The following is a 144,179-nucleotide window of genomic DNA, read 5'->3' as shown; positions in this document are numbered from 1 at the left end:
TTTACCTAGTTTTGGGATTAGGATAATACTGATTTTATAAAGAGTTTGTGTGTCTTTCCTCTTCTTGAATTTTTTTGGAATAGTTTGAGAAGGAGAGGAGTTAGTTTTTCTTTGAATGTTGGGTAATACTTGCCTGTGAAGCAATCTTGACCAAAACTTTTGTGTGTTGGTATTTTCTTTTATTAGTAGTACTTCAGTTTTCTAGTTGTTATTAGTCTATTCAAGTTTTCTGTTTCTTCCTGATTCAGTTTTGGAAGATTGTATGTTTCTGTGTCTCCCCATGTTGGATTCTTCTTGTTTGTTTTTGTTTATTAAATTTGTCTGCTATGATTTCCCACCCTTGTGGTATGAGATTCTTTATAGGAGAGCTGGAGGATTCAGTGGTGCAATCTCTTTGATCTCCTGAGCCTGACACTCTTGAGATGTTCTTTATGCCATTTGTTTAAGCTGTGTGGTTGTATTTCAGTTACTCTTTGGTGGATCCTTCCCTCTGGCTAGTTGATTAAGAGTCACTCTTCCTACCTTGTCTTGAGTTCTTTTGTGGAGATTCTGTTAAAATATAAACACACAACCCAGGCAAGAAACCCACACCATCCAAAATATTCCTCACCCATAATCCCACTATTGGCAGCAAATGAGCTAGTATTAATATAAATGTAGAGAGGTTAAGACTATTATACTATAGGAGAAACAGATAGGAGTTGTTTTAAATGAAAGAAAGATGATTTTTGAGAGGGAAGGTGATAGAATAATAATAGTAGCAAGTAGAGTCAAGGCTATGTGAGACAGTAAGTAATTTTTAGGTTGTATGTTAAAAAAGAGAGGGAAGAATGCAGAATGAAGTGAGAAAGTGGAAGTGTATAGTATTAGGTTTATATAGCAGTTATATGCTATATGTTTAGTGTAAAAGGGAGAATAAATAAAACAGACAAACAAACAAAAATTAAAGAAGGATAGGAGGGAGAGAAGGTAGGAAACAGATTAAAGATAGAGTTGTTTTTAAAGGGAAGAGAAAAAAAGGAAAGGAAAGAAAATTAAAAAACGGAAAGAAAAGAAAGAGAAAAAAAAACGAAAAAGTTTTTACTCAGTTCAACCTTTGGGTGCAGTCTTCTTTTCTAGATCCACCCCTGGTCAAAATTCTATGGGTTTCATATCTTTTCTGGCTGGCCGGCTGTGAGGGGATCTGGCTGGTTTCTGTGGCTGTTTTTCTCTCACTTGTGGGCCTGCTGCAGCTTTCTGCTGTGAGCTGCACTGAGTTGGGTTTCTCCCCACTTGTTCTGCAGAACCCTCCAGCGATCCTCAGGCTTGTCTAGCAATGTTGTTCTGCTGGCAAGTCAGTGCGCATGTCCCTAGTCCCCACCCAGCCTTGGGTCCTGTCTTTGCTCTTTCTCCCAAAAAGTCTCTGTGCTCCAAGCTGCAGCACTGGCCTGCATCTGTCCCTGGCTGGCAGCGTCTTATTGTTCGCCTGTGCGTACTGCTTGCCAGCCTGGCGTCCCTAATGAGTTTGCATTTCCACCGCAGCTCTCCTGTATGGGCCCCTCTCCCCAGCTCAGTTCTGTTTTTTTGTTTGGTGGTGTTGTGATGCCCACGCCCCGGGTGCAGGTTGCCATCCCAGAGTTGCCAGCTCAGGGAGTCCCCCCTAGACTCAGTTCATACAGTTTCTCATAGTCCAGGCTGTTCGCTGTCTTCCCACACCTCTGGCTGTTTCAAGGAAACCTTCTCATTGACTTCCTCCCAGACTTCGCTGGTCCCAGCGCCTATCACAGGCAGCAGTTTCTAAGTAGATCCCGGCTAATGAGCCAGTCTGCAGCTGCCCTTTGGGGGGCGGTGTGGCAGCTGCACTGGGCTGGGGGTCCCAACGACTACCTTTGAGAGCACGGGTGAGCTTCTGCCCTCTTTCACACCGCCCCCACACTCCCTTCCATGTTTGCGCTATCTGAAATCTGCACTCACTCACTCCTCTCCATGTTTGTACTCCAAGTTTTTCCACAATAGGAGCAAGCAGACAACACTGCTACCTACTCCACTGCCATCTTCTGTACTGACTTTTTTTTTTAAGGTGGATCTGTAGTTTCTAACGGTTGTGATCCAAGAAAATGCTTGATATAATTTCAATTTTCTTTAATTTTTTAAAGGCTATTTATGTCCTACCATATGGTTTATTTTTTAGAATGATCATGTGCATTTGAGAAGAATGTGTATTTTGCTTCTTTGGGCTGAAATGTCCTATAAATATTGATTAAGTTCATTTCATCCACAGTATCATTCAATTCTGCAATATGTTTATTGATTTTTGCTTGGATGATCTATTTATTGTTGACAGGGGGGTGTTAAAATCCCATACAATAAGTGTGTTGCTGTCTATCTCTTTCTTAAAGTCCTCTAATATTTTCTTTATATATTTAGGTGCACCTAACTGGGTGCAAATATGTTTACAAGAGTTATATTCTCCTGTTGGACTATTCCCTTAAGTATTATGTAGTAGCCTTCCATGTATCTTGTTATGTCCTTTGTTTTCAAGTCTATTTTGTCTGATATAAATATTGATACCCCCATTTATTTTCCATGCCCACTTGCATGGATTATTTTTTCCATCCTTCCACTTTCAGCCTGTGTATATCTTTTGTCCTGAGGTATGTCTCTTGAGACAGCATATATGTGGGTTATGTTTTCTTATCCACCCACCTACCTTATGTCTTTTAATTGGAGCATTACTCCATTGATGTTTCAAAGCTCCTTTAAACTATCCTTGTTATTTTTCAGTCTTTCTTCATTTTGTTGCCCTGACTGAGTGTTTTGTTCTACATTGTCTTCCAGCTTGCTGATTCAATCATCTGCTTTTAATTCCTTCACAAGTGATCATTTATTAATTTTTAATTATATTTTATTAATTATGCTATTACAGTTGTCCTGATATTTTCCTCCTTTTCCCCCTTCCACCCAGCAACTCCCACTCCCTCAGGCAATCCACGCACCAGTGTTCATGTCAATATATCATGCATATACGTTCCTTGGCTACTTCATTTCTTATACTGTACATCCCTGTGGCTATTCTGTAACTACCTATTTGTACTTCTTTTTAAATTTTACTCTTTAATTTTTTTGTTTAATTACAGTTGTCAGAATTTTCCCCTATTGCTCTCCCCTGCCCCTTCCACTTTCCTGCTCCCTGAGTCAATCCCCACCCTGTTTTTTGTCCATGTCCATGGGTCCTTTATACTGTTTCTTTACTAGGCATGGCCTATTTGTACTTAATCTACTCACATCTCCAATCATTTCCCCATACTCTTCTGCCATCTGGCAACCATCAAAATGCTCTCCATATACATGATTCTGTCTCTCTTCTCCTTGTTTTAGTTTGCTTCTTAGATTCCATCATTGATAGATATGTATTTTTGTCACTTTATTGTTCACAGTTTTGATCACTTCTTAAATAAGTCCCTTTAACAATTCATATACTAATGGTTTGGTGATAATGAACTCCTTTAGTTTCTTCTTGTCAGGGAAGCTTTTTAATCTGTTCTTCATTTCTAAATGATAGCTTTGTTGGGTAGAGCAATCTTGGCTTCAGTTTCTTGCTTTTCATGACTTTGAATACTTCTTGTCAATCCCTTCTAGAATGTAAGGTTTTTTTGAGAAATCAGCTGATAGTTTTATGGGAACTCCCCTGTAGGGTAACTAACCACTTTTCTTTTGCTGCTTTTAAATTTTTCTCTTTAGACACTGTGTCTCCCTCCACAACTAAGAAGGAATACAACTATCTCAAAACTAAACGCAGCCAGAATTTCCAGAAAATCAAGCTCCATGGAAGTCCAACAAACAAAGAACCACCTCCTATTTTTGTAGATCTTTTGAATTGTTTGTTTAGTCTCTATGTCATTTAATTCTCCTCAGCTCTTGATGATTTCCTTTCTTCTACTCACTTTTGGTTTTGCTTGGTGTTCTTCCTCTAGTTCTTGCAGCTGTAGGGTTAGATTTTTTATTAGATTCTTCTATCCCTTTTAGGTAGGCCTGTATTGCTATGAACTTCCTCTCAAGACTGCTTTTGCTGTATCCCATAGGTTTTGGGTTGTTGTGTGTTCATTATCATTTATTTCCAGAAATATTTTGATTTTTTTCTTGATGTCATTATTAACCCATTCATTATTTAATAGCATGTTATTCATTCTCCATGAGTTTGAATGTTTTTGAGTTTTTTTCTTGAGGTTGATTTCCAGTTTTAAGCCATTGTGACCTGAGAAGATGCTTGATATAATTCCAATTTTTTTGAATCTGTTGTGTTACGGCTACATAAGTGAGATTGAACACTCCAGAGCAGTGGCTTAAAGCAAGCAAAGTTTATTAAGCTTGCTGTTGGGCACCGATGGGGGCTGGGGTTTCAGGCAGGGGCTTATATAGGATTTGGCTTTCTTTCTCTAGTGAGATGCAGCTTGTTGGGAAGTGGGGGTAACAGAACAGGGCTGCAGGAGTGTCAAACAGAAATAAAGTTCTCAGGGACAGAGGTTCACAGGGCCAAAATTTCGCAGGGCCATAAAGTTATCTCCAGCAACATAACTCTTCAGCCAAGGACGAATTCTCTGTGAAGCAATTTATCTTCAAAGGGCTAGATATTCTGTAAAATATAACTTTCACAAATGTTATAAACAAGACACAAGCAAATGGAAGGTGATAGAGGCTGAGGTGCTTTTAGCTTGTAAATCACCAATTGCTACTCCTCCCTACATTCCTCTCTCCAAGACTTTTTAGCAAGTCCTTGCTACATCTTACAAAGAACATCTGAAGCCCCTACATATTTACATATTTAGCAAATCTCTGCGACTTTCTACAGGGAATAACTGATGCCTCTACAGTTGAAGCTTATTTTGTGTCCTACCATGTGGTCTATCTTTGAAAATGTTCTATGTGCACTTGAAAAGAGTGTATATTTTGCTTCTTTGGGGTGAAAACTTCTATATATATCAAGTAAGTCCATTTGAGCTAGAGTGTTGTTCAACGCCTTAACATCTTTAGTGTTTCTTTGCTTCGAAGATCTGTCCAATATTGACAATGGGGTGTTAAAGTTTCCTACTATTAGTGTGTTGCTGTCTATATCCTTCCTGAAGTCTTTCAAAATTTTTTTTATATATTTGGGTGCTTCTATGTTGTTGCATATATGTTTATAAGGGTTATATCTTCTTCACAGATTTTTCCCTTAAGTGTTACGAAATGTCCTTCTTTATCTCTTTTTATGGCCTTTGCTGTGAAATCTGTTTTTGTCTGATATAAGTATTGCTACCCCAACTTTTTTTTCATGTTCATTTGCTTAAAATACCTTTTTCCATCCCTTCACTTTCAGTCGGTGTAGATCGTTTGTTCTAAGGTGGGGCTCTTGTAGACAGCATATATGTGGGTCATGCTTTCTAATCCATTCAGCTACATTATGTCTTTTTATTGGAGCATTTAATCCATTTACATTTAAGGTAATTATTGATAGGTACTTATTCATTGTCATTTTCCCCCTTTGTACTTGTGTTCCTCTCTGTCTCTCTCTGTTTATTCATCTTCTTAAAGCAGACCCTTTAGAATCTCTTGCAATGCTAGTTTGGTGGAGATGTGTTCTTTTAGTCTTCTTTCATCTTGAAACCTTCTTATTTCACCTTCCATTCTGAATGAGAGTCTTGCTGGGTAGAGTATTCTCGCTTGTAGGCCTTTGTTTTCCATTGCTTGGAATATTTTTTGCCATTCTCTTCTGTTTTAGTATTTCTGTTGAGAAATCCAATGATAGTCTTATTGGAGCTCTCTTGTATGTTACTAGCTGTTTCTCTCTTGCTGCTTTTAGGATTCTTTCTTTGTCTTTCAATGTTGTCATTTTAATTATGATGTGTCTTGAAGTGGGTCTTTTGGGGTTCATCTTCATTTGGACCCTCTGTGCTTCCTGGACTTTCATGACTTTTTTTCTTCATCAAGTTAGAGGAGTTTTCTGTCATTAGTTTTTCCAAGAGGTTTTCTATCCCTTGCTCTTCTTCTTCTTCTTTTTGAATTTTTATGATACGGATATTATTACTTTTCATGTTGTCCTGCAGCTGTCTTAAAACCTCCTCATTCTTGTTCAGTCTTTTTTCAATTTGTTGCACTGTCTGGGACTTTTATTCTCCATTGTCCTCCAGCTCGCTGATCCAATCTTCTGCTTCCTTTAGCCTGCTTTTAATTCCTTCTACTGTGTTCTTCAATTCAAAAATTGTATTATTCATTTCCTCCTGGCTCTTATTGATATCTCCTATGTCCTTTTTCATGCTGGTGTAATTCTCAGTAAGTTCATTGTAGTTTCTCTGGAGTTCTTTGTAGTTTTCTTTTGGCTCGCTGATCTTGTTGAGCTTCCCTATAATCCATCTTTTGAATTCCATGCCTGATTGTTTGCTTCCCTTTATTTCATTTAGTACTCTTTCTGGGGATTCTTTTTTTTCCTTTCGATGGGTTGTTTCTCTGTCTCCCCATTTTTGTGACTTTCTTTTTTTGTTTGTTGCTGCTTCTTAGATTGATCTTCACTTCCTGGATCTGCCCCTGGTGATGTCAGGTTGTGTACCCATCTGGGCCTAGGCAGTCTTTGGAGACTACCAGAGATCTACTGCCTTTGTCTGTCTCCTTTAGTTGTTAATCTTTTCAATCTGTGATCAGCCATCAGGCTTAAGGACCAAGGGTGGGGCTGCTTAATTCTTGTGTGTGGGGCTTTTGCTTCCCCTCAGGCTGATGCCACTTGGAGGGGAATGGTCTGCCTGCAGTACAGGAAATGAGTCAGCCCTGATACCTGGTTGGCTGCCCCCCCAGTTCTCCCCTCAAAGCCACCATCCCAAAATCTCCTCAAGCATCTCTAGTCCTCTCTGCCTTCCCTCTGCTTGAGCCCAGAGTAAGTGGGGGCCAAAATATTCTCGTATGTGATCTGTGTAAGAGCTCTTTTTTTCCAGCTGTTTCCCTCAGGCTAGCAAGAAACCCTGTGGCTTTCCACTTTTTAAAGCTGGATACTATTTTACTTTCCACTCTGTTGCTGTAGGCTGGGAAGCCCAGCTGGGGGTTTAGACCCTGCCCTTTTCAGAGGGAACTCCCAGCTGCTGAGCTGTTTCTCAGTCTCTTCAGCTGCCACCTGTGGGAGCCCAGTCAGTCCATTTGTGTCTCTGCATTTCCTACCGGTCACATTGTGAAGAAGCAGCTTTTCTGTCTCTAGCTAGTGTTTAGTTGGTTATTCCAGATGATTTCTCCACAATTAAGTTGTAAGTCCAGACTGGTCATGGGAGGAGGTTAGTATAGCTTCTACTTACTCTTCCATCATCTTGGATCTCCAATATTTCTTTATAGATTTTCTGTTTGGATGATCTATTTAGAGCTGTCATTGGAGTGTTATGGTCCCCAACTATGATTGTATTTTTGTCTGTTTCTCCTTATAGTTCTGTTAATAGTTGCTTTAATGGGGGGAAGATGGCAGAGGGGAGGCTTCGCTTTCTAGCTCCTGAGACCCATCTGTAGTTTGGACTAATTGCAGACAGAACATCTCAGTGAGCATCTGGACACTGGCAGGAGTCAAGCCTTGGCACTCCTGGATTAGAGAAGACCATCTGGGAATGACCTGTTTGTTGAGGATAGTGGAGGAAAAAGGGATGAGATGGGATTTATGACTGGGTTGGCTTCCTGAGTTGTGGCTGGAAGTACAGAAGGACTTTTGCGTGACCACAGGCTTCCCCAGAGAGGAATCAGGAGGAGAGCGGGTCCCTGCCTGCTGGCAGAGCCAGGAGTGGCCCAGGTGGCATCTAGCGCTGAGAGACAAGAGACAGCGTACTGCTGTGTATGTAAGAATGTGTTTTCCCTTTATATTTTTTCTCATGTATCCTTCAGAGAGAGAAGGAAAGGTTGGCGGTTAGAGGAGATTCTTGAGGAGCACAGGTGCAGAAGTGCACTTGCCCACTCCCCAACCCTCCCCTTGGGTTGCGTGAGTGTGCACAGGGAGGTGCCCTCATCTGCTGGCCCAGGCACGCAACCAAGTTGCTGGCCGCGCATCCAGGTGCCCCTCAGGCCCACCTCAACAGGCATAAAATCAACGCGCCAACGGGCACAAAATCAACCTGCTGGGCATGCAGGAGACTGTGTGTAGACATCCCTGGCCTGCCCAATAGGCGCCAAACCAAAGCACAGGCCACTTGTTCAGGCACTACTCATGTCCGCCCAAGTGGGTGCAAGAACAGCAGGCGGCCACAACTAATAGACGCCAACTTCCACCTCCCACAAGTGTCCTGGGCCCCACCCCAAGGGGCGAGAAACCAACTCCCAGGGAATGGCTCAGCAGGCTTGAGGCTAGCATGCTGGCCACCATGCGTGTGCATGTGTGAACAAGCACAAGCAACCTGACTGGCTCCAACAAGCGCCAAACAAATGTGCCGGCCACCACGTGCAGGTGTTACCCAGGCGCAGGACCCAGTGAGCCTGAGGCTAGCACGACCAACACCGCACGCAGGCGCACACTGCTGCCACCACGATCAGGAACATCTGGCCCACCTCAATAGACCAGGTGTGGATCCACAAAAAGAAGACTGCACACAAGGCAGAACTGAGTAAAAACTTTTTAAAAATTTTTATTTCTATTTTAGTTTTTTATGTGTATTTTATTTTCTTTTAATTTTTTAAATTTCTTATTTTTTATTATAATTTTAATTAAACAATTTTTTTGAAAACTATCTCTTTAATTTGTTTCATACCATCTCTCCCTCTCATTCTTCCTCTTTAATTTTTGTTTGTTTGTCTGTTTTGTTTAGCCTCCCTTTCACACTAAATATATAACACATAACTACTATATAAATCTAATACTATACAATTCCACATTCTTTCTATATTCTGCATTGTTCCCTCTCTCTTTATTATTATTAAAATACAATGTAAATATTACTTACTGTCTTGCATAGTCTCGACACTACTTGCTACTATTATTACTCTATCATCCCCCCTTTCAAATTCATCTTTTTGTTCATTAAAAACAACTTTTAATTATTCTTCCTATAGTATAACAGCCCTAACCTCTCTACATTTATATTAATACTGGCTCATTTGCTGATGATAGAGGGTGGAGAATACTTTTGAGGGTGTGGGTTTCATGCCTGGGCTGTGTGTTTATGTTTTTAACATCATATCCCCAAAAGAACTCAAGACAAGGTGGGCAGAATAATTATCAAACAACTAGCCAGAGGGAAGGTCCCACCAAGCAGCATCTGAAATATAACCAGACAGCATAAACAAATGACATAAAGGGTACCCCAGGAACATCAGGCTCAGGAGATCAAAGAGACTGCACCACTGAAACCCTCAGATCTCCTATAAAGAATCTCATACCTCAAAGGAGGGAAATCAAAGACAAATCCAAAAAACAAAAACAAACAAGAAGAATTCAACATGGTAAGATGCAGAAACAACCTCTCAATGAAAGAAAAGAGGAATCCCCAGAAAGAGAGGTAGATGGAATAGACATAGCCCAAATGTCAGACACGGAATTCAAAACAATGGTGGTGAAGAAGCTCAATATACTCGACAACCTCAAAAACAACTATGGCAACCTCCAAGGAAGTTACCAACAGCTCCAAGAAAATTACAGGAAACTTATGGATAACTACACCAACATAAAAAAAGACATAAAAACTATTAATAAGAACCAGGAAGATATGAAGAATACAATCTCTGAACTGAAAAACACAATAGAATCCATCAAAAGCAGGCTAAATGAAGTAGAGGATTGGATTAGTGAGTTAGAGGACAATGTAGAAAAAAATTCCCAGACAATACAATAAAATGAAAAAAGATTGAAAAAGTGTGAAGAAGGTCTAAGGGAATTACAGGATAACATGAGACAAAATAATATCTGGATCATTGGAATAAAAGAGGGAGGAGAAGAAGAACAAGGTATAGAGAAGCTGATAGGAGGAATAATGACAGAAAATTTTTCTAAGCTGATGAGAGAAAAAATTATGGAAGTTCAGGAAGCACAGAGAGTTCCAATGAAGAGAAACCCCAAAAGGCTCACTCCAAGTCACATCATAATTAAAATGGCAACATTCAAAGACAAAGAGAGAATCCTAAAAGCAGCAAGAGAAAAATAGCAAATAACATACAAGGGAGCTCCGATAAGGCTATCGACCAATTTCTCAACAAAAACACTACAAGCCAGAAGAGAATGGTCACAAATATTTCGAGCAATGAATAACAAAGGCCTACAACAGGGAATACTCGACACAGCAAGGCTTTCATTCAAAATGGAAGGTATAATAAGGAGTTTCTCAGACAAAGGAAGATTAAAAGTATACATCTCCACCAAACCAGCATTGCAAGAGACACTGAAAGGAATGCTTTAAGAAAAAGATGAAAAAAGGAGAAGAGGAATATAGGTAAAAAGGGAAATGAATAAATACGTGTCAATAATAACCTTAAATGTAAATGGTTAAATGCTCCAATTCAAAGAATGGATATAAAAACAGGACTCACACATTTGCTGTCTACAAGAAATACACCTCCAAACAATAGATTTAGAGACTGAGAGTGAAGGGATGAAAAAAAGTATTTCAAGCAAACGGACATGAAAAAAGTTGGGGTAGAAGTACTCATATCAGACAAAACAGATATCAAAACAAGGGCCATAAAAAAAGCCACAGGAGGACATTTCATAATACTTAAGGGAACAATCAATCAAGAAGATATAACACTGATAAACATATATGGACCCAACATAGGAGCACCCAAATACATAAAGAAAATACTAGAAGACCACAAGAAGGATATTAACAGCAACACACTCATAGTAGTGGACTTTAACACTCCATTATCAACAATAGATAGATCTTCGAAGCAAAGTAACACCAAGGATATACAGACATTGAAAACACACTAAACAACAAGGACTTAACTGATATATATAAAGCTTTCCACCCCAAAAGACAAAAATATACATTCTTTTCAAATGTACATGGAAGATTTTCAAAGATAGACCACATGGTAGGATACAAAACGAGCTTCAACAAATTCAAGAAAATTGAAATTATATCAAGCATCTTTCAGACCAAAATGACTTGAAAGTAGAAATCAACCTCAAAGAGAAAAATCAAAGACATCCAAACTCATGGAGAATGAATAACATGCTATTAAATAATGAATGGGTTAACAATGACATCAAAGAAGAAATCAAGAAGTTTCTGGAAACTAATGATAATGAACACACAACAGCCCAAAACCTATGGAACACAGTAAAAACAGTTCTGAGAGCGAAGTTCATAGCAATACAGGTATATCTGAAAAGGATAGAAGAATCTCAAATAAAAAATCAAACCCTAAAGTTACAAGAACTTCAACAACAACAACAAACAAAGCCTAGGGCAAGAAGAAGGAAGGAAATCATCAAGATCAGAGCAGAATTAAATGACATAGAGACTAAACAAACAATTCAAAAGATCAACATGAGTAAGAGCTGGTTCTTTGAAAAAATATACAAAATCGACAAGCCTTTAGCCAGGCTCATCAAGAAAAAGAGACAGAAGATGCAAATAAACAAAATCAGAAATGAAAGAGGAGAAATCATGACTGATACCACAGAAATAAAAACAATTGTAAGAAATTACTATAAACAACTGTATGGCAAGAAACTCGAAAACCTAGATGAAATGGACAAATTTCTAAAAACATATAACCTTCCAAAACTGAATCAAGAAAAAGTAGAAAGTCTTAACAGACCAATAACAACTAGTGAAATTGAAACCGTAATGAAAAATCTCCCAGCACACAAAAGCCCTGGACCGGATGGCTTCACAGGTGAATTTTACAAAACATTTAGGGAAGAACTAACTCCTACCCTCCTCAAACTATTCCAAAAAATCCAAGAAGAGGGAAGACTCCCAAACTCTTTCAATGAAGCAAGTATTACTCTAATTTCAAAACTAGGTCAAGACGCAATAAAGAAAGAAAGCTACAGGCCAATATCACTGATGAACATAGATGCTAAAATTCTCAGCAAAATATTGGCAAACCGGATCCAGCAACACATTAAAAGGATCATACACCAGGATCAAGTGGTATTTATCCCAGGGATGCAATGATGGTTTAATATTCACAAATCAATAAATGTAATACACCACATTAACAAAATAAAAGACAAAAACCACATGATCATATCAATAGATGCAGAAAAAGCATTTGATAAAAAACAACACCCATTTATGATGAAAACACTCAGCAAAATGGGAATAAAGGGAACATACCATAACATAATTCAGGCTATATATGAGAAACCGGAAGCCAAAATAATACTCAATGGACAAAAACTGAAAGCATTCCCCCTGAAATCAGGCACAAGACAAGAATGTCCATTCTCTCCACCCGTATTCAACATAGTGTTGGAAGTCCTAGCCACAGCAATTAGACAAGAAAAAGAAATAAAAAGCATCCAAATTGGGAAAGAAGAAGTAAAACTATCATTATATGCAGATGACATGAGGTTGTACATAGAAAACCCTATAGACTCCACTAAAAAACTACTCGGTGTAATAAGCAAATTCACAAAATAGTAGAGTATAAAATAAATATAAAAAAGTCTAAGGCATTTGTGTACACCAACAATAATATATGAGACAGAAACCAAAAAAAGATACCATTTACTATAGCACAAGTAAAATAAAGTACCTAGGAATAAACTTAACCAAAGAGATAAAAGACCTGTACTCTGAAAATTATGTAACATTGAAGAAAGAAACTAAGGAAGATAGAAATAAATGGAAGCAAATACCATGTTCTTGGATGGGGAGAATCAACATCATCGAAATGACCATATTACCCAAAGCAATTTACAGATTCAATGCAATCCCTATTAAAATACCAATGACATATTTCACAGGCCTAAAAGAAATACTTCAAAAATTCATATGGAACCAAAAAAGACCCCAAATAGCCAAAGCAATCTTGAGACAGAAGAACACAGCAGGAGGAATCACAATACCTGATATCAAACTATAGTACAAAGCCACTGTGATCAAAACAGTCTGGTACTGGCACAAGAACAGACATATAGATCAATGGAACAGAATAGAGAGTCCAGAAATAAACCCAGCACTATATGGTCAACTAATATTTGATAAAGGGGGAAGAAACATCAAATGGAGTGAGAAGAGCCTCTTTAACAAATGGTGCTGGGAGAACTGGACTGGGACATGAAAAAGAAAAAATGAAACTAGACCACCAACTTATACCCTATACCAGAATAAATTCAAGATGGATCAAAGACTTAAATATAAGCCGTGACACCATAGAAGTCCTAGAGGAAAACTTAGGCAGGAAAATTTCAGATATCCCACATAAAAATATTTTCACAAATACATCTCATAAGGCAAGAGAAATAAAGGAATGAATAAACAAATAGGACTACATCAAACTAAAGAGTTTCTGCTTAGCAAAAGAAAACATCCGCAAGATGAAAAGGGAACCAACCATATGGGAAAACATATTTGCCAATGATACCTCAGACAAGGGACGGGTCTCCAAAATATATAAAAAACTTATATGACTCAACATTAAGAAAACAGACAACCCAATTAAAAAATGGGCAAAGGAGCTGAACAAACACTTCTCCAAAGAGGACATTCAGAAAGTCCATAGACACTTGAAAAAATGCTCAACATCACTAGCTATCAGAAATATGGAAATAAAATCCACTATGAGATACCACTTTAGACCTGTCAGAATGGCCATCATCAACAAATCAACAAACAACAAGTGCTGGCGAGGATGTGGAGAAACGGGAACCCTACTGCACTGTTGGCGGGAATGCAGACTGGTGCAGCCACCATGGAAAACAGTATGGAATTACCTCAAAAAACTAAAAATGGAACTGCCTTTTGAACCAGTGATTCAGCTGCTAGGATTATAACCGAAAAATCCTAAAACCGTAATTCAAAAGAACTTATGCTATGTTCATAGCATCACTGTTTACAATAACTAAGTGTTGGAAACAGCGTAAGTTCCCATCCGTAGATGAGTATATAAAAAAAAAACTGTGGTACATTTACACAATGAAATACTATGTAGCAGAAAGAAAGAAGGAACTCCTGCCATTTGCGACAACATGGATGGAACTAGAGAAATTTATGCTTAGTGAAATAAGCCAGGCAAAGAAAGAAAAATACCATATGATATCACCTAATACAGGAAACTAAAGAACAACATAAACAAATGAACTAAATAGAACAAGAAGCAGAATAACAGTCAATAAGGGTGAGGGGGTAGGGATAGAAGGGGCATAAGTAAGGGTAGGGTTTAGTCAAGGAATGTATATAAATGACTCATGGACATGGACAACAGGGCGGGATATGATTGTGGGGGAAGGGGTTGGCTCGGTGGGGGGGGAGCAATGGGGAAAAAATTGGGACAACTGTAATTGAAAAACCAAAAAATAAAAATTAAATAAAAATAGTTGGTTTATATATTTTGATGCTCCATTATTAGGTGTATAATTAGTAAGAAGTGTTGTGTCTTCTTTTGTAGTGTCTCTTTTATCATTGTAAGATGTTCATCTTTGTCTCTTTGTCTTTGTTATCTTGAAATCTGTTTTCTTGGATATAAGTATGGCTACACCTGCATTTCTGTAGATGTTATTTTCTTGGAGAATTACTTTACAGTCTTTCACTTTTAGTCTAACTTTGTCTTTGAAACTTATATGTGTCTCCTGAAGGCAGCATTTTGTTGGTTCTTATTTTTTTTTCCACTCTGCAACCCTCTTCCTCTTTATTGATGAATTCAGTCCATTTACATTTAAGATGATTATTAATGTATGAGGACTTTTTGTTTTATGGTAGCTAGTGGCTCCATTGGTTCTTTTTCTTTGTGTTTCCATCTGTTTTTGTTGGTTTTATTCCATACTTTTTCCCTCTATTTCCTCTTTTTTTAACTTATGTGTCTTAGTTTTGTTTTGTTTCAGTTTCTGTTTTGTTTTGTTTGTGTGTGTGTGTGTGTGTGTGAGTACCATTAGATTTATGAAAAAGAAAGTTTTGTAAATATAGTAGTCCTTTTTATTTTGAATGAATCTGATCTCCATCCTCCTTTCAATTTAGAACACCCACCCTTTTTTATGTTTTTGAAGTCTCAAATCTGTAAGTTTGTTGGTGATCTTACTTGTAGTTCTGTGACCTTTTGTTTTTTGTTTCAGGTAGAATAATCTCCTTGAGTATTTCCTACAGTGGAGTTCTGGTGATTAATTCCCTCACCTTCTGTATGTCTGGAAAGTCTTTATGTCTCCTTTATTTTTAAAGAATAACTTCGCTGTATATATTATTCTTAGCTGATAATTTCTCTCTTTCAGTAGTTTTAATATTTAATTCTACTTTCTTCTGGATTGTAGAGTTTCTGCGGAGAAGTCTGATGATTATGTAATGGACTTTCCTTTATAGGTTACTTGTCAGGGTAGCTGTGCTCTGAGAAATCGCCCAGAGACTGCTGTGGGGACAGATACCTAGTTTATTGAAGAAACAAAGGAAAGGAAGGGGGAAGGGGAAAGGCAATTCCCCAGACTGACTCAACGGCCCATAGGAGCAAGGGAAATGTTGGCTGAGCAGGGGTAGCTCCCGTAGGAGCAAGGGAAACAGCAGCGGAGGGGTGGGGGTAGCTCCCAGTCCTCCTCGTGGGCCCGTAGGAGCAAGGGAATAAGGAAAAGGTGGCTCCTGGTCCTCCTTGTGGGCCCGTGGGAGCAAGGGAATAGGGAAGGGTGATTCCCGGTCCTACTCGTGGGCCCATAGGAATCACCCCCGACACTTCTGCAGGCACCTTTTTTATACACCTTTTGGTAAGGTGGAGTTTGCTTACTGACATATTCAGTAGGTCATTTATATCTCATTGCTTTCCCCCTCCCACACCAGCCTACTTAACATATTGGGCTAAATCCATTAGCATTTCCTCTGGGAAGGTTTCAGTCCATCAACATATCTTTTGGGAAATGCTAAGTCCAGGGCCAGGTTGATTACCAAAGTCCAAAGTCCAGGTGTCCGTGATCTGACATTACTGTCTTCTTTTCCCTGGCTACCTTGAGAATTCTTTCTTTGTTATTAATTGTGAACAGTTCTAATACAATGTGTCTTTGAGAAGTCCTCTTTAGGTTGAGAAACTATTCTGTTTGCTTCTTGGATTCAGGATTCTAGCTCTCTACAGTTTTGGGAACTTCTTATCAACTATTTGTTTGAATAAGTTTCCTGTTCACTTCTCCTTCTTTTTTCTTCTGGTATGTCTATTCTTATATATTGCTCTTTCTAATGGAGTCAGATAATTCTCTTGGAGTTCTTTTAGTCTTCATTTTTTATGCTCAAGCCTATCTCTTCTTTCCTCTGCATTTTTAGATTTCTATCTTCACTATCACTAATCCTTTTCTTCATTTGCTCCACTCTATTTCCTATTCTTTCCAGTGCATTCTAAAAATCTTTTATTGAATATTTCACCTCCAGAATTTCTGTTTGGTTCTTCTTTAAAGTTTCAGTCTCTTTGATAAGGTACTCATTTTGTTTGTTGGTATGTTTTCTGGGAGCATTAAATTGTCTGTATGTATTTTCTTGCATCTCACTGAGATTTTCAGAACCACAATCTTGAATTCTCTGTCATTTACATGTCTTTAAATTTACTTTCTGAAGACTATTTATTTTGTTTTGGAGCTGTCTCACTACCTTGATTATTCATGGTATTTGATAGATTCTTCCTCTGTCTAGGCATCTATGTACAAGTGGCACTTCTCTAGTCAATTGACTTAAAGAGGTCTTTCTCTTATTCCCCAGTAGGTAGTGCTGAATCACAACTTTTTTTTTTTAGCTCTGTGAAATCCCAGTGCTGTCTCCAGCCAGAGGCTGCTGTTAGTGTAGCCAGGATGCAGAGGGGTAGGGTGGGCTCAGAGAACCAGAAAGCTTCTTTGTTGTTTTGCCTTCCTGGTAATGGCTACCTCAGACTTCCCTGCACCTCGACCCTGGGACCTGTCACAAAATTCACCTTTGCTCAGGGAAGAAAGAGATTGTGTAATACCAGTTCTTGGTTCTTTAGATAATGAGCTCGGCAACCCAACAATAAGGGTGAAGTGAACTGAGCTCTGGGAGGTTAAGGGGTGACAAGGCTCTGTGGCTTTGTTTTTCTGCCCAACAACTGCAATCATGCCCCCATGCTGTGTCCTTTGCCCTTCACTGGGCTCAGCTGTAGCTTGTACTACTCACTCCTGCAGGAATGCTCACTGAATCTTTTTCCTCCTCACAGCTACTTATCACTTAGGTTTGCCTCTTCTCTTCCAGGAAGACTCTTCTAAGTTCCACAGGCTTGTTGCGCTGCTCTTATTTGCTTTTATGCCTCTCTGAGGCAAAAATAACACTCACCCACTAATTTATCTGTTTTCCTTTGAAGGCTATAATAATATCTTTATGGACAGGGGTTGTATCTTTGCAGTTTTAACCAATATCTAGTAAGCATTGAGTCGTCGTCGGCAGCCGTCCGTCTCGAGAGACGATGGTGTAGCTTCTTAAAAGTCTATCTGCACTGCCGAGAATGGCTGTGCAGTCCGACTCGGGAGTGACACGGTATCTGTCTCCTCCCGTGTTGAATCGACATCTTGCGATGACGCTGGAGTGTCCTCTCCAGTGGAGCTGAAGCTACAGAGCCTGGGCAGGGTGATATGGAGGGTCTGCTGTTGCCCATGCAGCAGACCCCCCCCTCTCTTCGCAGCTGAAGGATCCAAGGGAAAGACGGAGTCAATACAGCTTGGCTTCAGGTGCGCCGCAGGAGTTGCCGGTGTTGACTACAACGTCGAACCGCCTTCGGGACTCCGGCTCCGGATTTTCTGTCGGGGTTTACTCCCTTAGCCTTTCCCCTGAAGAGGTATGCCGCAAGGCAGCGGAGGTTTTTTGGAATCAGAGTTTTCCTTCTCTGATGTACCCTGACTGGAAGATCGAACCAGCGACACTTAGCTCGCAGGCCGACACTCAATCCACTGAGCCAAACCAGCCAGGGTTAAGCATTGAGTAAACAAAATGAAAATATCATAATGCATGCTTCAGACTCTCTCCTGTGAATAATGCCTCAAGTTTAAAACTTAGTACAAGTTTTAGTCAAACCTTGGTGAAAAGCCACAGGATCCTGCTTCAGGTACTTTGCACTTGCTCTTCCCACCACTGGTAATGTTCTTCCTCAGATATTACCCTTTTTATTCTCTTACTTCTCTTAGTCCCTGCTTATCAGAGAGACCTTTCCTAATCACCCTATGTAATATAATGCCCCATCATTCTGTTACTCTTAGTTTTTTATCCCCCAAAGTGCTTATCACCATCTGATATGTCCATAGTTAATGTTTAAATATATCCCCCTTTTAAACATAAGCTCATCACCAGAAAGGCCTCTATTTTGATTACTTGCTATTTCCTTGCTGCCTATAAAAATCTGGTCTTGAATTTATGATCAAAATGTCAATTTAATATTGAGATGAACAACTAACTGATAGAAAACAGAAAGAAATAAAGGAGAGGAAAAGAAACAAAGGGACAGAATAAATTTCCTTTCTTTTTTTCCTGGCTCTTGTCTTTGGCCTTTATTTTTATTTTTATTTAAGTTCTGCTGTACCTGAGTCAGAGTATAATGACTGGGCACCTGGTACAGACAGGCAAAACTGACCATGGACTGACTACAAACAGGGCTGGGCTCAGTGCTGTGGTCCTCCTACATAAAACTTTAATGTAAAGGGAACAGGCTTGAGAATTCAGTGTGTGTTTGTGTGTGATAAGAGGCTCATAACTCAAGATATGCTGTCTTTGAAGGCCCCATTTGCTGATACACACATGTGGCTTTCCCTGGGATCAGAAGTCTCTCATAATGAGTCAGGTCTTAGTCTTTCCTGGAAAGCCACAGCTTGAGTCCAGGGCAGCAGCTGGTGTCAGGGCAGATATTTCCCATCAGCATCAACTTCCTTTTGTCCACTTGGCAAAGAAGTCTAGAGACCTCTGGGATGTCTGGGTCTCCTGGGCCCAGTACCCCCTTGGTTTCTGATTGTGCCCCCAAAGAGACTCCAGGAGGTCCTCATTCTAATGGGGTTAGTGGGTCTGTTTTCTATTCCTGCTGCTGTGGCTCTGTAAACAGGTCTAAGTCTTCTGGAATTGGGAAGGAAAAGTGGAATGGAGGGAGGGGGCCCTTGGGATATGCCAGGTATATCACCTCTAAGGATTGTGAGACTCCTGAGGGCACAGACTGCATTTGTCTGATTGACCAGTGTTCCACCAGCACCAAGCACAGTACCTGGCACATCCTGGCTGCTCAAATAAATGTTTCCAGAACAGTGAATGAGTCCTGTGAGGACATAATTATTATCCTTATTACATAAGCAGCAGCCCCCTGCCATACCCTCCATTTGTGCAAAGCCTTGTGTACCTGTTCAAATTCTCTTTCTACTGCCAGACCTGAAGCTCCAAAAATGCAGGGAATGTATCAGATTTGTTTCTGTTGTATCCCCAGTAGGTGCTCAGAAAATATTTCTTAAGTAATGAACAGTTGGATAAATAAATGTATAGATGAAACTCAGAGACATCATGTATTTTATCTAAAGTTACACAGCAGAACCAGAGTTGACCGAACTGTGAACTTTATTAGGCAGGGATGGAGTCAGCACCACAAACAATGCCAACTGAATAAGTGCTCAATAAATATTTGTTGAATGAAAGACTTCACAGACTGAGCTTTTAAAATTATTATTTTGCCACAATTTTTGAGGAGACAGAGTCTTCATGTGCAGACACATCACAAGTCCCATTTTAAGAGAAAGCAGCATTTAAAAACACAGGCTGTTTTTTTGTTAACAGAATTAAAGAGGAGAAAATAAAAGCAGGCTTAATGAAGTGTGAGCCCCCTTTCTGCATCACCTCCCCAGCCAGCAGGACATGCTTTGGTAGCTACAGAGCACAGAGTTTTCAGCTGCCAATCACTGAGACATCAGGGTCAAGGTAGCCAACAGAAGCAGAGGCAGCCAGACCTTCAGGAGCACTGAAAGGAAAGTGATTACAGGACCACTGGCAGCTCTGATGCACCTTTGTGAAAAACTAATTTAAGATGCCTCTTATAGACTGACTAGTTAGGAAAGGACACCCTCTCTGAGTTGATTAGTTAGAAAAGGAAACTTTCTATTTATATGTCCTGAGAAATGATTGGAAAAAAGTGCTACTTTGGGTGGAAAAATAGAAAACAGTACCCTCCCAGGGGGATCAATTTGAAGAAGACAGACTTTCCTCTGGAACTAAGCTTGATATTCCCTCAAAAAAGCATTCTGGTGTAGTGTGTAATCTGCTCCAACATTCTTGGCAACCTAGGCTATTCACAGAGGACAGGCCTCTCAGGAACACCTTGACTTTCCAGCTCTAAGCTCACTGGTACTGGGTTGAACTAACTCAGGTCAAACACTAAGCTAATATAACAGCCTCCTTGGATCTACATGCCAGGAGCCAAGAAGGGCAGCAGTGACATGGATTCACTTTTCATCCAGATCATCACATACCTCATTGGCTATAAAAATCAAGGTCCATAAAAATGCCACCAGTCCCTGGCCTTTGTGGCCAGAGGAACAAAGAAGCAGAGAAACAGGGTTTCTTTGTTGTCTGCTGTGCTCATCCTAAAACTCAGAACTAAGCATAGTACTTGGTATGTAGTCATACTCAACACGTATCTGTCATTTGTTAAATGATTCCTAAAGAATGTGTTAGAGATGAGCCATGGAATTTACCCAGGGTATATATCTAGAATGTGTTTATGTCTATTGTAAACAGATCTGCAACAAGTGCGTGTATGTCGGTTCATGCATGCATACAACTCATTGTCTGTGCATCTGAATGTGCAAATATGAAGGCATGCATGGGACCTTATGTGTGTGTGTGCAAACATGTCTGGATTATGTATATCCTTGTGCCTGTCTGTGCATGCCTGTGCCATGTGCATGTATGCACTATTGTGGGACAGTGTGAGTGTATGTGTATATGTACAGCTCCCGGTCTAGGCGTTTTCATAGATGCAGTTGCTTCTTCAGAGCTGAGGCCCTGGAGAAAGGTTCTGGTGCAGGCCCCTCTCAAAGAGGACTTAAACTTACCCAAGCTGTTAGAAGCAGCCCAGGACACTGTGGCCTGGACACCTGTAAGAAAGAGAAGGATCAGTGCAAGGAGAAGGCATATGGTGGGCAAGAAGCCTGGGAGACACTCTGTTCAATCTTTTCTTCTCTTTGCAGCCAAAGTGGTCTTTTTGAAACCCCAATCTGATCATGTCCCTGAACTTTCAGGGACTCTCAGCTACTTTCAGGAGAAAGGCCCAAAATCTTAGCAAGAACTACAAAGCCCCACATGGTCTGGGTTCACCTGCCTCAGTTCACCCTTTACTCCTCCTCTTTCTGGCCTGCATGGCCTTCTCTCAAGTCCCCTAGCAGTCTGGAACCCCCACCATAGGCCCTTTGCCCATGTTGTACTCTCTGCCAGAGATTCCCTCCCTCTCCCCTCTTTCCGTGACCCTTCTTAGTTAATCCTTTCTCAATTTCCAAAGCTTGGCTCCATTTTTCTCCAACCCTCCCAATTCCATCTGTTTCCCTTATTCTAAGAGCTCAAAGTTCCTTATATATTTTTTTATTTCTCTTTTTATTGTTGTTCTATTACAGTTGTCCCAGTTTTTCCCATTGCTCTCCACTGACCCACCAGACATACACAGTCAATCCCCACCCTGTTGTCCATGTCCATGGGTCATTTATACTAGTTCCTTGACTATCCCCTTCTGCTTCTTTCCCCTCTTCTCCACTTCACCCCTCCCTTCTGGTCACTCTCAGTCAGTTCCTTGTTTCCATGCCTCAGACAAATGAGTATATATTTATTTGATGGCACATAATACAAATGCAGACCTATATCTATTGCTATCTATCTATCTATCTATCTATCTATCTATCTATCTATCTATCAATCTATGATTCTGGTCCATAAGCTCCATGTAAGTTGGGCCTATACCTGTTTTTGCTGGCACACAGTAGGCACAAGAACATGTACAATGAATCAATGAATGAGAACTAGTAATAGAAAGGCAGCTTATATTTCACCTTGCTCCACAGAATCCACTTGTTCCAGCAACTCAGATCCTGATAAGACCCCAAGCACCAGGTTCTGTCCTCCCTCCTTGTCTCTGGAGAACATTTCTCAACAGAAACATTGGGATGGAAGTGACCCTCTTGCCTTTTCCGCATGATGGAACCCAAGTTCAAGATATGAGTTTGGTCTATGATGCCCCCACTGTGGAATCTGGTCCTGGAGAAGGTCTGCAGGGGCAGGGCAACAAAGAAACTCTTCTGTAAGGGAGACTGAATGTGTCCTGCCATGGGGAGGGGGTTGTACCCTCAGGGAGCATCCTCCTGCCTCAGTCTTTGGCTTGAAGGTGGGTGAGGAAGGAGTTATTAGAATATGTGGGCTCATGCCCATCGCTACCATTTATTACATGTATGAACTTAGGGAAGGCACTTAAGTTCTCTGAGCCTTTCTCCCCACTAGAAAAAGTGACTAGCAAAATACTGACCTCACATAAAAAAGATGCACATGGTACTTTAAAATGTCAGCTTCTGTTATTAGTAGACAAACTTGTAAATAAGCCAGAACATGTACCAGCCTGTCATCTTAAGTCTCCTACTAGCCTCACCCACCTCATATTACTGCTCAGAGAAATACAGAAGAAATGTTTATTTGTTATTTTAGACCTTGTGGCCACACATCTTTGGTTTGGGAAACTGGCAAGGGGTAGGGCACGGCAAGCAGACTGAGAGAGGGGAGGTGACTCACAGGTTTGCACTGTTCATTCACAGTGCAGGTAGACCAGGTCGTGGTTTCCCACAAAATGAAACATCTGGATGGAGAATCAACCCTGAGGGGACTCCCCATTCTCCAATACTTGGATGGTTGAGTCCTCAGTATGCGGACATCTGAGATGGTTACGGCAGATAATATGGTTGGTTAAGCAAACACTCTGGGGCCCAACTTCCTGGGTTCAAGTCTTACTCTATCACTTTGACCTTGGACAACTTAATTAATCTCTCTATGCCCCAGTTTCCCCATTTGTAAATAAGAATTAATAATTGTAACCCATATCATAAGATAGTTGTGAGGATTAAGTGAGTTCATTTTTCAAAGTGCTACTCCAGTATATGGCACAGTAAGTGCAACATATTTATGATGCTAAAATAAAAATGCCATCAGCACAGAGTTGAAACCGTCCTAAAGTTAGCCCATTCTGATTTTCCAGGAAACAGCATTCAGGAATCATTAGTTATATTTATTGACTATCCACTATGTGCCTGGTACTTATAACAGTGGAAACTTCTGAATCCTGAGGGTCACTGACCAAACTGGAATATGTGCCTATACACACACACAATTGCACCAAAACACACTTACAAACAAAAACTGAAAACTGCACATGTAGAGACTCCTGTGTATGCTGGACTGCACTGGGATACATGGGAAGGCAAATTCTGTGGCTCTCCCCCATACCACCCCACAATTCAGAACTGATTCCAAAGTTGCAAATTCCACTTGGCAAAATAAAAGCCCTGAGGTTAAGGGCACTCATCTCCTGAAAACCACAGATTGTGGTGTCTACTATGGTCCTTGGCATCCCTATGTACTCAACCTGAACAGGGCCTCCAAGTGTCCCCTCTAGCCACACTCCTTGTCTCTCCAACTGGTCTCCTCCTTACTCATCCTGTGACATTCTGAAACTTCCCCTACCAGTAGTCTTCAACCCAGCTCCCACACACATGACCAGGCATAAAAACACAGGCACACCCAAGCCTTTCTTCCTGCTTCTTTTTCAAAACTTTTCAAGCTTCCCATATGTACAGCTAACCCCTCTTCCAAATCAGTTTTGAGCAAAGATACCATGAATTTCACCCATGGGCCTTACCTGTCCTGGATAATGAAGTACTTCAAAGAGTCTGTGGCATTGCCACTGGGTGTGGCGTAGAAGTTGGTTATCAGCAGTGCAAAGCGGGACAGATCACCCCCATCCAGCATAGTGCCCATGTAGAGAAAGGCCTTAGTGAACAGGGTCATGGAGGAATCTTGGTAGGGCTGTGTGTAGGCAGGGCTCTGGAAGAGCACCATTTGCACGGTGAACATGCCTGCCCCACCCACACTGATGTTAACAGCACTGCAGGAGAAGAGGAGCTGATGAGAAAACCAGAGCTGAGAACAGCAACAGATGGACTACCTTCTCTGGTCTGGTTTCTGGGCAGTTCCTGGCAGTTCTCTGTATTTTTGCCCAACAGTAGGACTGGAACTCACCAACCATTGCTTGTAAACTGCAGTGTGTACAAATGGTCACCTTAGAATCTTGTTGAGATACAGGTTCTGGTTTGGGAGGTCTGGAGTGCGACTTAAGGTCCTGCATTTCTAACAAGATCCCAGGTGAAGCTGATGCTGCTTGTCCACAGACCACATTTTTGGTAACATGTCCACCCCTTTACTTGATGGAACTGGCCTTCAGGATGTGCAGCAAATAAATTCTCAAGGGAATCACCTAGATTCTTTCTTTGGCCTCAACCTGGAAGTTAAAAAGAATGGGCTATGAATCTTACAGACCTAAGTTAGAGTTCTGGCCTTACCTACAGCAGAAGATTGGGGAAGAAATTAAATGGGTTATTTTTAACCCTGTTGAAAACAGCCATACTCATGTAGACTTCATGACAAAGGACATTGTAATACTGATGCCCCAGGAAATAAGCTGCATGAGAAATACTCAGCAATGTGAAAGTCCACTTCACAGGTGAGAACTGGGTTATCAGTTTAGACTCACAGTTGGACTGAGGCAAGATTTCCAGCTCAAACCAAAGAGAGATTTGTGCATAGATGTGTTGCTCCCTGGCACCTACCAGATCTGGGACATAGCCACATTGCTCCAGGGCACTGTTTGGCTAGTCAATGCTTTAGCCAAAGGCAGAATGATTTCTTCCCCAAATCTGGTTGGCCCAAAGAACACATAACCACAGGCAAGATTCAAAATGAAAATCATGGTAGAGTGGGGTTTGGGGCCTGATGGCCTGAGTTTGAATTCCAGCTCTGCCACTTACTAGATTCTGAAACTTTGGGCAAGTTAGTCAACCTTCTCTGAGCTTCCATATTCATATTTGCACCTCCTAAGGAGAGCTAAGAGTCCAATGAAGTATGTTACATACAACACTGGACACAATACCTGATATACAGTCAGCTCTCAGGAAATGCTTGTTATTGTAAGTATTTTTTTTCTAGCATCAGCATTATTGACCTTTGATTCATCCTATTCAGAGATTTTCAATTTTATCAATCAACAGACCTTTAATGTTTTTAAACAATAAAACCTCATGTGGCACCCAATATGGGTTGAGCTTCTGTGGTTCATCCTACAGGCACCCCAAGGTACCTCCTTAAAGACTATCAAGCTCCAATTTTTACAGATGAGCAAAACAGCCTTAGAAGGCTACATTTTCCTGCCCAGGTTTTCACAGCTAGTAAGACATGGACTGTGAGGCCAGCCCTCCTCTATGTTGCTGCCAGAACAAACACCCTGTGCCTTGCCACAGTCTCAGAGCCATACTCTGTGCTGTGCCAACAGGCCTGGGCTGGGCTGCTGTCTGCCCACTGGGAGGGGTGCGAGGTCTGGTGGTGTTAGAGCTGGGGGGAGAAGGAAGGGAGAGCTGGCATGCTTCCCTGGATCTTGACACCTGTCAGGGTGTTTGCTGCATGCCTCTCCATGGGAATTTTTAAATAATTTTATTTGATATAATTTCAAATTTGCAGAAAAGTTGCAAGAATAGTACAGTAAACTTTTCTATACCTATAACCTAGATTCACCAATTGTTTACATTTTGTTCCATTGTTTTATCATTCTTTATGTATATATTCATATATAGTCATATATTCATAGAGATATATATTTATAATAGGTCATACAGATACAAGGGGAACTCCAAATATAATTTATTTATAAAAAATTTTGTAATTATTCTTACATGTTTAAACTTCAGTCACCTTCCAAGTACTCTCCATTTGATGCAATACACCGATTGGAACATTTTTTACCTCTGTTCGAAACAATTTTTGAACTCATCAATTTTGATGCCTTTTAGTGCTTCTGCTGTTTTTGTTTCACCATTTCCACATGGGCAAAACATTTCCCTTTGAGGACTTTTTTCATCTGGGGAAACAAAACAAAAGTTGCTCGGGTCAAGATTCAGTGAATAGGGAAGGTGGGGCATGAGGATCATGCCATTTTTTGTTCAAAAACTGCTGATGCTATTTAAATTTTGAGATATCTCCATACTGCTTTCCACAGTGGCTGCACCAATCAGCATGGTATGGGCAGGCACACTCATAAATTACACATCATGAAATGGGCAAACATGATGAAAGAGTCTAAAAAAAATCACTGAAGCCAAATGCAGCCTCTCACAACAACACCAGTTGGTACACTGATACATATGGGTTCCTCAAACACTCACCTAGCAGAGGAAGCCTATACTACAAGGGGCCCACCCTCCAGAAGATAATTCCATTTTGGGGGGGTTCCCTCTTGTATATATATCATTCATGAATGAATTAGAGACATAATACTCTTGACCTCTAAATACCTCATTTTATATCTCCTAGGAACATAACCACAATGCAGTTATTTAAAAAAAAAAAAAAAAAAAGACTATCAAGCTCCAAGAAGCATAATTTGTAAATCCCTCTTTAATCAACCTCCTATTATTTACAGAGAAAAAAAGGAAACCAAGGTTCAAATGTGGAATATGATTTACCTGAATTCCCATAGCAGGTCTGGTCTGAAAGCCTCCCTTTCTTCTCTCCAATCTAACCACCCTGTTCCTCTGATAAGCCACAGATCCTAATATTTGATTCACATCTGCATAGCACTATTGCGTTTTGAAGAAATGGAGTATAGTATTGTTAAACCCATTTCACAGATAAGAAGACACCCAGAATAGGGCTATCAACTTCCCAAAGCCATCTGGATTTGAATCTGAGCTCCAGACTTCTTAGCTGGGCTCCTCCACTGGACAACACTGTTTCCCAGTTTCCCCACCCAGTTCCCTATGGGAGGCAGTTGACAGGGAAGCTGAGGGCCTGGTGGTTAAGGGATTGTGGAGTCCAGCTGTCCAGGGGCACTGGGGACACTCTGTGCCACACCTGAGCATTGGCTTCAAGGAGGACTTCAGGCTGACATTCATACCCAGGGGGTAGGAGCACCCAAAGTTGATATTGATGTTGACATCACAGATAATGATCTCATCTTCCAGGTAGAGGGTGTTGCTGTATATGACATGAGTTTCATTCTTCTGCATTGTGGAAAGGATGGAGGAGCAGGTGAGAAAGGGTATGAGAATTGGAGTAGGGCTCTAAATCAAAGGGTTGTTTTTTCTTTTTTCTAGACACCTATGAGCTGCTTTCCCAATTTCCATAATTAAACATTACTACAGCAACCTTTTGTCTTTGTATGAGCATATAACGTGTGAGGCCCTGGGCTCCTCCTCTATCACTGCATTAGACCTTTCCATGCTGAGGAGTCATGGTTTCATAGAAATTGAGTAACTGAGTAACTTGCCCATAGCACATAAGCAATATAAGCCTGGGTTCTTTCCCTTATGTCATGTTTCTCTCTCAAACACTAAAAAGACTGAAAACCATGTGTCCAGTCATCATTTAATGGTGGAATTTCAAGTGAGTTAATTTCTTCTTCGTGTGTGTGTGTGTGTGTGTGTGTGTATCTTCTTTCCTTTTCTTTTGCGGAAATGGAGAAGGTGAGAGAGAACACTGCTCTGCTTCACTCACACATTGAGCTCTGAATCCCTTTTGTGGAAGTTTCTGTCCTGGTTCTCCAAACGCCAATGATGTTAACCCTGCCTCCCAGGACCTCCAGGGACAAACAGATTTACTTCTGAACCCAGTGCTGATACTGACTGACTGAGACTAGTCACTGCCCTGATTATGCCCTACTCTTCCCATCTATAAAATGGGGAACTATCACCATGGATTGCCCTCTTTATTTGAAGCTAACTTTTGAGTACTTGCTATGTGCCAGTCACCACTCCAATCACTTCACACACATTGACTCATTTTATCCTCTTAACAATCCTATGAAGTAGGTATTAATAATTCTCCATTTTAAGGTGAGGAAACTGAGGCACAACCAGGTAAATAACTCACTCAAGCTCATAAAACTAGTAAGTGGTAGAGTGGGGTCTTGAGTCAGGCAAGTCCCACCCTGTCCCTCATTGGCCAGGACTTACTGTCATCACTGTTCCACAGTGGCCATCCCTGGCTGGGGTCACCACAGACATCCAGACCTGGTCACCCCTCTCAAGCAAGCCTGAGCACTGGCAGTCACGCAACTACATGAAGACCTTCTCAAAGTTCAAGCTCTTCAGCTGGCAGTTGCTCAGCACATCTTGATGTCATTAGCCCTGCACTCCAGCCTGTGCTCCAGGAGAGAGAGATCTGAAATGGACAGGGAAGGGAGCATTAGAGACCTGTGTCCACAATTCAGGGGTCCTGCACATCCCCAGGGCCCAAACCCAGCTGACTGGTTTGGCCACCAGCTGGAGTGCTCAGAGTAGCTTCAGTTTGATCTTGCTGTGGTCTCACCTTCAAAGTGATAGAGATATGAGATTGGATTCTGATATCACTGGATGGATCCAAGTGGCCAGCCCTCAGTACCATGTTACTTTAAGTATGGAGCGCATACAAAAAATAGAATGATTTCAGGGTCCTTCACTGTCCCACCATTAAATAGCATTGAATCCCACTAAAACAAAAAACTAAAAGAGCTCATGAGTTGATTGTAATTTCTTTCCATCCTTTCTACATCAAGGAGACTAACTGCTAATGTTTTTAATGCTCTATAATTGTTAATTTTCCTTTTACAACAACAGAGCACAGACCTCAGGCTGTCTGTGGCACACAATGACATTTGGGTGGATTTTTAAAAATACTTTTTATGGAAGTATTATACAGCTGTTGAAATTTAATGACTTTCTTTCATTATATTCATTCTTACTGTGACTTTCTATCTAAAGTATGGGTTACTTGCCATAGATAGATGTAGTAGTGACCATTAACATTCCAAGTTTACTTAGAAGAAGAAAGATTTAATCAACTTAAAAAAAACAAGTGAATAATAAAAATCACAATACAGATAGTACTCGAATAAAGCATAATTGTAAAGTTGGTATACAGATGTGACTGAAATCATGACTGAAATGTGCGAGCTACTATCTACTTCAATCATTGTATATATAGGGAAGGGGCTTGGACATGGCCAGGGACCTGTGCACCATCCTCAGCTGGTCAGTGGAGGGCCAGGCTCAAGAAACCACAGACTGGCCACCAGTCCTGTGTTCCTGTGCTGCAGGAATACGGCTCAGGTAGCCTTTGGCCAACAGGTGTTGTTGGGAGTCTTAGAAAGAAGGCTGGGGGTGAGGAGGTCCTCCAAGCTCTGGGAGTTTGTAGTCAACTAAGGGGAGACTCTGGAAGCCCAGAGAGCTGCTTGCTGGTTTTAATGTACATTACCCAACTGGCACTTATGTATTTCCTAGGTCATCCCCATACACCTAGCTTACACATAGGAATGTGTCGCTTCCCTAGTGGCTGACATTTCTCAACACCTACTCCTTCCCACTGGCCTCACTGGTGCCATTAAAGTCCTGTTTGCACTGGCAGTGCCATATGCCATTATCCGATATGCAGTCCCATACTGCACTCCTCGCACGTCCCCTCCATGGAGCTGGGGTCTGCAAGATCACAGGCACACAGTCAGCAAGGATGCGCCCCAGTAGCCCCCAGCGCCCATCGGAGGCCAGGGGCGGACCTGGGGGAATGAGCCTGCTCACCTGTGCAGTATGCTAGATGGCACTGAGGGGGCGCCTCCCACAGGCAGTAGTGGGCATTCCCGTGAGCGCAGGCCCTGTGACTCACAACGCCCTAGTTACTGGAAGGATGCATGCGGTTGAGCCACATGGGCGCGGCGGTGTTGCAGCGCAGGACCGGCATGCAGGTCTCAGCCAGCCACCCTCTGTCCTGCCCTACAAAGCGGTACCAGCCGCGCCAGTTCATGTCGTAAATGTAGCCCCCCCCCCCCACCCCCCAGTGCTCTGCGCTGCGCCGAAGTGTGATGCACCCGGCATGGACTGTAGGACACAAGCGCCTGGCCCTGGGCCATGCAGTCAAGCCTTGGACCGCAGGAACCTGGGAAGCGCTAGCAGCCTCACCCATCCCCCAAGTAACCCTCAGGGCAATGCATGAGTAGCTGCCATAGTTGTTGACACAGGTGGCCAGGGCATGGAAGCCACTGAGGCCAGGTTCCGAGTACTGGTCCACTCGATGCAGCCGAGTCCGGGTGTCAGGCAGAAGACCTGGGCACACACGCACATTAGGAGCCCGGAGTGTTCACGCGGCTGCTCTTGATAGAACAGTTGTGGGCTCCAGGAGCGGCCCATTCGTCTAGGTCCACGCACTTGAGCCCGTCTCCAGGGAAGCCCGAGTGGCAGGAGCATGTCGTGGCAGACTCATCTTCCATGCAGGTAGCTTTGCTGTGACGTTCAGAGCAGCTTACTGCAGCCAAAATAGCCCAGCCTCAGAGTGGGGGCAGCTGGGCCAGCTGTCATCCAGATTCTTCTGCGTCCTGGAGGGTACCCGTGGTCTTTAACACTTAGTGCCAAGTTGACCCCCTCCAAAACAAATAAACGAAACCCGTGTGATGATGTCTGCACTTCCTCCATTCATTCTTGTGTTTAGCGCATCGCCTTCAAGCTGCGTCTTAAAATATCCACACTCCCACATTCAGGAATAAAACAAAGCTCTTGACACTTCCTTAAGATTTAAGTGACTGATGCTCCTTTGCCCACATTTGTACGTCTTATGCTTTTTAGCCCAGTCTCCTTCCTTTCCTGGTAAACTTTCAAGACTCAGTTCAGTGTTATCTCCACTCTGAAGACTCCCCCTCAACTTTACCTGACTGTGGCAGTCACACTTTGTGTGTTCCTCCGTGACAATAATAACAGTAAAAAAATAATGCGATGTCATTTATTAAGCATTTACTAAGTGCTAGACACTGTTATTTGCACTTTTCATTCATTATGCATTGAATTCTCCCGCAGTGGCCTGTGAGATCACTTTTGCATTTACCCTTATTTTAAAAATAAGGAAACTTAGGTTCAAAAGGCTTAAGTCACTTGCTGGTAAGCAGCAGAGCCAGAACACAAACCCAGGTGGCAGTATCAGAGTTTGTGTGCTCTTAACTATGACATCATGATGGTACTTACTGTGCTCAAAATACCCCAGCTCCTGGGAGGCACCTAGCTCCCTGCTCCAGGGAGAAGCTGAAAACAGTGAGGGCAATGCTCAGCCTGATGGAAGGACCTCACTAGTGAAGGGCAACGTATTTGGGAGCCACCTGGGTGTGTTCAAATCTCTTGTGTGGTTGAGCATGTTTCTGACCTTCCAGTAAAGTGCCAGGGGCTTAGTGGTGTTCTCAACTCTCACTTCTCCATGTGTGGTCCAATGACCACAGCATCAAGATCACCAGGGAACTTACAGAGATGCAGTCTCAGTCCCTACTATTCCTGAGTGAGTTTTGTGTAAAGTGTAAGAATAATGCATTTATCATTAAGATTCTCTATAACATAGCCAAAGCTAATAAAATGTCAATATACAGTATTCCCTCACTTATCGGGGGTATTACGTTCTAGACCCCCTCACGATAGGTGAAAATCCGCCAAGTAGGAACCTTACATTTATTTTAGTATTTATATATATTTTAAGGCTTTATAAACCCTTCCCACACACTTATAAACCATTCCCAGTCCTTTATTAACCTTTCCCACTCCCTTAACTTTTCCACACTTTTATAAACACTACTTATGTTCTTAAACATATCCTAAACTCTTAAACCTACATAACTTTAACAACGTACACAGTACCACAAAATCCTGTGATATAGTGAAAAATCTGCGGTAATTAATTAAATATAATATTTTTAAAATCCTGCGATACAGTGAGGCTGCGATAAGTGAACCGCGATATAGAGAGGTACTACTGTATAGTCAAATGTTTGTAATAGTTAATAGTATACAATTGCCTTACAATCTTCTCCTAATGTTAATAAAGCCCTTTCAAATGTTTCTACAAATAAATGTTTTAATCTAAGTGGGTGTAATAGTTTTTACTAATGGTTTAACACCTTAGTATGGCGGAGGTGCCACACACACCCTAGCCTAGGTTGGAAGTTGCTCTGTCCAGCAGAGGCTTCGTGACCACGGCGGAACAAACTTTTACCCAGGACACTTTATTATGTCTGGGGGAAGGAAGGTGACTGCCTCTCTAGTGGAAACCAGCAGCCAAACCTTCATCCCTTACGCCTTTTATTGAGGAGGATACATGCGAAAGATACAAGACTAAAATTCATAAATCATCTATTGTATTCAGTTGTTTGACAATAACAGATTACACATACCAGTATAGGGGTCGCAGGGACCAGTCTGTGTCAGGGTCCATAAAACATCCGGACCAGGTGCAAGGTTTCATATACTCCTTGCTAGAAACTATTTCTGTTACATTACTGATAAGGAAAGCAGAGCAAGTTCTAAAGCATAATGAGCATAATGAGCATCCTTTGATCCAATTCCCATGGCAACCCTCTGAGTGGTTGTCAGTCATATTCTGCACACAGCCTTATGTTGAGACTTAGAGGCAAGCACAGCCAGAAAGCTGGCAGCTCGCCATGCTCAGGCCAGGTCTACAATTCCTTAAACCACGAGGAGTGGTTGCCCACACCTTAGTACAGGTCTAAAACCTGATTGTGTTTGTTTTGATGAAAACTGTGAGTTACAAGAAAATTATTTAAGTATAAAAAAACGCATTAGAATACAGTAGTTCCTCTCTATATCGTGGTTCACTTATCGCAGCCTCACTGTATCGCGGAATTTTTAAAAATATTATATTTAATTATTATTTTTTTTTTTATTATTATTTTTTTTTATTTTGGTTTTTCAATTACAGTTGTCCCCTTTTCCCCCAATTTCTCTCCCCCACCCAGCCCACCCCCTCTCCCGCAATCATATCCCTCCCCGCTGTCCATGTCCATGAGTCCTTCATACAGGCTCTTTAATTAAACCCTTCCCTTACTTATCCCCCTTCTCTCCCTATATTTAATTATTTATCGCGGATTTTTTGCTGTATCATGGGATTTTGCGGTACTGTATACATATGTTGTTAAAGTTATGTAGGCTTAAGAGTGTAGAATAAATGTAAAGTTCCTAATTCACAGGGGGGTCTAGAACATAATACCCTTGATAAATGATGGAATACTGTAAAGGTTATGTGAATCCCAGGTGTGACAGAAGAAGGATGGAGATGCTTCTGCTAAGAGTGCCATTGTCCCTGACACACACACATAACACACACACCACCACCACCACCACCACCACTTACTTGCTTCCAAAGTGTCAATGGCTGCAGTTATGATCACCACCAAAAAGATCACCACCACTATCATCTGCACTGAGGTCAGAGCAAAAAGCTGCCCCATTCTTTCTGGTCTTCCTTCACAGCTACTTCTAGTTAAGAGATCTTCCCAAAGGCAAGGACAAGTCAACCCCTTGGGGTTTTCTTCCCTGATGCCTGAAGTATTGTGAACAGAGACGAATGAGATAAATGCATGCTCTGACTGCTTTCCCCAGAGCCAGAGAATGCTTTAGCTGTGCACTGCATAATTCCAGGAGATGCCATGTATATGATATAAACTACAAAAGTCCTGCAGTGCTGTGGCCCTTGCTTTGGTGGGGTTTTCCCCTCTATGATCCCACTATTACTCTCACCCACTTCCCAGCTTTGGCTACCCTAGTCTTGGTACATTTAGAAGAACTGAGTATCTCCTCTGGAGCAGGAAGCAGCAAGATGTTCTAAATTCATCATCTTACTGGAGGTAGCTTTGGATTTTAATACTCAATTTCTGATCTCCTGCTGAGAAATGTTCAACATGCCTTAGATTTATTTATTCATTCAACAAACATTTATTGAATAGCTATTATGTGTCAAACACACCAAAAAGAAACAAACAAACAACAAAAAAAGAAACAGTGAACAGAACAATGTCCCTGACCTCAAGCAACTCACATATTGTAAAGAAGTGGCTTAAGATAAGAGGTGATTGATTAACCTTTACAAGCATTTTAATGTTTTCAGAGTGGTTCCTTATTTCACCCAACTGGGTGACATAATCCTAGGTGGGTACTACTATTACTGAAATTTTTACAGCAGCAAAATTGGGTGACATGATGGTTATAAATGTGGGACTTGGAGCCTGCACCAGGAATTCAAATCCCTTTTGCCAATCACTGGCAGTGTGACATTGGGCAACTTGCTAAGACTCAGTTTCTTCATTTATGAAATAGGGATCATTGCTTTCACAAACCAATTGCCTATGGTGTGCCAGGCTCAGTCTGAATAAGTCTTAAGAAAAACTTGTGTTCTAGATCAGTGTTTTGCAAGCCTTTGTGACCATGATCTGCTATAGGGGAAGTATTTTACACCATGACCTAGTGCATCTGCTTGTGCTTGTGCATGTGCATGTGTTAGCACACACATGCACATGTGCGCATGCACACCAAATAAGTGTTATAAAGCAGTTCTTATGATTACTGTGCACATTACTTACTGACATATTCTATTGTATTTAATTAAAAGAAAATTCTGTATGTAATCCAAAAATAATTCCATGACCTGCTAATGGTTTGATCTATAGTTTGAAAAACACTATGGTGGTTGAGTACATATTGCTGTCACAGTTATTAACTAAAATGATACATGCAAAGCAGGACCCAGCACATTGCAACTACTCTTGTGCACTACTGTATCATCCCCAGTGAAGTGCATAGTAGGCACTTAATATTTGTTGCAGGTGTGGAAAAATAATAGTCATTGTTATTAGGAAAGCATAAGTTCAAAGAAAGATAGATTGACTTACCAAGAATCGTGAAGCCAATAAATAGTCAGCAGAGCAATGACTTAATTTAGGTCTGACCCAAGTGTCCAATCTCTTAATTTTCTCTCCTGTTTCTCAAACAGAATTGGAGCCAGCAGAAGACTAGATGGGGGAGAAGTTGTTAGGAGAAGAGAGACCTGCAGGTAGCCTTACCTGAAGCCAGAGATGTAGAATCAATCTGTTTACAAGTATTATATATACATCTATTATATATACATCTGCCCCTGACTGGCTCTCTCTCTCCTCCAATTATTCTATGGTTCTGTTTCTTAGGGGTGAAATATTTTCCCCTTTGGCATAGTGTTTTCCTTTTCTAGGCTGTGAGACTGTTTTCTTTTTCCTAATAGGCAGAGGCCCTAACTAATTGACACCAGGCGGTGAGGTGGGGAGGGTCACACTTTTGCTCACAAATATCAGACCTCTGTTTTGCAACTTTTAGCATCCAGAGATTCCGTAGTTAGGAATTAACTGGGAAAGCAGTGCCAAGGTTCTGAGCTTTTTCTTGGACATTGACAAAGACAAGGTGGACCCAAACACACAGAGGCCAGTATTTGAACTAGGCTGCTTTAGGAGGAAAGGGGTGTTCATTGTACCAACTGTGATATGTACTTCTCACCACTAGGGTTCTCTGTCCTGAAGAGGGCACCCTTCTGAAGCATCCCTATCTTCATGGGTTCAGATGTGAGCAGGAGAGGAGCTGAGAATGGCTAAAAGTCAGAGGCAGAAAATAATTCAGACATCATGCAACCAGGCCTACTCTATGAAACAAGAAATCTGAGTCCCCATAAGGGAAGGTCCCTTGGAAGTTGGAAAACTTCATGATTGAACTGACTTTGGAGTCAGTCCATCTGAATCCTGACCAGCCATTTATTGTCTGCCAGGAGGCTCATTTCTTAACCTTCTTGGGGTCATTTTTGTTGTTATGATGGTTAAGGAGATGATGCAAGGAAAGACATGTCCTAATAATTCTATCTGTGGAGTTTATTGCCAATGCTGCTTTGTTAATGTAGTCATAGGAGTAGAAGATGACAAGAGTCTGGGCTCTCTACCTCATTCATGCCTCCTGCCCCAGTCCCATGTAGATGGCAATCCAATTTAAGAGTCAATCACATTGAGAAAAATCAAATGTGTGTGAACTTGGGCTGAGCAGTGACTCCCTGCCTTTCCTTTTCCAGGACCTTTCTCATCCTGCATCATTTAGTGGTGGGGTAACCATCAACCCTGGTGAAGTCATCCCAGGAGCATTTTGGAGGAGTGAAACTTCTGGGTCAAAGAGGTGGCAGAGTTTTAAGAACTTTTGTTACCTCTTCCCAGAAAGCACCCAGAGAGATTTGTAAATATTAGTTTATAATCCCAGCACAGTGATCACTAACCCTGAGCATTTTTAACTTTCTTTTGTTTTTGACAAAATGATGTCAGAAATATCTCATTGCTTACTTTTTCATTTCTTCCATGTAAAAGAAAGTTATTATCTCTTCATTTCTTTATTATTCATTCTTCTTTTCTGAACTGCCTGTGTCCTTTGTCTTTTCTCTCCCTGGAGGAATGTGTCCTTTTTCCCCCAGTGCTTAAGAAGAAAATAAAAGTTCTTAACAGTCTTTTTCTCCATCCTGGATGGTGAATGCCATTTTTGATTGGTACCCATGAGACCCTGTTTACACCCAAGTCTGGGTGGGTGTTTATAAAGGATTATAGATGGAGGCTCCTGAAGCTGTCTGGGCAAATGCCTTAAGCAGGAAAATGAGGGGATGGGCTGGAGACTATTCATAAATCTAATACCATATTTTCCTGGATTGGATGCTTTCACATCTTGGGACTTTGGAGGGATTGTCCCTCCCAGGGCTAGCTGATTTCCAAAGACAGCAAAGAACTAACCTGAGAGGGTGCCTTTCATTTGCAAATCAACCAAGCCAAAGCCTTCCACCCTCAACTCCTATATGAGGCTCTCACACTCACGGTAACTATTCCCTGCCCTGATGACCCCCAGAGGCAGATACCAGACAACTATGGAAAATTCCCCTATCCCAGAGCTACTGACATTATTCAAATTAGCCAATCCTGAACATACTTACCTGGCCTTACCCAGTCCTCCCCATGAAAACCACACGAAAGGCTTTTGCCCATGTGTCCTCCTCTCCCTCTGAATCTTCACTGTCCCTGGTGCTTCCCCATCCACCCCATCATGGCATGGAGTGTCCCTTCCTCCTGGGATTGGTGAGTACATTAAACTATTTTTTCAATGGCAGTCATCTTCTGATGGCTTTGCCATCCATAAATAAATATAAAACCTATGTTTTAAAACAATAAGCCCCGCACATTTAATGGTGCCATGGTGTACCTCGTTGGAGCTACCATGTGGTGTCTTCATCTACCTGCCTCATCACCCACATCTCCTCCACTGTTACAATGGAGGCAGCACACTCTTTTCTGTGTTCTTATAGCCCTTCTTTCTCACAGTCACTTACCCCTTTTTACCCTTCTCTTAGTCACTGGAGTATTCTCATCTACTAGTTCTTTCTACAGAAACCCTTTCTGGGCCCTCACACTCTCTCCAGTCACCACTCTGTTTTCCACCCTTTCACATCAAACGTCTCAAAAGATTCATCTTCATACTGCCTGCTTTAATTCACATTGACTTGCTTTATGAACTGAAGCTCTGTTGACATTACTCACCAAGATTACCAAAGATGGCCTTATCACCAAATTTCATCAATATCTCCTCCTCTACCATACTTCTAGAGAAGTACTAAAAAAATATTTGTTTTTGAATAAAATTTGCTCAGCAGTTTCTATTTTATTAGAACATTCTTCCTTCAACTTTTAAAAATAGGTAAGAGACTTGATCTTCATTAATTTTGACAGCTGTCACTGAGTGCCTCTCTTGAGTCAGACGTTGTGCCAAGTGCTTTTACATTTCAATGTATGAAAACACAGGAACAGAGAAGACTAGTTCAGAGAGGCTGAGACAGTTCCCCAAATTCGCACAGTTAGCTAGTGCTAAATCCACACTAAAGCTCAAATGTCACTCATATTTACCCCTATGATGTATTGCTCTCTTTGGTATAAAGAATGTACTATGCTCAGTCATGAAAGAAACTTACAGGGATAAGTGACTTTAGATCTTGAGATAATGAAGTTTCTTGAAAAGTTGATCAAATTGAACACAAAGAATTTTTGTAAAAGCAGTATGTGTTGGGAGATGGCATAGAGAGCTGAGGGAGAAGACCTTCCCAACTGAGGGGCATCACTTGTCCCACCTACTTATTCTGCTCATCCCAATCTGAGCCCCTACTTCCTGAGGCCCCATTTACACCTGAGGGACCTGCAGGTAACACAAATTTTCTAGCACATATATTTTTTTTTGTGCTACCAGTCCCTGTGTACCCTTTTTCCTTCAACCTGAAGCCACATGGCCTGAAGGCTGAGGCAAGTGATCCTTACATCTGTCCTGAATACTAACACCTGACTCTGTTGGGATCTCTGGCTCAGACAAGTTCCAGGGCCCCCAGGCTGTTCTGTACTTCATCTGAATGTGAACAGGCCAGTTTGGGGGTGGGGGTGGTATGGGAACTGGCCTTGAAGGTCTGGAAGAGCACAGACAGCTTTTGCCTTAGATGACAGATGAGAAGTGGAGAGACATAATACCCTCTTCCTCTCCCCAATAGAAGGTTTATTATCACCTGGCTGAAACAAATGTCACAAATGAGCAGCGTAAGACTGTGTCAGCTGAATAATGACCCCGAAATATGTCTATAACCTAATCCCTGGAGCCTGTGGAAAGGAACTTTGTGGATATGATTAAGTTCAGGATCTTAGGGTGAAGAGACAATCTGGGCAGGCTTAATGCAATCACAATGGTGCTTACAAGGAAGATGAGAGAAGAATTAGAGCCAGAGAAATTAGGAGATGTGAAGATGGAAATAAGAGGTCAGAGTGACTTGAGGAAGGAACTATGAGCCAAGGAACGCTGGCAGTCTCCAGAAGCTAGAAAAAACACACCATGGAACTCTGCCAGAGGGACCTGATGACATCTTGACTTCAGTTATCTTATTTCTGGGCTTCAGAGCTGTAAGAGAATGAACTTGTGTTGTTGTGAGCCACTAAATTTGTGGTAATCTGTCAGAACAATATTAGGAAACTAATATAGAATCTAATTTGGGTCTGGGGACACTGTCAGCAGTTCTCCCTTTTAGGATGACTGAAATCATGTATCTCAGAGAGAGTGGTGCTTCCTGCAGAATTTCATTTGATCCATGAATACTTATTTATTGAACATCAACTGTGTCTAATCAGAGTTCTAGGCTGGGGAATGCAGTGAGAAAGAAAATATAGATCTGTTCTCCTAGTACTTACACTCCAGTGGGTGATCGACCAGTGCACAGAAAAAGAATCAGATGTTTTCACATACTGGCATCTAGGAAGGCCTCTTGGAGATAGTGATATTTGCTCTGATATTTGAAGGATAAAAAACACTCAGCTGCATGAAGATCTGAGGAGGATAGTGTACTGTGTGTGCATTTAGGTAGAAGAAATAACCACGAAGAGAGAGAAAGAGTTTGAACTGTTCAAAAAATAGGCTGGAGCCTAGAAAATGAGAGGGAAAGAGGCAGAAGTAGATCTGCAGAACCAAAGCTTTCTAGGCCTTGGAGGCATGGTACAAGCAGACTGTGTTTTACCTTAACAGGATTGAAGATACCATTAGAGAATTAAAACAAGGTAGTGTTGTAAGCCTTCCTGGTTATGGCTTTTTAACAATTACTTCAGCAACTTTATGGAGTATGGACTTTGGTGGGGGCGGGGGAGGGCTGGTGGTACAGAATAGCAGTAGAGCAGTAGAGTAGAGATAATTGCAGCTGAGAATAGTGGGTGGAGATAGAGGGATATGGATGTAGTCACATGGACTGGTGAAGTTACTCATGGTAGTAAAAGGAAAAATGGGATTTGAGGATTACCCTAGGACATTGCTGCTTAAGAGACTGGGTCACTTATTGAGATGTGGAAGAGTGGGTAGAGGTTTGGGGTTGGATTTCTTTATTACTATGTCAAAATGCACTGTAAAACAAATCAACTCACCCCATCTGAAAGTTTTAGCCAAACTTTGAAGACCTCAACCTGGTGGAGGCAATATGTGCATAGTGGTTAAATGCAGAGTTGGTGGAGTGAGATTGCCTGGGACCACATCTTAATGTGTGATCCTGGCTGGTTGCTTAACCTCTCTTTGCCTCAGTTTCCTCAGGATAATGAAACCTAGTTCCCTGCGATGTTGTATGGCCTAGATAATGAACAGCATGTTGTAATATTCATTAAATGTTGCTATTATGGCTTCCCAGGCAGTCTCATCTGAATGCCAGGCCATACAGCTCCTCCAAGTCAGCACCAACCAGGAAAAACAGATAATGAGTAAAATAGAGCAGAAGACATTCAGAGTCTTTTATTACTCAGCCTCCATCCACCCACCACAATGAGATATAAATTTATTGGAGTAGATCCACTTAAAAAATAATGCCAGGACCTGGAAAATGGCATCTTCCCACCTGGTGTCAAAAAAGCTACAGTTCTTCCTTTATTCCTGGTTTCTTCTCTTGTCTTGGTGGTCCCTTTGGCTTAGCCACCTTCTCCTCCTCCTCAGCTGTTTCCTTCTGCCCAGCTGGCTCTTCCAGCTTGGTCACATTCTTTAGCTCAGGCAAATTCTGTTCAGGTAGCTCTTCTTTAGCTGATACCTCCTCTTCTATCACTTCATTTTGCTCAACAGACATTAGCTATCCAAGAAAAGAAGGAGGGAGGGAAGGAGATGCATAAAGAAGCAAGAAATACGTGATAACTGTGATGATAATTGCCAAACCCTCTTCTTCTAAAATTATCCAAAGAGGGTCACCTGGAGAATCCTAATGAATACAAAGGTCCATTTGGCTAGGTAGAGGAAGTTCCCAGCTATGGTTTTGCCCTCCAGTAAGACGACCTTTGGGAACTATCCTTCCCAAGTCCATAGATCTGGCTGCCCCATGATTAGCTCCAGGACTGGGCTTGTGACCCAGGCCTGGCTAATGAGATGCCTGTCCAAGACATTTTCTATGTCTACTAAGAAGTAGGTGCTTTCTAAGCTAGGAGGGTATTAGTTTAGAGCTACAGGGGAATCTTTGACCCTCCACATGGAAGTGATTGCTTGGAAATGAAGCCAATATCAAGGAAAACAGAGATGGGGAGACTCAAAACAAGTCTGAGCTTCTGGATCCATTTATGCTTGATGTTTTGTCAGTTATATGGGATAAATTTCCATTGTTGTTTAAGCCAAAGAGTAGTGTTTCTGATATTTGCAACAAAAAGGGTCCTGACTAATACAGGTGGTATGTTCCAGGAGATAGCCTCACTGGAATATGAATGAGATTAAGAGAGAATGGGGATTGTTACCTCATTCCTCAGGAAAATAATGTTGTCAAAGAGCAGGATCCCATTAATACATGTAGTTACGTAGTGGGGAATGAAGACTCAGAGAAGCAGCCTTAGGAGCCGTATGAGACCTCAGAGTCTTTGCCTTTCCCAATGTTTCTAAAGTTTGCAATTTCTGCTTCCTTGTAGTAAGTGAACTTGAAGTAAAGTAACCAAAACTGAATAACTGCTCATCCTCAACTGTTTCCAGAGACCACAAGATTATGGGATCCTTTGCACACACTTTCTAGTCTATTGAGTTCTTGATTCTGTATGAGACAGAATAATCCAGGGTTCTGCAGTTTTACTTTACCTCATCTTCATCCTCAATCCTGGTCTTGATCTGACTTTCCAGGAAGCCAGAAAACCCCTCCATGGTATATTCTCCCTTATACAGTACTACCTAGGGAGAAGATGGAACAGAGTCAAAACAATAACCTCTTCCTGCAAAATACTCAGGGTCCAATTCTTTGCAACCTGAGTACAATGGAAAGGTTCCTTAATCTCTCTGAGCCTCCATCACCATGGCTCTAAGATAAACATAATAAAAATTCCTCAGAGCAGAGACTATGGGGCCACATTGTCAGAATTCAAACCCTGGCCTCATCATTTAGCAGTGTTGTCTGGTTGCTTAACCTCTCTCTGACTCAGTTTCCTTACCTGTAATATAAAGATCGTAATGGTACCTATTTGATAGTGGTATTAGAGAATTTAATGAGTTACTGTATAAAAAGCATTTAAAACAGTGCTTGAAACAAACAACAAGTGCTGGTGAGGATGTGAAGAAACGGGAACCCTAGTGTATGTTGGTGGGAATGCTGACTGGTACTGCCACTGTGGAAAACAGTATGGAATTACCTCAGAAAAATAAAAATGGAACTGCCTTTTGAACCAGAGATTCCACTGTTAGGATTATACCCGAAAAATCCTAAAACCCTAATTCAAAAGAACTTATGCACCCCTATGTTCATAGCATCACTGTTTACAATAGCTGAGTGCTGGAAACAGCCTAAGTGCCCATCTGTAGATGAGTGGATCAAAAAACTGGTACATTTACACAATGGAATACTATGCAGCAGAGATAAAGAAGGAACTCCTGCCATTTGCAACAACATGGATGGAACTAGAGAGAATTATGCTTAGTGAAATAAGCCAGGCAAAGAAAGAAAAATACCATATGATATCACCTAATACAGGAAACTAAAGAACAACATAAACAAATGAACAAAATTGAACAAGGAGCAGAATAACTGTCAATAGGGGGCAGGGATAGAAGGGGGGTAAGTAAGGGAAGGGTTTAGTCAAGGAATGTGTATAAATGACTCATGGACATGGACAACAGGGAGGGATATGATTGTGGGAGAAGGGGTGGGCTGAGTGGAGGGGAGCAACGGGGAAAAAATGGAACAACAATAATTGAAAAACCAAAAAATAAAATTAAAATAAATAAATAAATAAATAAATAAAACAGTGCTTGCCTATAGTGAGTGTTATATGTATTTGCTGTTACCATTTTTTTTTTTTTTTGGCTATTATTGTTATTACAAGAAGAATCAGAACAATTATTTTACAAAACACCTAGTACATGTTTGTCATTCAGCCATCATTACTGCCCTTCGGCCCTTTTCTCTTCCAGTCTTTAAAAAGATTAGGAAGCTGCTGCTTACACCACTCATGTATTGTCTAAACCACATGTCTGATAACTGAAGATCTGTGACAGATCAATTCTCTCAATCTAGACTTATTTTCCATGACTCCACCACATGCATCTTCTGTACCAGGAGGATGGTATGTCCTTCACAGGCCACCCTTCTGCTCACCTCTTTTTTTTTATTATATTCCTGTCTATAGTTCACATCCCTCTCTTAATCTGATTATATATATTTTTACCATTTTTCAAAATCCCATGCCTGCATGAAGACTTCCAGCAATATCTTCCCTCCATAATCTGTCCTCTCTAATTCCAATTTTATTTGGAGATGGACCCTGGTCATGACTCTCTTCCATACTCAGTCAGACTCTTCTAGGAGCAGGGACCTTGGCTTGTAATTCTTTAACTGACACCTGCCCCTCTAGCCCAAGCAGCATGTAGAAAGTGTGTTCATTGAACACTGATGATATTTGCTTACTATAATGCCAAAGTGTCAAAGACATTGATTGTTTTTCTCTCACCCATTCTTCCTTATTTCAGTAGCATCCCGTTCCCAATATTCACATTGCAATTTCCCCCATATAGTCTGGATACCAGAGGGAACCATGGAACCCAGGCTTGACCCATCCAAATACCCACATCTACCTGGTCACAGTGATTGGGTCAGGGATGAACAGTGAACTTAAGCTGGAACCAATGACAGTGAGTCTTGGGACTTCTGTGAAAGCCAATGGAAAACACTTTAAATTGAACAGGAAAGGGTCTAGAGCTGAGCATGAAGCTGGTGTGGTAGAAGACAGAGCTGGATTAGGGAGAAACTGTGTTTGTGATAATAACATAACCATATTTTGCTATGAGAGTCCCAGGAGCCCCTTACTTGTTGAGAGTTGGCAGGGAAGAACCTGAAGAAGGGGCACCGGTCCAGATACATCAACTGAATGTCATTTGCCGTGATGTCGATCTTGGCAATGGTCACTGTGGAGTGGTTTTGATACTTTATACCCAAATCTTCCAGCACAGGGAGCAGTGCCCTGCACTTGCTGGACCAGGGTGCATCTGCAAGAGAAAGGCCGTGGCTTAGACTCACACTGATAGAGGTCCCTTATAAACACTGGCACTGTGTTCTACCCATGGTTCTGTGGCTTTGAAATTTGTACCTTCTCTTTCCTTTAATAGTATGTCAGTTTGCTTTATATCTCAAAGATACTACCTGATCATTGTTAAAGATGTTAGGAAAAAATTAACCTCATCCCTTTCACCCAGACTCCATCACTTTTAGTATGCTGGGGAACTTTCTTCTGTTCTATTTTCTTTAACATAGCTTTCCACTCCAGTTGAAGAAGAAAACCAAGAAAAATATTTATGCTAGATGATTCCTCATATTCTGCCAGAAAGTGTGTGTGTGTGTGTGTGTGTGTGTGTGTGTGTGTGTGTACATAAGTACAGGAGTTTCCCTAGCGCAAGGTCACCCAGTTAATTAAGCTGAGTAAGTGTGATTCACACACAGGCTGCTTTGATTTGTGACCATTATACCCCCACTGCCTTCCAGTCCAGTGGAGGGGATTGCCCAAGAACTTAACAGGAGGTTGTAATTAGTACATCTGCCTCTGAAAAGGGGACACTGAACTTCCTTACAAACAATTTCTTGAGCTTTGAGTTTGGCCCAGGTACCTAACCCTCTGGAGAGAAATCAGAGACCAGCTTCAACACAGAGGAGAAGTCAGACCTTGCCTTCTATATCCATTAAAGCTTCCTTACTCTTTGTGAAAAGTGGCTTCAATGGCCCCAGACACTCTACATCTGGATGATCATGCCTCCATTTTCAAGCCAAATGCTTCTAGGACTACCTGCTCTCTCAGCAGCACCACTGCAGCTCCTCTGGAGCCCACTGGGCCCTGGGTTGAAGCAAAAAGAAGAATGATGGCTGTCCCAGGGGACCAATATGACAGTCCTGCTTCCAAGAAAATGAGCCTGCTTTTGTCTTTTACTAGAACCAAATGAGCATTCTCATAACTCTAGGTGTCTGGTAAGTACAGAAAGTCTGCCTCAGCCTCTCATTTGAAGGTCATGGTTATTCAGGCATGCAGACCTTAAACACCTCACATAGTGGATGTGAGTTCATTTCAATGAGATTTTAAAAGGCCTTCATGATTCCATCCAGCCCTCGTTTCACCCCCCAGGAAGTGACTGCATCAGAGCTTGCTTGAATTTTTGCCTTGCAACTTAATGTGTGACCTGGGATAAGGTAATTAACTTCTCTGAGGCTGGGTTCACTGATCTATGTCATGGGGGAATCCACTGAACCTTCCTAAGAAGCTTGTTTTGAGGAGAAAATGACAAGTGTGTTAATAGCAAACTCATGCCTGGCTCACTGTAAGTGCTCAATATGGAAACTCCATCTGTTAAATAAAGGAATGTATGAAGTACCTTTACTGTGTCTAAGGGTGAGAGAGAAAGTCCTAGCTTTGGATGTCACATTCAGGTCAGAAACAGAGGGGAGAGGGCAGTAGTCCTTAGATGACCACAGGAAATAATTATCAAAAGGAATGATAACAGCAATTACAGCTGTTACTTATCAAGCACTTATAATACGCTAGACAGTCTGCTAAGTTCTTTACATGCACTATTTGAATCCCTAGATTGGTCACACCAACTCAGGTGGTTAAATTTGGGCCATTCAGTCAGTTATCCAAACCAGAACTACTGCTTAATACAGCAGTTCAATTTGAGGGCACAGTTACATTGTAGCTGATAGATCATGATACAAATTCTATGTCTAAAGACCATCCTGGCATGGTGCTTAGATTTTGGAGATTCTGGTGCCCAAGAATTTAAGAGCAACACTTGAAAAGTAACATCAGGGCCATTGCCTCCTGTGGCCTTTGTGGAGATACTTACAGAACATCACAAACACGTCTCTTTCCTTGTCAAAGACAACGAGGTTGAAGTTCTTCCCAACAAGCTGCTTAACCAGCCTCTGGTCCCAATATCTTGGGATCTCTTCACTGGATTGATGTTTCTAAGATGCAAATTTGAGAGGTCTAATAGTCTCCAGAAAATGGTTGGCAGTCCCATATTCTGCCCACCTTCCAGACAGGTCCTGACTGGAAACAATGGAACATTTGCTCTTGTTTTTACAAGAGTCTTGGTGAAGAGTGTGTGATGTTGAGGTCGATCATGAGCCCGATGTCTAGCACGATTGTTAGGGCAAATGGGGATCAGAGAGTCAAGGAGAAAGCCAGGCTCCAAACTGGGATAGAGTCTAGCATTTCAAATACATGATTCTTTTCATTCTTAGGTAAAAGCTAGGTTCATATCTTTAATATTTTGAGAGTTTGTTTCCCTATAAAAAATTAGTTGTACTCGGTTACACTTAGAATAAACACCAAAATAATGTACATGACCTATCTTATCACACTTTGGTTTCTGCCATCCTCTCCAAGCTCATTGCCCTTTTTCCTTGCTTTCTTCAGCCACACTGGTCTTCTATTTACCCAAAGGGCTAGCTTTCCTCCCACCTCAGGCCTTTGCTTATGATGTACTTGGGCCCAGAGAGTCTTCCCCATTTCTTATTCCTTTGCTTTCTTCTCTAAGTAGTTAACTCAGATTTATCCTTCAGAATGATCTCAAGGGTAAAGTTCCCTGACTCTCCCCAAGACTAGCTCAGCTCATGCTATCACACATTCTCATAACATTTGGTACTTATCCTTTTATCACTTATTCAACTTTATCATTTATGTTTATTTTCCTGGTTGCTTGATTAATGGGTCTCCACCATACCAGACAAAATGTCACAAGGGACTTTTCTTCCCTCATCATTGAGTGTACATTGCTGGGTATATGTAGGACCTCAATAAATAGTTTGTGAGTGAAAGAATGAAAGAACAAACCTAGCTCTTGCTTCTCTTTGAAGGAAGTGGTGTCAATCTCAGAATATATATATATATATATTTCTCTACAATCATTGCTTTATCAATATCTGTTTAATCTGCATCCTTCTTTGCATCTGCTCTGCTACTATCCTAGTCCAAGCAAGCCTTCATATCTCAACTAAATCACTGTAACAGCCCCCCCACCCCAGTGATTTCTCACACCTTCTCCTAATCCTCTCCACACCTTTATTCTTCTACTAGCAGCATTCTATTTTCACCATGCAAGTCTGGCTTCCCACTGCTCTTAGGATATTAAATCTTTAATATGCTTATGAGTTCTTGCTATCTGGCCTTTGCCCAACTCAACAACCTCATCTCCCAGAATGTATTCCTTCATTCCCACCCCAGCCTCTGAAAAGGACTTGAAGATTCTTCCCAAAGAAGCATAAATGGTGGGGGGGTTGAGCATGGGAGATGAGATATAAAGAAAATTATAGAGAATTAAGAATGGTCTAGATCAGGCAGATGTCATAGGTCACATGAAGGATGTTCATTTCTAAAAGCACAAGAGGACCTATTGGTTCTTGACAGAAAAACAGACACCTGCTGAGATGGAACTGGAGGAAAGAGAGAAAGGATGGGTAGAGCTCTAGGTAGGTTTGTAGATTTGATGATAGAAAATGAGGAGGGCCCTAACTAAAACCTTCTATTTTCTTTTTTAATATTTTTAAAAGATTTTATTTATTTGTTTTTTAGAGAGAGGATAAGGGGAGGGAGGGGGAAACAGCAATGTGTGGTTGCCTTTCGCATGCCCCCAACTGGGGACCTGGTCCACAACACAGGAATGTGCCCTGACTGGGAATTGAACCAGAGACCCCTTGGTTCACATGCTGGCACTCAATCCACTGAGCCACACCAGCCAGGGCTAAAATATTCTATTTTCTTAATGACATGAGTAGAGTGCTCAGTTGAGACTGAAAGTGGGGTGCGGATATGAGGAGAAATAAGCTCAGAGATTAAGAGAATGAAAACATTAAGAAATTTTTATTGAGATGTCAGGAAGTTTCTAAGAGCCCATGGGAGGCTTGGTTTTTGACTCCATGAAGCCAGCCTACCACACAATAGCATTCTTTTTCTCTAGCATTGGCCTGGTAACAGTGGGAAATTTAAGTGACTTCAACCAAAATTGTGATTATGCCTGGTAAATGCTACAGGGTGTAGAGATGTACAAGGTGGAAGGGATAAGGACGTTAAAAGAATAATTACCAGGGCAACAAACCATAGAGTTCAAGTTCACAAAGGAGGCTCTAAAGAGATTGTGGTGGATTCCCAGATGGATACAGAGTATGTGGAATCTACAACTGCCTGCTCCTGGCCCCAAACCATATTTGCAGCTAAATTACAGTGCAATCAACCTAAATAACTAACTGAAGGCTAGCTGAACTGAAATGCAATAACCAAAAATTTACAGAAGAAGCCATAAAAGATGGATTAAAGAACAGAAAAGCAGAAAGGGATAACCCCCTGACTCAGGTGTGGTGGTGGCTGAGAAGCCAAAGGGATATCATGGCTGCAAAACTCCCTCTTCCTAGGAGTATGGGGTCTCAACTCCATACAGAGATCCCCAACTCAGAGCAGCAGAGATGGAAAAAAAGAGCCCATGTAACATCTGGTGGTGAAAATCAATGGGGATTCAATCCTGGGAGACTCAGAGCCCACCTTCCCAGGGACAGTCACTCCCATTGTTATAGCATCAGCTGGGGGGTGCACTGCCTGACCCCAAATGCTAGTGAGGCCACTCTGTCATCCTTAGACCCTGCAGAGGGGTCTGTGGCATGCACTCAGCAGTGACTTTGGGGTCTTTTTTCTGGGGATGCTTTCAGCAGAGACTCAGACAGTACTTTAATTGTGAGAGAAAGAGGGCTAGTGTCCCTCACCTTTAGTGCACAACTGGAGGCCCTCTCCCAACCTGTCAACTTACTTGGCTGGCCCCATCTTGCTGAGTTCAGTGGTGCAAAAGGATCAGAATGCCATACAGAGCTGGGACTTTCAGATCATGTCTCCCAGGGAAGCTTTTGTCCAAAACCAGACAGGCAAGTGTGAGGCGTATAACTACATTGCAGGAGTGCAGATCCAATTTCCCCTGTGAGTTCAGCCTGTGCTAGCCTGGAGAGGAGATGAAATGTCCACAACCCTCCTACAGACCTTCAGGTACCAACTGCAATAGGAGACTATTTGGACAAGCCGTGCCAAGTCTCAGATACCCCATCATGATGGGCTCACTTCTGTGGAAGAAGGGATAATGGCTCAGAACTGGGACATTCAAAGTGTGAGACCCTCAGAGATTATTGCCTGGGACTGGGACAAAGTGCTTAACCCCCTTCATGCGGGCTGAGCCAGCATCATCCCCAATGGGAGACTTTTGATCGATCCCCCCGAGCCTGGGGTGGCTGAGTTTGCTCCTTGCAGAGGGGATGTCAAATGGGACACAACTGAACCTTTAGCAAGTCCCTCCAGGGGGAACTGGAGTTGGAGACTCTGGCACAGACTGAATGGTTTTGCTTTAAATCAGGGACCACTCTCTCCAATTGAGTGCCTGTCTATATGTTCCCCAAGTATGAGAACCACTAGTCGTGCCCTCCCAACACCAGTGTCCTGCCCTACCAAGCTCATGACCTGTGGAAGGGGCTGTGGATATCAGCTACATTAGGCTCATCCTAGTCTTTCTTCAGAAGGTTCTAAAGTAAGACCAGGTAACCTCAGGGGGAGGAAGACCTCAGGAAGCCTTGGTCCCTTTATAGATTTTCCTCCAGCTGTAAGCTAGAAGGAGCCAGCCCTATACACAGATTGGCCACTCCCATGCACACCGAGATCCAATATATGTAGACACAAACAGTGCAGTAGTTGCAGACAGGTAGCCCAAAGATGGTTACACACCGACCTATACCTGAACCACACCCAAGTGGACCCAGAATCAACACAATCAGTGGTGAGCTTCAGAAAACAACAGAGCTTGACCCAACTAGCCACACAGGTGGCTCCCCAAAATTGGGATTTGAGCAGGCACCAGACACTGCTGGAAACAGCAATGCCTCAGGGAGTAGCCCCTACACAAGAATTTATACACAGTGATTGAGGTGTATCCTTATAGTCACCCAGCCTGAAGGTTTAGCTCTACCCATGGAAGGGCCAATAGCATTCAAGACTCAACTACAATAAGAGGGTGCACAGGCCTACAAGAAATATTCTTAGAGCACAGAACTCAGGTGATCTGAAAGATTGTGTCTCTGAGCTAAACAAGACACCTTCATCATAAAGCCATCATAACAAGTTTGGGAGTCATAGCAGATCTACCTAATACACAGAGACAAAATGGAGAGACAAATAAATAGGCCCCAAACAAAAGAACAGGAGAAATCCCCAGAAAAATAATTAGTTAAAGTAGAAGCAATGAAATACCAGATGAAGAGTTTTTAAAAAGTGGTTATAAGGATGTTCAAGAACCTTATTAGAAGAAGGGATAATCTCAGTGAGAACTTAAACAAAGAGACAGTAAGCATTAAAAAGAGATAGAAACCATAAGAAAGAACCAATCAGAAATGAAGAATACAATATCTGGAATGAGAATTCACTAGATGGAATTAACAGAAAGTTAGATGAAGCACATGATTGAATAAGCTATTTAAAGGACAAGATTACAGTAAGCACACAGTAGAACTTCAAAAAGGAAAAAAAATTAATGAGGAAAGTCTAAGGGACTGCTGGAACAACATCAAGCATAACAGCACCCACATCATAGTGGTGCCAGAAAGAAAATAGAGTGAGCAAAGGATAGAAAACCAGTTTTAAGAAACAAAGGCTGAACAATTCTCTAACCTGGTAAAGAAAAAAGTCACACAAATTCAGGAAGCACAGAGAGTCCCAAATAAGATGAACCCGAAGAGACCCACATCAAGACACATCAAGATGGGGGCCTAGACAGACATTCCGTATCTCCCTCCACAACTGAGAAGGAATACAACTACTTCAAAACTGGAGACAACCAGAAGTTCCAGAAAACTGAACTGCATGGAAGCCCTACAAACAAAGATATAAAGAAGAAATACTCATCTAGACAAGTAGGAGGGGCGAAGCTGGGGTGGAGAGGATGTGGTATGGTGAGGGCAGCAGCAGAAGGCTGGCAGAATGTGCAGTCACATGTTTAAAAAGAAGGGAGGGACACCTGGAGAGTGCTCCTAGCATCAGACCAGACCGCAAGCTCATAGTTCCAGTGCCAGGGAAAATAAAGCCTCATTGCTTCTGATTGTGCAAACCAGTGGGGGCTGGGCCAGAAGATGAAACTTCTGGTCTCTCAGTAAAGTCCACTTGTTTAAAGAACCCCCACAGTCCTAGAATGTGCGCAGACCCACCCACTCTGGGAATGACGGCCAGGGCAACAGCTAGAGAGGTACCAGTCCCCTATAGAAGTGGGAGAAGTGCATGGAAAATGGGTGAGCGCTGAGCAAGTGGCATTGTTCCCTCTCAGACCCCTCCCCCACATACAGCGCCACAACGTGGTGAAATGGGTCACCCATACTGACAAATACCTAAGGCTCCCCTCCTTGCAATGTAACAAGAGCAACAGCTCTACCTAAGACACAGAGGAAAATAAACACAGGAACCTGTCAAGATAAGGAGACAGAGAAGTATGGTCCAAAAGAGGGAACAGATCAAGGTTCCAGTGGGAGAACTAAGCAAAGAGGAGATAGCCAACCTAACAAACGAGGAGATAGCCAACCTAACAGATGTAGAGTTCAAAACACTGGTGATAAAGATGCTCACAGACTTGATAGATATGCTTAAGTATGGCAAACACATAAGGAAAGAAGCGAAGGCGATGCTAACTGAAACGAAGGAAAATCTACACAAAACCAATGGTAAAGGGAAGAAAACTGGGGTTCAAATCAATGACTGGAAAATAAAGAACAAAGAAACAGTCAATCAGTACAGAATGAAGAAACAAGAATTGAAAAAAATGAGGAGAGGCTTAGGATCCTCTGGGACAACTTTAAATGTGCCAACATTCAAATCATGGGGGTGCCAGAAGAAGAAGAGGAAAAGCAAGAAATTGAAAGCTGATGTGAAAAAATAATAAAGGAAAACTTTCCAAATTTGGTGAAAGAAATAGACATACAAGTCCAGGAAGCACAGAGAGTCCCAAACAAGCTAGACCCAAAGAGGACAGCATCATAATTAAAATGCCAAAAGTTAAAGATGAAGAGAGAATCTTAAAAGCATCAAGAGAAAAGCAGGGAGTTACCTACAAAGAGGTGCCTATAAGACTATCAGCTGGTTTCTCAAAAGAAACTTTTCAGGCAAGAAGGGACTAGCAAGAAATATTCAATGTGATGAAAAGCAAGGACCTTCAACCAAGACTATACTTTACCCAGTGAAGCTATCATTTAGAATGGAAGGGCAAATAAAGTGCTTCCCAAAGTAAAGCTCAAGGAGTTCATCATTACCAAGCCATTATTATATGAAATGTCAAAGGGACTTATTTATAAGAAAATGAAGATCAAAACTATGGACATTAAAATGACAGCAAACTAACAACTATCAACAACTGAATTAAAATAAAAACAAAATCCAACTAAGCATACCAGAATAGGAACAGAATCATAGGTATGGGGACCATTTGGATGGTTATCAGCTGGAAGGGGAAAGGGGGGGGAAATGGTGCAGGAACTAAGAAGCATAATTGGTTGGTATAAAATAGACAGGGGGAAGTCAAGAATACTATAGGAAAGAGTGAAGCCAAAGAACTTATATGCATGACCCATGGATGTGAACTTAGAAGGGTAGAATTGTTGGAGGGAAAGGGAGTACTGGTTGGAGGGGAGCAAAGGGAAAAAAATTGGGACTACTGTAACAACATAATCAATAAAATATACTTAAAAAAATACACATTATAATTAAAAAGCAAAGGATAAAGACAAAGAGAGAATCTTAAAGGCAGCAAAAGAGAGATAGTTACCTACAAGGGAGTTCCAATAAAGCTGTTAGCTAATTTATAAACAGAAGCACTTCAGGCCAGAGGGGTTGTCATGAAAAATTTAAAGCACTTACCAGGAAATAAAAAAGGCTAAAGGAGTTCAATACCACCAAACCAGTATTGCAAGATATGTTAAAAGATCTACTTTAAGTAGAAGAAAAAATAGAGAGAAGAAAATAGATATAAAAATAGCAATAAATTACTACCAATTAATAATAACCTTAAATATAAATGGATTAAATGCTCCAATCAACAAACACAGGGTAGCTGAATGGATAAGAAAACATGGCCCATATATATGCTGTCTACAAGAGACCCACCTCAAAACAAAAGATACACACAGATTGAAAATGAAGTGGTGGAAAAAATACTTCATGCAAATAGAAACATAAAAAAAACCTGCAGTAGAAATACTTATATCTGACAAAAGAGACTTCAAACAAAGGCCATAACAAGAGACAAAGAAGTTCACTGTGTAATTCTAGAGGATTCGATCCAACAAGAGGATGTAACCCTTGTAAATATATATGCACCCTACATAGGAGCACCTAAATATATAAAGAAAATATTGATAAACTTTAAGGGAGAGATCAACAGCAATATAGTCATTTTAGATGATTCTAACAACCCTCTGTCATCAATTTATAGATCTTCCAGGCAAAACAAATCAACAAGGCAACAATGACGTTCAATGACACACTGGGTCGAATGAATTTAATTATTATTTACAGAACATTTTATCCCAAAGCAGCAGAATATACATTCTTCTCAAGTGTATATGGAACATTCTCAAAGATAGACACAAGTAATACACAAATAAGTGTTAAGACACAAATAAGTCTTAACAAAATCCAAAAGATTTAAAACATATCAAACATCTTCCCAGATCACAAATATATGAAACCAAAAATAAACTACAATTAAAGAGCTAAAAACACTCAAACACATGGAGGCTGAATACCATGTTATTAAACAATGAATGAGTTACCAATGAGATCAGGGAAGAAATAAAAAATTGCCTAGAAACAAATGAAAATTAACACAACAACTGAAAAATCTATGGAACATAGCAAAAGCAGTTTTGAGAGAAAAGTTTGTAGCATTATAGTCCTACTTCAAGAAGCAAGAAAAACTCAAAAAAACAATCAAAATGCCTCAAATAAACACCAAAAAGAACTAAAAAAGAACAATAAGCAAAACCAGAGTAAGTAGAAGGAAAGAATAATAAAAATCAGAGCACAAATGACATAGAGACTAAAACAACAATACGAAAGATCAATGAAACTATGAGCTGGTCCTTTGAAAAGATAAACAACCTAACTCATCAAGAAAAAGAAGAGAGAAGCCAAATAAATAAAATAAGAAATAAAAGAGGAGAAATAATAACTGACATCATAGAAATACTGGGTTGGCCAAAAAGTTGGTTTTTTCCATAAGATGACTCCAGCAGTGCTTAGTTGTTTTCAACTTCATTAGAAACAATTTTGTTAGGTTCTATTGACAGCTTTCATATCAGCATGCACTTCTAAAAAACTTATCAAAATTGATAAATTTCTGTGTAGCTATTTTAATATTGAAGATAGAAGAAAATATACAACATTTTTGGCATATAATGCTTTATTATTTCAAGAAAAGTAAAATTGCAACTGAAACACGAAAAAAGGATTTGTGCAGTGTATTGAGAAGGTGCTGTGACAAATTAAACATGTCAAAAGTGGTTTGCAAAGTTTTGTGCTGGAGATTGCTCACTGGATGATGCTCCACATTTGAGTAGACCAGTTGAAGTTGATAGTGATCAAATCAAGACATTAATTGAGAACAATCAACATTCTACCATAGCCAATCTACTAAAAAATATACAATTCAATAAAGTTATTGGTGAAAATGAAAAATGCATCTTTTATTTTATAAGAAAAAATCCATATATTTCTAGGAATTTATTCATTTTATCCAGGTTGTCCAATTTGTTGGCATATAGTTGTTCATAGTATGTTTCTTTTACAATCCTTTGTATTGAGTTGGCTAAAAAGTCCATAAGTATTTTTTTCCCATAAAATAAAATAAAATAAATATTTCACACACACACACACACAAAAAAAAACTACTAGAGCTGATAAATAAATTCAGTAAAGTAGCAGGATATAAAATTAATATTTAGAAACAGGTGGCATTTTTAGAAACCGATAATGAACTATCAGAAAGAGAAAGAAAAAAAGCCCATTTACTATTGCAACAACAACAAAAATAAAACAGGTACCTAGAAATAAATTTAACCAAGGAGATGAAAGACCTATTCTTGGAATACTATAGTACATTGAAGAAAGAAATTGAGAAGGATACAAAGAAGTGTTCATGAAGTGGAAGAATTAACATCATTAAACTGTCCATACTCCCAAAGCACTCTATAGATTCAATGTAATTCCTTTTAAAATACCAATGGTGTATTTCACAGATCTAAACAAATATTCAAGAAATTTATATGGTACCAAAAGAAGTCAGCAAACTTAAAAAGAACAAAGTTAGGGAGAGGGAGAGATGGCGGCGAGCCCAGCACCGCTACTGCACCGCTACTGCACTGCATCCCGGAGGGGCAGCAGTGTTGTCTGCTTGCCCCTATTGCAGAAAGGTTTAAAGTACAAGCACAGAGACAGTGAATGAGTGCAAATTTCGGACAGCGTGAGCAGGGAAGGGAGTGCAAGAGTGGAGTGGATAGGGGCAAAAGACTCACCCGTGCTCTCAAGGGGAGTCAGCTGTAGACTGGCTCACTGGCCCGGATCTGCCTGGAAACTGCTGCTTGCTGTAGGCACTGGGACCAGCAGAATCCCAGAGACAATAAGGTTTCCTTGAAACAGCGGGAGGTGCAGGAGGACGACTAGCAGCCCAGACTGTGGGAAGCTGTGTGAACTGAGTCTGGGTGGGGAACCCCTGGACTGGCAGGTCTGAGCCGGGGGCCCCATTCCCCGGTGCGTACATTGCAGTGCCACTGAAGAGAAAGGAGCAGAGCTGGGCCGAGAGAGCTGCGACAGAAACGCGGGCTTGGTAGGGGCCCCAGGTGGGCCGGCAGGGTGCACAGACGAACAGTGAGACACTACCAGGCAGGGACAGACACAGCCCAGTGCTGTGGCTTGGAGCATAGAGACTTCTTGGGAGGAGGAGCGAATACAGGACCCAAGGCTAGGCAGGGACTAAGAACAAGCGCACTGGCTTGCCAACAGAACAGCATTGCTAGAGAAGCCTGAGGATTGCTGGAGGGTGCCACAGGACAAGTGCGGAGAGACCCAACTCTGCGGCTCACAGCAGATAGTTACAATAGGCCACTGAGAGAGAGAAAAGCAGCCACAGAAACCAGCCAGAACTCCTCACAGCCAGCCAAGAGGAAAAAATTTGAAACACATGAAATTTTGACCAGGTGTGGATCCAGAAAAAGAAGACTGCACACAAAGGCTGAACTGGGTAAAAACTTTCTTTTAAATTAAAATATAAATTTTAATTTTGCATATAAATATTTTTCTTTCTTTTTCTCTTTAAACTATCTTTTTAATCTGTTTCATACCATCTCTCCCTCCCTCCTTCATCTTTAATTTTTATTTATTTGTTTGTATATTTTGTTTAGCCTCCCTTTCACACTAAATATATAGCATATAACTACCATTTAAATCTAATACTATACACTACCAATTTCTTACTGTATCCTGCATTCTTCTCTCTCTCTTTTTTTATTATTAACATACAATGTAACATACAATGTTACTCTATCATCCCCCCTCTCAAAAATCATCTTTTTCTTCATTTAAAACAACTCTTATCCATTTCTCCTATAGTATAATAGCCCTAACCTCTTTACATTTATATTAATACTGGCTCATTTGATGGCGATAGTGGAATAGAGGGTGGAGGATATTTTTGAGGGTGTGGGTTTCTTGCCTGGGCTGTGTGTTTATGTTTTTAATAGCATCTCCACAAAAGAACTCAAGTCAAGGTGGGCAGAGTGACTCTCGATCAACTAGCCAGAGGGAAGGTCCCACCAAATAGCATCTCAAATATAACCAGAGAGCATAAACAAATGACATAAAGGGTACCCCAGGAACATCAGGCCCAGGAGATCAAAGAGACTGCACCACTGAAACCCCCAGACCTCCTATAAAGAATCTCAAACCTCAAAGGAGTGGAATCAAAGCAGACAAATCCAAAAAACAAAAACAAACAAGAAAAATCCAACATGGGAAGATGCAGAAACAACCTCCCAATGAAAAGAAAAAGAGGAATCCCCAGAAAGAGAGGTAGATGGAATAGACATAAGCCAAATGTCAGACATGGAATTAAAAAAAAAAAGGCGGTGAAGAAGCTCAATGTACTCAACAACCTCAAAAACTACTATGACAGCCTCCAAGGAAGTTACCAACAGCTCCAAGAAAATTACAGGGAACTTATGGAGAACTACACAAGCATAAAAAAAGGACATAGAAACTATTAATAAGATCCAGGAAGAAATGAAGAATACAATCTCTGAACTGAAAAACACAGTACAATCAATCAAAAGCAGACTAAATGAAGCAGAGGATTGGATTAGTGAGTTAGAGGATAATGTAGAAAAAAATTCCCAGACAATACAATAAAATGAAAAAAGATTGAAAAAATATGGAGAAAGTCTAAGAAAATTGCAGGATAACATGAGACAAAATAATATCTGGATCATTGGAATAAAAGAGGGAGGAGAAGAAGAACAAGGGATAGAGAAGCTGATAGAAGAAGTAATGACAGAAAATTTTCCTAACCTGATTAGAGAAAAAGTCATGCAAGTCCAAGAAGCACAGAGAGTCCCAATGAAGAGGAACCCCAAAAGGCCCACTCCAAGTTACATCATAATTAAAATGACAACATTCAAAGACAAAGAGAGAATCCTAAAAGCAGCAAGAGAAAAATAGCAAATAACATACAAGGGAGCTCCGATAAGGCTATCGACCAATTTCTCAACAGAAACATTACAAGCCAGAAGGGAATGGTCAAAAATATTTCAAGCAATGAAAAACAAAGGCCTACAACCAAGAATACTCTACCCAGCAAGGCTCTCATTCAAAATGGAAGGTGAAATAAGAAGTTTCTCAGACAAAGGAAGACTAAAAGAATACACCTCCACCGAACCAGCATTGCAAAAAATGTTAAAGGGAATGCTTTAATAAAAAGAAGAAAACAAAGGAGATGGAGAGGAACACTGGTACAAAGGGAAATGAATAGATATATGTCAATAATAACCTTAAATGTAAATGAATTAAATGCTCCAATTCAAAGACATAGGGTAGTGGAATGGATAAGAAAACAGGACCCACATATTTGCTGTCTACAAGAAACACACCTCAAAACAAAAGATCTACACAGACTGAAAGTGAAGGAATGGAGAAAAATATTCCAAGCACACGCACAAAAAAAAATGTTGGGGTAGCAATATTTGTATCAGACAAAACGGATTTCAAAGCAAGGGCCATAAAAAGAGACAAAGAGGACATTTCATAATACTTAAGGGAACAATCCATCAAGAAGATATAACACTGAAAAACATATATGCACCCAACATAGGAGCACCCAAATACATAAAGCAAATACTAGAAGACCACAAGAAGGCTGTTAACAGCAACACATTGATAGTAGGGGACTTTAACACTCCATTATCATCAATAGACAGATTTTCGGAGCAAAGAAACACCAAGGATACACAGGCATTAAACAACACACTAAACCACATGGACCTAACTGATATATATAGAAACTTTCACCCCAAAGAAGCAAAATATACATTCTTTTCAAATGCACATGGGACATTTTCAAAGACAGCCCACATATAGGACACAAAACAAGCCTCAACAAATTCAAGAAAATTGAAATCATATCCAGCATCTTTTCAGACCACAATGCCTTGAAACTAAAAATCAACCTCAGGGAAAAAAATCAAAGACACCCAAACTCATGGAGAATGAATAACATGCTATTAAATAATGAATGGATTAACAATGACATCAAAGAAGAAATCAAGAAGTTTCTGGAAACTAATGATAATGAACACACAACAGCTCAAAACCTATGGGACACAGTAAAAGCAGTCCTGAGAGAGAAGTTTATAGTAATACAGGCATATCTGAAAAGGATAGCAGAATCTCAAATAAAAAATCTAACCCTAAAGCTACAAGAACTAGAACAACAAAACAAACAAAGCCTAGGGAAAGAGGAAGGAAAGAAATCATCAAGATCAAAGCAGAATTAAATGACATAGAGACCAAACAAACAATTCAAAAGATCAACAAAAGTAGGAGTTGGTTCTTTGAAAAAATAAACAAAATTGACATGCTTGTAGCCAGGCTCATTAAGAAAAAAAGAGAGAAGGCCCAAATAAACAAAATCAGAAATGAAAGAGGAGAAATCACGACAGATACCACAGAAATACAAACGATTGTAAGAAATTACTACAAACAACTGTATGGCAAGAAATTTGACAACCTAGAAGAAATGGACAAATTTCTAGAAACATATAACCTTCCAAAACTGAATCAAGAAGAAGTAGAAAGTCTCAACAGACCAATAACAAAGAATGAAATTGAAACAGTAATCAAAAATCTCCCTGCACACAAAAGCCCTGGACTAGATGGCTTCACAGGTGAATTTTACAAAACATTTAGGGGAGAACTAACTCCTACCCTCCTCAAACTACTCCAAAAATTCCAAAGAGAGGGAAAAATCCCAAACTCTTTTTATGAAGCCAGTATTACCCTAATTCCAAAAGCAGGTCAAGACACAAAAAAGAAAGAAAACTACAGGCCAATATCACTGATGAACATAGATGCTAAAATCCTCAACAAAAATATTGGCAAACAGAATCCAGGAACACATTAGAAAAATCATACACCACGATCAAGTGGGATTCATCCCTGGGATGCAAAGATTGTTTAATATTCAAAAATCAATAAATATAATACACCACCTAAACAAAAATCACATGATCATATAAATAGATGTAGAAAAAGCATTTGATAAAGTACAACACCCATTTATGATGAAAACAATCAGAAATTGGGAATAGAGGGAGCATACCTTAAAATAATCAAGGCTATATACAAGAAACCTGAAACCAACATCATACTCAATGGACAAACACTGAAACCATTCCTCCTGAGATCAGGAACAAGACAAAGATGTCCACTCTCTCCACTCCTATTCAACATAGCGTTGGAAGTTCTAGCCATAGCAATCAAACAAGAAAAAGAAATAAAAGGCATCCAAATTGGGGAAGAAGAAGTAAAACTATCATTATTTGCAGATGACATGATAATATACATAGAAAACCCCGTAGACTCCACTAAAAAACTACTCAATAATATAAGTGAATTTGGCAAAATAGCAGGGTACAAAATAAATATACAGAAATCTAATGCATTTCTGTACACCAACAATAAAATATCAGAGACAGAAACAAATAAGAAAATACCATTTACTATAGCAACAAGAAAAATAAAGTACCTAGGAATAAACTTAACCGAAGAGATAAAAGATCTGTACTCTGAAAATTATGTAACATTGAAGAAAGAAATTAAGGAAGATACAAATAAATGGAAGCAAATACCATGTTCTTGGATGGGAAGAATCAACATCATCAAAATGGCCATACTACCCAAAGCAATTTACAGATTCAATGCAATCCCTATTAAAATACCAATGACATATTTCACAGACCTAGAACAAATGCTCCAAAAATTCATATGGAACCAAAAAAGACCCCGAATAGCCACAGCAATCTTGAGACAAAAAAACACAGCAGAAGGAATCACAATACCTGATATCAAACTATACTACAAGGCCATGGTAATCCAAACAGTCTGGTATTGGCATAAGAACAGACATATATATTAATGGGACAGAATAAAGAGCCCAGAAATAAACCCAGGACTATATGGTCAACTAATATTTGACAAAGGGGAAAGGAGCATAAAATGGAGTGAAAAAAGCCTCTTCAACAAATGGTGTTGGGAGAACTGGACTGGGACGTGCAAAAAAATGAAACTAGACCACCAACTTACACCATACACCAGAATAAACTCAAGATGGATCAAACACTTAAATGTAAACTGTGGCACCATAAAAGTTCTAGAGGAAAACATAACCAGGAAAATTTCAGATATCCCACATAGCAAAATTTTCACTGATATATCTCCCAAGGCAAGGGAAATAAAGGAATGAATAAACAAATGGGACTACATCAAACTAAAGAGTTCCCGCTCAGCAAAAGAAAACATCAGCAAGATGAAAAGGCAACCAACTATATAGGAAAACATATTTTCCAATGGTACCTCAGACAAGGGATTGATTTCCAAAATATATAAAGAACTTATATGACTCAACAACAAGAAAACAGACAACCCAATTAGAAAATAGGCAAAGGACCTGAACAAACATTTCTCTGAAGAGTACTAACAGAAGGTCCATAGACACGTGGAAAAATGCTCAACATCACTAGCCATCAGAGAGATGCAAATAAAAACCACAATGAGATACCACTTTACACCTGTCAGAATGGCCATCATCAACAAATCAACAAACAACAAGTGCTGGCAAGGATGTGGAGAAACGGGAACCCTACTGCACTGTTGGTGGGAATGAAGACTAGTACTGCCACTGTGGAAAACAGTATGGAATTACCTCAGAAAACTAAAGATGGAACTGCCTTTGGAACCAGCGATTCCACTGCTAGGATTATACCTGAAAAATCCTAAAACCCTAATTCAAAAGAACTTATGCACCCCTAAGTTCATAGCAGCACTGTTTACAATAGCTAAGTGCTGGAAACAGCCCAAGTGCCCATCTGTAGACGAGTGGATCAAAAAACTGTGGTACATTTACACAATGGAATACTATGCAGCAGAGAGAGAAAGAAGGAACTCCTGCCATTTGCATCAACATGGATGGAACTAGAGAGAATTATACTTAGTGAAATAAGTCAGGCAAAGAAAGAAAAATACCATATGATATCGCCGAATACAGGAAACTAAGGAACAACACAAACAAATGAACTAAGTTGAACAAGGAACAGAATAACAGTTATTAGGGGGAAGGGGAAGGGGGGAGGGAGAGAAAGGGGATAAGTAAAGGAGGGTTTAATCAAAGAACAGGTATAAATGACTTATGGACATGGACAACGGGGGGGATACCACTGTGGAAGAAGGGATAGGCTGGGGGGAGGGGGGAGCAATGGGGAAAAAAATGGGACAACTGTAATTGAAAAACCTAAAAATTAAATTAAAAAAAGTTAAAGGTATCATGCCACCTGATATCAAAGTATTATATAAGGCCACTATAATCAAAACAGCCGAGAGCTGCAGACATGTTTGGGCTGGCTCTGGCTCTAGGAGGCTCTCTCTCTCAGGCTCTCGCTGACCCTCACGCCCTCACTCTCTGGCTCTTGTGGGCTCCCTCCATCTGGCTTGGAGCAGGGGTCTCCAGGCGGCTTTAAGAAGAGGCTCTTGCCAGGCTGCTTTGAGAAGGAGAGGAGATCCATGCGGTTTGCAGGAAGAAGGCAGTTTGCAAGGAGGCTGAGAATCGAGGCGGCCCTGCATTGAGAGCTGGAGGGCACCACAGCACAGAAAGGACCTCCCCAATCAGAACTGAGGGATTGGCAGCTACTGAGGGAAGATGAACCATCTCTCGAAGCCTGTTTGACAGCAGCATCCCCAAGAGAGCCTGGCCTTTTCCAACAGGAGCCTCCCCCCACCCAAAGAATCCCAAGTAAACAAAGAACCTAAATGGAAGCCGCCCTCCTGCCAGGTCAAGCATATTGACCAAGCCAATTCAAGAAATACCTGTCTTCCACTTGGAAGCCAAAATGTCGTTGCCGAAAATGAGGTCATCGAGTCCTGGTGACCAGCCTGGCAAGGACACCCACCCATGGAGAGATTATCACAGCCTTTGCAGAAGTGCACACTACCATGCAGTCCGCCTGGTTTCTGCTCCCTTGCTCTCTCTGTCTTCTGACTACATGTTTCATTTTAGCCCTGTGGTGAATTATTTATCTGGAGCGGAAGTGGGAAAAAGTGAGAATTCCGCCCCCTGGGGATAATGAGAATGTACGTGGATCCGGGCTACAGTGCGCTTTTCCAGCTAAGAAACAGAGAACGTGGGTCTCTTAGTGAAATACTACTAACGTATAGGTAACACCCACAGATATTTGCTGATGTGGGGCTTTTGTAATGCTGCCAACGTGGAGCGGAAATCTGCCAGGAGGTGCCGAAGCCCAAGTCCTGGGGAGCCACATCAAGCAGAAGGGAAGCTCTGTCTCCATGTCTGGGTGTTGATTCCTCCGTAATGAAACCTGCCTGAGAGAGCCAAGAAAAGGCCTGGATTTTGCCGATCCCCTCCTTTCCTCGTCGCTCACAGAATGGGATGTAGTCTCTGCATAGGTGCTTGCCCTGGCTCCATAGAAACCAGAAGTGAAACCCAGGCCCTTGCATCAGAACTGCCCAGCTTATTGTTTACAATCGCCAGGATGTGGAAGCAGCCCAAGTGTCCATTACTAGATGAGTGGATGCAACAACTATGGGACATGTACACAGTGGAATGCTACTTAGCCATAAAAAAAAGAAGAAAGAAGAAGAAGGAGAAGAAGAAGAAAAGTTTACCCTTTGTGACAGCACAGATGGACCTGGAGAACATTATGCTAAGTGAGATAAGCCAATGAGACTAAGGCACGTGCCATATGATCTCACTCGTGTGTGGAATCTAATGAACACACTGAACTAACAAGCAAAATAGAGACAGACCCATAGCAGGACGACAACTAAGGGGTGGAGGGTTAGGGAGTGGACATGTTGAGCACAAAACAAAAAGGACTTGTGGCCAGGGACAGCAGTGTGGTGACTAGGGGGGAGGGGAGTGGAGGTGGAAGAGGGTATGAGGGGTAAATGGTCATGGAAAAAAATACAACAATAAGCAAAAAAAAGCTCAGCTTAGCAATGGCTGGTGCGGCTCCGCTGCTGGAGGGTCGTCCCGTAAACCGAAAGGTCTGGGTTCAGTTCCCAGTTGGGGACGTGCCTAGGTTCTGGGGTCAGTCCGCAGTGGGTGCATACAAGAGGCAACCAATCGGTGCTTCCCTCTCTCTCCCTCTCTCTAAAATCAGTAAGCATGTCCTTGGTGAGGATTTTAAAAACGCCCAGCTTGCTTTGGCACCAGCATTGTCCTGTACACCAAAAGGTTGTGCGTTCGATCCCCAGTCATGGTGTATATAAGAGGCGTCCGATCTCTCCCTCTTCCCCTTCCTTCCTCTCTGTCTAGAATCAATAAATATATCCTTGAGTGAGGATTTTTTTAAAAAGCCAAAAAAAAAAAAAAAAAAAAAACAGCCGAGTACTGGCATAAGAATAGGCATATAGATCAATGAAACAGAACAGATAACCCAGAAATCAAACCATGGCTATATGTTCAATTAATATTTGACAAAGGAGGCAGGAGAACACAATGGAGTAAAGACAGGTAATAATAAATGGTGTTAGGAAAATGTGACAGGTACATACAAAAAAAAAAAAAAAAGAAGAAGAAATTAGACAATCAATTGCACCATACACGATAATAAACTTAAATAGGATAAAAGATTTAAATGTAAGTTACAAAACAATAAAAATCCTACAAGAAAACATAGGCAGTAAAATCTCAGACATCTCTTGTTGCAATATTTTTTGTCAATGTATCTCTCAGGGCAAGGGAATTAAAAGAAAAAAATAAACAAATGGGACTACATCAAACAAATGGGACTACATGGCTGTAAAAAAGAAGGAAATTTTACCTTTTGCAACAGCATGGATAGACTTGGAGATTATTATGCTAAGTGAAATAATCCAGTCAGAGAAAGACAAAGAGCATAGAGATCTCATTTATATGTAAAATCTAATAAATAAAATAAAATGGTGAATAAAATAGAAACAGAGCCATGGATACATGGAACACACTGACAGCTGTCAGAGGGGTGGAGGAAGGGGGACTAGATGAAACAAGGTGAAGAGATTAGCCAAAGAACATATGTGCATAGATATAGACAACAGTGTGGTGATGGCCAGAGCGAAGGGGTTAGGGGCTGGGTGGAGGTGAGCAAAGGTGGGTGGGTGGGAATAGGGACATTTGTAATAATGTCTAGAATAAAAATAAAGTTAAAAAAAGAGAGAGAAATTATGAAATGGGATCAGGAAATTCAAAACCATGAAAAAGGTAAGAGATTGTAGCAAAGTGGGTACTAGAGAAAGAAACTAAGTGAATGGGAAGCATAAACCAGGGTGTGGTCATATAACAGGTGGCCATGGCATTTGACACACCAGTTATGAGAGAAGAAAAACCAGGGTTTTGGTTATTGACATCCCTGGAAATGATGGCAGAGCAGGGGTGGAGGGCAAGTCTGCAACAAGGTGCTTAAGTCCTCAGTGAGTGAAAGGGAGGTGATCAGAGAACAATAGTAACAGGGGGCAGGAGCAGGAAAAGTCCAAAGGATGGATTCCAAAGGATCTGAGGGAGTGAGGCCTTCTTGAAGGTAAAGGAGAAATTGCTTGGAAGTGGCATGGAGGACACCAGCCTCACCACTTGGTGTGTGATAATGTGCATAAGAGAAAATACAGCTTTTACTTGAGAAGGCTGCAGGGGAAGTACTATCTGTGATAATATGGACAGAAGGCCATGAAGAGAAATCCTCAGAGGAAAGGTCATCATATATTCTGGCTTGACTGGCGAGTACCAAATTATTCCTGTTGTTCCAGAATACTTTTAAAGAATGTCCACAATACTCTCAAAAGTGCCCCCATATAGAAAATAAAAAATATGGTCACCTAATTCAGCAGGATGGTTGAGGATGTAGCAAGTACTAAATAAACAACAGGTGATGTTGTGTTATAGCAGGTAATACAGCCATCCTTCTGCAGACTCTCCTTCCTTTTAACAAAATAGACTCCCTTCAAACCCTCCAAACAAAAGGTTCCTGGAGCCTTTGAGGTCAAACCCTGATTACTTAATACATTCCACTGTATCTCTGGCCCCAGAGGAAGCATCTATCCTTAAGCCAAGTAAATCTTTCATTCACATTAGAGTCTGAAAAGAAGACATTAGCCCTGGGAGTACCTGTATTTCAAATGGAAATTTCTGTAAAGAAAATGCTTTATTTTAAGAATAAAGAATTAGTAGTGCAATTACAGAGTCAAAAAAAATCAAAAATTGAATAGATTAGAGGTGGAGATGCAGGAATATTTCCCCATATTGAACCTTGAAGTTGACCTTTATTCTTCACCTCATTCAGATGACCAAAGCCAGCAGAATTATGAAAATGAGTGACTGAGTTTCTGGATAAACCTGGTTCAAGAACAAACTTACCTTGGCACTTCTAGTTAGGAAGCTGTGTCCAAATATCTTGAGATTTTGGAAGGTTATGTTCTCAAAAGGCATTTTGTACCTTGCATCAGAGCTTAAGTTTAGGATTTGGACAGATGGGATATTGACCTCTGTAATTCGGAAGTATTTGAAAATACGTCTGTTTCTGGGTTCGTCTGCATCCACAAGGATGAACAGGATCTGTCAAATCAAATGAAACTTGTGTCTGCCTGGATTGAAGGTCATGCAGAGGGTAAAAAATTGAAGTTTGGTAAGGAATCCCTTACAGAGGAAGAGAAAGTGTTGGGAAGCTGTTGGAGGGAGGGGATGGGGGGGCACTAATGGAGTGCAAACAGCAGGGTCTATGGAATGCCACCAAAAGACTTAACAAAGGCGCCCTTTCATCAGACAGGTACAGCCTTACACCCTAGTACACAAACAGCCATCAGCCAACCTGGCATCACCATCCACATACCACAGGAAGTCAGAGTCCTGAGCTTTCACCCCAATTCTTTGGGCAAAACATAACTTCCCTTCTCTGTGCCTCAGTTTCCTGATCTGTAAAGTGGTGATTATAATAGCTCCCACGTTATAGGGTTGCTATGAAAATTGAACAGGACTATGTATATAAAGGCTGAGTTCAGTGACAGGGAGGTAGAAAATGCTCTATACATCTTCACTCATTATGATTCTAAATTATTTTTCTATCAAGGAAATTCATTACTTTCCTCATTCATTCCACAAATATTAATGAAGTGCCTATCAGGCATTTTGCTAAGCATGGGGCTATGCTGCTACCCAAGGCAGACAAAATCCTCACCCTCACAGAGCTTGTGTTCTAGTGAAGAAGTCAGACAACAAATGAGTCAACAAATTAATAAATTCAGAGGGAAAGCAATTAGATTGTGATCAATCTAATTACATCAAGATCTTAAAGTTTAAAATGGAATAAACCAGGAAATATTGTATCGCTCTGGTTAGAGTATTATTCCTGGGGAATAATGTGGTAGAATGAAGTATGAACAATTAAATATGTTCATGGCCTAGAGACTTTATACCATGTTTAATTTTGGTTACAAAATGTTTTCATTGTTTCATTTAAATTTCAGTCATTTTCTTCAAAAGAAAAAAATTACCATTACTGTACTTCTTGTAAAAATAAAGAGAAAAATGAGATAAATAGTCTAGGTGGTTAACTATGGAAATATAGGTGTAGTGCCTAAGAAAAACAGGTTGGTTTCTAATGATGATAATGACCACAATGATAAAAAGCACTGTTTATTGTACATTTGCTCATTGCTTTACGTAAAACACTTCTAATTTTCACCATAAGTCTTCATTTTACACGTGAGGTGACTGAGGCTGAGAGGTTAAGAAACTCACCAAAGACAAAACCCACTTCCAGGAGGAAAAGAATTTGAACCCAAGTCTGTGTGATGCTAAAGCCTTGAAACTTAGTGTCAGACAGTCTGTGCTGCTTCACACATCTAGGCTTTTCATACTTCCTGACCTCAGGCAGGACTGGTCTTGCTTCACTCTCATATCCAGGCCAAATGATACCCACACAGCAGTTCCCACTCTTAGTGAAACATGGTCCATCAAAAAAGTAGCCAAACCATCATGTTCCTATAGTAGACTTATCAAAGATGAGAGAAGAAAGAGCATAGGTTTGGCAAGAGAAGAAGAGACACTGGACAGAAAAGGAGGAGGTTGATTTAAAATTAAATAGTTAATGATACATAGCATTGATATGCAAATCAGAAATTTGGTACACAAATTAATGTGAAATTATTCTTGGTTTAATTTATAATCAGCAAGACAGGCAAATGAGGTCAGGGTCTACAAGTCTAAGATCCCCAAAGAGAAATGATGCCTTCACAAACCTTGTTTTGGAATTCCTCAGATGCCAACTTATAATGCTGTATTATCATACCAAATGACTTGGAGCTTTTGGAAGCAAAAAGTAGCATGTGATTCACGATGTGTAGTTCATAAATCAGATCCTTATTCTGAGACAACAAGAAAAACAAGTCATCCCCCACACACAGCTGCCCCACCTACCCTTCTCCTTGGGGAGACTTTGCTCACTGACCTCAGTGTTGTATTCAATAACAAAACCTGTGAGGTGCTCTTTTATGACTTGATTGAGGACATGTTTGTTGGTGCTGTCATTAATAAGTTCCTGGCGGTTCACAATTTTTCCCTTGAACAAAAGAAGAAAAACATTGGAGGACGGTAGCTTCTATGGAGGCACTAAATATAAATAGCACAATTTTCCTCTTGGATAAAAAATAAAAAAGCACCATGGTGACAATGTAATCCATAATCTAGGCATTTCATAAGTATGGACAGCTGGGCAGATTGTCCTGTGAGTCCATGGGTATGTGGCAGCCATGAAAATCTCTGATCTACAAAGTCAGGGAGTATAACTGACTGACATCTCAGTTGCCTTGCTCTGAAATCTATCAATGTATTTGTGCTGATGCTGAATGGTTTCTCGCACACTGCTCCTAACCAATGACTAAATGTGTCAGGGATACTAAGGCAAGCCCATTTCTGTGAGATGAAGGACTTCTCTATTAAGTGACTTTGATAAACTTTCTAAGAACTCTACTGCAGTCAAGGATTCTTTCTGTTTTTCCTTCCTTCCTTCCTTCCTTCCTTCCTTCCTTCCTTCCTTCCTTCCTTCCTTCCTAGGGTCAGGCCTACATCATGGTCTTAAGAATCTCCTTATCTCTCTCTCTCTTTTTTCTTTCACAGGCATTTTCCCTAATCTCTGCATGTAACTAATTCTGCTTGATGACTTCTTCTCAGAAGAACCTGGATCAACACAAGGAATGCTATAATTCTCTGTAGCCCAGGATAAAGGTCTGTGGGGGAAAAGAAAGAAGTAGTTTTCTCCTAATTTCTGTCTTTTATGTCCTTCTCTTCATCTCCTCCAATCCCACTCTTTTAGTCCATACCTCTTTCCTGGACTCATGAAAAAATCTCCTAATTGTCTTCTAATTTCTCTCCTTGCTTCTGTCTAATCCATTTCCCACACTTCAGCCAGAATGATGCTGTTAGAATGTAAATCTGATCATTTTGTTCTCCTGCTTAAACACTGTAAAGACTCTGTTGTCTTTTGGATAAAGTCTAAACTCTTTTCTGGTCTTAAAAACAGTCTAACAATAATAACATGACTTACTGAGAGCTCATATTGTACCAGCCACCATTCTAAACATGCTATATGCCCTAACTCATTTAATCCTCAAAGCAACTCATTGAGCGATGTACTATTATTTCTCCCACTTTACAGTTGAGGACATTGAAGCACAGAGAAGTGAAGTGACTTGCCCAAGGCTTCTAAACGAGTAAGAGGTAGGGCCTAGATTTCAACCCAGGCAGTCTTCCAGTGCCCATACCCTTAACCATTAAAATAGACCAGCTCTCTCCCAAATGCATTTTCCAAGTTTCTTACTTAGCTTTCTTTTTTTTTTTTTTCATAATGTTTATTCTGCAGAACTTTGAATTTTTTATGTAGTACAAATTTATCAGTATTTCTTTTCTTTGTTTCTGGAGTTTCTGTCATATTTTATAAACGGGCTTTCCCACTCCAAGACTACAAAGCAAACTCTCCTGTAGCACCTTCTGGTCTTTCCATGGTCTCATTGTTATATTTTTAAATCATGGATCAATCTGAAATTTAATTTGGTGAAAGGAGTGATATAAGGATTTAGCTTTAGTGTTTTGTTTTCAAAGGCTACCCCATTCTCTCAACACTAGTCATTGAATAACATATATTTTTCCTATTGATCTAAAATATCATATACTAAATTTCCATATGTATTTAGATCTATTCTGGACTCTATTATCCCATTCAGAAACACAAATCAATTTATTTTATTCTCCAAATTAAAGCCTTTCAATGACTTGCATGGGTTTATGTAAAAATTCATTGAGCTTACAGCCTTCTGTAAAAGTCAAGCAGATCTGCTACTTACCTCCTGTGTGGCCTTGGATAAGTAACCTAACCTCTCTGAGTCATTCCTATAAGTAACATAGTTGTTGTAAGGATTTGGTTTTTTGTGGGGAGGTGTAAGGCATGTTCCAGGAACCAGACCAGTGTCTAGAATAACACTGTTTAATAGAACTTTGTGTGATGATGGAAATGGCCTATGAATTTATGCTGTCCAATAGAGTAGTCATTATACACATGAAGCTAGTATGATTGAGGAACTAAAATGTTAATTTAAACAGTCAAAAGTGACCAGCAGCTGCCATACTGGACAGCTCAGATTTAGATCCCACAGAGGCTAGGCTGTGGAAGGCCTTGTAGGTATAACTAAGAGTTTGAGTTTTTATCCAGTAATAATAAGATTAATAACAGAAAATCATAGAAAGGTTTTCAGTGGGAAGGAGGAAAGTGACCAATAGGTTTGAATTCTGGTAAGATGGATCATTAGAAGACAAAAGAGAATGTGGCAGTTCAGTTGGGTGGATATTGCATTATGCTGCAGCAGATGATGGCCACTTGAATTAAGAATGAACCAGTAAAAAATGAATCGATGGAAGAGATATTTTGGATTTAAAATCAATATTATTGGAGTGATGGGGTGGTTATGAGGGGCGGGGAAGACAGAGGTGTTAGAATGATGCCTGGGTGTTCTGGCTTTGCTCAGATGGAAAATGGGAGATATGGTGGTACCATTCATTGAGAGAGGAAAATGCTGGAAGAGGATTTGGGGAGTATATTAAGACTTGGCCATGTTGAGTCACCTGGTGATGGATATAGAGATCTAGAGATAAGGGAAGTCTGGTTCGAGGTAGAGATTTATAAGCCATTGGGTGTCTGGATAGTGATTGCTGATAGAAGGTGGGTGGGAAGCATAGACCAGAAGAAAACATAAAGCAGAGGGTTGAGACTTAATGACGTTTACTGGTTAAAGAAAGGAGAAGGAGCTTATAAGAAAATGGCTAGAAAGGCCAGAAAACACAAGGAAGATGATATTGCAAAAGCCAACTAGTCCAGTACCAATTAGCTCACAAGTGGCAGAACCAGAAACCAATACACACATTCACAGTCCCCAGTTTTGAACTAGTGACACTTCACTAGCAATTCAATAAAAGACCTACCTTTTTGAACACCAGAACACTGTCAAGGGTGACATGGAAATGCCCAATGGCATTACTAATCGATATTACTCCAAATGTTAGCTCTGGGAAGTCTTTGATCACATCATAGAACAATTCTGCTACTTCTTCCTCTAAATCCTGTTTGGGGAAAAACATTTGGTAAGGTTTTGGTAGAAAAAAATATGACTGGCTCATTTAAGGGCCAGGTAGAAATGGTGACCAATTTGTGTCCTTACCTTTCCAAGTTCTGGGGTTTTGCTGAGCCATCTAAATCCTGTTTTATGAATATTTCATACCAGAATATTTCTATGACTATGACTAAGGCCAAGATAGGCAAATCTAGAGATATATGGTGAGAATTGATAAACTTGGCCTTTTCCAAGTATTAGAATGGGTTGAGACTTTTAAACATTTATTCCTTAATTTCTTTCAGAAGAGGCAATTTATCTGACCACATGTATTGACAGTATCAAATACAAATTTTATGTGGCTCAGTTGGTTGGGCATCATTCTGCAAAGCAAAAGGTCACCAGTTCAATTCCTGGTCAGGGCACATGCCTGGGTTGTTGAGGCATGTACAAGAAGCAACTGATCAATGTTTCTTTCTCAATTAATATTTCTTTCCCTCTCTTTATCCCTCCCTTCTTTTCTCTCTAAAAAGATTAATACATAAATAAAAATGTAAAAAATATATAAATTTGGTATCAAGATGTGGCTGTAGCTTCAGGATTCCTTCTTTAGCTTAAAAAAATTGGGGTCAAAAAACAGTAAAAAAAATGGGATGGGTGAGAAAGAGATACATCCACTCCCCAGGTATAAATTTAATGCCAAAATTCTGACTTCACTGGGAAAAGGAGAGAAGTCATTAGAGTTATAGAAAATGAGTTAATAAGATCCAAGATGGTGGAGGAGTAAGTGGAAGCTACACTAACCTCCTCCCAGGACCAATCTGGAATTATAACTTAATTGTGGAGAAATCATCTGGAATAACCAACTGAACACTAGCTGGAGAGAAGCCTTATAACCACAGACAGACAGAAAAGGATGCTTCATCACAATGTGATTAGTAGGAAATACAGAGATATGAAAGGGCTGAATGGGTTCCCACAGTTGGCAACTGAAGGGACTGAGAAACAGCTCAGCAGCTGGGGGACCCCTGAGAAGGGTTGAGGTCTAAGCCCCAACTGGGCTTCCCAGCTTACAGCAACAGAGCAGAAAGTAAAACAGCATCTGGCTCTAAAAAGTGAAAAGCCACAAGTTTTGATTTTGTTTGTTTGTTTGTTTGTTTGTTTTTGCTGGCCTGACAAAAATAGCTAGAAACAATGAGCTCTTAAAGGGCTCATGTACAAAAATATATCAGCACCCACTTACCCTGGGCTGTAGCAGAGGGAGGGAAAAGAGGACTAGAGATACTTAAGAAGAGTTTGGGGTGGTGACTTTGAGACGAGAACTGAGGGTCCCAGTGCTGACTCATTCCCCATACTGCAGGCAGACCACTCCCCTACAAGTTGTGCCTTCAGGTATTAATCTACCCCACCCTTGGTGCTTAAGCTTGACAGCTTTTCACAAATTGAATACATTAACAACTAAAAAAGAGAGACAAAGGCAGTATATCTCTGGTAGTCTCCAACAGGCTGCCTAGACCCAGACTGGGAAACAATCTGATGCCACCAGGGGCAGATGCAGGAAGTGAAGACCAGTCTAAGAATCAGCAACAAACAAGTAGAGTCACAAAAATGGGGAGACAAAGAAACAACACCCATCAAAAGGAAAGGAGGAATCCCCAGAAAGATTGCTAAATAAAATAAAGGAAAGCAAACTATCAAACATAAAATTAAAAATATGGATTATAGGAAAGTTCCATAGGCACAGCGAGCTTAAAGAGAACTATAAATAACTCCAGGGGAACTTTGAGGAACTTATTGAGAATTATACCAGCATTAAAAAGAACATAGAAGCTCTCAATAAGAGCCAGGAGGAAATGAAGAATATAATTTCTGAATTGAAGAACACAGCAGAAGGAATCAAAAACAGGCTGAAGGAAGTAGAAGATCAGATCAGATCAGTGATCAGAAAAAAACAGATTTGACCTCAAAGGCCATAAAAAGAGACAAAGAAGGACATTTTGTAATACTTAAGTTAGGAATCCACCAAGATATAACCCTTGTGAACATATATGCACCAAATATAGGAACACCCTAATGTATAAGGAAAATCTTGAAGAACTTCAAGAAGGATAATGAGAGCAACACACTCATAGTACAAGACTTTAACACCCCATTGCAAACAATGGATGGATCTTTGAAGGAAAGAAACACCAAGGATATTGAGGCAATGAACAATACTCTGGATCAAATGGAGTTAATTGATATATATATAGAACTTTTCATCTCAAAGAAGCAAAATATACATTCTTTTCAAATGCACATAGAACTTTTTCAAACACAGACTACATGGTAGGACACAAAACAAGCCTCAACAAATTCAAGAATATTGAAATTATATCAAGCATCTTCTTAGATCACAAAGCCTTGAAACTGGAAACCAACCTCAAGGAAAAAATTCAAAAACATTCAAACTCATGGAGAATAAATAACATGCTATTAAATAATGAATGGGTTAACAATGACATCAAGGAGGAAATAAAAAAGTTTCTGGAAACAAATGATAATGAACACAAAACAGCCTAAAACCTATGGGACAGAGGGAAAGCAGTCCTGAGAGGAAGTTTCTTAGCAAAACAGGCCTAACTAAAAAGGATGGAAGAATCCCAAATAAAAAATCTAACTCTACAGCTACCAGAACTAAAGATACAACAACAAACAAAGCCCAGACAAAGTAGAAGAAAGAAAATCATCAAGATCAGAGCAGAATTAAATCACATAGAGACTAAACAAAATATTCAAAAGATCAACAAAAGTAGGAGCTGGTTCTATGAAAAGATTTTAAAAATCGACAAGCCTTTAACCAGGCTCATCAAGAAAAAAAAGGAGAGAAGACCCAAATAAACAAAATCAGAAACAAAAGAGGAGAAATCACAACTGACGCCACAGAAATACAAAGGATTATAAGAATCTATTATGAACAACTGTATGACAAGAAATTTTACAACCTAGATGAAACAAACAAATTTCTGGAAACATATAATCTTCCAAAATTGAATCAAGAAGAAGCAGAAAGCCAAAACAGACCAATAACTACTAGTGAAATTGAAGCAGTAATCAAAAAACTCCTGGCACAAAGCCCTGGACTGGATGGCTTCACAGGTGAATTTTACAGAACATTTAGGAAAGAACTAACTCCCATTCTTCTCAAACTATTCCAAAAAAGCCATGAAGAGGTAAAACTCCCAAACTTTCTATGAAGCCAGTATTACTCTAATTCCAAAACCAGGTCAAGACACAACTAAGAAAGAAAACTATAGGCCAATATTACTGATGAACATAGATGCAAAAATCCTTAACAAAATATTGGCAAACAGGATCTAGCAACACATTAAAAAGATTATACACCATGATCAAGTGGGATTCATTCCAGGGATGCAAAAATGATTTAATATTTGAAAATTAATAAATGTAATACACCACATTAACAAAATAAAAGACAAAATTTACATGATCATATCAGTAGATAGTGAAAAAATATTTGATAAAGTACAACCCCCATTTATGATGAAAACACTCAGCAAAATGGGAATACAGGGAGCATATCTCAACATAATAAAGGCCATATATGAGAAACCTGAAGCCAACATCATACTCAATGGACAAACTGAAAGCATTCCCTATGAGGTCAGGAACAAGACAAGGATGTCCACACGCTCCACTCCTAATCAAGATAGTCTTGGAAGTCCTAGCCACAGCAATCAAACAAGAAAGAGAAATAAAAGTTGTACAAATTGGTACAGAGGAAGTAAAGCTGTCATTATTTGCAGATGACATGATAATGTACATAGAAAACCCTATAGATTCCATGAAAAAACTACTCAACCTAGTAAGTAAATTTGGCAAAATATCAGGGTAAAAAGTCAATATTCAGAAATTGAAGGCATGTTTGTACACCAACAATAAAATATCAGAGATAGAAACTAGAAAAATATCTCATTTACTATGGTAACAAGAAAAATAAAGTACCTAGGAATAAACTTAACCAAGGAGGTAAAACACCTGTACTCAGAAAACTACATAACACTGAAGAAAGAAATTAAGGAAGATACAAATAAATGGAAGCAAATACCATGTTCATGGATGGGAAGAGTCAACATTATTAAAATGTCCATACTACCCAAAGCAATTTATATTTTCAATGCAACCGTTATTAAAATACCAATGATATATTTCACAGACCTAGAACAAATACTTGAAAAATTCATATGGAACCAAAAAAGACCCCGAATAGCCAAAGCAATCTTTAGACAAAAGAACACAGCAGAAGGAATCACAATACCTGATATCAAACTATACTACAAGGCCATGGTAAACCCAACAGTCTGATATTGGCATAAGAACAGACATATAGATCAATGGAACAGAATAGAGAGCCCAGAAATATACCCAGGTATATGGCCAACTTATATATACATATTTAAAATGCAGTAAAAAGAGCCTTTTCAACAAATGGTGTTGGGAGAACTGGACAGGGACATGCAAAAAAATGAAACTAGACCATCAACTTACACCATACACCAGAATAAACTCAAGATGGATCAAACACTTAAATGTAAGCCATGGCACCATAAAATACCTAGAGAAAAACATAGACAGGAAAATTTCAGATATCCCATGTAGCAATATTTTCACCGATATTTCTCCTAAGGCAAGGGAAATAAAGGAATGAATAAACAAATGGGACTACATCAAACTAAAGAGTTTCTGCTCAGCAAAAGAAAACATCAGCAAGATGTAAAGGGAACCAACCACATGGGAAAATATATTTGCCAATGATTCCTTAGACAAGTGATAGATTTCCAAAATATATAAAGAGCTTATACCACTCAACACCAAGAAGACAGACCCAATTAAAAAATGAGCAAAGGACCTGAACAAACACTTCTTCAAAGAGGACAAACAGAGAGTCCATAGGCAGATGAAAGAATGCTCAACATCACTAGTCATCAGAGCGATGCAAATAAAAACCATAATGAGATATCACTGCACACCAGGCAGAATGGCCATCATCAAAAATTAACAAACAAGCCATGACTGCTGTGGCTCAGTGGATTGAGCGTCAGCCTGCGAACCAAGTGTTGCTCGTTCAATTCCCAGTCAGGGCACATGACTAGGGTGCACATCAGGTCCCCAGTTGGGGGCGTGAGTGAAAGCAACACACAGTGATGTTTCTCTCCCTCTCTCCTTTCCCCTCTCTCTAAAAATAAACAGATAATTAAACAAATAAATCATTAAATTATTTTTTTAAAAATCAACAAACAACATGTGCTGGCAAAGATGAAGAGAAAAGGGAACCCTAGTCCACTGCTGGTGGGGATGCAGACTGGTGCAGCCACTATGGAAAACAGTATGGAATTTCCTCAAAATACTAAAAATGGAATTGCTTTTTAAACCAGCAATTCCACTGCTAGGATTATACCTGAAAAATCCTGAAACATCAATTCAAAAGAACCTATGCACTCCTATGTTCATAGCAGCACTATTTACAATAGCTAAGTGCTAGAAACAGCCTAAGTGCCCATCTGTAGATGAGTGGATTAAAAAACAGTGGTACATTTACACAATGGAGCACTATGCAGCAGGAAGAAAGAAGGAACTCTGCCATTTGCGACAACATGGATGGAACTAGAGAGAATTATGCTTAGTGAAATAAGCCAGGCAAAGAAATAAAAATACTATATGATATCACCAAATACAGGAGACTAAGAAACAACACAAATAAATGAACTAAGTTGAACAAGGAACAGAACAACAGTTATCAAGGGGAGGGGGGAGGGAGAGAAGGGGGATAAGTAAGGGAAGGGTTTAGTCAAAGAACATGTATAAATGACTCATGGACATGGACAACAGGATGGGATATGACTGTGAGAGAATGGATGGGATGGGTGGAGGGGAGCAATGGGGGAAAAATGGGACAACTGTAATTGAAAAACAATAATAAAAAAAGAGAGAAAACAATTTGTAAACTATCATTTGGTTCTGTTCTATATAGACACCAAAATGATCAGTTATATTATCAAAACCAAATCAATCTCCTCTCTCCATTCCTGCCCACCATTCTAATTCACTTTTCCTACCACGTTTAGCTTCCATTTTTTCTTTATTCATTTTAGCAGTTAACTCCAGAAAACCAGCTCATTAGAATGGGTATGGAATGAACCCAAGTGTGGGACCTTTCCTTACCCCACTCCCCTCCCAGACATAGGATTTTGTACCAGTTGAAAAGCTGCCCCCTGCCTCTTGAACTCAGTACCTGGAATAAGCCAATAATGACCAAGGGCCTGGCTTTCACAAACTCTACAACCTGCTGGGTGTCAGTGAACAAAAATGCTTTCTGGCTAATTTGTCTTCTCAACCAAACGACCAGGGCAGCAGATTCAATCACTCCTGGAGACAGAGAGAAAAAGTTAAATGGTTCCCATAGAAGTTTTCTCTTGAACTGCAGCAAGGCCTGTCTTTAACAAGTTTAATACACAGAGAAGCTCCTTATTTGGGGCTTCCATCCTTTGAAGGCCATAGTCAGTTCTCCCACTTCTCCCCATCCAAGCCTCAGGGCATGAAAATGAACAGCAGGTAAACTATTTAGCACTTACCAAGAACCAGGCACTGTGCTGAGCACTGAGTGTTTCACATACATTACATCCCCACAACAACCCTGCCCAAAGAGACAGATATTAATATTATTACTCTCCCTTTTTTTGCAGATGAGGAAATTGAAAATCAACTTAACAATGTCTACCCCACTAGAAAACCTGGAGATCAAACCTGAAGGAATGAAGTCCAGCCTTCTCTTCTTATTCATCCTCCAAAGTGAAAGTAAAATAGGTTTTTAAAAATATATATAAATAAAATATATTTCCATGTCACTGGTTTTATTTTGCTCATTTGTGTTTTGTTAATTAGGTTCCACTTACGGGTGAGATCATATGGTATTTGTCTTTCACCGCCTGGCTTATTTCACTTAGCATAATACTCTCCAGTTCCATCTATGCTGCTGCAAAGAGTAGGAATTTCTTCTTTCTTTCTGCTGCATAGTATTCCATTGTGTAAATGTACCACAGTTTTTTGATCCACTCATTTACTGATGGACACTAAGCTGTTTTCCAGCACTTGGCTATTGTAAATAACACTGCTGTGAACATTGGGGTGCATAGGTTCTTTTGATATGGAATTCTTAGGGTATAATTCCAGCAGTGAGACCTCTTGATCAAAAGCCAGTTCCATTTTTAGTATTTTGAGGAAATCCCATACTGTTTTCCAGAGTGGCTGCACCAGTCTGCATTCCCACCAACAGTGCATTAAGGTTCCCTTTTCTCCACATTCTCACCAGCACTTGTTTGTTGATTTGTTAATGATGGCCATTCTGACCAATGTAAGGTAGTATCTCATCATGGTTTTAATTTGAATCTCTCTGATGGTTAGTGAGGTTGAGCATTCTTTCATATGCCTGTGGGCCCTCTGTATGTCCTCCTTAAAGAAGTGTCTGTTCAGGTCCTTTGCCCATTTTTTTAAAGTATATTTTATCTTTGCCTATTTTTTAATTGGATTGTTTGTCTTCCTGGTGTTGAGTTGTATAAGTTCTTTATATATTTTGGAGGTTAAACCCTTCTTTGAGATATCATTGGCAAATATGTTTTCCCATACAGTTGGTTCACTTTTCATTTTGCTACTTTCTTTAGCTGTGGAGAAACTTTTTAATTTGATATAGTTCCATTTGTTTATTCTTTCCTTTATATCCCTAGCCCTAGGAGATATAGCACTGAAAATATTGCTGCATGAGACTTCTGAAAATTTTGTGCCTATGTTTTCCTCTAAGACTTTCATGGTATCACGGCTTACATTTAAGTCTTTGATCCATTTTGAGTTTATTCTGGTGTATGGTGTAAACTGGTGGTCTAGTTTAATTTTTTTGCATGTCCCTGTCCATTCTCCCAACACCATTTATTGAAGAGGGTACTTTAACTCCATTTTATGCTCCTGCCCTCTTTGTCAAATAATAATTGACCATAGAGACCTCGGTTTATTTCTGGGCTCTATTCTGTTCCATTGATCTATGTGTCTATTTTTATGCCAATGCCAGACTGTATTGATAACAGTGGCTTTGTAGTATAGTTTGATATCAAGCATTGTGATTCCTCCTAGTTTGTTCTTCTTTCTCAAAATTGCTGAGGCTATTCAGGGTCATTTATGGTTCCATATACATTTTTGAAATATTTTTTCTAGATATGTGAAATATGTCATTGTCATTTTAATTGGGAAATCATTGACAGTGACCAGAGGGGAGAAGGGAGGTGGATAACGGGGGAAAGAAGGGGAAGGGTCTAGTCAAGGAACAAGTATAAAGGACCCATGGACATGAACCACTGGGTGGGGATTGACTGTGGAAGCAGATGATGGACAGGGCAGGGGAGAGCAATGGGGGGATAATTAGGACAACTGTAATTGAACAACAAAATAAAATAATTAATTAAAATAAATAAATAAAATATAAATCAAGAGACCAGTTAACTCTGTGACCTTGGGAAAATTTCATATCTGTGTCTCTAGTTCCTCAGTTGAGACACAAATGTATACTAAAGTTATAGATCCTGACTCTCATTTCTCAGCTATCCTGTGGGAGGTGTCAAGCACACAAAACTCTTAGCTTCTAAAATTCTAGGATATATTCTATATGTGGAGAGATGTAATGGCATGACAGAATGTACACAAGGCTACAGATGGACATGTGTTTGCTGAGATTGTCATTTCACATGATGGTGGATAATGAAAATATATCAAAGCCTACTACAGAATAGAATGAACACTTTAAATGAGTTTATGAGATAAAGCAACGTTTGTTGTGAGTAGCTTTGGGCTACATTTATTCATTCACTTATTCATTCTTTCCATCTTCATTCATTTGATTAATATGCATTGAGTGTCTATTAAGTTATCAAGTGCTGTGTTTGTTCTTGAGGATATAATAGTGAACAGAAACAAACACATTGCCACTGTTTTTCAGCTCTCATTCTGTTCAGGACATATACAAATTACACAGAAAAGTGTATAAGCACAACCAGATAAGTATTTGAAAGCAAAGTTCAATGAGCCAGTAGCAAAGATACATGACATAGACTGTGAAGTCAAGGAGGGTTTCCTGAAGGAAAATACTTAAAAGCTGAAAACTGAAGGATGCGTAGGAATTACACAGGAGGCAATAAGAAAAGGGAAAGGCAGAGCAAACAGCTGGTGCAAAGGTTCTACAACAGGACAGATTGCTCATGGAGCTTGATGAATGCACATTGAGTTAGTAGACCAACTAGAAAGGACTATTTTCAGTGTCTTTGCTTATTTCCTAAGAATATTAGGCTTTAAAAAATAACTTGTAATGAAGTATATTTACATACAAAAACGTGCAGAAATTATAATGTATAGTTCGGTGAATTTTCACAAAATGAACACACCTGAGTCACTACCACCCAGATCAAGGAGTCCCTCAGAAGTCCCATTGTGCCCACCTCCCAGACCCTGTCCATGTCCCCATCTAGAGGCAACTTCTGGTGATGCTGATTCTAGTCTGCCTGCTCTTAAATGTCATATAAATCATGCAGCATGTGTTTTCACACCTGGCTTCATCATGTTTATGAGATTCACCCATTTTGCCTGTACTTATAGATTTGTTCACACAGCTACTTAGCCTTCAGTTGTGTGTCCATTCCACAATTTATGAATCTGTTCTCTGTTGATGGGCATTTGAGCTGTTTCCAGTTTGGGGCTCTGCACTTCTGTTGGATATGTGCCCAGGAGTAGAATTCCTGGCCATAGGGGATAATGTATTCAGCTTTAGTAGATACAGATTAGACCATTTTTAAAGCCACAATGAGTCAGGCCTATGGAAGGTCATAAAAGAAGCATGTGGTGGTCTCAAGGGACAGAAAGGGTTGGGTGATGCTTCCTGCCACACTCAGAGCAAGGCACCCCACCCCACTGCAATCATCCACCCCCCCACCCCCCCACCCCCGCCTCCTGGATTTAGACCCAGGGCTGAGTTTCTCATTTTACAGGGTTCTGAGCCATATTTCAGGAAAATAAAAACTGGCACCTATCATAGAAACAAAGTTTCTCTTATAGGCTTTTGCCTGAAATAATTATATTGTAAGGGTTTTGAAAGGAGTGTGTTTTAAAATTCCAAAAATACCAAAACAGGTAAATAAAAACGCTGTGAATGTGTTTAACTTTCAGGTCCTCAGATCTGTCACTCTTTCAGACTGCACCTTGTGCCACTTTGCCGCTGTCCAAAACTTGGACCTCTTTCTCCCCCTCCCACCCCCTCACCAAGCTTTGCAGCTAACAGTCCCTCCTCTAGGTTGCCTCCTCCTAAGCTGTCAAGGACAACTCCTCCTGCTTATTCAATTTTCATTTGGGTCTTTTCTGACCCCTACCCCTGCCATCTTTCTCTATTTTATGGCCTGTTGTATTTTCTTCATTGAATCTATCTCTTTCTGAAATTTTGATGTTTGGCTAACTTGCTCAGTAGCTCTTGACATGTCTAGCTCACACTGGGTGCTCAAGAAGTCATTCTAGGATCAATAAATGAAGTGAATGAATCACTAGATAAGCTGGCTTGAGGGATACATGAATTGTTCCTCCTCTCTGGGATACATGAATTCCTTTTTTCCCTCTGGATCCCACGGGACTGAGGTGGTAGCTCTGAACTTGGCAAATAGTTCCATCCTGAGTACCAGAAAATCAGGCACTGCCCCTGTTGGGCAGGTGCATTCCTGGAGATTGGGTCTGAGCCAGAGCCCAAGGTGACAACTGAGGTGTGAAAGCTATGTCAATAATTGACTGGGGCCAAGCTGTGAATGCATCATTAACTGAGACTCTGGAGGCAACCTGAGTTTCCCTCCCTCCAGGGAGACAGCCAAGGCCAAGTCTCCCAACCACCAATCCTTGGAAACTAGAGAAGTTGTCTGACCCAACAAGAACTATACCCCACCTGCTTCCTCCACAGTTTTCACAAAAGCCACACTATCACCCTTCTTAGCTCAGGGCAGCCTTTTTGAGTTGGTGGAAGTGGCATCCACTATTCATCTTGTTTTGGAAATGAGATATTAAAAGGCTAGGTCAAGTTCTCATAGCTAGTGCTTGTCCTAAAATCCAGTTCCTGGCTCCATCCCAACATCCCACTGCCTCTTTCCCTGGTTGGGTGATAATACTGAGAAAGGAGGGAGATGGGTAAGCCCAGTAAAAATGTGGCTGGCTCTCTACCCCAAGCTTGCCTAATACAGGCCCTTGCAATTCCATCCCATTCAAACTCCAAAATGACTGTTAAGAATTTAAGTGTTCCAGGCACTGGACTAGTGTGAGGAAAGTAATCAGTTAATGATAACCAAACCTGCCACTTACTTAAAGTGTAGCACCACATTGTAGAAGGGCTCAGTCAGCTGCATCTCATTGCCAAATCTTGCGTGCCAGTTGGTTTTATAAATAAAGGTTTATTGGAGAGAGAAGAAAGTGGGCAATTGCTAAGGATCTGAGAGTTACCAGGACATCCATTTGCTCACACAGAGCTGCTTTCCCACTGCATCAACAGTTAAGCAGTTGTGGAAGAGATTGTCTGGCCCATAAGGCTTGAAATATTTACTATTTTCCCTGTACAGAAAATGGTTGTGGAGTCCATGGAACCTTGAAGAAGTTATTCCACCTCGCCGTGCCTCAGTTTCCCCATCTGTCAAAACACCTCTTCCACTGGGTTGTTGTGACATATGAGAAGGGACAAGAAGGGACAAGAACAGTGCCTGGGACCCAGTAAATGCTTCAGATACGTGGCATAGCTTGTGCCTTGCAAATTTATTCCATCTTCCTAGTAACCTCAGGAGATAGATATGCTCACCATCCTTGTTTTACAAACAAGGAAATAAAAATTCAACAGGAAGAATTGATTGTTCCTCAGGCACATAGTGAGAATCTGAGGCCAGTGTTGTCTGTGTTGACCCGCGACCTCGTGTGCTCAATAGACAAGACAATGAGGAACATATACAATTCTGTAAAGTGAGGGCTTGAAGTGGAAGCACAAATTCTGTGAAACCCATCAAGAGGGGCAGGTGCCCTGATCCAACCACACAATCAAGGAGGACTGCCAGGAGAAGGTGATGATGGAGTTTCCTGCAGGGCAGAGGAGGTCCCCATCACTGGCTTCTACCACAAAGGGGCTCAGACAGTGTATAAGTTGCCACATTGTCGCTTTGTTGTCACATTGTCACTTTGTTGCCACTAAGTAGAGTCAGGACTTTGACACAGTAACCTGAGACTTCTCATTTCTTGCCCCACCAAGAGCTGCTTACTTGGGATCAATAAGTCACCATTGTTGAGGGTGGTCATGCAGTCAATTTTCATGGGAAACAGCTGTCTCAGTCCTTCTCTCTCTGCTCCTGCCCTCTCTCCCCATCTATTCTCTTTCCCCATTCACATGCCACCTCCCACAAGCCCACAGGTCAGGTGCAATAGCACTGCCAGATCTCTTATGTAACCTTCCTGAGATCAGCACTTCTGTTGCACCTTCCTCTGGCCTGTGTGCCTTGTGCCTCCTTGTGTCTATTTTGAGACTGCAAGGCATCCTGTAGCCCCTGCAGCTAGTGGCAGTCCCTGGGTCTCTTGATTTTTGCAACAATACTCAAACAGGCTTATTGCAGACCTGCTGAACACCAGGCCCTGTAAAAGGCAATCTCAGTTTCTTGAGGTACAGTAATTCTGCACACATAAAATGGGAACATTCTACCAGCATAGTACAGGCTGTGCTGGGCTTATCTGTGCTCATTAGTGCTCACCCATTGTGCATACACTTATACATTCATATAGTTAACATCTTTTAAAAGTAGGACCTACCATGTGCCACACTGAGGCGCATAATTCTTCAAGCATTTTCAATATTAAGATAGGGCTTGAAACATGTTAAGTTTTCAATAATAGAGCATTAAATAAGTGAATGACTGAATTAATAAAATGTATCATGATACATTCACTCTGTCCCAGATCTGTCTCAGATCTGTCTTGTTCCATCATCTCTCAGTTTACCTTTTGGCAAACAGTGCTTCCTTGGCCTGGAACCAAAATTATTCTAAAATTATTCTAGAGAGAAGATTGAAGTGGAAGGGGGTTAGGTAAGTTAGGAACTCACTCTCTGGTCTCTGGTAGTTTATAAACCATGCATCTCACTAGCCCAGCTCTTGGTGCTTCTAGGACCCACCAGTTGAAATGCTAGCTATAGAGGGATGTAGCTTACATGCTCACCAAAATATGTCTTCCTTTCCTTATGGCCATCTCAGTCTCTTTATGACTGAAGTCATGTAACAGAATCTTGGTCAATGAAACAAAAATAGAAGTGATGTTTGCCACTTCCAGGCCTAGAACATGAATACAACCAGTGGTGGTTCTCTGCCTCCTTGCCCCAGTTGCTGACTGGATACAGAGGAAACAGCAGGTGATTCAGAGGCCCTAAGGGAAGACAAAGCCACAAACTGGAAGGAGCCCGGGTCTTGGAAAGACTGTGAAGAGCACAGTCTCTACTCTGGCTGCCAACTGAGCATTACACAGTAACAATTAAATTCATAATTCTGTTAAGCTACTAAAATGCTGGTGTTTATATGTTACCTTGACTGACATGCAGGCACCATTACCTTCACAGCTGATGGGCTCCAGCCTGTTGCCCTCAAAAAACAGCTTCAACTCCGGGACCTTCTGAACGTCAAATTCCTTCCGAAGTTCTTTCTCAACTGTGATGTCCACTTTGCCAAAGCCGACCCCATTCTTGCCTTTGCCCATCATCTCCACGGCTTTGCCCAGCTCCTCAGCTAGGTTTCTGGATTGCTTTGAGGATGCGTTGTCTGAAAGAGCCAGTGTGAAGCAGAACTTGCTAGAGCCTCTCCCCATTCCCTATTCCCAGGAAGCAGCTTGGTTTGGCTACGTAACTCCTGAGTCTTTCTCATACTCTGATGATACTGGGTGAATTTTGAGATATGTGACACGTAATTCATGAAGTTGCCACTTTGAGAGACACATGTTAGGGTTTTGGGGGGGAAGAGGTTTCCAGCATCACTGGAAACTATGCAGCTTTAGGCAACTTAATCTTTCTAAGCTCCAATGTCCTCAGAGTGAAGAGGGAAAATAGTGGCACCTCATGGAGTTGTCACAATCAAAGGATTTACTTAAAATCAGTTACATAGTGCTTATTATTTCTAAGAGATTTGCATGTATTAAGCCATTTAATCCTCCCAGTACATCTACAAGGTAAGTATTATTATCTCAATTGTATAGATGAGGAAACTGATGCACAACAAAATGACTTATTCACCCAAGGCCACGTTGCAGGCAGAGATGGAGCCAGGATCCCAACCTACGTGATTGGCTCTCTGACCTCCACCAGGCCTGTCAAACCCTTAGCATGTACTGTTATTATATATTAACATATTAATATTATATATAAATATATAATTTAATAAGTGTATAATATATTAACATATACATGCAAATACACCGCCGATATAGGCAACGCACGAGGAATGTATGAGGGTATCAAGAAGGCAACAGGCCCAATCCCCTCCAAGATCGCCCCCCTTAAGTCCAAGACAGGTGAGGTCATCACTGACCAGGAACAGCAAATGCGGCGGTGGACCGAGCACTACCTCGAGCTGTACGCAACGAAGAACACCGTAACAGACACTGCTCTTAACGCCATCCCAGACCTACCAGTCATGGAGGAGCTAGACACCCCACCTACTGCGGCAGAGCTCAGCAAAGCCATCGACCGCCTCGCTTGCGGGAAAGCACCAGGAAGCGACGGAATCCCTCCAGAAATCCTAAAGAGCGGGAAACCAGTCCTGCTACAGCCGCTCCACCATCTACTCTGTCGCTGCTGGAAGGAGGGTTACATCCCCCAGGATATGAGAGATGCCAACATTATCACCATGTACAAGAACAAAGGAGACCGCAGCGACTGCAACAACTACCGGGGCATCTCTCTCCTCAGCGTCGTCGGCAAAGTATTCGCCCGGGTCGCTCTTGCCCGCCTGCAGACCCTTGCTTCCCGCGTCTACCCAGAGTCCCAGTGTGGCTTCAGAGCTGGCCGTTCAACAGTGGACATGATCTTCTCCCTATGCCAACTGCAGGAGAAGTGTCACGAGCAGCATAAACCACTCTACCTCGCCTTTATCGACCTTACGAAGGCGTTTGATCTGGTCAGTCGAAGCGGTCTCTTCAGCTTGCTACGGAAGATTGGCTGTCCACCACATCTGCTTGCTGTGGTCATGTCCTTTCACGACAACATGCACAGCACGGTGTCCTACAACAGCGCAACCTCTGAGGCCTTCCCAGTCAGCAGCGGAGTAAAGCAGGGCTGCGTCCTCGCGCCTACGCTGTTCGGAATCTTCTTCTCCATGCTCCTCCAATACGCCTTTAAGGACTGCAGCGAGGGTGTCTTCATTCACACCAGATCCGATGGCAAGCTCTACAACCTGGCCCGTCTACGAGCCAAGAACAAAGTCAAAGAGGTGCTCATCCGTGAGATGCTCTTCGCCGACGACGCAGCTTTGACATCACACTCCGAAGAGGGACTCCAGCAGCTAGTCACTTGCCTTTCCCACGCATGCAAGGAGTTCGGACTAGCCATCAGCCTGACGAAGACGAATGTTATGGCTCAAGGCACGGGGACTCCCCCATGCATCACCATCGACGGGTACACCCTGGAGGTTGTCAACGACTTCACTTACCTCGGGTCCACCATCTCGAGCTCTCTGTCAGTCGACTTGGAGGTCAACCGGAGAATCGCCAGGGCAGCCACAGTTATGGCCAGACTGAACCGGCGAGCGTGGAACAATTCCAGCCTCACTGAGAAAACCAGACTGCGCATCTACCAAGCCTGCGTACTCAGCACTCTCCTCTATGGCAGCGAGACGTGGACCACCTACGCAAGGCACGAAAGGAAACTCAACAGCTTCCACATGAGGTGCCTGCGACGCGTCCTGCATGTCGCCTGGCAGGATAAGGTCCCCAACACCGAGGTGCTGAAGCGAGCCAATATGAGCAGTTTGCATGCAGTTCTTAGCGAGAGACGCCTCAGGTGGCTCGGCCATGTCAAAAGAATGGATGCAGGCCGTATTCCCAAAGACCTCCTCTACGGCGAGCTAGCAGAAGGCCAGAGGATGACAGGGCGCCCAAAACTGCGGTTCAAAGACATCTGCAAAAAGGACATGACACAATGCTCCATCAATCTCAACACATGGGAAGTTCAAGCAGACGACCGCCTAGCCTGGAGGCTCGCGGTCAGGCAAGGTACGTCACGTGCAGAGGCTGCGCGCAACGAGGAGGCGGTCCAGAAAAGATCGAGGCGGAAGCAGCGTCAACAGCAGCAACAACGGCCATCTGCCTTCACCTGTAACAAGTGCGGCAGGGATTGTCACTCCCGAGTCGGACTGCACAGCCATTCTCGGCGGTGCAGATAGACTCTCAAGAAGCTACGCCATCGTCTCTCGAGACGGACGGCTGCCGACGATAATGGCTACTGTTATTATTGTAAAATTTCTATGGTGAAAAATTACAGAGGAGCGAGAGGGAGACAGAACAAGAGAGCATGAGCACCATCTGGTGGAAAATCCTGGAGCCAACGGCCAAATTTGGCCCCAGCAGCCCTATAGCTGCATAAAATATGGTAGGGGACTGTCAAGTAAGAAAGGCCATAAGTGGGAACTGTGGGCATAGGGAGTGGTTATGATGCTTCCCTACCCCCTCTGAGCCCACCCCCTTGGAGGCAGGGTCAAAGAGATCTCACACTCTGGATTAAGATTTGTATAGTGACAGATGGTTACTAGGCTGGTGATCACATCATAATGTATTATAAATATAGAACCTCTATGTTGTACACCTGAAACTAACATAATAATTGTATGCCAACTATACTTCAATTAAAATTTTAAATTAAAAACAAGGACTAAAAGGCAGTCAAGTATGCCTTTCTACCTCCTGATAACATTGTGGCTACCTCATCTAGCCCCCTCACCACCTGATGTTTGAGGCAGGTCAGCCAAGCCAAGGCACCTTTTCCAGCCAGAACACTTTATCTGTTTCAAACACCCTTGTTAATCTGGAGCACTGAGAGAAACAGCAAATCACTTCCACTGTTGTGGACAAATTCCAGGTTCAACAAAACCCAGAAAAGCCAGGCCTGGGACAACCGGCGTGTGCCCTGTTGCCTGTCAGCACACCTGCTCCTGCAGTGGAACCTGAAAGTGAATGATTATTTTTATTAAACAAGCAACCAATGAATAGGAAGTAAGACCTTTCCTTCCTCACAGGTTGCTCAATACCTGTCCACTCCCTGCCTTGAGACCTCTCAAGTCTCAAAGCTTATGTCTTGCCCTGGCCAAATGGAAATGCTAGTTTGATCAGGGCATAGAGGCTCAGGTAAGATGATTTTAAAAATATCTCTATGCCTTAGTTTCTTTATCTATATAATGGGGATATGAATAGATCTTATACCATAGGATCATCCAACATAGTAATAGAAGGTATGCAAAGCTCTGGCACAGAAGTGTCCAATAAACATGAACCATTATAATGACATAGGTGGGCAATCTTAGGCCTTGCTCTTACAGACTCCTCTCTGGGGAGGGAGGGTCCTATGGACATGTCAGGATCCTCAGCAAATCTTCTGGTTCCTGTTGAAAGGAAGACAAGGTGACCAGCACCAAGTCTCCTAACCCAAGGCTTCAGCCTACCATGTGGCTGTAATGTGGGGTTGAGGTAAGCAAGTGGGAATAGGCTTGAGGTTCTCTGCCTGCCTGCATGAAGTGCAGACATGTTCATGGGTAATGGACACAGAATTAATATTTGTCTGGGTTCTTAGTATTTAGATAACCATGAATTCCCTTTTCTGAGCAGCCAGTATGAGTCAGAGGCTGATCAATGGGGGAGGTGTGAGTACAAGGACTGGAGATTAGCTCTCAGCACAGGGAGCTGGAGACTGTCTGCCTTTCTTTAGATTGTGGGTCTTAATGAGGAACACTTGGCCATGTCTGAAGACATTTCTGGTTGTCACAATTGGAGTGTTCTTGATCTCTAGTGTGCAGAGACTGTGGATGCTGCTAAACATCCTACAATGCACAGGGCACTACCCCTCCACCCCATATATACAACAAAGAATGATCCAGCAAAAATGTCAATATTGCTGAGGATGGGAAACCTTATTTAGACCAAACTCCAGTTGAAGTACAGAGAAGTATTCTGAGAACAAACCTCTTTCTCATTCTTTAGGGCCATTTACAGAGCACAAAGGGGCTCCTTTCTAGTTCCTCAGGGCCCAGCCAACAAACTCCCCAGACCATTGTGATGGCCTACAAGGTTCCAAAGGCTCTGATGTTCATTTTCATAATCTTATTTCCTGCTATTCTTCAACAACTCAGCTTCAGCTACTCTAGCACATTCCTGCCTCAAGGCCTTTGCACTTGTTCCTGTTGCCTAAAATGTTCTCCTCCCAGATATCTGCAGGGGTTGCTGCCTTACTGCCTTCATTGACACCTTCTCAGGAAGGCCTTGCCTTCACTTTTCTTTGTCTCATTAATGGAGAACATTATAAGTCAAAGGAATACTCAGTCATTTATTCATTTTTTTCAACATCTCTGCAGACCTGCCATGCTCCGAGCACAATGTTAGATGTTAAGAATCAAGAGATGAATAAGATTTGTCTCTATCCCCCACAGAGCACACAATTTAAAAAAGTTTTAACACAATATAGCAAATTCTTTGAAAGGGAGAGTGCAAGGGCTATATGAGCACATAAGAGATAAGAATAACCATTACAGGTAAGAATAACCATTACAGGTAAGAGTGAGGTGAAAACAGCCTCCTGACAAGGTGATTCTATGAGCTTAAATCTCCCAAACCAGATGAAGAAGTGCACAAGGACACTACAAGCAGAAGCAACTATGAGTGCAAAGGCTCTAAGACCTGAGTCAGTGTGACCTATCTGGCAACCACAAATAATTCATGGTCTAGAGTAGTGTTCAAGTGGAATAGGGAAGTTGGCCTAGGCTAGAATCAAGCAGAGGACATGGTAGCTATGTTAAGGAGTCTGTGGTCTTATAGAGTCTTTAGGGTTTTTAATCAGGGTGTGACACCATCAGATTTGCATTTTAGAAAAAACTGTGACTGGGTTCATTGTAGAGACAGCACAGGAAGGAGAAGAGAGACCATCTAGGGAGATGCTGCAGTAGTTCACTTGGGAAATGATGAGGCAAGAACTAAGGCAGTGGCAGGGGAGATAGGAAAAACTGGAGATTGCACAGGGCTTTGTGAGGTGGTATCAACAGGACTTGGTGATGAATGAGAAGTGGAAATAGAGAGGAGCCAAGAATGACCTTGAGTTTTCTGACTTTGATGTTGGGTGAATGGTGGTGCTTTCGGTTAAAGCAGAGTGTGAGAAGAAGGAGGTTGTTGGGAGAATATCAAAGATGATGAGGTCTGTTTTTGGACACACATAGCACTTGAGGTGTACAAGGGATATCCAGGAGCAAAGATCCCCCTGAACACTGGCTTCTGAACCTGGAGTCCTTGGAGAGAGAAGAAAGTGGGCAGCTGCTAAGGATTTGAGAGTTACCAAGACAGTATGTCTCTGGAGACATTATTGGAAAAATCCTTTTTGTAAGGAGTCCATTTATCCTTGGGAAAAAAAGCTTTTATACTGCTTTTGCCAAGTGATTAGCTTTTCCAAAGGTCACTTCAGAGGGACTGTAAGTGTTTGAGAACTCATTTTGATTTAAACTGTGTATTGGAAGAAATTAAATATTCAAATGTAGTGAGTGTCTCTTTTAGATAAAATCTGTGCCGGTGTTTACTGCTTGAAAATACCCACTGGTGGGAATGCTTTAAGTTTAAAGTGTTCAAATTGGTTGTTATCAGAAGTAATTAAAGAACTTGAAATTTATTGGCTCTTTATGTAGCTCCAGATTCAGTGTCAATCTCTAAGTGATAAAAGGTCAGATAAAGACCCAAAGAGTCATGCACTTGCTTTTCTGCCCTGCTTAAAACAGAGCAGACTTGCATTCTCACATGGACTGGATGTGTTCCCTAGTCTCATCTCTATGCTGTGCCATTTTGGAAGGGTAAATGTGGGTTGAGATGTGTTTTGTGTCATGCAAAATGTGTGACTCTAAATTCTTCAATAACTCTCCTGCAGCTCCAGTACTCAGAGATTAGAACCAAAGCAAAAAGAGGAGATGGAGGACTTCCGGCCAAGGTGGAGGCCTAGACAGACATGCTGCGTCTCCCTCCACAACTAAGAAGGAATACAGCTGCATCAAAACTAGAGATAAACAGAAGTTCCAGAAAATCAAGCTGCATGGAAGCCCAACAAACAAATATATAAAGAAGAAATACGCATCCAGATAGGTAGGAAGGGTGGAGCCAGAGTAGAGAGGATGCGGTGTGGTGGTGGCAGCGGCAGGCTGGTGGAAAGTGCAGTTACACGTTTTAAAAAGTTGGGAGGGACACCTGGGGAGCACTCCCAGCAGCAGACCAGACCGCGTAGCTCACAGTTCCAGCACTGTTGCTTCTGACTGTGCAAAGCAGTAGGGGTTGGGGTGAAGTAAGAAACTGCCAGTCTCTCAGCAGAGTCCACTTGTTTAAAGGGCCCCCACGGGCCTAGAACATCCACAGACCCACCCACTGTGGGAATGATGACCAGGGCAACAGCTGGAGAGGCACCAATCCGATATGGAAGTGGGAGAAGTGCCTGGAAAAGGGACGAGTGCTGAGCAAGCAGCAGTGTTTCTTCTCAGACCCCTCCCCCACACACAGCACCACAACATGATAAAACAGGTTACCCTGTAATGATGAATACACTTATAATGTAACAGGAACAACAGCTCTACCTAAGACACAGAGGCAAACAAACACAGGAGCCTGTCAAGATAAGGAGACAGAGAAGTATGACCCAAAAGGGGGAACAGATCAAGGTTCCAGTGGGAGAACTAAGAAAGGAGGAGGTAGCCAACCAAACAGATGAGGAGATAGGCAACCTAACAGATGTAGAGCTCAAAATACTGATGAAAAAGATGCTCACGGGCTTGACAGGTATGCTAAAATATGGCAAATGCATAAGGGAAGAAGTGAAGCCTATGCTAAATGAAACAAAGAAAAATCCACATAAAACCAATGGTGAAGGGAAGGAAACCAAGATTCAAATCAATGATTTAGAACATAACAAAGAAAAAAGCTGTCAACCACTACAGAATGAGGAAATAAGAATTGAAGAAATGAGGAGAGACTTAGGAACCTCTGGGACAACTTTAAATGTGACAACATCTGAACCCTAGGGGTGCCAGAAGGAGAAGAGGAAGAGCAAGAAATTGAAAGCTTATGTGAAAAAATAATGAAGGAAAGCTCCCCAAATTTGGTGAAGGAAATAGACTTACAAGTCCAGGAAGCACAGAGAGTCCCAATGAAGCTAGACCCCCCCCCCAAAAAAAAACCACACCAAGACATGTTATAATTAAAATGCCAAAGGTTAAAGATAAAGAGAATCTTAAAAGCAGCAAGAGAAAAAGCAGAGAGTTACCTACAAAGGGGTGTCTATAAGACTATTAGCTTATTTCTCAAAAGAAACTTTGCAGGCAAGAAGGGATTGGCAAGAAGTATTCAAGGTGAAGAAAAGCAAGGACTTACAACCAAGATTACTCTATTCAGCAAAGCTATTATTTAGAATGCAAGGGGAGATAAAGTGCTTCCCAGACAAGGTAAAGCTAAAGGATTTCATCATCACCAAGCTAGTATTATATGAAATGTTAGAGGGACTTAAGAAAAAGAACAAAATTATGAACATTAGAATGACAACAAACTCACAACTATCAACAACTGAATCAAAAAATAGAAACAAAATCCAACTAAGCAAACCAGAATAGGAACAGAATAATAAATATGGGGATCATTTGGAGGGTTATCAGCTGGGAGGTGGAAGGGGGAGAAATGGGGAAATGGTACAGGGATTAAGAAGCATAATTGGTTGGTACAAAATAGACAGGGGTGAGATAAAAATAACATAGGAAAGAGTGAAGCCAAAGAACTTATATGCATGACCCATGGACATGAACTAAGGTGGGGAGAGATTGCTGGAAGGAAGGGAGCTACTGGGCAGAGGGGAGCAAAGGAAAAAAATTGGGACCACTGCAACAGCATAATCAATAAAATATACTTTTTTTTTAAAAAAAGAGAAGATAGCTTGGATGTCTGACCAGTGTAAACCATTAGCCCACAATTAATTCCACAAGAAGCAGAGTAGGAATGACATAGATGCACAAGACCACTGAGGAGGCACTGGGACAAGGGCAACTGAGTTGCTGATACTGTAACATACCCAAACTCCCACGTGGGAAGTGGCATCATTCAGAGAGAGCATATCAGATGAGAAGAGACTGAGGAAAAACTGGGAGGCCTGAATTTCAGACAGGGGATACAAACTCAAATTTGAGACAGGGGTATGACTGTGTGGGGTTGGCTGGCTAGGGATGTGGCAAATTGACAGGCAAGTTTTTTTATCAAAAGGGAAAATCATTAGTCAGTTCCAGGCAATTGTCATAGTGCAAGAATATGAGCTAGTGCTTCCAGATCTTCTATTTTTTTCAAGAGCAAATATAAATTCAATTTTAATTGTGAAATCTTCCAATTTTTAAAACACTGTGTGGACTAAATATAACCTGCCTGCAGGTTATTTTCAGTGCATGAGCTGTTTGTTACAGCCTTGATTTCAGGGTTATGGGAAAGAAGAGGAGAGATAAAGGAGAACTGAGAAAGTGAGCAAGAGAGATCAGAGGGAACCAGAAGATAATGGACTCATAGGCACCAAAGGGTGCAGGGTCTCAGCATGGAGCTGCAAAGAGGTTAAGGAAGGTGAGTAGCAGCAAGTGCCCCCTGGAGTTGGCAGCCAGATGTCCTCAGCATGTTAGCCTGAGCCAAACAGTCCGAAATAGATCCTGACATTTCTGCCCATAAGATAACCTTTTCCTGGTGGTTCACTGTCTGGAAGACCTCATACCACCAGGGTGCCTCTTAGCCATGCCAGCTTTAGGTTATTTTTTACCAGAGGCCATTTTAAGTTTTCTATATAAAAAAGTTGGTACAATGAAATTAAGGCAGACACTGTCATGTGTTCCCCAAACCCTGTTTTTCCCTCTTCATTTATACTGCTAGACTACATTTCCTCAGCCTCCTATTCAGACAGGTATGGCCAATGGCAGAGATGTGGCCAATGGAATGTGGTTAGAAATGATGTATAACAATGATTTTTTTCATGCTGTACAGTGTATATGAATCACCTGGGATCTCATTAAAATGCAGCTTTGAGTTCGGTGTAAATGAGATGAGGCCTGATATTCTGCATTTGTAGTGAGTTCCTCAGTGATATCAACACTGCCGGTTCATGAACCACAGTTTGAGTAGCACTGATGCGCACCATTTTCAGGGCTGGTCTGGTCCTGAAGCATGTGCTCTCTCCTACTTTTGCACTGGAGAGGATTCAGTGGAGTACTCACGCTTGAGTCACTTGATGGGAAGGTCCTGGGTATCTGAGTAACTGTATGGAGTACAGCTCCTCTTGGCCTTGCATGAAACTAAGACATAAACATGAAATGAAACTTTACGAACCTAGATTTGGAGGGTTATAAAGTTTAGCTTTCCCTGCTAGTGCAGTGATCTTTAAAATATCTAATCAGAATCAGAACAAAGAAGGAGTTTGAGTGTAAAAGTGGGCAATCAATTTTAGAATTCATTTCTTTAAAAAACTTCATCTAGCATTATAAACCTACAATGTGCAAAGTCCTAATATGACATTTGCATATTCAATTTCTCCTACAACCTTGGACCTCATGGTAAATACTGTGAATCAGCTATTCACAGTACTCCCTCTTGCTTTCTCAACCATAGCAGAGGGAAACCTACACCATTAACCATTCCAGACACCTCAGTAAGAAACAGCCATGGGCCCTAACCAATAAGGTATAACCAAAGTTACTGGTGGGGCTTCTGAAAAAGTTTATTTTTAAGGAACATACTTGGCTGGTACATATATGCCCCTTTGCTATTTGCCTGTCCCCTTTTTTCCTAGCTAGGTGTACAATGTAATGCAGGAGGTGCTATCGCCATCTTGTGATCCTGAGCTACACACGTCAAGGATGAAAAGGCAAGAAGATACAAGGAGCCTGGGTTCTAGACACTGTGGAGCTGCTATGCTAGTCATTGACCACCTATCCATGACCCACATAGAATATGAGATAAATTCTTGAATTTAAGCCACTGTTAGCATACTCTTTATTACTAGTCCTCACTGAAAGGAAGTTGATGCGCTTCATCCGTTCAGATGCCGCAGGGCCAGGGGAGAATGGGAAATCATGTTTCCTGAGCACATTTCAAGAGCCAGGCCCTTCCAGACACTCTCAGTTGATCCCTTTAACAACTTTACCAGTTTCACTATTTCCATATTACATATGAAGAAAGTGAGACACAGATATGTATCCAAGGTCACATATCAATATTCTTGGCAGAATAGAGCTTCATTCACACTCAGGCTGGTCTGACTCTTAAACCCATGTCCTTTACACCAAACCTTGATGTCATTTAAGGACCGAAGTGTGTGAATGACTCAGTTGAAAAGAAACTCTTTGAGTTTACCAGTGCTTTAGAATAGAGGCCTTGATAAATTTGGGCATCAGCAACCATATATTCCAACTTTTTCTGACTCCACAGCTCTGGCTGAAGATTCCCCATCATTGGTCATCACTGGGAATCCAAATAGTAAGGATTTCTCTCACTTGAAGCCAAACTTCAGGCTTCAAGCTACATTTGCATTGGCCTGCGAAACCCTTGTGCATTGAAGACACAAGAGCATGGGAACCAAGCCACAGAAGACTGCTCAGCCAATCTGCAGTCCAAAGAACCATTTCAAAGACATGTCCACACTGTCACTTCTCCTTTGGGCACCCAAGGTATAGAGTTTAGAGTATTTTAATGCTATGAATAGCATTTTAAAGAGCTTCTCATGCCTGTGATATTTCTAGCTTAAACTACAAAGTTTTTGAGAGCAAAACCCAAGGCCCTTTTTCTTTGGGTCCCCCTCAGGGCCAACCCAGGGCCTGGCACAGAGAAGAACTATATAAAAGTGGGATAAATCAGAATTCAACAGTAATAGCTCTGCCCAAGGAGCTAATGACTGCATATCTGAGCCCATTTCCATCACCCTAACAACCTACAAGGGAGAAATTACTGACCCTTTTGTACAGATGAGGAAGCCAGTAATGGTAATAAAGAGAATGGCAGGCAATATATTCTTAAGCCCTTATTATGTACTAGGCACTGTGCTAAACACCCTAGGAATTATATAACATTATTAAAACCTCCATTTCACAGCTAGGTAATAAAGGCTCACAGAGTATCAAAGTCACTTGCCCGAGGTCACCTCATTAGTAAGTGGCAGAGCTCAGCATTTGAGCATAGGACTGTGACCCTCTAAAGCCAACTTCTTCCCATTACATGCACTGGTCAGACTGGAGATAGTAGAGAGTCTTCAAAGGGTTATAGATAGAGGAGGGCAAACAAAGAGGGGCAAAAAAGACTACATATACACAGCAGCTGACAGAAGGAAAGAATGGGAATGTGAGTGGGGTGATGAATGGGAAGAGGCAGAAACCAAGAAGTGAAAGCCACATGTCCTGCATAGCCCTGCTTAGTTCTGGAAACCTGGGGACTGCTCTGGCCTCTGGGAACTTAAATGGGTACTGGCAGGCCTGGCACATTCTGGAAGTGGACCTTGGGGATTAACACAAAGCCAGCTACTTTCCAGAAGTGGCTCTGAAGGCAGGATTCTGGAATCAAGAATTCACATCTACTTTCTGCATTGTTCCAATACTTGCACATAGGAAGTGTTAGAGCCCAGGGTCTGCATTCCTCACTTGTGAGAGTGTGACCTCAGGCAAATCACTTGACCTCTCTGAACTTCTGTTTCCTCATCTATAAAATAAGGAGACATACAGTTCACCACACTGCGTTGGTGTGAGAATTAAATGACTTAACATTTAGTGAGGCACTAAGGCGAGTGCCCAACACACAGGAAGTGCTCACTATAGGAGAACTGTCATGAATATCCCTTCCACTCTGTCCTCAGACACAGCTCTGAGCCAGGGCCTCAGGAAAAGAAGCCTGTTCTCTCCCCAGAATGTCTGCTCATGCAAAGGACAAAAACCCAAAGAGTAAGAGTGGCCATGCAGTTCAGATGATAAAGATAATGGTCTAAACTCTCTTCTTGAGATCTTTCCCATGGCTGCCATCATTTATTGTTCCCTGGCTGTTTTCCAGCAGCTTAACACATTATCTCATTTAATCTTAACAAAAGTCCTGTATTATCATTATCTTCATGTCCATTTTACAGAAGAAAAAATGACTGAGGTTCCAAATGCTAAAGACACCTAAGGGTAAAGCCTGGCTCCTTGCCTTCAGTGGGACAGGAGAGCCACATACAAATCCAGACTATAGTGGCAATGTAGTACTTTATCTTGCAAATCATTTAACCTCCCTGGACTTGTATTTTCATCTGTAAATTGGGAATGATGTCACATACACATTTAAAAAATATATTAATAATATGTGTTTCATATGTTTAGCAATATATAAAAAACTTATGTCCTCAAGAAACAAAGATGCAGGTCTCACTCAACCCATCACCCACCCCTCAAGGACTGGGGAACACTCACGAAAAAGCACTATGAGGAATCGGTTCTGGTTGAGCATCTGGGTCAGGCCAGCGTGTGTCAGCACTATCAGGTTGCCTTCCTCCATGATGTGTAAGGGCTGGAACATGTTGATATTGGTGCTCTCCTTGATGTCGTCCTCTGGCAAGCCCTGGACTACAGAGATACAAAAGGCCGCCAGCAGCAGAGACATCCAGAGCAGTTCCATGACTGTACTGCAGGGTAGGAGGAAAACCAGGAACCCTGATCAACATAGGTAGTGGGTCCCACGTCATCACTCCTTCCCCCTCTTCTTTCCTGCTCACCAGTCCCTGTACAGAGAACATGGCCTGAACACAGCCCACCGTCTCCCTAGTAGTGTCCACAGCTTTGCAGTGGTCCTGGAGGAGAGGCAAAATGTGAGGTTAACCTCAGGGTCCATGTAAACTGCACAGAGGTAGCTCAGAGACACTGGGCCCCACTCTGAGTAGCAAGAAGTCCAGTCGCGTACTAGCCGCCAAGCCCATTGGTTGACCAGACACTAGGTAAGACTATGGAAGAGATGAGTGCTAGAGTTCACTCTGGAACTCAGAAATGATCGTTCCAATTCCCTTCACAGCCTCTGTTTCATGCTCCTTCAGCTCCTGCTTCAATGACTTTTATTCCAGGAAGCTTACTGCCTCACAGTGTACTCCATTTAATTTTTGAACAAATGTTTTCCTCAAGTGTAATTATGTATTTTAAAAGTTATAACTAGAATACACACTTGTGAAAATGCCAGCAAATACAATAAAAATATGTTAAGTAAAAAGTAAAAATCTCTCCCATAATCCCACCCCTGAGAAAGATACTGTGGACAGTCTAGAATTAATCCTTACAGTGGTTTAATACACCTATGTGGATGCATGTTTTAAATAGAAATGGAATCAGATATGCATGTTGTTTGGTATATTTATTTCTTGCTCAATAATATGAAATATATACTAAATATCTTCCCATAAAGGTACATATTGATCTATACATGGTTTCCTTTTTCTTTCTTCTTTCTTTCCTTTCTTTCTTTCTTCCCTTTTTCTTTCTTATCTTCCTTTCCTTTTTCTTTCTTTTCTCTCTCTCTCTCTCTCTCTCTCTCTCTCTCTCTCTCTCTCTCTCTTCTCTCTTCTCTCTTCTCTCTCTCTCTCTCTCTCTCTCTCTCGTGCTGTTTGCCTGTGTAGCATACAAAATCCACTATGACAACTTAGCACCTGCTTCTGCAGAATGGGTGAAAAGACCCTGCCTCCAAAGGGAGTTGTAAGGATGTGGTGATAAAGAATTTGTACTTCATCATATTTCATTTATATTTTCCTCCTCTCCCTGCCCTGGGTTATTCTGAAGCCAGTCCCAGGCATCATATCATTTCATCCATAAATATTTTATCATGCATCTCTAAAACATAAGAATTTTTAATAAAACAACCACAATAATTGTGGGGGACAGCCCTGCGTGGTTTGAAGAATTGCAGCCCAGCCACAAGTTAGGCCCCTCCGGGAGGCCTGTGAGTCTTGACTGGAAGACCAGGAAGGCTGGAGATGGACATGACCCGAAGGCCTATCCAGGGGGTTCCCGTGGGAATTGAATTTAAAGAATGAATATTATGCTTTGAAGCTTGCTCTGTTTTTCTCATCTCTTAAGTTAGCTATAGACCCTGTGTAACATCAAGTACCTGAAAAGTGTATTCACTTGATGTCCATATAGTGCCAGGATGCCTACTGGACTGTGACCCAGAATGCTCACTGTGTTCCTTACATTGTTATTAGTAACCAGTGATTGTTAACAGTAATCCAAGCATTTGAAATTGATTGATGATTTTTGTATCCTGACTCTGTATCCCCTGGATACCCTTTTCAATAAAAGGAACTTGGAAGGCTTGATCAGAGCTGTTCTCCCCTAGAGAGAACAGCCACCTCCCTACCCCCCAGACATAATATAGTGTCCTGGATAGATTTGTTCCACCATGGTTGTGAAACCTCTGCTGGACTTAGTAGTTTTCAACCAAGCCTAGGGTGTTAGAGGCAACTCCACCTCATCTGGCACCTGAACAGGGACCCTCAGAAAAAAGTGATGCCTGTATCACCTGCGGAGCTACGAGTCATGATCATGAACAACCACATCGAAACGGATGGGAATTTTGGTGCCCCGTCATCCCACAGTAAGGGACAGCAACACCAGGTTCGTTCTGGTTAAGCCGCTGATGTGACTAAGATAAAGGAGGGAGGATCTTTCTTTCCACTGCTGCCTTTTGTGGCAGCAGTTTTGGCTTCAGTTTCATCTCCTCTCACACACTAAGGACCATTTAGACTTCTTTTGTTCCCTAACTCACCACAAAACTGCGGGCATGGGTCAAGCACTTAAAAACCAATAGGGTGCTCACTACTAGAAGTCTCCCATGACAGGATAAGCTGGTTCGCAGACTGGGTTAGAGCGCTAGGCTCCTGCCAGCAGCAAGACGAAGTCTGTGCAATGGTATAGACACATTCATAAGCATTTACTGCCCAATCCCTGTGGCATCTCCCCCTAAATAGGATTTTGTGACAGTGAGAGAAGCTTCAAGCTAAAGACAGGGTTTTCTATGAGGGCTCCAGTGATGACTGAGCTCCTAAGGTAAGAGGCACTTCCTCCCTGTGGCCTGAATTCTTGGGTGCCTCTACATGAGTTGGGACACAGCAGAGTTATCTGGGGTCAATCCCCAAGATGTGTAGGGGCCTCATAGGGAACTCCACTCACTGTAATATAATTCTTGGCTTGTCTTGGAACGTGCAATATAAGGATTGGTCACCCAACACTCCGATCCCTCACAGTTGTTTTAGACAACTGGAAGAAAAACTGAGGCACGTAAGAGAGGTTGGGATGACCAAGGGTGACACCCTTGGGAGTCCTCCTCACAAGCAGCACATTTTGACCCACTACTTTGACTAACCACTAGTTTAGAGATGCCCTGGCTGGTTTGGCTCAGTGGATTGAGCGTCGGCCTGCGAGCTAAGTGTCGCTGGTTCGATCTTCCAGTCAGGGCACATCAGAGAAGGAAAACTCTGACTCCAAAAAACCTCCGCTGCCTTGCGGCATACCTCTTCAGGGGAAAGGCTAAGGGAGTAAACCCCGACAGAAAATCCGGAGCCGGAGTCCCTAAGGCGGTTTGACGTTGTAGTCAACAGCGGCAACTCCTGCGGCGCACCTGAAGCCAAGCTGTATTGACTCCGTCTTTCCCTTGGATCCTTCAGCTGCGAAGAGAGGGGGGGTCTGCTGCATGGGCAACAGCAGACCCTCCATATCACCCTGCCCAGGCTCTGTAGCTTCATTGAGGCTCTATGGCTTCAGCTTCACTGGAGAGTGCAGATAGACTCTTAAGAAGCTACACCATCGTCTCTCGAGACGGATGGCTGCCGACGACGACGACGAGTTTAGAGATAGAAACAGTTGGTCCTTTTGAAAAGGGAGAGGCGAATGAAACCAAACCAAAAAGACAAAACCCATAGCCTATGAAAGAATAGGATCGGGGTTATCTAAAGGACAGAAACTTTACTTTCAGTTCTTGCAACAGCTTATTAAGGGAACAGGGTATCAGATCAAAGAAAGGCACCTAATCAATTTGTTATGAAGTATCAAAGAACACTGCCCCTGGTTTCCTGACAAAGGCACATTATACATGCAGACCTGTGAAAAGGTTGGAGAAAAATTAAAATGGTTACGGGAGAGTAGGACCCCTATTGGATCCCAGAACATATTAACTTAGGGCACAATAAGAATGGCTCTAGTTCCTATTCATATTCAAAAGCCTCTGGCCCAGGAGGAGTTTAATTCAGAAGGGGGAGTACCTCCAGTCAAAAGAAAGAGGCAGAATCTTGCACTCATGGGCTCCCTCAGAAGACAATTTGCTGAGGGCCCTCCTTCATACTCCACCACTCCATCCAGTGCCATTATGCGCTCAGGTCCAACTGGTTGATCAAGTTTTCTCCAATGCTATCACTTCTATACAACACTGCCTTAGGTGGGGCAGCTAAGGCAGGAGACCTAGAGTCTTTAGGCCTTTCCCATTGTTACTAGGAACTTATGGCTAACACAGGTCCACATACTCCTGCCTGACCCAAATCTTAATAAAAAAGCTGCAGAAAAGTTTTTCCTGTAATTGCCAAAAACTAAGGTTCTGTTTAGTAAAATAATTATATATTGTGGTATATTACTCAAATACTCAACTGATATTCTCTCAGTGCTAAGAACTGAACTTTTGTCAGTCTATATTAATATTATACACCTTTTATTATCACTTTAAGTAACTAGTCAAATATCATTTCATAACATATATTTCTTAGTTGACAAAATGTCTAAGATTTAAAATTTAAAAGACTTCCTTGTAGTCTTGAGATATTTCAAAGGGCCCTTGAAATATCTCAAGGATTTATTATTTTCTTCTTACCAAAAAGAAGAAAACTCTAGACCAATTAGGCTTAATATATTTTAAAATACTTGGAAAGCTTTGTCAGATAAGGAAATTTTACAAAAATCTCCAAAGTCTACAATGTTCTAATTATCTATAATTCTAACAACTATTTTAGAATATTATATTACAAAATTGCATATATTACAAAACATCTAACCATATAAGTCTTTAAAACAATAACTAAATTCTAAATCTAGGACTTACTAGGTCCTAGGAACAATAGGGTAATTAACCCGCTATTCAAACCCAGACAAAAAATGGTAGGATGCCTAAAAAAAAAAAAAAAAGAGTTACACTTTTAAACTCCAGCCATTTTTCAGCTGCAGCCTGTCATCTCAACAATTTCTCTCTAGCCCCTGCCCTGAGAGAGCAGGGCAGGATAGGAAAGGCCATTCTAGGACAAAGACTCTTTAAAGTCACCTTTGTAACAAAAAGCTGGCCAAATATTTATTTTTAAAAAATTACAAAAGGTAAATAAATAGGCCAAGTGAATCAATTAAAAAACTCCTTAGAAAAAGTCAAAAATAATTAACTAATACTTTTGCTCATTTCAGTAATCTATAGCCCAGGCAGATTTACAAATAACTCCTAAAAAGGAAAAATACAACAATCAAAGCCTTCGTGACCTCAAGTACTCCAAATTAATTTCTAAAGCCTTTAACTTTCAACAATCTCCAACAATTGTTAGGCATTATCAATTGTCTAAGACCTAGCCTCAGTATAACTACCCACCAGCTTACTCATTTTTTAAATACCCTAAAAGGAAACTCCAATCTCAACTTGCTACGGACTTTTACTCCACAGGCTTTTAAAAAGTTAAAGCTTGTTAACCAACATATTTGCAGCCACCAAACTGAAAAAGTTAACCCTCAATGTCCCGTGAGGCTGTTCTGTTTTCTGACCTTACATACTCCCACGGGACCAATTGCCCAGCTACAGCCATACCTAAGCATAATTGAGTAGTTATTTCTCTCTCATCAGCCTCAAAAAACAATAACCACCAATGTCTCTGCCCTCTGTCAATTAATAAGTAAGGGGTGAGATAGAGCTCAATAGTTGTTTGGGTATAATTCCAAATATATTCACTTACACTTAACTCAAGTCTACCTGCAACAGCTTTTTAGCCAATCCCTAGCTTTTCAATGTGCGGTATCTAATTATATAAAAAAAATTAGAAATAATTCTACCCTCAAATAAGCTTCTACAAAATATCCTTCAGCTAAATTTATATGTCAAAAATAAAATTAGTCCAATCCTTATACCTTTCACAAAAACCATTTTTATAGATGGGTTAGGAAAAACAGGAAAAAAAGCTATAACCTGAAGGGAAAGACAAAGTCAGAAAAACTGGGTAACCCACAATCATTCCTCCACCCAGAGAGGCAAACTCTCTGGGGCTATTATAGCCCTCCAGTAATGGCTGCAGAAGCCCCTAAATCTAGTCTGCAATTCTGGCTATATGGTATATACTACACTCCATATAAATCAGACTTTACTCAAGAAGTCTATAAACCCCCAATTGCTCAGTCTATTCCTAACTCTACAAAGTTTAGTTGACAAAAAACAAAAAAATAAAAATAAAACAACAGAAAACCATATCCCATATTTGTCACCCATATTTTCTCTCATTCAGGCCTTCCAGGACCTATAGCAAAAAGCAACTAATGTGCCGACGCCTTAGTCAGTAAATTAACTACCTTCCAAAAGGCAGTTGCCTCTCATCAATTTTACCACCAAAATTCTCAAGCACTTCACAGAGAATGTGGCATTCCTTGTTCTCAAGCTAGGCAAATTATCCAGGAATGCATGGACTGCCAAGCGCTGGATGCAACACCACCCAGCAGTAGGACCAACCCTCAAGGATTGGCTTCTTGACTAATTTGGTAAATAGATATCACTCATTACTCTCCTTTTGGAAAATTTAAGTACATCCATATATCTATAAATATTTATTCTGGATCATTACATGCCTCCACCCTTATGGGAAAATTAACCAAGCATATTCGAGCACATTGGCTCAAAATGACCAGTTTCTTAGGCCAACCACAACAAATTAAAACTGATAATAGGCCAGGTTATATAGCCTAATCTACTCAAAAATTTTTATAAATATGACATTAAACATGAAACAAAAATTCCATGTAACCCAATAGGCCAAGCCATAGTTGAACAGGCCCACCATACCTTTAAAAACCTTCTTAAGTAATAAAAAAGGGAGAGTATGGAGTCCTCCCCAAAGAATCTAACTAATCTAGCAATCTGTACTTGTAATTTTTTTAATTGTGATGACTCCCTCATTACTTCTATTGAAAAATATTTCTGCTGTCATGGACCAGAAGATAGAGAATCTTGCTCCCTACTACTATTATCGGGACCCTAAGGAGCACAGACCTGGGAGGGTCTGGTTGATCTGCTAACCTGGTGGAGAAGATATGCCTGTGTTTCCACCTCCTCAGGACCTTTGTGGCTACCTGCAAAATGAGTGAAACAGTATCATGGACACCCTGCACCTGCGGACCACCCAGTCAGACTGGATCTGGCAACTTGAGGACCTGACTGACCAGCTGTCGCAGATGGCAATAAATGAGCGCTGACGCCAGAACCCAACTTGTCGCGGTCACTAGAGGGAACAAGCAAGGGAGATGGAGGAAAATTCAACCCCTCAGGAAACCAGGAAAATAACCTGGGGATACCTAAAAGCCCTTAATGAAATAAGGGGAAATAATGAGAGATACTGGGGCACAAGATACCCCTGAAAATTGCTTTTTAGCTTATTTATCTGTGATATTCTCCAATTCTATAAGAACCTTTACCATTTTATTAATACTGAGTTGTCTTGGAGGTCTAAGCCTCTACTGAGATAGAATATATATATATATTGGAACAATGTACTTAATCCACCAGTTTTTAAGCTCCTTACTTGGTGGAATTCTGAGCCCCCTCTGTCCAAGAATGACACTAAGTGGACTGGAGGCACTTCGTTCCCACCTGACGCGCCTTTAGAAAAGAACCGACATTAGTTGCCCATTTCTGCTAACACTATGCATATGTCAGAGCATTTACCTGCTTGCTTCTCCATGCTACTTGATACCCTATGTTTACATTTAATGAATAAGTTCTATGCCCATACTGTCTATGAAGGTAAACAGCAAACCAATATGTCCATGATAGGGACAGCTGGGATCCAAAGAAAATATCGGACCTCAGCTAGTACTCCTCCAGAGTTGTCTCTTTGCAAACCAATTAATCGTCCAGTGAAGACTGTTACATGGTCTCTCTGCAGAGATACAGAAGCCTCTGTTATAAAAATCCCTGGCAGCCCCTTAAAATCTGAGAATTGGGGAGCTTACTGGGAAATTAAAGACAACACCAGCAATAGTCTTGTTAAAGAATGTCCCCATACTGCCTATGCCAACCTAGTATAGGCAGGGATAGGTACTGAAGCTCCCATTATTTGCATTGCATCTCAAAATCATAGTAGCCCCTGGCATGTAAATATATAGAAAATGGGGCTACCATTTGTAAAATAAATTGTAGGACTTTTTTCATACAATCAGGACCCTAATACAGGAAAGGATTACTTTTATACTAAAACCTTAAGCAAAATATGGGCTACTATATGCACCTCTCACCCTTACTTAGTTCTTGTTATTCCTGGTATACCCCAGCTTAATTATAACCATTCCTTTAATGTATATAATCTTCATGTCACTGCTAGCTCCATATATGTCAACTGTCTTCGTGCACCAATGTCACGGAACTCAATTTAACAACTGTCTTTATGGTGCAAAGGCAGTCAGAAATCTGGCTGCTCGTAAATGTCACCAGAGAATGACAGGACCCTCGAGGTCTTACCATACTTAATCAGGCCCTAGCTGAAATTAGGGTAAAATGTTTTATAGGCACTCTTATTGCTTGTATTATCTCTGCTATTGTTGTTCTTGCCACAGCAGCCACCACTGCAATGGCCCTCGCAGTCTGTACAGACTGCTCATACTGTAGAAGTCTTGCTTACTAATACCACCCAGGAGATGATTCAACAAACTTGCATTGATCAGGAAATTTTAGCTCGATTCTCTGCTACTGAATCCACTGTCCTCTGGCTAGGGGAAAGGCAGAATACCTTAGTCACTAGGCAACAACTAACCCGTGATTCCGGATTTTTGAGACTGTGCGTCACCCCATTAAAATTGAACTCTAGTCAACCCTCCTGGGCTGATGTACAACATCATTTGCAAGAAGCCTTCTCCACTAATTTGAGAGGTCTGATTGATTGGCTACAGTTTGAGCTTCGTGAACAACTTATAGACATTAAGGAGCTTACGGAACAAAAGGTGTTCCAAACCCTCAGTAATAATTTCCAATGGTTCAATCCTAAAACTTGGTTTCAAAGATTAAATTTATCTATTTGGATAATGGGAGCCATTGGATGTATATTGATTATTATTATAATTTGTGTCCTTCGTTTTCTTTACAAATTGTTCTCTCATGATTGTATACAAGAAAAGCAAGTAGCACGCTTTGTAGGACTCTTTATCATTAGCTATCTAAATAGCAAAAAAGGGGGAGGTGTGGGGAACTGCCCTGCGTGGTTTGAGGAATTGTAGCCCAGCCACAAGCTAGGCCTCCCTGGGAGACCTGTGAGTCTTTACTGGAAGACCGGGAAAGCTGGAGACGGACATGACCCGAAGGCCCATTCAGAGGATTCCTGTGGGAATTGGATTTAAAGAATGAATATTCTGCTTTGAAGTTTGCTCTGTTTTTCTCATCACTTAAGTTAGCTATAGACCCTGTGTAACATCAAGTACCCGGAAAGGGTATTCACTTGATGTCCATATAGTGCCAGGATGCCTACTGGACTGCTCACTGTGTTCCTTACATTGTTATTAGTAACCAGTAGTTGTTAACAGTAATCCAAGCATTTGAAATTGATTGATGATTTTTGTATCCTGACTCTGTATCCCCTGGATACCCTTCTCAATAAAAGGAGCTTGGAAGGCTTATGGGGGCTTTTCTCCCCTAGAGAGATCAGCCACCTGTCATCCTCCCAGACTAAATACAGTGTTTGGGTTACTTATTGTCTCTCATTCACGATCCTGAGACCACTGCTTGACAGTGAGTTTCCACCAAATCGAGGGCATAGGGGGTGACCCACCTCAAACAATGTTATCCTACTTAAAAATTAACAATAATTTCTTCATATCATCAATTATCCAGATAGTATGTAAATTACCTTGATTGTCTCATAAATTTTAAGTTTGTTTAAGTTTGGGTCCAAACAAGATCCATGTGTTATCATTGGCTCTTGAGTCTCTTAAGCCTTCCAGGTAATTCAATTTTGATAGAGTAGGCAGTTAGACAGACATGAGCAGAGCAGGAACCATAGACCAGGTACAGAAGGTCACCAGGGCAGAAAGCTCTGGCAGGGAGGTTGGGGGAGGTTGGCTAATAACAAGCAAAACTGGGGACAGAAGTATTTACAGGGTGGAACTTCACCCCCCAGGGTGGCCTTTCCTCCCTTAGCATATCACTGGTCATGTGGTTTAGACCCCCTTAGAGAAGGGACAAGGGGGCCAGAGAATAGCCTCATATGACTCCCATATAAGCACTTGCACAACCACTCTCTTATATACTAATCCCCCAGAACAATGAGGTTCAGACCCACATCAAACAATCTTAGGAACAAAGCCTTTGGTTTGTTGATTATAGAGAGAGTTTTGGTCAAACTAGAGATATCTAAGCCTCAGTTATGTTCCAGCTCTAGGTCCAGAAAAGCAGCAAAATCAGACAAAAGATATTATGGCTGATATCAGGACCAGCTGTGATGACTAATGAGCCTAGCACCAACCAATCATTGGACAATGACCCTGAAAAGACACACCTGGAAAGCTCAGACCTCCTCAAAAATCCCCACTTTTAGAGAAGCAGATAAAACCCTCAAGACAAAGGATTCAGTTCTCCCACCTCTCTCTCTTCTCTCTCTCTCTTCTCTCTCTCTCTCTCTCTCTCTCTCTCTCTCTCTCTCTCTCTCTCTCTCTCTCTCTCTCTCTGTCTCTCTCTCTCTCTCTCTCTCTCTCTCTCTCTCTCTCTCTCTCTCTCTCTCTCTCTCTCCCTCCCTCCCTCCCTCCCTCTCTCTCTTTCTCTCTCTGTCTCATACCCCCATGCCTTGGCCCACCCCCTTCCTTCCTCAGGCATGTTCTCTCTGCTCTTTTTTTCTTTGTCAGTGTTTCTCAATGTCTTTCTATCTCTCTTTCTTTCTTCCTCTCCCTCCCTCTCTCTCTCTCCCCCATACCTTTCCTCCCCTTTTCTTCCCTCAAGGTGTCTCCCTTTGCTTTCTTTCTCCTAAGCTCCAAGGGCCCTTCTTTAGCCTCTGTAAATTGTTTTCTGAGTCCACACAGCCCAGTTGGTTCACTTCTTCCATAGCTCACTTCTTTTACCTCTGTGACTTTCTAAATAAACTTTCACTTGTATTTGAGTCTTGACTCTGAATTTTTTCTTAGCTAAACTCAGGGACTGAGGTCTAATATCTGGTGTTCACCATTAACTGGTTGAGAACACATGGTGGGCTATCCCTCATGATCCCCCCTTATAGGACTTTAACAGAGGATTCCCCAGAGGTTCCTGAGCAATTTGTGGGGAAGGGGAAGTCAGAAGCCCAAGAGGGAGGTGGCTAGTTTCCTGTTCATGTGGGCAGGTTGGAACATAAGCTTAGAAAGCTTCCAGTGCTGTAGTCTCACAGGATGGAGATCAAGCTCCCCACTGATGTGAAAAGCCCTCCTGAGAGAGATATATGCTAACTCTAGTCACAACTTTTATTCATTCCTGAATCAATTCATTCTCATTCACTCATTTATTCAATGAGTGCTCACTTGTCAAATATTTTTTAAGGTCTTAATACCTGCTAAGCATCATTCAAGGTACTGGGAATACAGAAGTAAACTAAATAGACAACAGTTCTTGTGCTCATAGAGCATATATTCTAGAATAACAAAACACAGTAACAGATAAAGAGATAGAATATATAGTATGTCAGATACTGATGAGTGCTAAGAAAAAAACTAAAACAGGGAAGACTTGAAAGTGATCAGGTGAGGGAAAAATGTGGACATTTTAAATAGGGTGATCATATGGAAAGCTTTATTCAGAAGTTGGCATTTGACTAAAGATAGCAAAGAAGTGAATTATTTGTATTGCTTGGGGTAGGGCCAAGGTGGGGGGCTCTCTTCCTCTCCTTCTTGCTCTCTCCTGAGATATTCTCTGGCTACATCTCAGTCTTGCCTCATCACTGGGATTCCCTCAACTCTGGACCCCATTTTGGTTCACCCCCCTGCACTGAGCTCTCAGCCCTACCATGACCCCTGGCCATGGCCATGAACTCCAGTTCTCTCTGCACCTGCCCTCTGGCCTGAGGTCCCTTGTAACCTCTCTGTGTCCCTAGGGCATCCTTGGGCACAGCCCCACAAATTGTAAGCCTAGCTCCTGCATTCTTCTGTCATCCCCCACCAACAGAGAATGCCATAATGGAAAACTTTTATTAGTAAGAGTAATAAGAAGAATAAGTAACATGGAGGTGCTTGCTACCAACTGGCCTCTGTGCTGAGCACTAAATATTCCTTGTCCCCACCAGCATTCCACAAAGGTACTCCTGTCCCAGCCACCATGGTCTCTCTTAGATGGATCAATGGCCTCCCCTCCTATCTCTCTGCTTATTGTCTTTGCTTTCCTCTCTAAGTAGAGATCTCCTTTTTAAACATACTGTAGATTGGATCTTTATAGGCTACCCTCTGTTCCCCACCTCTGTTTATAGCACTCTCAGCCACTTTCATCTCTATTTGTATTATTATTTCTGGTTGTACTTTGTTTATATTTCTATACTTGTTAATATAAAGTACCTCCGTTCATTGTGGTTTTCTCACCCCCTAGAACAGTGCCTGGCCCATATTTGGAGCTCAATAAATGTTTGTTGAATTAGTAAATGAACAAATGGCTTAATTTAATTCTCAACAAGGTCCATAGTCCATTTCAGTGGTTCTCGACCATGACCAAGCATTAGAATACCTTGAGGAACTTTAAAAAATACTGGTGCTGAAAACCAGACCCAATAGGTTCACATTTCATTGGGCTGGGGTGGGGTGAGTCTGAGCATTTTTTAAAAGCCCCCAAGTGATCTTGATGTGTAGCCACCTATACTGAAATCCACACTACAATTTTGCAACCACCTTGGCAGAAGGAAAGCTGCCAGGATATGGGCTGTCAGAATCGGTCAGAATTGCCATTTTACTCAAACTCATACCTGCAGAAATCCAGGCCACTCTCAGCCCCGCTGGGATCAAGCCATGTTGGGGCTGCAAATTTTGTGGCACTTGAGGAGTGAAGCTGTGGTACAAAAGGTAACTTCTGGCTTCTCTTTGTAAACAGAGAAGGACCAGCAGGCAGCTGGGCGTTCTAAAGAAATCCAGAAGCAGAAATGAAGTCCCTTCTTGGACATATAAGGCCACAATGATCCCAGCAACAATGTTCTGAGTTCTGAGGTTCTGGAGGATTGGGTGGCCTAGAGAAGAATGGGCCATTATGAAGTAAGAGGGGGTCTTGCCCTACCCTTGCTGGGAAAATCTTGGTCATGGAGGTGGTGGGGAGCTAGAGATCCCCTGCAAGGCCAGAAACAAAACAAACCATGGTGCTTTAGGGGTAGCATAGAAGATTCCTGAACTTAGTACCTAAAAATTCAAAGCTGAATCCCAAGCTCTGTTTCTAAGCAGCTGTGTGGTCTTGGGCCACCGGTAAAATGACATAAAGCTCACAGGAGTGTTGTAAGGGTTAAAGGAGATGAAATGTGCTAAGTGAGCAGCACAGTACCTGTAAGGCAGGAAGCCCTGCCCTGGCCTCCCCTCCTGGCATCCTCCCACTCTGCACCAGCTACACTTACCTTCTTGACATTCTGTAAATGGGAGACCCTCCGCCCACCCTGGAAATGGGGGAGGGTTGGGAAGTGCCAAGGATGGTGCATGAGTGGCTGCTGAACCAGCATACTCAGTCACCCTGGCAACCAGGACAACACATGCTGGCCACACAGGGGATTCAGGTGGGGGTGAGCTCCTTTATCTTTACCTTGTCTGGAATGCACTTCATCTGCCCTGCCACTCCAAATGATAGCCTTGCTGGATACAGTAGTCCTGGTTGCAGGTTGCCTTTCATCACATTGAACACTGCTTGCCAGTCCCTTCCTGCCTGCAAAGTGACCTCTGAGAAATCAGCTGATAGTCCTATAGGAAACCCACTGCAGAGAACTCTCTGCCTCTCTCTTGCTGCCCCAAGGACTCTCTCTTTATCTTTCACCTTTGGCATCTCAATCATGATGCGTCTTGGCGTGGTCGCCTCTGGGTCCAACTCACCCGGGACCCTCCGTGCTTCCCAGGCCTGTAAGTCCATCTTCTTCTCAAAATTTGGGAAGTTTTCCTCATTTTTTTCAATTCTTGCTTCCTCATTCTGCACTGGTTGACTGTTTTTTTTTTTCTTCCTTATGTGCCAAATCATTGATTTGAATCCCAGTTTCCTTTCCTTCACCATTGGTTTTGTGTGGATTTTCCTTCATTTCACTTAGCATAGTCTTCATTTCTTCTCTTATGCGTTTGTCATACTCAAGTATATCTGTCAAGCCTGTAAGCATCTTTATCACCAGTGTTTTGAATTCTGCATCTGTTACGTTGTCTATCTCCTCACCTGTTAGGTCGGCTATCTCCTCCTTGACTAGTTTTCCTACTGGAACCTTGATCCATTCCCCCTTTTGGGCCATACTTCTGTCTCCTCATTCTGACAGACTCCTGTGTTTGTTTGCCTCTGTGTTTCAGGTAGAGCTGTTACTCTTGTTATGTTGTAAGGGGCAGAGGCTTAGGAATTCATCAGTACAGGGCGAGCTGTTTCACCATGTTGTGGCGCTGTATGTGGGGGAGGGGCCCGAGGGGGAATAATGCCACCTGCCCAGCACTCGCCCCTTTTCCAGGCACCTCTCCCGCTTCCACCCCGGACTGGCGCCCCTCTAGCTGCTACCCTGGCCATCATTCCCAGAGTAGGTGGGTCTGCGGATGTTCTATGACCATGGGAGCCCTTTAAACAAACGGACTCTGCTGAGAGACTGGCAGTTTCTGCCTCCACCCTAACCCCCACTGGTTTGCACAGTCAGAAGCAATGAGGCTTGATTCTCCCCAGTGCTGGGACCGTGAGCTTGCTAGGTCTGGTGAGGAGACTGGAATGCTGCCCAGGTGTCCCTCCTGACTTTAAAATGTGTGACTGTGTTTTCTGCCAGCCTGCTGCTGCTGCTGCTGCTACCATACCGTGCTCTTTCCGCCCCGGCTCCACCCCTCCTACTTGTCTGGTTGAGTATTTGTTATTTATACCTTTTTTTGCTAGACTTCCATGCAGTTTGATTTTCTGGAACTTCTGATTGTTTCTAGTTTTAAGGTAGTTGTATTCCTTTTTTGTTGTGGAGGGAGATGCAGCATGTCTGTCTATGCCTCCTTCTTGGCCGAAAGTCACATTTTCTTTTTAAGTAAATGTATTCAAATAAAAGTGAGATGATGTAAAGAAAATACAAAGAACATTAACACAAGTGTTGATGATCTGGCAAACATTAGCGATGCTCAAATGACTAAAGATTGAGAAATACTAACCTATATTATTTCGTCAAATCCCCATCACCAACCAGGTGTTGCAGAATTTAAGCTACTTATCCAAGGTCATCAATTCCAAAGGCACCTGAACCAGCCCCTGATATTATGGAGCTCACATCTGTAGGGAAGGGACACATCTGTAATACAAGACAATATAGTGGAGTCCCTGGGAATATGAGCACAATGCTGCAGAACACAGAGAAGTCAGAGGGTAAACAGAAGTCTAAGAAAGGCTTCACAGAGGGTGACATGGAGGTCGAGCTTTGAAGTCTTTTCCAACCAGGGAAAGCAAAATAAACATTCCAGATAGGAGAAGGAATGGGGAGTAATTTTTCTCCCCAGGCAATGTATAAAGTAGGGGTTTTACAGCACAGATCACTTGCTTTATAAAATCATGAGTGAGAAGTTTCCTCCAGAAATCAATCAATCATGCTGATGCCTATCCCCACCCCCACGGCCCTCTACCCTGTTCTCTGTAACCTATGAAACCCACATCCTCAGTCTTCTGGGTATAAATAGATGTCATGTTCTTAATCAACCTTGGGCATCTATTAAGGCTATTTGGAAGGGGTAAAACTTAACTTAAGCAAAGAAGTTTATTGGAGGGATATAGGAGAACTCAAAAAATTGGGCTGGAAGCTGGAGTATTAGTCCCAGCAAAAACAAAAGCTAGGCCAGTTCCCTGAGAACGCATAAGCACCAAGAGCCAATAGGTCTGGGAGAGATTTGTTTGGCCTGACTCGAGTCACATGTCCGCCTACTGGTCAAGGAAGGGTGAGCACCCTGGTGGGTTGTTTCACCAAGACTGTATTTAATAGGAGGAGCTGGGATGCTGTTACTTGAATCCACAGGCACGGGTGCTGAAGGGAAGTAATGGAAGATGTTCCATTTATTTGGTGACCAATCACATAAGCCTTCTCCTCTCTTTCCCATGTGTTTGTGGCCAGGCAGGAGAGAGACCAGACAACCCAGCCCTTTGTTGGGTGAATGGCAAAGGGGGCAAGGTGAAATTGAACTTTGGAGAACTGGGCACCTTGTCCCCAAAGACTGCCAATATGCTCACCAAGCCCTGTGGCCTAAGGAGAGGAGACCCAGTGGCTCTCATTCTGCCCGGAATCCCAGAGTGGTGGCTGGTCAACATAGCTTGTATGCGCACAGGTCAGTGTCCATATTTAACTTTCGTAAATCAAGCAGAAACAGAGAGAAGCTGAAAGCTGAGGTTTTTCTCAGGTGTTAGTTCTCACTAGAAGCTATGCTTATAAAGGACAGCAAAATCAGAGTTGAAATTAAGAGCAATCACTATGTAATAATAATCTCAAAACTCCCTTAAAATGTAGGTATTATTGTGTTGCTCATTTTGCAGAAGAGGAAACTGAGGTTCAGAGAGGTTAAGAAGCTTCCCCAAAGTCACACAGCTAGAAAGCTATGCAGTTGGGATTTAAGCACGAAGTTCTGTAAAATCAAGTATAGATACCAATGCCTGTTTATCCAGATGATGCAGCAGTTATTTCTCTGGGTATATCTGGATCCTCCATAATATGAAAATACAAAAGAAAGTAAAAGCATTTTAGAATGCAAGAACTTATAAAAATATGACTGTGAATCCAGTCAGAAAACCTCTGCTTCTTTCCAGACAGAAAGATGAATATACTCAATGACACATTTTCTTCCAAAGTAGTAATTTATAAGGTACCCCAAATTTCAACAGGATTCTTTTCTCCTTTGGGAAAGAAGTCAGCAAAAGCCATGGCCTACACACTGGCCAACTGTTTTAAGGTTTTATTGGAATATAGCCATGCTCATTCATTTACACATTGTCTGTGGCTCTTTTTGTTCTGTAACAGTGGAATTGCTAATCAAGACAGAGATGGTATGTCCCACATAGATAAAATATTTACTATCTGACCCCTTACAGAAAAAGTTTGTCAATGCCTGCTCTAGAATATAACAAAAATGTTGTAAAATCAATAAAAAATTAGTAAGAGTATACTTCTGTAGAGAACACAAAGATGTCTGCTGCAATAGGGTCAAAAATAGAAAAAACTGAAAACAACTATATAAAGATGATCAAATACATTATAATTTTCTTGATAATAAAGCTTAGTGGAGGTATGTTTATTGCTAATTGAAATTATGATGCTTCAACTTGATGGCTATCATTAAAAGATAATTATAAGGATGCCATCATGGTGTTAAAAAAATGCTTTTACTGTCTATGTTAAATCAAAACAGCAATATATAAAATTTATTTCATATTCACTATAAAAGGGAACTTGCAAATGTGAAGCCAATTTTGGGTTGAAGGAGTTAAAAGTAGTTTATGTGTCATAAAAATGTATTTAATATCACTTAACATGATTTATGTAATTTGTGAAATGTGAAGATTAAAAATAAACCCACAAGCTGAATAGTCAAAACTATTCACTTAATTAAATGTTAAGCAAGCAGCTGAGGAATGTTTTCTAACTCAAAATTATTAAGGCTTCTGAGTGAATATGAAGATGCTTGAACCACAGGGTAAAATATTTTGCTTTTGCTGTAAAGTGCATGCAGTCTAAATCTGCTAGAAGAGAACTTCCCTCTTTACCTCCAAGCTAGCTACCTACACATTGAACCCATTCACATCACAAATCCACCAATAGTACTAATAATTTCTGAGCTGATAAGAACAAATGGTTTGCAAAATAAATAATCTTATATTTTATATTGAATGAACAATCTGAGAACCCTAAGCTGATTTCTTAGTTAACTTCCTCATCATCACATATTTATTTGTTTTCTCAAGAGTGGATGACATATGAGAGCTTTGAAAATATATTTTATAAATAAAGTCTCCTTCCTAGGAATTCAACTCTACATCTTCCTATTTAGTTGACTTCAGGGAACCCATCAAGAAATAAGGACCTGATGTACATACAGCATGGGACTTGGGAGACTCAGATATGTGTCTTTGAATCTGGTTCTGTCATTTACTGACTTTGGGACCTGTGGACCACTTGTCATTTATACACTGGGATTAACTTTAAGTGAGGTACCAGGTACATAATATGTGCTTAATAAATGGTAGCAGCTCTCTACATACATTCCACTTTCTTCCCAATGATTCATTTTAGAAAGAACAAACCACCTTCTCTCTGCTTTTCATCTAACTCTCCCATATCTCTCTTCTCATAAGAAACTGCACTCTAAAATCAGGTCTAAGACCAGTGTTTAGGATGAAGTGAGGAGGTGGGATAAACACAGAATTGCCTAAGTAAACAGTGTAGGCACACCGCAAGGATGTCAGACCACTGCGAAGACACAGACTTGAGGGCATACTCTGCCACTCACCAGCTATGACCTGATCTCATAGTCCATCAAATGGCAGCAACTGCATAGACCCAAAGTGCTACTTAGAACAATGCTCTCCAGGCTTTTTTTGCTTCACAGTTTATCAATAAAAATAGCTGAGATACACATCCTCTCCTCTGAATAGTTATTTAGATTGTTCTTCACTAATATAATATGCATGTTATAGAATATGTACAAAATTGAGATAAAAAGAATTCTAATATTTTAATAAATTAAAAATTTTTAAATTTCTTTTCTTATCTGCTGTGAATTATCTCGCAAAACTCACTTTGGAGAACACTGGTTCAAAAGTGTTCATAAAAATGTGTTATAAGCGATAAAAAGCTATTTAAGTGTTACACAATAATGATTAAAATATTCCACAAAAAAGTTACATAATAACAGCTCACTACTATAATGCCTCCTATATGCCAGATACTATTATTTCCTCCCATTTTACAGATAAGGAAAGGAAAGCACAAAGAGGTCAAATTATGCCCTCAAGGTCACAAAGCTAGTAAGTTGCAAGAACAGCTTTAGGCCCAGGGACTGTCAGACTCTGAAAACAGTGCTCTAAGGATCTCCCAGTGATCAGAGTCCCATGGGCTGTCCCTGGGGACCAAAGCAAGAGTAGCTGAAGGCTGGATTGCACAGCTCCTCCTCACCCAGGTACAAAGTCCAAGTATCCACAGTCCTCAGTCTTACCTGGTGGACAACAGTTCTGTTAGCTCAGGGTCCTCTCTCCTCTCTAGGGCTTGTCTTCACGCCAGGAACAACACAGCTGACCACAAAAGACATCCTCCATCGGCTGCGAGCATCAAAGGCTAAGTGCCTCGTGGCCAACGAGGAGGTGGCCCTGGCAGTAGAGTCCATTGTGTCAGAGTGTCCTGACTTGACAAAACTCCTGGTGTCTCCACACAGCCATAAGGATGGCTCAGCTTCCAGGAGTTATTTCAGTGAGTATTTCCCCCATCTCACCGTCAGAACCAGCAATAACACCACTCAGCTACATCTCAGAGTCTCCTTGCCTCCAAGGACTGAGCCATACTGGGCTGATCTGGGATCCTTCCCAGAAAATAATCACTTAATGAAAGGCTTTAAGGATGCAAGGAAGGAGTGCAGCTCTGCCTCCATTGCCCTGTGTCCCACCTCAGCCTCTGGTGAGCACCTGCATGGGTGGTTTCTGCCTAACTTGTGGACCACTCTCCCTGCCTTGACTCCCTCTGGCCACCCTTTTATTCCTCAAACATGCCCTTCCTCGGGGCCTTTGTACCTGCTGTTTCTCTGCCTGGAATGCTCTTCCTCAGTCCTTCCTGTCATATTTCAGCTCAGATGTTTTCCCTCAGTGAGGCTGTCCCTGACCACCCCATCTAGAGCAGAATTCCAAGCCACTCTGGACTTTGTTGTTTTCTTCACAGCCCTCAACACTATCTGAATATCATGTTCAGTCACTTGTTACATTATTTCCTAGTTTTCTCCTGTACCATGGAGATTGGCAAAGTAGAACCTATGGGCCAATTCTGGCAAGGCACCTGCTTTGTGAGTAAGGTTTTATTGTAACACAGCCACACCCATTTGCTTACATATTGTCTATGGCTGCTTTCATCTTACAAGAGTCAGGTTGAATAGATGTAACACAGACCACAAGGCCCACAAAGCCTAAGATATTGACTACCTGGCCGATTATGGAAAAAGTTCGCTGGCCCCTCTCCTAGAATGTAAGCTCCAAGAAAACAGAAGCCCTGCTTTTTTAGCTGATCGGTCTCTCCCTAGTCCCTACCATAAAGTTGGTGCTTTAAAAATATTTACTGAATGAATGAACAAAATAGATAACTTAACCTCAGTTTTCTTTATATGTAAAATGGGAATGATTATTCTGCACATATCAAGCAGTAACTGAGGATAAAATTAGCTAATATGTGAGAAATTGCTTCTTAAACTGTAAAAAAGGGAGTAAAATGTTAATGGTATGATCCTTCAAATAGCTGTTAAGTAGCTTATGTTTTAAAAAAATCTTCTGGAGAAGTTTATAGAAAAAAAGACATGAAAACTCTGTTGAAAAATAGAGGAATTTCCTTTGTGGGATTGAAATCTTATCCTACTAATAATATAAACCAAATCTTATTGGCCGATCCTAAAATTCTTTCCCAAGGGCCATGCCAGTAAATCCTGTTTGTGTCTTTTATAAACTGTGTAACTTTGCATAGGCCAAGTAGCATCTCTGAGACTCTGTATTTTCTCCATAAAATGGTGATCAGGACAGAAGAACCACATGTGATAAAGCATGGGAAGTGCTTAGCATGATGCCTGGTGAAGTGTGTTAGAGTAATTATAATTACTCCCCTTATTATTTTCTTTATTTTCTTGAGAAGAGGGAAGGGAGGGAGAAAGAGAGAGAGGGAAACATTGATGTGGGAGAGCTACATCAATTGGTTGCCTTGGGAATGCCCACAGTTGGGGACCTGGCCTGCAACCCAGGCATGAGCCCTGGCTGGGAATCGAACCAGTGACCTTTCGGTTTGCAGGCTAGCACTCAATCCACTGAGCCACATCAGCCAGGGATATTTTCAAGTTAATAAAGTCCTTTAGTAGTGCAGCGGTTCCCTAAAGTAGTGGTATCCAGATTATTTGAATATGCACCTCCATTAGGAAAATATTTTTAACACATTTCCCTGACACGTGTATATTTACTTATTTATAAATTATATACATGTACTTTTGTGCATTGCACATATATAAACATTTTAAAGGATTAACAAAAGGAAACATAGAATTTGCTATTCTCCCAGTTTTCTTCCCATCCCAGTTGTGCTGCATACTCCCTGGGCAGCAAGCATCCCCCTTCAGAAACCCCCCACCCCCATCTGAAACAACTTGGCAACATTCTGCTGGGTCTCCAAGAAAACTTAAAAGTGCCACAAAATTGACAAAAAGAAGGGTCTTTGAGCTCATCTGAATTTCAAATTGAAATTTGCATATTTGGGGGGCTATTTTTTCAAGATAAATGGGGTCCTCACTTCAAAAAAACAACTTTGGAGTGTCATAACTACAAAAGTGCCGTGGGCTCTTTCTCTAAAATATAGGAAAAGGAGAGCTATCATTGCCGACAGTTGACCAGTCTTTCAGAGATCCACACAGAGCAAGAATCAGGTCTAATTTCTTGTTGTTAGAGTCAATCTTCTATTCAAGAAGTTCATTTTAAGACCTCTCACCCTCAAGGATAGAAGTCCATGAATACTTTCCAGAATATTTATAATAGGGTGTAGAAAAGGTCAAAATTGTGGGCCAGAATGAAGTTTCTCCCTTCCTATCCTAGTAAAAAGGACCCTTCCCTCTGGGTCTAGATCCCAGAATTCTGGTCTTGAGGGGACTGGAACAATGTTCCGGGCAGAAGAACAGCATAAGCAAAGATATGGAAACAAAAACCTCCTAAGGTGTGCAGGGAATGGACAGTTTTGAGTGACTGGAGAATAAATTATGAAGTCACAATGGAAAGCAGAATATGACCTCTCATATAAAGACCTCATATGCATGCTAAATCTTTAACTTAACCTACAATCAAGGGAAGCCATTGATGAGTTTTAAGTAGGGGAGTGTCAAGGACAGTTCTATGTTTTAAATAGATTTCTCTGGCAGCTGTATAGAAAATTAATTTTAGAAGAACCAAATTGGAATCAGGGAGACCATCTTGGAGCCTTATGTAGGGGAGAGACAATGAGGGTCTAAATCTGAGCTCTGTTGAATGGGATGGAGGGAAGGAGGCACACTAAAGAACTGGCAAGACTCGGAGATCAATTGGGCATTGAGGATGAAGCAAGGAGTTGAGCTGTTATGCTTTTTAACTTGGGTGATTGAGTGGGTTGGCTACCATTAGCTGAAGAAAGAGTATAAAATTGGACATATTGAGATCGAGGGGTTTGCGAACATCCAGATATCTAGCAGGTGGTAGATATGAGTCTCAGACTCAAGAGGATAAAGCTACAATTCTGGAAGTCATCAAACATTTAATCTGTTGAGAAAAATCCAGAAAGATATAACTCAAATATCCTAAGAGAGAAGTCAGATAATGGAGTCACTGCTTGAAAACCTCCTTGTCACTCACAGATGGTAATATCTGCTCTTTTAGTAAAAGAAAAAATGAGAAACCTTATACAGGTTTGAGAAGCATTAAAAATCGGAGGTTTTTTGTTTTCATGGGTATCAGATACTGTGAAGAAAGTTCCCTTTCCCCAGTCTAACACATACCAACTTCACCCTATCCATATATTGAATCAATACAATGGAATGGAAGAGGCAAATTAGCAAGAAAAACCACATTAATATTTCATGAAACTACTTTTGACAATATAGCATATGTTTATATAATTAATCCTCACTATTTTACAATTTCAATGACAATTTTATTTATCATCAAAGTGAACTAAAATGTTGTCCTTTACCCTATTTCCTACAACCCAGGAAATTAAAACTGTGATACAAGAGTCTCAAAACTTTGGGAGCATGTATCAATTATCCACTGAGTAACAAAACAACCCAAAACTTAGTGGTGTAGAACAGTGATTATTTTACTTGTTTATGACCCTGTGGATTAGAAGTTCATGCAGGCCTTGACAGAAGCAGCTTGTCTCTGTTCCACACCTGCTTGACTGGGAATGGAGGATACAAGTATGTTCACTCACAATTCTGAGGCTTTGGTGTCTGCTGAAGCACCTCACTTCTACACATGGCCTCTACCTCCAGCGGGACAGTCTGTACATTTTTATGTAACAGCTCTGTGTTCCTCCCAGTGAAACTGAAAACAAAACCCCTTGAAGCCTAGGCTGAGGAGTCACAGAACTTCCGCCACACTTTACTGGTCCAACAAAGTCATAAAGCCATCCCAGATTTAAGGACAGAGGACATGCGTGTATAAAAATTGAAGAAATTGTTGGCACTCTCTATGCAGACAGTGCTTCACAGATAATGTTATCAGTTAGAATCCTCTTGGATTTAGCAATAGAAGATCCAAGCAAAAGTGGCTTAAACAATACAAAATATTTTATTATACCACAAATAAGAAGTACAGGGGTGGAATGTGAGTTGGTTAATTGAGTGGTTTGATGAAGTTAGCAAGAATCCAGATTCATTCCTCTTTCCATCATGCCACCTTGGGTGTGTCTGTTAATCCCCTCATGATCCCAGCATGGCTAGAGTAGTTCCAGACACCATGCACTTTCACAGCAATATCCAAAGCCAGAGGACAAAATGGGTAGGGTAGAGGAAGGCAGTATCCCTTCCTCCTGACTCTTTCTGGAACAAGAAAACATTTCCCATTCTCACTGACCATAACTGCATCACATGGAAGCCCTAAACCACGATTGGCTTAGATTAATCATATTAACTTTTGACCCCCACTCCCACCCCTACTTCTAAGAGCTATATAGGGAACAGTTTCCCCACCTGAAGCACATGGCTGCGAGATATCTGAGCAAAATCAGAATTTTACCAATGCAAGGAAGAATGAAGAGATGTTATTTGGTAAGCAACTAACTGTGCCTGCCGGCAATATTGAAGATATTATATAAAAAGTATCAAAAAGATTGATTCAAATGCCAAAAGATCTTCTTTTAAATCATAAAAACTCCTGAAATGTTAATAACAATTTACAAAGATTCAAAACTGATTTTAAAAAATTCATAGATTAAAAGGCACTTAAAATGTTTAAATAAATAGAATAAACATCCTTTTTTTTTTTTTTTTTTTTTAATCAAAAGTGATCTTGGCTATCTCTTTAGCCTACAAGGCGATAGAGCTTAAAAAGAGAGAGATGAGCCCTGACCGGTGTGGCTCAGTTGGTTGGGCATCATACTACAAAGCAAAAGATCATCAGCTCAGTTCCTGGTCAGAGTACATGTCTGGGTTGTGGGTTTGGTTTCCAGTCAGGGTGTGTATGAGAGGCAGCAGTGTTTCTCTCTCACATCAGTGTTTCTCTTCCTCTCTTTCTCATGCTCTTTCCCTCTCTCTAAAAATAAATAAATAAAAATAGTATAAAAGAGAGAGAAAGAGAGAGATGAGGTGTTAAACCTTAGCACTGATCTGCAAAGTCCCTCTAAGATTTCATGAGGAAATTACTCTCAGGGAAGCTTAGGATTAGATTCTGTTCTATTAACTATCCTTGACATCAAGAGGGCATAAGTAGCAGAACAAAATAAACTCCAGTTGAACTGATCTGCCATCTTCAGCCACGATCTGTGGTCCATATTTTACAGATCCACCTCTGCAGATCACACCTGTGTGGAGACAGAAAGTCAAGAGCCGATGGCCATTTATTTCACCAATGGGACCACAGGCTCTCCTAAAATGGCTCAGCACTCTCAGAGCAGCCTTGGAATTGGGTATATCCTCTGTGGAAGGTAGGGAGAAAAACTCTGTTTTGGCTAAACTCTTCCCTGAGCTGTTAACATGTGTTGCCTAGTTGAACCTTACTTGCATACTACCAGACATCTCCCATGCAACATCTACAAAACAGAACTATTGATGCCTCTGCCCAGCCTTAGGTCAATACATGGCACCAGCTCACTAACTGATCAAGCAAGAACTTAGGAATCATCCTTGAATAAATCCCCACAAGAGCATGTCTTGCTCCTTCTCTTCATCTCCAGGTAAATTTATGTACCCAGAAACATCTTTCTGGATATCCCCAAACTATCTATCATTACCTTGTTTTATTTTCCTAACAGCACTTATCACTATTTAAAATTACAATATCAATTTACATGTTAATTCACTTGACTGTGTGCTTATTCACTATCTAGCTCCCTAAAATAAGAGCAGAGATCTTTTGGTCTATGTTGCTCATTATCCTAGGTAGAACAGTGCCTAGCATATGACATTTGCTCAACAATTATTTGTTGCATCAATGGAAAAACTCAGAAAATTCTGCCAAACCCAGACTCCCACTCAACTCTCAGACTACATAAGATTCTGAAAAAGGCTTCTAACAAAAGTGTTAGGTAGCATCACTCATCCTGCCTTGGGGCTTCTTTGACCCTTCTTTGTAGTCATTGAGGTTCCAGCCAGTTCTCAAAGGCACAAGTTTGTTTGATTTCCTGGCTGCTTTGTTTTGTTTTTGTGTGTGTCTATTGCTTCTCCATATCGTTTAGGTATTGGCTAGATCTGAAGTCATCAGACATCATATGAAACATGTCCGACACTGGCTGGGTCAAGGCCGCCATTGGCAGTGTGTTTTCTCCCTGGCTCCAGGGAGCCTGTGTTTTTGTGCATCGGATGGCCCAGTTTGACACTGACATCTTCCTAGATGTAAGTCATAACTTGGGGTTACATCTCTCCCTTGTATCCCCCCAAACCACAGAGAAATGAGCCCTCAGAATACAGGACTTCTTGGGCTTATGGAAATCATTCCTTTTTAAAACACTGAGTGTTCAGGGCTTTTGAATGTACTTGTGCTTCAAATTGTTCAGGATTTGTTAATGTCACTGAATCTGTGCCTGCTGAAGAGTCTAATTCTAAATAACAAATTAGAAGTCTCCAGTCTAAAATCTGATTAGTTGAACAAAGACAGTAACTGATAAATCTGAACCCCTGTGTGGAGGAAACTGAAGGTGGGGTCACCTTTTGGCCAGAGCTGCTCCTTCCTTTCTCCCCATGAGAAGCTCTGTTAATTCTCAGAACTCAGCGTTCTTGAAACCAGGCATGTTCCTCCTTCTCAGCCAGAGACAGCTAGATTGAGGTTTCAAACGGCTCTGATTTCCTTAGCCTTTAGAAAAATGGGATTCAGCCCAATTATTTTCAACTATTAGATATCAATTAAGTTTAACAAAATACATGTCATTAAATAAAAACACACCATGCTTGTGTGTGCATAAAAGCTATCCTCACCCTGTTATTTTGCTAAGTGGCCTGACAAGATGGCTTGACGTCTTAACAGAAATGTCAGGTAACATAAGAACTGGAATCTCTACATCAGGTTTGCAAAGTTCCCTGAAGTATAATAGATGAGTTAACATTGCAGTTTCAAAATCTAAATTTGTAAAATCAGTATATTTTTATATTACATATTTTATACTTAATTTTTATTGAAAGGTACCTCTTAATATTACCTTTACTATTAAATTAAGATATATGAACATATTCTTAAATTAATTGATATATTCATGTAATGATGTTTTTATTATTAAGCTTATTTAATATAGCATTATGTAAGATATTAAAGTAAGAATATTCTTATTTTGCAAAGATAGCATGTGTATTATAAGTGCTATAAAAATGTTTATGGATTCACACTATTCTTAGTTATAGACACTACACTAATTAAGAACAGTTGGATTCTAGGGAGCAAGTACCTACAGTGGAAATACTCATTTACAGATCAAGAGTTACACTTGACCTATGATAATCCAGACAGCCTAGACATAGAGCTTTAGAGTGTTCTCTCAGATGCTTAAACTTAATACCTATTGTTGATTCATTATGTAATATAGTGGAACCTGTTTAGAAAGAAGATCTCTAAAACATTATTTCTTCATATTTAAGATGCATTTGATTTTAAGGAGTTAGAGGCATAATAAGCCCTGCAAATCTTAAACAATTAATAAAAGACCTGAAAAATGCCTTACTTATCTATTTTATCAATCCACTCAAAAGGATTGAAGTGTTGGAAAGGTTTTGGTAGATTAGCTTATAGATCCAGAGTCAGTACTATCCAGTAGTTAGTACTTCAAAATTTCACTATGAGAGGTAATTTGCATCCCCAAAGTAGAATATATCAGTTCATACTTTGGGGTGGTTCTCAAATTCAACAATTCACTTGTTGAATTTGGCTGCGTATGTCTATTACTGTAACATATACATATTCCTTCCAATATTGAAAATTCCCAATAGACATACAGTCACTGGTGACAACCAATAAATATTTGCCTTCTTATTCTTATGAGATGGGTGCATGTTAAAATGAAAGAGAATTTGGGGTTGTAGACAGCAACTCTAGTAATGGCCTTTAATGAACCATTTCTGACACCTGTGTCTCTCCATCATTCAGACACTTACCACTTACCCTATCAAAACCCCATGCAGTGCTCCCACTGTGTACCGATGCTTGTGCAAAAAGACCTTAAGAGATACTTGGGCAGAAATCACCATTTGAACTACAAGCAAAAGCTATAATGAGAGCAAATAATTACATGCGGGGGGTGGGGGGTGGGTGCGGGTGCTATCCTGTGCATTGTAGGATGCTGAGCAGCATTATACCCAGCCAGTATTACCTTCTTCTCCACCAGATGTGATGATCAAAAATATCTCCAGATATTTCCTAAAGTCTCTGGGGGTGGAGAAAGGAGCAAAATTGCCACCACCACCCCACCCCACCCCGCCCCCAGTTTAAGAATAACAGGGATAGCCTCTGAGCATTTTCCAGGGACGACCAGAGTCCTACAGTCCCAGAACTCCCACCACTTCCCACCCCACCCCCCAAACAACCATAATGCATTTATACTGCCTTAAAGAGAAGCTAATGAAGTCTTATGATTTGAAGATTCTATTAAATTTGGTCAAATGACCTGAACATCCAGTGGAGCTGCAATGCATGTTTAAGTAATATGCATTGACTACATGAGGAGAGAAAGAAGAGAGAAACAATTTAAGTAGTGTGTGCAGGTTAACCCATACTCTGTTCCCCCAAGGTGTGGGCGCCCAGTAGGGAGTGCTGTGAGAGACAGAATAAAGCAGGTATGAATCTTCTCTCATCATAGTCAAAGTCAACTCCTTTGTGGCCCTCAAATGTGAGCATCTTGGTCACATTTCAAGAGTAATTCAAGGGCTACTCAAGGGTTATTTTGAATAGGCATTATTCATGCCCTACCACACACTCTGGTCCAGTTAGGATCTCACCAAATCAGAGTGAGGCTGTTCCAAACTTTCTCACCTGAGTCCTGTGGTTAAAAGCTCAAGCTCCAAAGTCAAAAGGGCAGGGCTCTGCTATTTACTAATAGTGAGACCTTGGACACTCAAGGTGACCTTGATAGGCTTCCCTTAACTCCATTCATAAGAGGATTAAGGGCAGCTCATGGGGTTGTGCTGAGAATTCAGTGTAAGTAGCATGCTTGGTGAGACACCTGACAAGTACTAAGTGCAGAGCACAGACTATCCAGCTCAGTCCTTTACTGAGGCCTTGGGCAAGTTCTTTAAGTTCTCTCAGCCTCAGTTTCCTCACCTGTAAAGTAGGGGTTATGAGAATGCTCCTAAAGCCCTTACAACATAGTAAATGCTCAACTAATGTTAATGTTGTTATACCACTTGTAAGTGCTTAATATCATTATTAGCACTTTCTTCTACCTTTTTTCCTCTTTAATAGCCTGCTAAAATATAAGCTGTCAGGAAACTCTGTTTTAATCACTAGTATTCCTGGAACAATGTCTGGCAAGATTGGAGGTGCTCAACAAATATTCCTTAAGTAACACTCCTCTGACTTACCTCTCCTAGCTCATTTGCTTGTTGCTACAACATCCCAATTATCTCGTAATGAAAGCCACTCAGATTTCTTCCCCAAAGACCCCATGCAACTCTGTCTCTCAAGATACAAATTCAAGAAGCTGCAGCACTGCTTGACAGGAGGGGAGCTACTCAACCCAGAAGTGCGGGAACAGTGGAAGGGGCAGACTGGGCTGGAACTGTACGAGAGCTATGGACAGACTGAAGTGGTACATTTAATAGGCAAAGCCTTTCAACCCCAGAACTGTCAACTAGCCCCTAAAGTGTCTCCATCATGCTCCGTAATTTTTAGGGATCTTCTCAGGATACCTTACCTTGCCAGCAGTACCAAAACCTCTGAATTACCCAATTAGGTTTCTCTGGAGGGGAATTATGATTATTCCTTACAGTCTTCCTGTCTCCTCCCCACACAAGAGAAGTTTCAGAGGGGGTTGGGATTGGAGAGGTTCAGAATTGTGCAGTTCATCTTTCCATCACACTGGAAGGACCCGAGAGCCCCAGTAAAGAATTTATTCCAAGGCACACTTAATGGTATCCTTGACCTAAAGGAGCAGTCTTCAAAGCGTGGGCCTCAAACCAGCAGTATCAGCATGTGGGGATTTGGTAGGAATACAGGTTCTCAGAAACCCCCTCCCCAGACCTACTGAATTAGAAACTCTGGGATGGGGCCCAGTAATCTGTCTTAACAATACTCCAGGTAATTTTGATAAACAGTCAAGTTTGAGAACCACTGAACTAAATTATTTTAGAGCATGAGCTTGCATACTGGGAAAACTGGTCAAAAGTGAACCCTAAGTTTTATTGTCATGATATAAATAGCTACTGAAAATGAATTTTTACATACTTATGTGAAACATGCCCTCCCAATAGGGAATAATTTGTGCCAATCAGAAAGGACAAGAAATTAAACCAGGCTCGATGGGAAAGGGAGTACTCCCATACGATGTCCAGGTGGGTAACATCTGACTGGTTCAATAAAGAATGTTTTATATAGTTTTCTGCTATTCATTATATAACTATTCCTAACCATTTTCATTTTGTGAAAAGTTAAAGAACCTCAACTGTTTCTTTCATTCTAGATTATAGATGAAAATGGCAATATCCTACCACCTGGCAAAGAAGGAGAAATTGCCCTCAGACTACAGTCTACATGGCCCTTCTGTTTCTTCTCAGAATATGTGGTATGAGAATGTAGAACATGCTATTTATACTTTAATGGAAAAGGTGTATAAGGAGCCATACACATTTTAGTCCAAATTTCATACCCACCATGTTTTGCTCTGTAATCTTGGGCAAGTCACAACATCCAAGTCTATCTCCTCAACTGTAAAAGAGGGATACTATCTTCTATCTCCTAAGTTTTGTAAAGATTGAATTCTATGTTAGAAACCAGTTGTAGTGGTTGTCCTCAGAAAGGAGGCCTGGACAGGCTGCTGGGGAGAGGGTGTTATACAGAGCACTAGAAGTAAAAGATATTTCCTTTTTATTATAATCAGGCATTTTGTCTTCTATGCTATGAACTACCTTTTTAAAAAATCAATTTCTTTAGAAATAGCATGAGCAATGTACTCATCACTTCATTGGTGCCATACCCCTTTTTCTTTTTCCTTTTTAATCCTCACCTGAGGATAAGTTTATTGATTTTTTTTAAGAGAGGAAGGGAGAGAGAAACATTGATGTGAGAAACATCGATTGGTTGCCTCCTGTATGCCTCCCAACCGGGGAATGAACCTGCAACCTTTTGGTGTACAGATGCTCCAACCAACTGACCCACCCAGCCAGGCCACACCCTTTTTTCTATTCTGGCCAAATTAATCCCCAACATCATCATTTGATTCCTAGGACAACCCACACAAAACTGCAGCCACAATAAGAGGAAATTTTTATGTCACTGGAGATAAAGGCATGATGGACAGTGATGGGTATTTCTGGTTTGTTGGCAGAGCTGATGATGTCATCATATCCTCTGAGTTTGTAAATTAACCACTGCTAGAAAGTAATAATTTGCCAGGGAAGATTTCTTACTTGGTGGAGTAGTGATCTAATACCTCTTTTCTTCTTTTAGTTACCGTATTGGGCCATTTGAAGTTGAGAGTGCACTGACTGAGCACCCAGCAGTTGTTGAATCAGCTGTTGTCAGCAGTCCAGACTCAATCAGAGGAGAGGTAGTATGAATGTCACTAATGAAAGTAGCCATTTTATATTTTCAAGTTCTGTCCATGTGTCCACTCTAAAGATTGAATCAGGAGTAGTCATATAATTCTCATTATGAGACATTCATGTGGCAAAAATGTACACTTGCAATCAACTTTGCACAAGAATTGTATCCCAAAGGGGATATAATAGGACTGTTTTGGCGTCAAGTGACAAAAATTCAACTCAAATGAACAAGTTTAAAAAAAAAGGAATTTATTGGTTTGCCCATAACTGAGGTCTACAGGTACAGCTACATCCAAGGGTTCACATGAAGTTGGCAAAACTTAGTCTTTTCATTTACTAGCTCTGCTGTTAAGTCGCCTCCATTTGGGACGGTTCTTCTTACTTGACAGCAACCAACTCCAGAGGCACACAGCTTCACAACCCCAGGGAAGGAGACAGCTTTCTTTCCAAGTTTCAAGCAATTCCCAGAATGGCATTTGCCTATCTTGGATCACCTGTCTAACCAACGTGGTCTGGGGAATGGTATATGCTGACTGGCCAGACCTGGATCATATGCTGGTTATTGGAAGTAGGAGTTTCTGGCAATCCCGCCATAGAGAAGATAGGGTAATCCTCCACAGAAAAATCAGGGTACTGTTACCAAAAAAATTTAAAAAGAGAGACAACAGATACTGCATAAGCAAAAAGCTGCAGGTGTTATTGTATGTATGACTGTCATCGTACTAAGAATATATTTTCTCACAGAAACAATGCAAACAGGAGACTGTGGCCAGCTTGCCAAACAAGTCCCACAAACCTACTTAGGAAACTCAGGGAATGACCGCAGTACCTTAGCTCTAGTAGGAAGCTTTTAGCACGGCAAGGAAAAGATCCCTCTCCTCATGTAAGTCCCTACAGACTCAGCAAGTTGCAAAATTTCAAAAACAATTTGCCTATCAGTATCCTCCCACATCTCTCTACCCCCTCTCACATGCAGTGATCCTCTGCAGTGACTCTATGAATCTCACACTCATACATGCTGTACCACTTCCACACTCAGTAGAATCCATTCTCCAAAATATTTTTTCCCTGTCACCATCTTCTCATTCTCTCATATAACTGATTTCAGCTGAACATCAAAAGTAAACATAAATTAGAATCAATATATGAATAATTAATAATTTAAACTATACTTGCTAACCTCAATAATTAACTGGTGGGTTTTAAAATAGCATTACAAAAACAAGCAAAAAATATCAGGCAAGATGTTTCTCTCTCTGTCTCTCCCTCTGTCTCTCTCAAATCAATAGACACATTTTCAGGTGAGGATTAAAAGGAAAAAGAAAAAAAGAAAGGCCTTTCAAAGGTAGATCTATCCTTCCTGAGATTGCATCTCCCAACATATGCAATCTCCTTCAGGCCTCCCCAACCCCTTTCAAACCACACATCCTCTAGAACCTCCATGTCACCCTACTACAGGCTTGTAATAATACAGGTTTGATGAAGTAAGTGGTCATCTGCAAATCAAGGACTGCCTGTGCAATAAATAGGATCTCAGATTAAAATGTTTAATATGTATGTGACGTGTAAATAAAACTCAACCTTCAGCTCTATTGAACCACACTCACAAGCCACTTATCTGCATTTAGATCTCAAAACCTCACTTGTACCCACCCAAGCTTTGTTCAGTGATTCAGATGTGCATTCATCATTTAAACTATTAACAAATGAGGAATACCTGTGTTCAGCATTGGTTCCCAAATCGGTGTGTCTGAAAAACAAGCATCGATAACTTCACTCTTCTTCTGCAGGTAGTGAAAGCTTTTGTTTTCTTATCTGCACCTTTTAAGTCATCCAACCCAGAGAAATTAACTCTTGAACTTCAGGATCATGTGAAAAAATCAACTGCACCTTATAAATATCCAAGAAAGGCAAGTATTTTGCTCAAAAGTAAGAGTATGTGACCAAACCAGGGTCTAAGCTAATAAGTACAACATATTGATTTTATTAGTTTTTGAGCTTAGGGTAGCTCCTTATATAAAGTAGATTGTTTAGCCCTAAGAATTTTGCTTTAAAATATTTTATATTAGGATATTACAAATGTTTAATAAACTTTGCGACACTGAGTAACTACTAAGAAGCTTCATATGCCTAAATCAGTCCCATTCCATGAGAGAAAAAATGGTGGCAAATTATTTTTAAAGCCAGTACCTGATTCATCTACCATAGTACTCTTGGGCCATAATACATTCATAACTTCAAAGGGCAGGCCTTTAAGTATCAAGTGACCGAATTTAAGGCTCAGGACAAAGATATACAAACTGTTAAATCTTTCTTGAAACATTCTTTAAAGGAGGAATTAAGAATAATTCTATATAGATACAGAGATGGCACTGCAATGTCCTTGTAGTCCTGGAATTCTACTGGTTGATAATGATGAGAATTCCATTTCCACTGGCATAATTTTAGTGAAAAGATTGTTAATTTCAACCTATTAATTAGCTAATTTTCTCCATTAAATTCACGAAATCAATGATTAGTTGATTATCAGAAAAGTTTGAGGATATTTAAAAATATACTAAGTCTTTTCTTGAGGGAGCGTAAATCAAAGCATAAAGAGAAAATTGTGTGTACTTAAAATTACCTCTAAAAAATCTCCCTCAGAACCTTCAGGACCCCGCTTTAAAATAAAGCTCAAAACCTTAGAATTAATTATTTCTCTGTGTATTTACATGTGGCCTCTATTGCCTAGGTCTAATCTGAACTGGAAGAAAACAATGGAGTAAAAGATTACATTCTTCTAGCAAAGTAAATGGGTGAATTGGCACTTAAGAAAACCACAATAAAGTGCCACTGTCATTTTTACTATACAAACGGAAGGTCCTCATCCTCACCCCCCTCAACACACACACAAATTCAATGAGCTTAGGCTCAGACAACCCTCAGACTCTGAAACTAATGCCAGAGTTTCATGAATACTTTCTCCTATTGTACTGACAGTAGAATAAGTCAAAATGGAATCAAGTGTCTCATAATATGTTTTCATTTAATTAGGTGGAATTTGTTGAAAACCTCCCAAAGACAACCACTGGAAAAATCAAATGCAACGTTTTAAGAGACCACAAATGGGGACGAACATAGCCTGACAGGAAACCAAGTCATGAAGAACTTACAGAGTCACTTTCTTTTAGTCTGTTTCCTAATAATTCAGTGACAACTCTCAATTTTTCCTGGTTGAAAACTCAACTGAGTTTGTGTTTTGTACTTAGCCAAAAAATAAATAAAAATCTAAATATTTGAGAAGATAATTGTTACAATGATCAAACCGACAAAGGCAATGACTGTCTTATAATGTTTAAAATTGCAGAGGTCAAATGATTGCTTGGAAATACACAGTGGACAATGAATTTATTTTGTGACTGATTAATTCAAAATAAAGATTAGAAGTATTCTACAAGAAATGTTCAAGATCAAATTCTGCTTAACATTTTTATATATTACTAATTCTTTAAGATGGATTAAAATATTAAGGTTAAAATAAGAAGTGTATATATAATTCAAAAGCCAGCAAGTAAGTTTAATTAAGTACTATATTACTGTAACTCATTTTGAAGCATATTCACTATAAAATATTTGAAACTTGGATCAATTAAAATTATTCAAGAGCAATTAATAAATTTATTTATCTTTACTATTTAGGACAATATAATGACATTTGTTGATACATAATTTGACATATAAACATCTTTTACGATATACCTACTTATTATAAAGCAAGAGATTTACTAAGAGATGGAAAGAAAGAAAAAGTACAGGACATCAATCTTATGAAACAAGTTTACTTTGATTTTTCTAAAAATATCAGGAACTATAAAAAACAAGCTCAATATTTTGCCATACCAAAAGCAATACAAGTAAAAATAACATTTAGAAATCATGTTTAACCTTAGAGAAACATGTTTTAAAGTAGCAAGTTTAACACTTTCCTTCATATAGCAAAACAAATTTACTGAACCACAACGCTAAGGTAGACTTTTTTAAACTGACATAATTTTTAAAAAGAAAACAAACAAAAAAGCATTCAATTCTAACCAGGAATCTCATCATTTATAAAATAATATGCTCAAATATTAAACAGTGAAAATAAACAGTTGGTAAACTTGAAAACAAATCTTTCATTGAATAAATTGAGATTCCAACAGTATACAGCACTTTATAGCCGGGGAAGCACAGCTCATCACACTCAGGTCTTACTGAATACAAATAAATATAAAAGGAGATTAAAACAAACTACTACACCAAAGTAGCAGCTTTCTCACAGTAAAAGCAACCCAGTTTTGCGAAGCTCTATGCTCTGCGTGCATTAGGCCAATTTTATTCCCAGAGTTCCAGAGTCATGCACTATCAAAATAAAAGTAAACTTTGACTTGGAGCAAGTCTGATAAGGCATCAAAATCCTATTCTGTTCCCCAAAATGCTACTCTTATCATTTCAAGATGACTTCAACCTATTAAGAATTAACATTCTAAGTATGAGTTCTGGCTGGAAAAAGTCCAGCCATTGTTAATATGAGAACAGTTTGCAAATCGATGTAACCTGGCAGCCAAGGAGAGAGGACTAGAATGTGCATGTGTGAAGAATGAACTTCACAGTACTAGTCAGTGGGGGCGGTAGACACTGTTGAGTGAGCATGTGTACTGCATAGCCCTCTGCATTCAAAATGACTGAGCAAGAAGAGCAACAAATCTGCACCAAATTTTGCGTTAAGCTTAAACATTCCTTTACAGAAACTATTCATATGATTCAGAAGTCCACAGCTATGGGCAATTGGTGATTGGCAGATTCATCACAACGCACCAGCTCATGCATCATGTTTCATGCAGTTTGTTGGCAAAACATCAAATCACTAAGGTGACTCAGCTCCCCTACAGCCCAGATTTGGCACCCTTTGACCTCTAGCTTTTCCCAAAATTAAAATCATCTTTGAAAGCAAAGATTTCAGACCACTGATGAGATTCAGGAAAATACTACATGGCAGCTGATGGCAATTGGGAGAACTGTGTGAGATCCTAAGGTGCCTACTTTGATGGGGACTGAGGCATCGATGTCCTATGTACCATGTTTCTTGTATCTTCTTCAATAAATGTCTTTATTTTTCATATTACATGGTTGGATACCTTCTGGACAGACATCGTATGTAAAGTTATATAGGGAAATTCCAGCCTCATCTGCATTAGCAATGTCTATTCTCCTTGCCTCTCCTAAATCCTTCCAGTCTGGTTTCTAGCTAGGATAAAAATATATTCACATGCTCTCTAGTCATTAAACAAACATAGCCATTTGTAATACTTCCAAACTTTTTAAAATTTAAGAATAAATCTCCAAAAGCTAACTTCACAACCTTTTAATATTCTCAATCTGGACATTTCATAACTCTCTTTGGTGTCTGTCTCTTCCAGCTTTTTTCATTGTTTTGCTTTGGAGGAATCCTTGGAAAAAAAACTTTCAAATTAAGGGAACCCTCATGGTATTAAGTGTGAGCAATAAACTGAAGGATACTCTTATGTCACAGAAATCCAGAACTGTCAGACTAGGACTCAGTTCATTCTCTTCTCTTAGACAAAAATCTCAGGCTGAAGCCTTAGAAAAGGCGTTCCTCTCCCAGTCATATACAAGTGTTAGGAAAAGAAGAGAAAATGCTGTTTAATTTGGTTTTGCAGTTCTTCTAGGCCTGTTAATGGCTTGAGATTTGTTACTTCCTTCACTCAAGCTCAAGTGGCTGTGGAAACATTTCAAGAGTTCATTTGGCAAGGTGATTGTTCCAGAGTCCATTTCTTTTTATTCTAAGAATCTTGTCACTTTTAAGAAAAAAATTTTCTCCAGGACCCTGTAAAAACATGTTTGTTTGTTCAAGCAACGAGAAATGTCTGCTAAGTAGACTAGTATCTGTAGCCATTCTTTATCTTCATAGCATTCAGCAAAATCTGGCCCAGTATTTTCTTGTAAGTACTCTGCTAATTCACCTTTCAATTCAAGCACCCAACTCTAATAAGCTACTGGTTTCTATATGTAAAAGGGTTATGTGCTCTTTGTTCAGGTTTTATTTCTGGAATTTTGAAAACATATCCTTGCATAAATGGGTCTTTAATAGAGTTAACCATTTTTGTAGCATTATCCAAAACTTTCATTTCATCCAGCTTTTTATATCAGCACCTCTCTGTGAAGAAAGCAGTGTGCTATAACATCAACATCAGGATTTTCTTTTATTAAAATGAGGCAAAACTTGTCATGAAGCAGCCACTGATGGGCCACCAAGAGTACAGATGAAAGACCTTTGGTTTTCAGACATGAAGATCCATTAAATGTATACTTGTCTTTGTTTTGAAAGGCTCCTAGCAGCAGAAAAGTTTTCTTAAATTTCATCATCATTTACAAATCTTGCAAATGCTATATATTATGTCAAATATCCATTGTAAGTTATGTGTCTATTCACTATGTTGTATACCTATAACTAATATAAAATGGAATGTCAACTGTAAGTGAAAAATTTAAAAATAAATTTTAAAAATAAATATTCATGAAATCTGTTGACACATCAATCCAGATAGAACTGCTGCTTTGCAGTTAATGACAAAAAACGTTTTAGCATCATGTGACATGTCAATTTCTTAGAGTAAAATCTTTCCAATTTTTTAACTTCTTGTCCTAGTATTTCAATGTTGGTATTATTAGATTCTTGCCAACTATGAGAAATTTTATTTTGTGAAATAAGTTCTGCTACTAAATAATTTGCTTCCTAAAACTTTTCACTGAATGTGATTTTCTTTAACAAAAGCTTTACTGTTTTGATATTCCAAAAACCATTTAAAATAATCAACATCTTTACCTATCAAATGGCTATGATTTACAGTTACAGTGCTGGGCCAAATGCTAGGTTTATAAGTCGCATTCCACAGATGATGTACAAAGGAATAGGGCAGCTTGGATTATGAGTCCATATAACCATTGAAAAGTAGCTTTCATTGTAAAGTAAGAATTTCTCTCTGTCCCTTGTTGTACCAATGTACTCAAATAACTCAAAAGACTAATTCTTAATCACTAACCTTATCAGAAATGTCTGTATTCTATGCCTAGCATGGGCCTTTTCTATGTCACACCTGCTTTCAAAAACTGTAGCACTGGACCATTAGAGTTTGTTTGCCACAAATGTTAGTAAAATATAAAAAAGGGCCTAACAGCTAAACAAGAAATCACGAAAAGTACAAAAACTTCCCAAAACAATTCACTTCTACCTATATGACCCATGTTTTTGCAAACTACCAGGAGACAACTGAGTTGCAATACACAAAAATTCCTTCATTAGAATGAAAATTTCCCTCAAAGTTTATATTTTATAGAGCTGTTCTCTCCCATTAGTGAGTTGGCAGTGCAGAGGAATGTGGGGAAGGTAATCATGAGGGGGAGGCCAACGTCATCCTCCTACCACCCTCCCCTACGTGTTAAGAGTGTTCACCAATTTCCATCTTCTCCTGGCTCACCCAAATGCACATGGGCTGCCTCTACATTGCCAGACAGAGCTGAAACAATCTAAGAAAACTGTCAGCGGGTCTGCTCAGTGGCTGTTCAGCACCGTGAGCAGAGTGTTATGCAGTACAAGAAGTTCAAAAACAAAATTTTCAGTAACAATTTTACAAAGAACCCCAGCAACAGTTCACAGAATCACAGTTGAGAAACTCACCTCCAACACCAAGTGATTTCTTTTCTCTATGAGAGGTCATTTTCATTTGACTCAGATGCTTCTGTGACTTGACTTGCAAGTTCAGATTTAGCTCCTCCCTCATTTGCCACCAGTGTCTCAGATAACGGTTTTGCCTGCCCCAGCTCCTCACTATTCTCTGTTACCACCTGCTGGTTATTTTTTTCTTCTGCTAGGTCATTTTGATTTGATCTGTCACCAGCTTCCAATTTAGCTTCTTTTCCATTTCCTGCTTGCACCATCTGCTTGGAGTTAGGCTGTGGTGTGTCCTTAGCACTCTTCACCACCTCCTGAAGATTATACTTTCTGAACAACACGTAATCTTTCACAACACTCAGGCAACAGACAGCTTTAATGATTTCTATTACCACTGTGTATTGTGGATTGGTAAGATCCACTTTGTTTTCCGAATTGAGGCTTCCTACGATTCCTGTAACAAAAAGCATAGGAAAACACCCAGGCTGTGAAGCATACCTTGAAGCTCGAGATACAAAAACAATCTTTCATCTCTTTCTGCCTGTGACTTATTACACCAAGACACATATAAACCCACTCTTCTACACAGATCTCAGTCAAAAACCCTGAACTCTCTCAAAAAATAAATACAAATGAAATCTTGAGACATTTAATAAGAGTACTTTTTCCCAAACAAAAATTCTATCTTGATTTGAGAAACACTTAATATCTAACTACCAGAAAAATCACATATCCATTTAAATATATTTGCTCTAATTAAAATTTATTTTTAAAATGTTTTATTTTAGTATAGTGACTACTAGAGAAAAAGGGGATGGGGTAGATAGAAGAGAGTAAAGGGAGGATAAATGGTGATGGAAGGAGACTTGACTTGGGGTGGTGTACACACAATACAATATACAGATGATGTATTATAGAATCGTACACCTGAAATTGATGTAATTTTATTAACCAATGTCACCCTAATACACTCAATTTAAAAAAATAAGTCACACTACCACAGTGAAAAAAAGGACAGTTATATAAAAAATAAAGTAAATATAAATATTTTATTTTATTTTTTCAATTATAGTTTACATTCAATATTATTCTGTATTAGTTTCAGGTGTACAACATAGTAGTTAGACTATCACATACTTTACAGAGTGGTTCCCCCCCGCCCCAAGATTTCAAGTATCCATCTGACAGTTATTACACTGTTATTAACTATATGCCCTATGTGATACTTTACATTCCTGTGACTATTCTTTAACTACTAATTTGTACTTAATCCCTTCACCTTTTCACCCATTCCTCCAAATCCCCTCTCCTCTATCAAAACCATCAGTCTGTTCTCTGTACCTATGAGTCTGTTTCAATTTTGTTTTGGTCTTTAGATTCCACATATAAGTAGAATTATATAGCATTTGTCTTTCTCTGTCTGACTTAATTCACTTAGCACAATATCCTCTAGATCCATCCAAGCTCTCTATCACAAAAGCTAACATTTCATTCCCGTTCGTGGCCGAGTAGTACTCCACAGTTTTTTTGTACACTCATCTACTGATGGGCACCTGGGTTGCTTCCATATCTTGGCCATTGCAAAAATGCTATAATGAACATGGTGATGCATATTCTTTTGAATTAATGTTTTGGATTTCTTTGGATATATTCCCAAAAGTGGAATTGCTGTGTCAAAGGGCAATTCTTTATATTAATAAATGAAATGCAGAAAAATCATTTGACAAAATCCAGCACCCATTTATAAAAACTCTCAGCAAACTGAGAATAGAGGGAACAGACCATAACATAATAAAGGCCATATATGAAAAACCCACAGCCAATATCATACTCAATGGAGAAAACTAAAAGTGGTTCTCTTAAGATCAGGAACAAGACAGGGTGTTGGCTTTCACCACTCTTATTCAACCTAGTACTGGAAATCCTAGCTGTAGCAATCAGACAAGAAAAAGAAATAAAGGGCATCCAAATTGGAAAGGAAGAAGTAAAACTGTCATCATTTGCAGATACTATATCTAGAGAATCCTAAAGGTTCCAAGAAACTATTAGAACCGATAAATTCAGTAAAGTAGTTTGACACAAAATAAATATCCAAGAATCAGTTGCATTTTTATACACCAATAAGAACTATCCAGAATGGGTAACTAAGAAAACACTCCCATTTACAATTGCATTAAAAAAAAAACACCTAGGAATAAATTAAATCAAGGAGGTAAAAGATCTGTACTCAGAGAAATTATAAGACATTGAAGAAAGAAATCAAAGAAAATACTTATAATTGGAAGCATACACCGTGTTTGTGGATAGGAAGAATTAACGTCATTAAAATGTCCATACTACCCAAAGCAAGCTATAGATTCAACACAATTCCTATCAAAATACCAATGATGTATTTCATAGAACTAGAACAAATAATCCAAAAATTTAAATGGAAATACAAAAGAACCCAAATAGTAACAGAAATCTTGACAAATACGAACAAAGTGGGAGGTATCACATACTACCTGATATTAGACTATACTATTAATACAAGCCCACAGTAATCAAAACAGCGTGGTACTGGCATAAAAACAGACATACAAATCAATGGAACCAAACAGAGAGCTGAGAAATGAACCCATACCTATATGGTCAATTAATCTATGACAAAGAAAACAAGAACATATAATGGGGCAAAGACAGTCTATTCAATAAATGGTGCTGGGAAGACTGGACAGATACATACAAAAAAAAGAAACTAGACCACTTGCTTATACCATATACAAAAATAAACTCAAAATAGATTAAAGACTTAAATTCAAGACTCAAAACCATGAAACTACTAGAAGAAAACACAGGCAGTAAAATCTCAGGCATTTCTCTTAGCAATATTTTTTTGACATATCTTCTCAGGCAAGAGAAACAAAAAATAATAATAAATAAATGGGACTGCAGCAAACTAAAAAGATTTTGCACAGCAAGAGAAACTATCAACAAAACGAAGAGGCAAGCTACTGAATGGGAGAACATATTTGCCAATGACACATGTGATAAGGGTTTAATATCCAAAACTTACAAAGAACTCAGACAACTCCACACCAGAAAAATTAACAACCCAATTAAAAAGTGGGCAGAGGATCTGAATAGACATTTCTTCCAAGAGGATATACACATGGCCAAAAGACACATGAAAAGATGCTTAACATCACTAACCATCAGAGAAATGCAAAGTCAGAGCCACAATGAGATACCACTTCACACCTGTTAGAATGGCTATCAACAATAAATCAACAAACAAGTGCTGGTGAAGGCGTGGAGAAAAGGGAACCTTAGTGCATTGTTGGTGAGAATGCAGACTGGTGCAATCACTCTGGAAAACAGTGTGAAGGCCCCCCCACCCCCCAAAAAAATCTTAATAACAACTATTTACCATTACACACCATTTTAAAATCACTAAGAGAAACATACCTGCCAATTCTTTGATAACTTCTTCTCTATTCACATGACTGTTATTTCGAGCTTTGTATACAATCTGAAATGTCCCTTTATTCGGGGCTTTAAACCAGGGTTCCAAAAACGTTTCTGCATATTTTTTCATATCTTCTAAGAAAGCCTTGCATGTGCCTGAGACGGGTAACATTCGCAGAATAACCCGAGTCTTCTTCTTCTTGGTTTTATACATATCTTGGAGAATATGATGCACCAATTCCTCAGGTTCTAAAAGAAAAAGAAAAAGTACAGAACAGATAAATTGAGAACATAACTTCTCGGGCATTTTAAAGTCTCTCCAAACTCTCTAAAATGAATTTTCATTGGCAGTGACATAAGTTGACAGTTGAATAGAAGTAATTATCATAATGAATTTTAAATAAGTCTAACCAACCATGTTTTTCAACTAATATTTCTTCAGTGCCTAATATGTACCTGATATTTTAACTCTTAAACTTATTACTGCTTTCACTAACAACTGTTCATGAAGAGAGCAGAGTTACATTTTTGTAATGTCTGACTTATCCAATGACAAAAACATACTGTTTTTTCCTATACAATGGCAACTAACAGTGTAACAAACATTAAATAGTATATATATATATATATATATATATTTTTTTTTTTTTTACAAAAACAAACAAAACAAGAATCTACAAGTCACTTAGCTAAGTCTGTCCAGAAATCTAGATCTCAGACTTTGGAGGAGCCCCAAATCATGGGCTGCACAAGGTCATGGCGTAGTCCTTCAGCCACATTCTGATAACATGCAAGTCTCTTTGGGGCTGCTCAGTGCTTTCAATACTTTTAAATTAGTTAACTGCATTTTAAAAAATCTAGAAACTTCTCCAGATTACCAACTTATTTTGAAAAATCAGAAGATATGGACCTACCAGGACTACATTCCCTAAAGTCTGAAGCCATTCCAAATTGGCTGGAGCTGACTAGCAGCTCCTTTTATATACAATGCACACTTGTTTTACCTAAAGTTATATACAAAGTGGCAAAACCAAGTTTCCACTCTTAAATCAATGTTATGTCCACCACTCCATTCTAGCTCTCCATATGCCTACTGATAACACAGTGTAGAGAGGATGCAATCAAATACTTAACTGAACCATAACCGTGAAGCCATTTTGTAGACAGTATTCTCTGGGATAGGGAGATGTCCAAATATTACAGGATCAATAATGTTAAGATGTATTAGTCAGACACACCTATCCCAAGTGTCCTGATGAAGACTACATTATTTGCTCCACTCTCCACTGACTGGAACCTTCTTAGCCTCATCAACGTAGATGCCTTAATGTCACCAACTTCTTTCTTCAAGGCAGCCTCCATATCATCGTCTTCTTCACTTCCAGAGGGCTGCTGATCTTTGTCTAAAAACTGTTTGCATAAAACTAATGAGCAGAAATGCCATAACAACTCATATGAAGTTATAATTAACTACTGATGTGAAAGCCTCAGTGGCAGATAGTACAATATTGACAACAAATCTTTTTATTAAGAGACTGAGACCTCACTCCCTCCAAAATGAGAAGGAAGAAGGGCATTCCCTCAGACTGTGGTGCATATAATTTGAAAATGTTTTCAAAAGCACATTGACAGTCGGGGACAGAGGGAAATGTGTTCACCAGATAAATCATCCTAGGGTGGACCTCAGTCCCATTACCAGATATCTTTGTGCCTAATGATACTCTCCTTTTGGACAGATTAGACCAATAGTTATGGAATTAAAAACCCGTACTCCTGTTTCACCAAGGAAGAGGGAACAGAAATAGCTCAAGAACTTGCTCAAAGTACCAGTATAGACAGGACAACCACTTGCTGCCGGGTTCTTTGCCCCATCAATGGCATTGCGAATCACATAACTGTACACATTTTTGGAGCCTTTATTATATACCAAGATGTATTTCATGTACATAAGCAACTTTTTCAGCCAGTCTTAAAAAGTGCTATCATTATTCTCTTTTTTATCTAGCTCAGCAGAAGTAAATAACGTGTGCATGTCCAAGCCCCACAGCCAGTAAATGATAGTACCTAAATTCAAATCCCCTCTGTACTAACCCTCCTTCATTTAATATCTGGGGTGTCCATATATGTATTAGTCCAGATTCTAAACCAAGAATACAAAGATTTGCAGACTGCGTTGGGGCAATCAGATTTGATGTGGTACTGGTACAAAAGTTATTACTTTGAAAATGTAATTCTTACTGTTTCAGAGATACTGTTAGGAGAAACATTATTAAGGCCATGATGTTCAGATAGAGGTACAATACGGCAAAAACCGTGAAGACCAAGAATGTTTGTTTCTTGTGAAACTAGACCATCTACTTAAACTACTCAACCCTCTCGTCCTCCTGACATTACTTCACACGGCTGTCGCAAGACGTTTCTTTAAAAGCTTCAGAAACACAACACCTGGACCGCAGGAAGCAATCTATAAAAAGGAACCACCATGATTAAAAATGGGAAAAAAGTGCAAGGCGTAAGCATTTCCAGCCCAAGTCACTGCCTTAGAGCTGCTACCAGATAACGTGAGGGGGCGGGAAGGAAGCGAGGTCCCGCCCTGCTCGCCCTGGCAAACAACTCGCGCAGGCGTCTGAAGGCCGCGCGGCCTTCCCAAACCCCGAGGGATGTTCTCCCCGCAGAAGGGCCTGTACCTGTTCCGGCCCGTACAGACCGTCGCCGTATTCGTTGAGCAGGCTGTAGGCTTCCTCCACGCACTTGCGCTCGTTCATGTTGCAGGTGATAAGAATGCCCTGCAGCCCGGGCTGCAGCTGCAGGGGCCCGCCGCCGTCGCAGCGCCGAGCACGCTTTGCCTGCAAGTACTGAGCCTTCCCTTTGCGCTTCGCGCCGCCAGCTTGGGGGTGCTGCTGGTCTGCGTTCGCCATGGTGCGCGGCAGCGGCGGCCGGCCAGAAACGTGCTTCTCCGCGACTTCTGGCGCCCCTCGTCCTCCGGGCGCGGGCTAGTTATGTAAGGGATGAGCGAAGATTTCCCCTGGTCCAGTCTCCAAGCTGTTTTCCGGGTTTCGTCGCCTTCTAAAGCCGGTCTTTGTCAATCTTAGAGCGGCGGCGCAAACCCGCCCCCGCCCCGCCCTCTCCCGCCCCGTCCCGCCCCTGCGGGGGTTGACAGACACTTCTCCCCACTGGAAGGAGTGGTTTCCCTGGAAAAGCTTTCTGTACAGGCCGGACGGTAAACTTAGGTGCGATCTCTAGCTGGATCTAGGTCGTGCTTGCAAAGAACCGTTTAATTTACTTATTCATAATCACTGACTTAATATTTATTAAGCACCTATGTGCTAGTAATTGCCCTATACTGAGGTTGAGACTATTAGCAAAGCAAGACTCATACTCACGTTGCTCTTATAAGTCAGATGTTTTTTAGAAGTCAGTGGGGCCTGGGGCCTTCCAAACTATCCTACATATTTTTTGCT

At 40.8% G+C, this 144,179-nt stretch overlaps 4 protein-coding genes across 5 annotated transcripts; 1 reads left to right on the top strand and 3 right to left on the bottom strand.

The window, feature by feature from the left end:
• Positions 1-19,876: 19,876 nt before the first annotated feature.
• UMOD (uromodulin) lies at positions 19,877-33,609 on the bottom strand. The gene is given in 16 exon segments (XM_090279396.1): positions 19,877-20,028; positions 21,122-21,163; positions 22,231-22,398; positions 22,857-22,975; positions 23,956-24,201; positions 27,216-27,364; positions 28,316-28,470; positions 28,473-28,523; positions 29,713-29,771; positions 29,773-29,815; positions 29,915-30,186; positions 30,188-30,320; positions 30,323-30,403; positions 30,406-30,456; positions 30,459-30,631; positions 33,509-33,609. Coding segments are annotated over 16 exon segments (1,905 nt in total). The 3' UTR covers positions 19,877-19,966.
• A 6,861-nt stretch (positions 33,610-40,470) lies between these two features.
• Positions 40,471-137,312, bottom strand: PDILT (protein disulfide isomerase like, testis expressed). Its single transcript, XM_090277788.1, has 12 exons — positions 137,278-137,312; positions 98,469-98,680; positions 85,362-85,568; positions 77,957-78,090; positions 71,537-71,674; positions 68,514-68,624; positions 68,305-68,430; positions 66,425-66,622; positions 46,040-46,160; positions 44,019-44,197; positions 41,804-41,893; positions 40,471-40,823 (listed from the first exon to the last, which is right to left on the bottom strand). Exons 2-12 carry the CDS (start codon positions 98,671-98,673, stop codon positions 40,614-40,616), a joined length of 1,719 nt encoding a protein of 572 aa, XP_090133914.1. The 5' UTR covers positions 98,674-98,680; positions 137,278-137,312; the 3' UTR covers positions 40,471-40,613.
• On the top strand, positions 100,575-132,764 carry LOC150009813 (acyl-coenzyme A synthetase ACSM4, mitochondrial-like). The gene is given in 14 exon segments (XM_090279395.1): positions 100,575-100,652; positions 114,533-114,743; positions 117,668-117,838; positions 117,841-117,871; positions 123,164-123,307; positions 124,058-124,214; positions 125,953-126,022; positions 127,476-127,609; positions 128,271-128,351; positions 128,480-128,581; positions 129,243-129,370; positions 129,466-129,565; positions 131,351-131,470; positions 132,594-132,764. Coding segments are annotated over 14 exon segments (1,614 nt in total). The 3' UTR covers positions 132,681-132,764.
• THUMPD1 (THUMP domain 1 NAT10 acetyltransferase adaptor) lies at positions 132,134-143,809 on the bottom strand. Of its 2 annotated transcripts, XM_090277790.1 has the most exons (5): positions 143,406-143,809; positions 141,957-142,128; positions 140,719-140,967; positions 137,278-137,725; positions 132,134-135,426 (listed from the first exon to the last, which is right to left on the bottom strand). In XM_090277790.1, exons 1-4 carry the CDS (start codon positions 143,634-143,636, stop codon positions 137,304-137,306), a joined length of 1,074 nt encoding a protein of 357 aa, XP_090133916.1. In that variant the 5' UTR covers positions 143,637-143,809; the 3' UTR covers positions 132,134-135,426; positions 137,278-137,303. The 2 variants fall into 2 exon arrangements, with proteins under 2 accessions (XP_090133916.1, XP_090133915.1); XM_090277789.1 differs by lacking the exon at positions 132,134-135,426 and having other exon boundaries at positions 136,221-137,725.
• Between the last annotated feature and the right edge of the window lie 370 nt (positions 143,810-144,179).

The sequence above is a fragment of the Furipterus horrens genome, unplaced genomic scaffold (assembly GCF_987537825.1).
Source record: "Furipterus horrens unplaced genomic scaffold, mFurHor1.1.pri manual_scaffold_5, whole genome shotgun sequence".
NCBI lineage: Eukaryota > Metazoa > Chordata > Mammalia > Chiroptera > Furipteridae > Furipterus > Furipterus horrens.
The sequence above is the reverse complement of the archived record's forward strand: the minus strand, read 5'-3'. Positions and strand labels throughout refer to the sequence as shown.

Coding starts and splice junctions, on each gene's coding strand:
- PDILT (XM_090277788.1), bottom strand. CDS start 98,673: ATGGAACTGCTCTGGATGTCTCTGCTGCTGGCGGCCTTTTGTATCTCT. Junction 44,198..46,039: donor AGACGTGTTTGTGATGTTCT/GTAAGTATCTCC, acceptor TTTCTCTTGCAG/ATGCACCCTGGTCCAGCAAG. Junction 40,824..41,803: donor GGATTGAGGATGAAGATGAG/GTAAAGTAAAAC, acceptor TTTCTTGGATAG/CTAATGTCTGTTGAGCAAAA.
- THUMPD1 (XM_090277790.1), bottom strand. CDS start 143,636: ATGGCGAACGCAGACCAGCAGCACCCCCAAGCTGGCGGCGCGAAGCGC. Junction 140,968..141,956: donor CATCAGGACACTTGGGATAG/GTGTGTCTGACT, acceptor TTTTTCTTTTAG/AACCTGAGGAATTGGTGCAT. Junction 137,726..140,718: donor AGTTATCAAAGAATTGGCAG/GTATGTTTCTCT, acceptor TTTTTGTTACAG/GAATCGTAGGAAGCCTCAAT.